General features: G+C 51.5%; 6 protein-coding genes across 7 annotated transcripts; 1 reads left to right on the forward strand and 5 right to left on the reverse strand.

Annotated features, from left to right (window-relative positions):
• Window positions 1-22503: 22503 nt before the first annotated feature.
• On the reverse strand, window positions 22504-32529 carry Fxyd5 (FXYD domain containing ion transport regulator 5). Its single transcript, XM_038339719.2, has 9 exons — window positions 32465-32529; window positions 31753-31813; window positions 30482-30550; window positions 29539-29601; window positions 28518-28625; window positions 26455-26532; window positions 25358-25387; window positions 25182-25256; window positions 22504-22803 (listed from the first exon to the last, which is right to left on the reverse strand). Exons 2-9 carry the CDS (start codon window positions 31811-31813, stop codon window positions 22754-22756), a joined length of 534 nt encoding a protein of 177 aa, XP_038195647.1. The 5' UTR covers window positions 32465-32529; the 3' UTR covers window positions 22504-22753.
• Window positions 32530-32652: 123 nt separating this feature from the next.
• On the reverse strand, window positions 32653-41951 carry Fxyd7 (FXYD domain containing ion transport regulator 7). The gene is made up of 6 exons (XM_038339863.1): window positions 41821-41951; window positions 37901-37930; window positions 35716-35790; window positions 35458-35500; window positions 35316-35356; window positions 32653-33283 (listed from the first exon to the last, which is right to left on the reverse strand). The coding sequence occupies exons 1-6, from the start codon at window positions 41849-41851 to the stop codon at window positions 33261-33263; spliced, it is 243 nt and encodes an 80-aa protein (XP_038195791.1). The 5' UTR covers window positions 41852-41951; the 3' UTR covers window positions 32653-33260.
• A 188-nt stretch (window positions 41952-42139) lies between these two features.
• Fxyd1 (FXYD domain containing ion transport regulator 1) lies at window positions 42140-46291 on the reverse strand. Of its 2 annotated transcripts, none has more exons than XM_038339236.1 (8): window positions 46149-46291; window positions 44869-44933; window positions 44428-44460; window positions 43908-43982; window positions 43517-43553; window positions 42607-42656; window positions 42403-42457; window positions 42140-42277 (listed from the first exon to the last, which is right to left on the reverse strand). In XM_038339236.1, the coding sequence occupies exons 1-7, from the start codon at window positions 46151-46153 to the stop codon at window positions 42435-42437; spliced, it is 288 nt and encodes a 95-aa protein (XP_038195164.1). In that variant the 5' UTR covers window positions 46154-46291; the 3' UTR covers window positions 42140-42277; window positions 42403-42434. The 2 variants fall into 2 exon arrangements, with proteins under 2 accessions (XP_038195164.1, XP_038195163.1); XM_038339235.1 differs by lacking the exon at window positions 46149-46291 and adding an exon at window positions 45255-46100.
• Window positions 46292-50733: 4442 nt separating this feature from the next.
• On the forward strand, window positions 50734-59840 carry Lgi4 (leucine rich repeat LGI family member 4). Its single transcript, XM_038340810.1, has 9 exons — window positions 50734-50903; window positions 51301-51372; window positions 51720-51791; window positions 53975-54046; window positions 54152-54223; window positions 54434-54603; window positions 57840-58004; window positions 58087-58592; window positions 59526-59840. The coding sequence occupies exons 1-9, from the start codon at window positions 50734-50736 to the stop codon at window positions 59838-59840; spliced, it is 1614 nt and encodes a 537-aa protein (XP_038196738.1).
• Window positions 59841-61232: 1392 nt separating this feature from the next.
• On the reverse strand, window positions 61233-74039 carry Fxyd3 (FXYD domain containing ion transport regulator 3). Its single transcript, XM_038340284.1, has 10 exons — window positions 73972-74039; window positions 73701-73851; window positions 67745-67847; window positions 64398-64451; window positions 62914-62946; window positions 62802-62825; window positions 61989-62063; window positions 61867-61903; window positions 61576-61613; window positions 61233-61450 (listed from the first exon to the last, which is right to left on the reverse strand). Exons 4-10 carry the CDS (start codon window positions 64435-64437, stop codon window positions 61431-61433), a joined length of 267 nt encoding a protein of 88 aa, XP_038196212.1. The 5' UTR covers window positions 64438-64451; window positions 67745-67847; window positions 73701-73851; window positions 73972-74039; the 3' UTR covers window positions 61233-61430.
• Window positions 74040-92499: 18460 nt separating this feature from the next.
• Hpn (hepsin) lies at window positions 92500-110074 on the reverse strand. The gene is made up of 13 exons (XM_038338781.1): window positions 109915-110074; window positions 109460-109529; window positions 103874-103975; window positions 103744-103785; window positions 97123-97252; window positions 96920-97042; window positions 96770-96810; window positions 96396-96561; window positions 96115-96305; window positions 93589-93684; window positions 93284-93426; window positions 93002-93166; window positions 92500-92819 (listed from the first exon to the last, which is right to left on the reverse strand). Exons 2-13 carry the CDS (start codon window positions 109473-109475, stop codon window positions 92781-92783), a joined length of 1254 nt encoding a protein of 417 aa, XP_038194709.1. The 5' UTR covers window positions 109476-109529; window positions 109915-110074; the 3' UTR covers window positions 92500-92780.
• Between the last annotated feature and the right edge of the window lie 436 nt (window positions 110075-110510).

Here is a 110510-nt window from a genome sequence, read left to right on the forward strand (position 1 = left end):
ACAGGAAAAACAAGAGAATTAGACTTTATACCACAGGAAAGGACCCTGGGATATAGGTTTACTATCCAAAACAAAAATCAAACAAACAACCAAAACAACAACAACAACAAAAGACCCCAAACAATAATAACAACAACAGCAAAAACCCTGCTCTTTTAGGTCTATAGACTTTGGGTCCTAATAAAATTCTCCTACCCATGCCAAAGCCCTGACCAACTCTCCGCTCCACACTTGGGGCCAGAGTTCCACTTCCTGTCCAGGAAGCTGAGGGATGTTTATTTTTCATTCTTGACAAAGTCCACCATTTAGTTAATCATTCCCAGCCAGAAACCAACCAGGATTGCTGGTCATGCTTAGACACCTGGCTCCTGTACTAGATGGGGATAGAAACTAACCAAACTGTCAGCCCACTGACTGACAAAACTCACTGTGACTGGGGACAGCCCCAATTAATGTCAGAGGACTTACAAAGGGCTAAAGGTGTCTACTATCCAAAACCTTTAACCTCAGCACTTCCCTTTATTCTGACACCTGCTGTTCTGCCCTGTGGGTTAACCATATGGATAACGAGAATGTCACTGGGCCCCTGAGACTACTTGGTGGGCATGTACTAGTGGTCTGACTAAACATGCCTCTTCTCACGGCTTCCAAACTAAGTAGACAGGTTGATGAGCCTAGAGGTATTACAAGATTCTATTTCTTCATCAAAACAACAGTTAGATTCCCTTGCAGATATGGCCCTACAAAATCAGAGAGGCTTCGACTTCTCAGGAGATAAAGGACACCATTCACAGTTTGGGGAGAAACCTGTTGTTTATATGCTAATTGATCAGGAGTAATTAGAAAAACATCTTGCCATAGCTGGGAGAATATTGGTAACAATGTCTGTTCTCTTGGTGCCGCCATGTACCCCCCATCCCGCCTCCCCCGGATAACTACTCTGCTATCAGCATTGGCTGTGCTGTCAATTCTCATTCTGATTGGCTTAACATCAAGGTCTTGCATCTTAAACTAACACAGGATAAGTCCACGGTTTGACTCAGTTATCAGTGGGGAAGGTAACAGGGCCACAGACCTTAGCGATGGCTCTTTGATGGAAATGCCACTCAGGTGGTAAAACTTAGCATGCAGACAGTACCACCAGCCAAAAATGAAAATAAAGACCTAATCCATCCAAGGTCAGCATTCTGGAAAGGTCTCTAAATGTACTAGCCTTGCTTGTTGGCTTCTGTGCTTGTGCTTCTCGCTAACTGTTCTTGTTACTGAAGTCTGTCAACCCAGGGCATGGTCTTTGTGCTTCTGAGCTCATTCTGACAAAGACTCGGTGTTAAACTGGCATCCTGAGTATACAGTATAGTCACTAACCAGGTAATAAAGGGTTTCTGTTGGCTTAAACCCATCTCCAAGCCATCTTCTCTAGTAAATACCCCACAACAGATAATTTTATGTCAACTTGACACAAGCTAGGGTCAGCTAAGAGGAGGGAGCCTCAGTTGAGAAAAAGCCTCCATAAGTTCAGGCTACACAGAAGCCTGTAAGGCACTTTCTTAATTAGTGATTGGTCAGGGAGGACCCAGCTCATTGTAGGTGGTGTCATCCCTGGGTAGGTAGTCCTGGGTTCTGTAAGAAAGTAGGCTAAGCTCCATGAACTCTGCATCAGTTCCTGCGTCCAGGTTCCTGCCCTGTGTGAATTCTTGTTCTGACTTCCTTCAAGGATAAACAGTGAAACATAGACCAAATAAGCCCTTTCTTCCCCAAGTTTCTTTGGTCATGGTGTTTCATTGCAGCAATAGAAACCCCAAGTCAAGCTTAGAAGATAAATTGGTACCAGGAGTGGGGTATGGCTGTGACAGTCCTGACTGTGTTGTTCTGGGAGGATTGTGGAAGAACGTGGGAACGAGAAGAACCCCTGAATTTTTTTCTGTTCTCTCTCTCTCTCTCTCTCTCTCTCTCTCTCTCTCTCTCTCTCTCTCTCTCTCTCTCTCTCATTGCTGCTGCTTTCAAGACAGGGTTTCTCTGTGGAGCCCTGGCTGTCCTAGAACTGACTCTGTGGACCAGGCTGGCCTCTAATTAACAGAGATCCAGCTGCCTCTCCCTCCCGAGTGCTGGGATTAAAGACGTGTGCTACCATTGTCTGGCTAGAAGAGCCATTGAGTGTTGAGAGTTCAGTGGGCTGTTTTGTCAGAGGTTTTAAGACAAGAACGTTCAGAGTAGTGCAGCAATGGAGGCCTGGCTTGTGATGTTTCAGAGGCAAGCGAAGACTCTTCCAGGTCTTTTGTGTAAAGACTCTGTAGTGTCTGGTCAGCTGGAGCTGTAATTAACAAGAGACCAGAACCATTATAGTAAAACCTTCGCTTTGCTGGGACAATGGATTCTGGTCAGTTGGGGCTGAAGAATCAGCTGTGATTAAGAAGAGACCAGCATCATTGAAGTAAGTCTTCTGGGCAGTGATTCCTCAGGGTCACCACATAGGAGTTGTGTTTCGTAAGCAGCCTTGTGCTGACAGCTAAACTTCATAGTGTAAGAGTCACCCATGTGGTACTGGTTTGAAAGGCAGGAAGAAGAGCAGAGGCTTGGCACTGTGTGTCAGGGCTGGAGTCTCTGAAGACAACCCAGGAGAGGCGATTAGTGAAAATGCAGTCCACGATGGGCGGTGGTGGCGCACGCCTTTAATCCCAGCACTCCGTAGGCAGAGGCAGGCGGATCTCTGTGAGTTTGTGGCCAGCCTGACCCTCAATGCAAGTTCCAATACAGTCAGAGTTATGCAGAGAAACCTGTCTCAAAAGATAATAGTTTTTAAAAAGTGCAGTCCAGCTGCAGCAAGAAACCCCGGCATTTTTTCAGAGATCCTGCATACAATGGGATGTCCACCAAGAACAGCAGCGGTAGTGGAGTAGAGCTAGCCAGAGCCTGGAAGACAAGCTGTGTGTGCTGCAGAGGGCAGAGCTGGAGAAGTGACCCAAGACCTTTGGAGGAGCCCAGAAGGTTGTGGGCCCACAGTTGAGAGATTTTGACCTTTTAAAAGAGATTTTGGATTTTTTTAAAAAGGCAGTTGGATATTTTAAAGGGGTTGAACTTTTACTGTGTTTGAATTTGTAAAGATGGGAGGGCTTTATTTTTGCTTTGAATGTGAGATCCTGGAGTGAATGAAAAAGGAAACGTCGTGGTTTGACAGCGATGTGTTTGTGGGTCAAGGTGACCAGGGATCAGTTGTGCTGGACAGTTTTATGTCAACTTGACATAGGCTACAGTCATCTGAGAGGGGGGAACCTCAATTAAGAAAATGCCTCTATAAGATCTGGCTGCAGGAAAGCCTTTAAGGCATTTTTAAAATTAGTGATAAGTGGGGAAGGTCCAGCCCATTGTGGGTGGTGCCATCTCTGGACTGGTGGGTTCTTGGTTCTATAAGAAAGCAGGCTGGGCAAGCCAGAAGGAGCAAGTCAGTAAGCAGTACCCCTCCATGGCCACTGCATCAGCTCCTGCCTCCAGGTTCCTTCCCTGCCTGAGTTTTTGGCCTGACCTCCTTCAGTGATGGACCGCAATGTGGAAGTGTGAGCCAAATCAACCCTTACCTCCCCAACTTGCCTTTGGTTACTCATGGTATTTCATTGCAGCAACGGAAATCCTAAGTAAGATAAGTACTTGCTGCTCTTTCAAAAGATCTGAATTTAGTTCCCAGCACCCACGTTTGGTGATCCATTGTCATCTCTAGCTCCAGGGGATCTGACACCCCTCTTCTGGCCTCGCCAGGCATCTGCATGCTTGTGCTGCACAGACACATACATACATGCATATAATAGTTAATATAAAATGAATAAATAAATCCTTTTTGAAAATGCATAGCATGACAGAGCAAGACACCTGACATCGACCTCTGTCTCCCAGAAGCATATGAGCATACCCAAATGAACACATACTTACAGCACACATACACATAGGCACATAAACACACGACAATAGGATGCAGGAAAATCCAGGTATAGTGGCGTACATCTGTCATCCCAATGCCTAAACACCTGAGGCAGGAGGATCATAAGTCTGAGGCCTTACTGGTGGATTGCTATACTCTTCCCCCCCACCCAAAGAGAGAGAGAGAGAGAGAGAGAGAGAGAGAGAGAGAGAGAGAGAGAGAGAGAGAAGAAATGAAGGAAGAAAAGAAAGAAAGAAAGAAAGAAAGAAAGGAAGGAAGGAAGAAAAGAAATGAAAGAAAGAAGGAAGGAAGGAAGGAAGGAAGGAAGGAAGGAAGGAAGGAAGGAAGGAAGGAAAATGAAGAAACACAAGAAACAGCATTTGGAAGGAATAGTATCTGCAAACTCTTCCACCAAGAGAGAGAAGGTAATCCGGTAAGGTTGCTAGCTGCAGGTGGTACGGTGAAAGAAGAGAGACCAGACTGAAGATGCCAACATGAGGGCCACACCCGGCTTTTATGCTGACCTGGTCACACAAGGTGATTGCCAGGGAAGCCAGAAAGATGTTCCTGCCGGTCTCCTTTGTTAGAGCGCTCTGGAGAGCTGCTAGCAGAGGCTGCAGGAGAGCAGCTGGCCTTCACAATGCAGAGGTGTGCCAGCAAGGTACTTCAGCCACATGTCGGCCATGTTGGTCCCAACTGGGCAAAAACGACCGGCCCTCTGCCGGCAGAAGCTTGCCAAAGGTTGTCGAACCACTTCTCCCGGCTGCTTCTCTGAGTTACTTCCCTAATTTTCTTTTCAATTTTTCAATTTCCTTCCTGATTTTCCTTCTATCAGTTTCCCCACCGCCTGGCCAAGCTTTCCATGACACTCTGGGCGTTCTCGTCTTTCTCTGAAGCATCCCTTGCTGTTCACAAACACAGGGCTTTCTTGCTTTCTCTTTCCCACGCTCCTGGAACAGCCAACCAGATTTTAGCTGCCTTGTTGTGTTTTGTCTAAACTCAGATAAAATTGTCTTCAAGTTTCCATTCGAGTTCATTGAAAAATTCTTCTATTTATGGGATTAAGAACCCACAGGAATAAACCCCGGTTTGCCCAGTAATTATGGTCACCAAGGGAGACTTCTCAAAGTTTATAGTAAGATGTGGCCACCCCGATGGGACAGAAGAGGTGACCGGTACTTCAGGATATGAGGAGCCCCCTGAGATGGACCTCCTGCTGTGAGTGCAGCCACTCTAACAGCTATCACAGTGCCTGGATGCAAGTCCTGGCTTCATCACTCTCCAGCAATGCTTAGGGGAAGAAAGTCCAGGGAGGAATGCAATAAGCCAGTAAACTTAGATTCAAACATTTCAAAATGTCCTTTATTCTGGCTTCTCCTGGTCCTCTGCCTAGGCCTTGTAATGCTGAGCTGTTTTATAAACTCCTGCCTTCTCCCCAGGAGCCCTTGGCCCCTTAGCAAATACCTCATAACATTGCTCTGAGGATTCAAGAGGCCCCGTGATGTGTTTGAAGATCGCCACTATGTAGGACGTGCGCAAGAAAGTCAGCCCCTGTTGCCAACGGTGTCCCCATCTGTGGGACACTTGTGACTTTTTTATTAAAGGGATTATTTATTCATTTTATCTGTATGACAACAGCCAGAAACCCCAATTCAAACACTTAAATGACCAAGATGGAACTTGTTGGTATGCATAATTTTTTTTCTTTTTTTTTTTTAAATATTTATTTATTTATTTATTATGGATACAATATTCTGTCTACATGTATACTTGCAGGCCAGAAGAGAGCACCAGACCCCATTACAGATGGTTGTGAGCCACCATGTGGTTGCTGGGAATTGAACTCAGGACCTTTGGAAGAGCAGGCAGTGCTCTTAACCTCTGAGCCATCTCTCCAGCCCGGTATGCATAATTTTTAAGTCCAGAGTTATTCCTATTTTTTTGGAAAGGTTCTACATTTTATTACTGGACAAATCACCCCCCCAACTTAAACATTGATGGAGGACTCTCATTGGTTAATAAAGAAACTGCCTTGGCTTTTTGATAGGGCAGGATTTAGAAAGGTGGAATAGACAGAACAGAATGCTGGGAAGAAGGGAAGTTAGACAGATGCCATGCCTCTCCTCTCTGAGACAGACGCCATGGAGCCAGGCGCCAGGTCATACATGCTGAATCTTTCCTGGTAAGCCACGATCTTGTGGTGGCATACAGATTATTAAATATGGGTTAGTCAAGATGTGAGAGTTAGCCAGTAAGAGGCTAGAGCTAATGGGCCAAGCAGTGTTTAAAAGAATACAATTTGTGTGTTGTTATTTTGGGGCATAAGCTAGCCGGTGACCGGGAGCCGGGTGGGATGAAAAACAGGCCTGCCCGCAGCTCATCACTACGAAACATGGCCAAGTCTCCAGGTTAAGAATGTTGGACTCCATCTGGTAGGACCGATGGGTGACCATGATCTGGTAGGGCCAATGGGTGACCATGATCTAGTAGGACCGATAGGTGACCATGATCTGGTAGGACCGATGGGTGACCATGATCTGGTAGGGCCGATAGGTGACCATGATCCAGTATGGATTGTCTTGCTGTTGTGTGACTCCTTGTTCTCCTCTAGGGGCTTATCCTGGAGCTGTGCTTGATTTTGTTACCAGTTTTCATCCAAATCCACTGAGGAATAGGACTATTTTGGTTTTATAACTTGGCCAGGAATTACTTGATTCTGAAAGTCTTGAGAGAAGACATGGCGAGAAGCCTAGTCAGGCATATGGCGCACAATGGCAGAGGAAAGGCAAAGAGCTATTTCAATCCTCAAATGATGGCACACTCTTGGTCTAAAAAATGGCCACCGGTCACTCTAGCATTATGTGAGAATAGCACCATAAACTGATGGCCAGAAACAGGGGACCAAAATTCAAAATGTAGAGTATAGTTTATACTGATCATTTTTTTTGTGTCCCTCTCTCTTTTTTTTAACATTTATTTATTTATTCTGTATACAATATATGCCTGCAGGCCAGAAGAGGGCACCAGACCTCATTACAGATGGTTGTGAGCCACCATGTGGTTGCCGGGGATTGAACTCAGGACCTTTGGAAGAGCAGGCAATGCTCTTAACCTCTGAGCCATCTCTCCAGCCCCACTGATCATTTTTTAAATCATCAAAAAAATCAATCACTCAAACAATCAATCAATAAAATTGCAAGTTGACCCCATCAGAGCTAGAAAATACCCCTGGGATGGACCCTAAGGACTGTGTGTGCCCTTTAGTAGCAAACTCTTGCCTTAACCCACCTTCAACATTTTCTTTTTGTGTCTGTTAAAACTCTTTGGAGAGGGATGACAGACGGCTCAGTGGTTAAGGGCACTGGCTACTCTTTTGGAGGACTTGGGTTGCAACATTGGAATCCAGCTGACCGGGTCATGGAAACAGACCGTCTGCTTCCAGTATTTCATGCTGGCAAAAGTCTGCATGATCCCACTAGGAAAGTGGTATTGCTTTCAATTTCACAGTTTACTCTGTGGGTGGATGAAGAGCATAGTAATGGTGTACCTGCCTTTCCTATCCTGACATCTCTCCTTGCATGGGTCACAGAAGCAGTATTGGCAGTCTCCCTATATTTTTTTATTTATTATTTTTCCTCTCTCTCTCTCTCTCTCTCTCTCTCTCTCTCTCTCTCTCTCTGTGTGTGTGTGTGTGTTCATTACCATAGAGTGGATTCAGAGACCCCTTAGGTCCTCTGTAAGACAAGCTTTCCCTAAGCACCCTGCACTACTCCCCAGAGCCCCCACTAGCAGAGCACAGTGGCACTCGCCTCTCTAAGAATCAGGCATTCAGACCCTGATTCCAGCCATCTTTGGAAAGCAGAATCACTTCCCTCTCTCGACTGCACAGCCCGCTCTAAATGCCTGCAGCTCTCTCCAGAGAAGGAGTATGTGAGAGGAGATGAACAGCATGACATTTTGGCAGCATACCAAATTCCTTCCACGCAGGTACCCAGCCCCTCCTTCAGGCACAGATCCAACTGTGGGAAATGTTTGAAGGCTCTGATTCTGATTCGGCTGTTTGGGTCGTATTCCAAGACTCTAGACCTGAACCCGCCCACTCAGATGAAGTGAGATTCAGTAAACTCACGCATGTTTCCTTTCTAGGAATTCCTTATAAGCCCACGAATGCCAAGTGCATCTGTGAGTCAGAGTTCGCTTGTTGCTATTTTGGCTTCTCTACCTGCTGTAGGAACCTTACTCACCTGTCTCTGTGATGCAGCACCACACAGCCTGGTGTAGTGGTGCACGCCTTTAATCTCAGCACTCAGGAAACAAAGGCAAGTAGATAAGTGAGTTCAAGGCCAACCTGGTCTACGTAGTGAGTTCCAGGACAGCCAGGGCTACAGTGAAATCCTGACTCCTATAACTAAGTAAGTAGAGAGCCACCGGCACCTCTGGCTTCTCAGACTCCTATCATGCTTTTTGCATTTAAAAATATTCTCACTTCAAGGGGCGGGAGAAATGGCTTGGTGGGTAAAGGGCTGGGTAAGCCTCATGACATGAATTTGATCTCCAGAGCCCGTGTGAAGGTGAAAAGAGAGCACCAGCTCCACAGAGCTGTTCTGACCCACAAAGGACAGACACAGACAGACAGACAGACAGACAGACAGACAGACAGACACACACACACACACACACAAATGAAAATGGCCCTCACAGGCTCATAGGGAGTGGCACTATTAGGAAGTGTGGCCTTGTTGGAGGAAGTGTGTCACTGAGGGTTGGCTTTCAGGTTTCAGATACTCCAGCCAGGCCCGGTGTCACTTTCTCTTTCTTCTGTCTGCCAGTCCAGATGTGAAACTCTCAGCTACTGCTCCAGCACTATGTCTGCCTGCATGCTGCCTCGCTTCCCACCATGATGATAATGGCCTAAACCTCTGAGCTATAGGCCAGCCCCAGTTAAATGTTTTCCTTTGTAAGAGTTGCTGTAGTCATGGTTTCTCTTCACAGCAATAGAAACCCTAAGACACAGAGTTTCACTATGTAGTCCTGGCTGGCCTGGAATGTTCTTTGCAGACTAGGCTGGCCTCTGATTTACAGAGATCCTCCTGCCTCTGTCTTCCCAGTACTGGGATTAAAGATCTGCACCACCACACCTGGCCATAAAACAAACAAACAAACAAACAAAACAGCATCAACAGCAACAAAAGGCAGAGAGCTCCTGAGGAATGGCATCCAGTGTTGACCTCTGGCCTCCATACTCATGCATACACATGCATCCACATCTGCACACACACCTATAGCTCCTCACCACCACCACGGCCAAACAGAAATTCCAGCTCAATGGTTGTCATTTGTCAGAATGGCCTACAAGAACCACTTCAGAGTTCACCAGTTCGCCTATGACTCATCTTCCCACATTTATGTCTGAGCCCCACAGTGAAAACTGTCCCCTTAGCCATTCTGGTGTGTGTGGATAAGAAATCTAACACAGCCTAACACAGTTACCATCGTGCATTCCAGTCTTCCTCAGCCTTTGAGTTCAGTTGAACCTGGCATCTGGTAGCAGGCTTAAGATGAGGAGGGTCCCTAGGAGTAGCTGCACCTCATAAGGCAAGTACTTCAGGAAGCCACGCTGGCAGCTCCAGGCAATGGGCAACACAATGCATAGAGAGAGGAAAAGGTTTCTACTGCCCAATAAATAAATAAATAAATAAATAAATAAATAAATAAATAAATAAAAAGTAACAGGATCTAGGGGTTTGTGCTCCCTGGGTGTGGTGGTTTGGATGAGAGTGGCTGCCATAGGCTCTGATGTTTGCATGCTTGATCCTTAGTTGGTGGAATTGTTTGGGAAGGATCAGAAGATGTGGCCTTGTGGAGGAGGTATGTCACTGGGGGTGGGCTTTGAGGTTTCAAAAAGCTTCAAAAGTTTCAAAAGATACTAGTGACTGAGTAACTAGCCACTTTGATGCTAGACCCAGTCCTTCCTCCTCCGCCCTGCCCCTCTTTTCCCTCTCTCCTCTCTGCTTTCAATATTTTCAGTTCAGGATGTGAGCTCTTAGCAACTGCTCCAGCATCATGCCTGCCTGTCTTCCTGTCACCCTGATGATAATGGACTGACCCTTGAAACTGTAAGCAAGCCCCAGTTAAATGCTTTTCTTTTCAAAGCTGCCTCTGGCATGGTGTCTCTTTACAGCAATAATACAGTGGCTCAGCAAGGCACCAGGTATGATGGAGTCTGCTCACATCTCTCCATGCCTTCAAGCAGGGTCACATTCCCTCCCAACCCCTGCCCAGACTTTTAACAAACAACATAGCAAGCTTGGACATTCAGGTTTTGCCGTAAGTGAATTATCCTCAAAATCGGACTTGGCATCTTGTTTTCAGAACTATCTTAGTCAGCATTCTGTCGCTGTGAAGAGACACCATAACCACGGCCACTCATAAAAGGAAGCATTTAATTGGGGCTTGATTGCAGTTTCAGAGGGTCAATCATTTACCATCATGGCAGCAAGCACGGTGCTGGATCAGTAGCTGAGAGCTACATCCTGATCCATGAGTGGAGAGAAAGACTGAGCCTGGCAAGGGCTTTAGAAACCTCAAAGCCCACAACAGCAGCACACTTCCTCCAACAAGGCCACACCTCTTGGTGTGTACCAGTTCTATGCCAGCCAAGCCTAATCCTTCTAATTCCATCAAAGAGTTCCACTCCCTTGTGACTAAGCATTCAAATATATGAGCCTATGGGGCCATTCTTACACAAACAACTGTAGAAACCCATAGTCGCGTGACTCTAGGGAACACAATCATGTAGAGAATCTGCGGGGAGCTCCTGAGCTGGGTGTCTGCGCATATGATTCTGACATCATCTGGTCCCTAAAGCTAAGCAGGCTTGGGCCTGAGTAGTATTTGGATGGGAGAACTTGAGCAGGAATGTTGGTGCTCTGAGCCCAGCATTTTCATCCCGCGACTCTTCCATGCAGTGAGACATGATGAAGCAGCCCTCAGACACCATCACTTATTCTCGCTGCAGTGTTCTGTGGGGGCAAAAATTCTGTCACACAAAGCATTGTGGTCTACAAGAACTTGATAGAAGAAGCTGCCAGTGACTGAGGAACAGTTAGCTACACTCATGCCGTGGGTTATCACCATGCCTGTTCTCACTGGAAACGGTAACGAACGAAATCCTTTAGATCTAATTAGGTCAGAGAATAATCCCAGAAAACCCAAAACTCATTTCTGAGTGTCTTCTCTTTCTTCTCCTCTTCCTCTGGTGATGCTGGAGATGGAACCCAGAAATTCACGTTAAGCAAACATTCTAGCACTGAGCTCCACCCTCAGTAAAATTCTGTTCTTCTGAGTCACTCTCAGTACCAACTTCTGTGTCAGCAAAGCTTAATCTCAGCTCACTCACACACACACACACACACACACACTATACAAGACACATGTACACACATTTATGTACACATATACACACATATATAAGTGTATATACATATACACACATATATACATGGGTATATATGTATATATATATTATATGCACAGATGCCCACATATATACATTATACACATTATACACACATACTCATAAATACACAGTACACAAATATACACACTGTACACATGGATATACACATATATACACATGTGTATATACATACTCTACACACACAAACACACAATTCAACCTTGAAGGTGCTGAAGCTAGTGAGGCTCTCTTTAAGGCCATGGTCCCTGGGCCTGATGCTGGAGGTCAAAGGCCTCGGGGCAGATGGGGCGGGTACGTGGAGGTGGGGTCAAGGACAGTGAAAAATGACCTAGAACCCAGAGGGCAGGCTGGAGCCAGCAGGACGAACAGAGCCCATCATTTGGGTGAGTTTGTGCTGCCTTCCACTTCAGGGTGTTGAAACAGGTCTTGGAGGCAGCTGCTGCTAACGCACCAGCTGTGGTTAGGATCAGAGGAGACTTCTGTTTCTCAGACATCCTCTTCTGAGCAACGGGTCTGGTGGGTCCACGTTCTGTGACTGGAGTCTGTATCCCCCAGGCAGTGACGACATTCTTATGTTGAAAAGGCCACGTCTGGCCAACCTCAAGTGGTGATCAGGCTTGCTATGTAACCTCAAGACTCTTGTCAGGCTTCTGAGGACACCTGTGCCGGTGAACACTCTTGTACTGGACCATTCATTACATATTCCCGGCTGGTTTTCAGAGTCAGAAGCCAGACCTGATTCATCTGGACCCACAGTCCGGCCCCTGGCCTATGACACTGATAACAGTGTGGGTGCCTTGCTGAAGCCCAGGTCCCTAATCAGAATGCCCAGCACAAAAGTTACACTCAGAGTTAAAGAGGCTGAAGGAGGAGCAAGGGAAAGAACACCATGTGGGTGGAGGGAACTCTGGGGAATGTAGTTTTAAAAGGTAAAGGGAATTCTGGGGAATGTAGTTAAAATAGGCAAGTTAACACTGTGAAGCTGTCTCAGATTGGTTTCATTTGCTTGCTTGATTGCTTTTGGGGATGTGTATGTATGTGCATGCATACACACACGTAGATATACAAGTGTATGTGTGTGCGAATGAAGGTCAGAGGACAGTTTTCTTTTATTTTTTTAGGTACCATCTACCCATTTTTGTTTTGTTTTACACTGTAGTATCATGATGTGAAAATCTTCCCCTTAACCATATCATGGAGTAGTCATGTATGCATGTACATGTGTATGTGTGTATAGTGTGTGTGTGTGCATGTGTGTGTGTGTGTATGTGTGTGTGTGTGTGTGTGTGTGCCTGTGTTTTTGCTACTTCTCTATTGCTGTGACGAAACAACTCCAGGGCAACCTGGTTTATTTGCGCTTACAGCTCCAGAGTGTGAGAGTCCATCGCCATGATGATTGGGAAGCATGGCCCCAGGCAAGCTTGAGACTCCAGCCTCAAGCTGAGAGTTCATATCTTAAACCCCAAACAGGAAGCAGAGAGCGCAACTTGAAATAATGTGTGGCTTTTGAAATATCAAGTCCCTCCAATCACATACTTCCTCCAACAAGGCCACACCTCCTCAACCTCCCCAAACAGGGCCATCAATACTTGGGGACCAAGTATTCACATGCCCAAGTGTATGGGACATATCAGTCACCCCCCCCCACCTACGCATGTGCCAATGGTGGCCAGAGGTAGGCTTTGGATATCTAACTCTATGGCTCTCACCTTTTTTCTTTTAAAGAGGGTCTCTCGCTGAACCTGGAATTCACCATTTTAGCTGGGCTGGCTGGCCAGCAGCCCCAGGAGTCCCCAGCCTCCACCTGTCTGGTACAGGGTTTGCAAACACACCACCACCACGCCCATATTTTTCTTGTGGGTTCTGGCTTTTGAACTCCTGTCCTCACACTTGTGTGGTAAGCACTTCCCCAACTGAGCTGTCTCCCAGCCTAGGTGTGAGCCACCATACCCAGCTTACACTGCTTCCAATCCTGGTTAACCTATCTCCCATCCCTGAGAGCCAGAGCCATCCACTCACCAGCCTGCAGCACCCTGCACCAAAGTGGGCATGGGAGGTGCACACATCTACACCCCACTGCGACATCAAGGCTCTTGTACCAGAGTCCTGAAAGCCTTCAGAGCCCACAGTGTCAAGAGCTACCTTTCCCTTTAAACAGATTATCTCCAGCTAATGCAATTTGACCTGGATTCTTCCAAAGCAAAAGTCTTGACAGCTCTGTGCAGGAGGTTGGCTGAATGACAAGACCAATTCCATTAACTTTTGGCATCTGTCCCATTCAACACACCTCATCTCAGAGTGGAGGAGGAGGACAGACCACAGGGCGACAGACATAAGAGGTGTCTTATATCCAGAAGCATTCAGGTAGCTGGTGAGCACCCTCTTGGGAGCCCAGGAAAGATTTCTGGAAGTTTTCCAAGTTGGAGATTCCCTGTGGCTGAGTCCTGTAAGTCCCAAGAGCTCAGTGTTGAGTTACCTTTTCCTTTTGCATTTAATAAAAGGGTAGCCCCCATCTTTTACACATACAGATGAGCACACACACACACACACACACACACACACACAGAAAGAGAAGGAAAGGTTGGGAGGGAAAGAGGGAGGGAAGGAGAGAACGAACATGTTTTTGCAGACCTGAACACCATACTTTAGTTTCTATGGCGTGACAGAGAAATAAGGAGCCTCTCTAAGACACTGCTATTTCTGCCTGAAGAGTTCTCCCACAACACGGCTAGCTTGTCTTACGGTAAGCTGTGCTATTGTCTATCAAGGTCCGTTTTTCTCCATACAAGAGAGTTCTATTTTCCTGCTGTTATGGTTTGAACCTGAGATGAGATGTCCCCCACAGGCTCACCATTTGAAATGGTGGTGGGGCTATTCTGGGAGACTCTGGAAATTTTAGAAGGTGGGGCCTGACTGGCAGAAGTAGGTCACTAGAGGCAGGACTTGGAGGATTATAGCCCGTGCAACATTTGCCTCGAGCCCCCCGGTGAGGGGCTAAGCAGTGGAGCTCTTGCCTAGCACCTGCAGGGCCCGAGGTCCATCCCCAGCACAACACACACACACACACACACACACACACACGCACGCACGCACGCACGCACGCACACACACACAGCTCAACAATTCTAGCCCAGCTGCTTCTTCTACAGCTGCTTTCTGCATCACCTCCCTGTGAACACTCACTATACAGACCAAGCCACACTGACTGGCCCACCATGTGGGCAGAGATCCTCTGAAACCATGAACCCCAATAAAGCCTCCTGAAGTCACTTCTGTCAGGACTTTTTATCACAACCAAGAAAACGTAGCTAATATTATAAGTCTTAACAAGAGAACCAGCCATTAGAGCCACACTGAGGCCAAAAGGCATTTTTATTTCAGGTGTGAACTGCCACGGTGCTCCAAGAAAAGGGAGAGCAGTCCTGCCAAAAGGGGTTAATTTGGGGTTTGTTAGATAGCTTAGACTGGGTGGGAGAGTGAGGGAGAACATCAAGAAAAAGGACAGACAAAAGGGATAGTACCCTGCGTGAGAACGAACCACAAGATATACAATGAAACCCACCTTAGGAGTTGTCATCAACAAAGAGGAAAGAAAGAGGGGGTGCACAGGCCTGTCTGAAGGAAATGTGGCAGAAGAGAGCATGGGGTGGGCATGTCTGCTTTTTAGGGGTAGTTCAATGCACGTCTATAGGGGCTTGTATATGTATAGATTATGTGGCCACATTGCACATGTGCAGAGATTACTCAGGGCTTAAGACCCAAGGGTGACTAGGCTGTTTGCCTAAATGTTGATGGTGCATGCGCAGCCATGGGACCCTGGAAATGCTAGCACCTAGGGTGACTAGGCTGTTTGCCTGAATGCTGATGGTGCATGTGCAGCCGTGGGACCCTGGAAATGCTAGCACCTAGGGTGACTAGGCTGTTTGCCTGAATGCTGATGGTTCTGGGACCCCGGATGTGTTGGAAATGACAACTACTGTAAGCATAACTTCCCAGGACCTCTGGCCATTAGGTAGCAGGAGGCTGTGGTCAAGCTGTTCTCCTGAGATAAGAGGTCAGCACACTTCTGAGATGTACAGAACATTCAACTTCCATTCCCCTGAAGGGACTGGGTCCCTCATTGGCCACCATCTTGGTGTCTTATACTGTGGAGTAATCCTTCTGTACACTGTGAATATGTGTCACTCTCATTGGTTAATAAAGAAGCTGACTGGCCAATAATGGAACAGGATAAAGGTAGACCGGAGAGCCAAACTGAGAATGCTGGTAGCAAGAAGGGCAGAGTCTGGAGTCACCAGCAGATGCAGAGAGAGAAGCGAGATGGGCATGCCATAGTGAGAAAAGGTACCAAGCAACATGGCAAAGCACAGATAAGAAATATGGGTTAATTTGTGAGAGCTAGTTAGTAATAAGCCTGAGCTATTGCCCGAGCATTTATAATTAATTTTAAGACTCTGAAGGGGTTATCTGAGAACAGCTGCCAGCACTGGAAATCTCTGCTCACAGTCTTAAGTGACTCCATCTTTGGATCCGCCTAACAAATATTGAACTTGCATGTGACCCTGTGACTTGTGGCCACTGAAAGGGTGAGAGGAAATGAGGCATCTCTCTTCTTGGTGGAGGCTGTCTCCTTGTTCTTGTCTTCCTCCATCACAATCATAAACATCTCTAATAATGATGACCCTCTCAGCTCCGGTTCCATCGCAGCTCCAGGCTGCCCCTGATGGACATGCAAGATGTGTGGGAAACCAGCCTTGAGCATAAGTCATCAATATTGTGAGATGATTTCGTGGTTATCAGAGCAAGAATTCTCTGACCTATTAGTGGAAACTGGAGATTGACAAGGTCTTTGGGGAGGATAGTGGGGGTGGTGCCAAGCTGCAGTGATTCCCAGGACTCGGCCAAACCAACCCACTAAGAAATCTTCTCTCTACCCCATGCTGGAGTACACAGGTCACCTTCAGAACCCCCGTTATGTCTGCAAACCAGGGTCTGGGAATTGTCCCCACCCAGAGAATGCCTTTTTGTTTTCAGTTGCACTGTGGCTTGCATGGGGATACAACATCTACAGAAAAAAAAAACTTTAAGAATTTTAAATGTACACTTGCATCTCTTCTAGCCAACACAAATAGGCCGTAACAAGCCCTGTTTCTTAGTTAGTTCCCCTGTCCTGAAATAGCATCTCTTACAGGAAAGCGCTTGAGTGTTCAGAAACAAAAGCAACTCAGAAGGCTCAGGAAGCTCCTGAAACTTACCAGATTCACAGGGTCCCTCCCCAAGGTTAGAATGCCTATAAGAAGAGCTAGAGAAGGATTTCCTCCAGTGGTCCAGGCTGCCCACAAGTAAAGCGGGCAGCTTCAAGGTTACAGCTTTCAGTAGTTGCCACCAAGGCTGGGGCGGGCTACATGAGACCCTGATTTAAAAAAAAAAAAATAAAAAAAAAGCAAAGTGACCACTGTTTTATTTCTTAGGTCCCAATATATCTTTTGCAGTCACTTCAGCCCTACAGATATAATACAGACTGATAGTGAACATAATTACAATTCTGAAGAGGGTTTTTGTTTTGTTCGTTTGAGACAAGAGTATCACCACATATCCCAGCTGTCCTGAAACTCATTATCTAGACCAGGCTGGCCTCGAACTCACAGAGATACAACTGCCTCTGCCTCCTGAGTGCTGGGGTTAAAGGTGTGCGCCACCATACCCAACACTTGCGGGTTCTGCTTCTGTTATTTCCCTATAACAAAGGTTACTCTAGGCATGTGTGTCATAAGGAATAAGCCCCTCGTGTGGCTCTTGGCAGCTGGACACCATCTCTCAGCACCTGAAAACCCTACCTTAAGAATGTCCATGTCTGCTGGGCATGATGGCACACACTTCTAATCCCAGCCTTCAGGTGGCAGAAGCAGGTGGATCTCTTTGAGTTCAAGGCCAGCCTGGTCTACATAGAAAAACTCTGTCCTGAGAAAAGAATGTCCATGTTTCTGGCCATACTAGAGGGTGTATAACAGTGTGATTTGTGGTGAGTGTCCCACAGTCTCAGTGCCAGCTCCTTGACAGCTGGAAGCTAATGTCACCTATGGTGATGATATCAGACCATCAAATGTAAGGCATCCCCAGTAAAAAACTCAGATACCAGGACAGCAGTGGGTATTCCTGGTTCATTAGTTTGTTCTGTTGCAAAGTTAAGAATGCAGGAATTATCATTTGGGATCATGATTTCAGAATGTTCAGTCTATGGTCACTTGACCCGATGGGCTTGGACATTCTGATGGTGATAGCGTATACGAGAGGCTGCCCACCTCATGGTAGCCAGGAAGCAGAGAGATCAGGGAGGGACGAGCGAGCACATATCCTAGAACCTTTAAAATTATACCTGCCCCTGGAACCAACTTCCTCCAGTGTGGCCCCATGCTTCTAGAGCCCTCCAAAGTTAGGACATCACTGGCTAGACAAGAATGATCCTGTGGGAGACATTTGATATTGGGACCAAGACAGCTGGCAAAATTCCATGTTTCCTGTCACATTTTGTTGCTTGAAGGAGTTAACACTGTCCACAGATAACCACACCAGGAAGGCGGGCCATTTAGAAGCATTGTACACGGACCACTGGAGTCTTCCCCCAGGACTCTGTCTCTCTAGTGGGTTTTAAGAGGTTTCTTCTTTGCTGTAAGAAGCTTTGACCAGGGTTTGGAGTGATGACTCAGAGGTTAAAAGCGCTGGCTGCTCTTCCTGAGGACCAGGCTGAAATCCCACGTGGTGACTCACAATCTCCATACCAGGAGATCTGATGCTCTCTTCTGGCCTCTGGGGACATGGCACATGGCACATGTGATACACAGACATATATGCAGGCAAAATACCCATCCATGTAAAATAATAAAATAAAAACATCTGTGACCACGACACTCACAGCACCCAGTGGGTTTGTTGAGTCCTTCTGGGGGATGATCGGACCAAAGGATGTCAGCATTCTGTTACTGGGACAAACTACCCAATGGTAACAACTCATAGGAGAAAGATTGATTTTGACTCACAATTCCAGAGGGTTCAAGCCAGCATCCCCAGCCCCGCTGCTGTGGATCTGTGGCAAGGCAGAACACCATGGAACACCCAATGCAAAGCAGCTCACAACTCTGCTGTCGGGGTATGGAGAGTAACCGGCAGGATCCAAAGGCAAGCCACATCCCCTGTTATCGGCATTCTCCAATCAGATCCCACCTCCTAACGGCCCCATCCAGCCCTGAGTACACCAACGGGTTAGCCCATCAATGACGTCACCACCCTCATGGTCCAATTACCTCTCAGCAGTATCACTGAGACCAGCCTTCAACCCATGAGCCTTTTGGAGCGGCACTTCAGATCCAAACCACAGGACCAAGACTCACCTCAGGCACCTTCAAACTTGCCAGAAATGTGGGTGTTTTTGAGCCTCCAAAACTCTGTCGTCCCTTTGAGGGTCAGGGTGACAGTCATGCCCCTGATATTTGATGGTCCTCATCCAACAGAGAAGAATGGCACTGGCTCAGAGCCCTTGGTCAGCAACTTGATACTCAGCTCGAAGGCAATACAATCCTTTGTCCCATGTGTTCCCACTGCAGTTATCGTAATGGCTGTCTTCTATTTATATCAAATAGTATCGGCTTCCCACAGGACTGGCTTTTAGAGTAAATTTATTAAGTTAAAAGAAGTTGGTCCTTACATGAAAGTAGTGTATTGTACAGGTGGAGCAAGATGTGGCAAAGGCTAGAGGATGCCATGTTTGGGAAAGAACACCCTAGGAACATCCTAGAGCGTCTGCACTCTGGGGTGACTGCCCAGCCAGGGGCAAAGACACAGCTATTTCTCCGAAAGGGCACTTTCCCTCCCTGAGACAGTCTTTTCGCTTCTTCTCCAGGGCTGTGCAATGTTTTTTTTTTTAAAAAGTGGCCCACAGTTGTTCGTAGTGGTGCACACCTTTCATCCTTGTACTTGGGAAGCAGAAGTATGTGGATGGACGTGTGTGGGTTCAAGGCTGTCCCGGTCTACATAGTGAGTTATAGGATAGGCAGGGCTACATTTTGAGACCCTGTCTCAAAATAAAGTAAGCCATAGTTGCCAATAAACTTCCTATCATTGGCATTGTGTATTAATTTTTTTCATATTATACATATTTAAATCAGAAAGACATGGTTGGTGCACACCTATAATCCCAACGGTTGGGAAGTTGAGGCAGAGGGCATTGAGCGTGAGGCCAGCCTGGGCTAAGTAATGAGTCTGTCTCAGAACTTCAAGAAGAGATAACAATACTAACTACAACGATAAGTAGGGCTGAGTCGGTAAGGTGCTTGCTAAGCACGTGGGAGACCCTGGATTCAATCCCGGGAACCATGTGAAATTGAATGTGGTAAGTGGCTGAAGTACAGGTCTGTTGTCACTCAGGAGGTGGAACTAGGGCTCACAAGAGGCCAGCCTACAGAGAGACCCTCCTTAAAAAAATAGAATAGTAACATTTTCCAGATGATTTGGTTGTGTGTGTGTGAGAGAGAGACAGAGAGACAGAGACAGAGATTTCTTGCTGATTGGTAGATTTTGCTTGTTTTCCCCCTGAGATGTGAAAAAGATCTGTTTACACTGACAGGTCACTCTGAGTCTTCCAAGGGCTGCTTCAACTGTGAGGAAATAGCTCCCAGCAGTTGCTCCTGCTCTGATAAGGTGGTCGGTGTCAGGAATGAGTTTGCAGCTCCCTCTCTTCAGAAAGAGACCATCTCCCTCTGTCTTCAGGAATGCCCCAGAACACCGAAACCCATGGGTGTTCAGGTTCCTTATATGAATGATGTAGTCTCTGTACATAACCCCTCCATACACCCAGAGCCTCTCTAGGTAGGTGTCCATGGAGGCCAGAGGCATCACATCACTCTGGAGCTCATGTTAGAGATGGAGACACCCAACATGGGTTCTTGGAATCGAACTGGCATCTCTGCAAAAGGATTCCATGTTCTTAACTGTTCTTAGCTGATGAATCAGATCTCCAACCCTTTTTACTTCAGGGGTCTGTGTGTGTGTGTGTGTGTGTGTGTGTGTGTGTGTGTGTATGCGCGCGCGTGCAGGGACTACAGAGGCCAGAAGATGGGGCCAAATTCTCTAGCAGCTGTTGTTGCAACCGGTTGTGAGCAATCAGTATGTACTCTCAAAGACTGAGCCACCTTCCCAGCCCCTTCATCTTATTTTTTTGAGACAGGATCCTCTCACTGAACCTGGGTTCCCCTCTCCCCCGTAGACTAGCTTCCACCTCCTCCTTAGTGTTGGGCCTACAGGTGTGAGCTGCCACAACTGGCTTTTTTATTTGTTTGTTTTTCGAAGCAGGGTTTCTCTGTGTATCCCTGGCTGTCCTGAAACTCGCTCTAGACCAGGCTGTTCTCAAACTCACAGAGCTCTGCCTGCCTCTGCCTCTCCAGTGATGGGATTAAAGGCATGCGCCACCACGCCAAGCTCACGCACGGCTTCTTATGTGTGTGGTGGGGATCCAAATACAGGTCCTGCGAGCACTCTCTCCCCTACTGGGCCATCTACCTGGTGTGATTTATTTATTATATGAAACACTCTGACATTTTCTCTTATATTTATTTAGTTTTGTTTATTTGTTTTCTTTTCTGCCTGTCTTTGAGACAGGGTCTCACTGTTATTCTTTTGGTCCCCCCCCCTTTCCACGCCCACTCCCAGCGACCTCTGATCTCTCAGGGTCATCCTGAATTCTCTCTCTTCCTCCCTTCTCTTCCTGGAAACCACGCGTCCCCGCTTCTCTCTCCCTTCCTTCTGTCTCTTTCCCTTCTTTCTTCTCTTCCCCTCTCTCTCTCCCTCTCTCCTTTAATAAAGCTTTATGTCTATTTTCTGTGTGCCTTTAACCCGCCGCTGCCGCCGCCTGTTCACATGTGCCCACCTGCGGGTGGGAACCTGCTGCCGCTTGGCTGCCTGCTCGCCGTGTGGTGGGGCCACCCGCCTGCCCGGGATGGGCCACCGCCCACTACCGCCCGGGGATCTTGCAGGGACCCACACTGTCTCTGCTGGGCTGACAGCTGCGCCGTGAACATTTTTTAAGAACAAAACTCACTATGTAGCTCTAGCTAGCCTAGAACTTGCTATGCAGACCAGGTTGAATTTGAACTCACAGTGATTCTCTTGCCTCTGCCCCCTCCCCCCAGCTCTGGGATTACAGGTGTACACCACTGACACCCAGCCTAGTTATTTATTTTTAAGACAGGGGTTCACGTTGCCCAGGCTAGACTTGGACTTGAGATATGCAGCCAAGGGCATTAAACTTCTAACCCTCCTGCCTCCACCTTCGAAGTGCTGATTCCTGGTATGCTCCACTATAACTGGTTTTATGGGGTACTGGGGTTCAGATTGGAACGTCTGGCCATACTGGGCAGGCACCCAGCTCATTTGCACACCCAGCCTAAGATTTTCCTATGACTTCATTTCTTATTATTGTCACGTGGCTCAGGGCCTGCTGGAATGATTTCGCAAACCCCTGCCTGCAACCTGGTCTCTGGACCGTGGTGTGACCATGACCATAACCCTGGAGAACCCTCTTACCAGCACCCACAACACCGTGAGCCTGAAAGGCCCAGCCTGGCTGGTTTTGACAGAGCGCTCCTCATAAGGTAGAGTTCAAGGATCCCCAGGAAGTGTCTGCCAGAGGCCACCCCTCCTCCACTCTGTTTAGTCCTACCTTCTGCTCAAAGCCTATCCGAGAGCCCCACAGCCTCCCAGGTGGGCATGGCCTAAGCAATGTCCTGAGGCCCCTCATGTGAGTTGGTAAGAGACAAAGCTTGGGGGTGCAGCGTACCTACACATCAGGTATCCTGAGGGGCAGAGGGACAGGGGTCCCCACTTCATCCTTATTTGTGCTCTGATACCCAGGTACGCTGGTTTTAACCCAAGTTCTGAAAGTGGGCTGGACCAGGGTCCTGCCTCACCCCCAAGGACCCTGGCCACATCCTCCTTCCCTGCACACACCAGGCCTTCCCTGTTGAGCATGTGGCACCCTTGCCTGCACCCAAGGACTCCGAGACCAAGCCAAGACTCTTCCTCCCACATCTGTGTTACAAACTCACAGAAGACAGAGACTGTGGAAGAAAAACCACTTGGATTTATCTGAACAGATTAGATAGGGGGCAGGGCAGGGCATGCCTGGGGAGCCACCCTCAGGGTGGGGAGGCCACCAGTCTAAGGCCTGGCTCCCTCCAGTGGCCTCTTCCTTTGAGAATCATTTTGTGTTGGCCACTCTGTAGGCTCTTGGGGCAGAGGGAGGCGCAGGGGGTGGTGAGCTGCTGTGGCATGGAGGTTCCAGCTGGGCTGCCCATCGGGGTGTCAGTCCCCACTCACCTGTGGCGATTCAGGCATACTCGGGACAACTGTCTACACTTCCCACCTGAAAGAAAAGGGACCAGTTCTCCCACGGGCTGGACACTGCATTGATTATTGAATGCTCGCTGGGAAGCACCTGGGGGACAGGTAGGACAGTCTCAGCCCTCAGGAAGCTCCCGGTCCACTTCATAAACATGAGAAAGGGGCCGGTGAGCTGGCTCAGCCAGTAAAGGTGCTTGCTGCTGAGCCACCCAACCTGAGTTCTATACACACACACACACTGAAGTAAATAAATGCAGGCGGGAGTGGAAGGGCCTAGGCAAAGGCCCTGGGATAGAAGGGCAGAGATGAGTTCAAAGAACAGGAGAGAGGCTGGGTCCTGGATCAGAGTCAGCTGGGCATGGGGTAGCGATTTTAAGAAGCCCCAGGCACATGGGAATACGGCAAGCCCACCAGCCTCTCTGGCCTCCTGTCCTGCCCTCCCTGCCTGTGTCACCGTGACCTCGTCTCACTGTTACCTCAGTGCCCAGCTCTGTTCTGCCCCTGGACCTCTGCAGATGCTGCTCCTTCCACCCAGGGAGGCTTTGTCACCTGGTCCTCAGGACAACCTGATTTCACCCCCTCCCCAGGCTCTTGCTTCACTGACAGGGGTTCCTCCAAGCTCCACCAAGCTCTGGAGCCCCCAGAGCAAGCCAGCCTTGCCAAGGCCTTGCGCTAAGTGTCAAGTGGTTTGGTCTGTCCCTCCAAATGCTCGTCTTAGAGCTGGGTCCTCAGTACTCAGTCTGGGAGGCAGGGTATGGGGTACCCAGGAAGTCATAGCTCTGTTCTCTGTCAGTTAATCCTCAGGAGAAGGAGTTGTGGTCTCCTCCCTGTTCTCTCACTTCCTGTCTTGTCATGTGACCTCTTCTGCTACCCACCCTCCCCCACCAGAGGTGGACATGGAGTCCTCCACCACTCTCCACTTTATTTTCTTTGAAGGCAGAGTGCTTTGTTGAACCTGGCACACACTGATTCAGCTAGGCTGCTTGGCTCTCGCTCTTCAGCATGGGGTGAAGGTGTCACGGACACATGCTGCACCCCCCGGGGGGGGGGCTGGGCATCTGAATTCAGGTCCTCACTAGCACTTTACCCACTGATAGCTCCCAGGCCCCTTGGGTCCCTTCTTAAGTTATAAACTAGAATAAGCACTACCGTATGTCGCTCCCCACATTTGGTCACAGCAATGAGAAAAGCACCCAGCAGAGCTCCCAGCATTGAATAAAATCGGAGGGAGCGGGGCGAAGACGGGGCTGGGGGAGGGACGGGGATGCGACTTAGGTGGTACAAAGCTTGCTCAGCACACTCAAGTGATGGGTTTGATAGTGGGGCATTAACCAAGTGTGCCTATAAGCCTATAATCTAAGCACTTGGAAGGTGGAGGCAGGAGGACCAGAAGTTCAACATTAGTCATTTCGTTTTTTGAGGGAGAGGATCCAAGTTTGTTTTCCTGGACCCATACCCATATAGGGAGGCTTACATCTCCTGCAACTCCAGCTCCAGGGGATCCAACACTATCTTTCGACTGCCATAGGAATCGGCACTCACACACGCACGCACACACACAGACACACACCTATACACATTTTTTTGGTTTTTCGAGACAGGGTTTTGCTGTATATATCAAGCTTGTCCTGGAACTAGCTCATATAGACCAGGCTGGCCTCGAACTCACAGGGATTGGCCTGCCTCTGCCTCTCAAGTGTTGGGACTAAAAGCATGTGCCACCACCACCCAGTTTACACATAATTTAAAAACAAAAACAAACCCTTTTAAAAAAAAGATGTTCAAGGCCATTTTTGCTACATAGAAAGGTCAAAGCTAGCCTGGGCTACATGAGATCCTGTCTCAAAAAACAAGCAAACAAACAAAAACTGCTGAGCTGAGTGGCACACACACCTGTCTCAACCCTCAGGAGGCTGAGGAGGAAGGTTTGTGAGTTGGAGGCCAGCCTGGGCTGCACAGTGAGACCCTGTCTCAAAAAGAAAAAAGTGAAGTCTGTTTTCTCATCTCCCAAACGAAGCCGTCCCTTGGCTTGCAGTGAATCAGAATGTGGTGGGCATATTATATTAGCAGTCAGCTGAGTCTGCGTGTCTTCTCTGTGTTCCCTTGCCTCTCTCATCTGGACACCATGAAAAGCCCAGAAAGACTAACATGGTAAGGGGAAGCGATCAGCACCCTGGGAACAGCGCCCCCTGCTGACTCAGTCCAGCTGCAACCAGAAGACCGTCCCCGCGGGGCCTCGCCAGCTCCCACAGGGCAGGCGAGGAGCTAAGTCACAGCTGTGGGGGACCTGAGTTTGCACAGCCTCGCCCAAGGTGGTTTCAAGACCCTGACCCTCAGTCCCCAGGGCGCCCCGCCCCACCCCGAGTCCCGGTGCCCCTTCTGCCCAAGCCCCACTCTCACTGGTGAGAATGATAATGCCGGTGATGAACAGCACTGCTGCCACCAGGAGTCCCCGCTTCCTGAGAGTGAAATCATCTGTGGAGACGGAAGTGGAGGTGTCAGGTCAGGTCAGGGGGTCTTTGTCCCTCCTCCCCTTATCTCCAGTGGTATGCGTGTTGGGGTAGGGGGCTACTTACCGTAGTAGAAGGGGTTGTTCTCATTCGAGGCTAGAGGGAACAGACAAATGTGAGTCAGAGCTGGGCAGAGGTTTGTAGTGTAAACTAGGGGGCAAGGACACCTCAGACTCAGCCTGTAAGGCCTTAGAACGGAAATGGAAATCCTCCGTGTGACGTGCCATGTGGCTCCCATGAACCTCCGCCCCTCACTCTGTCTCACTCTTGACATCCGCTGGCCTTCCTGCTCTTGAGTCCAAGCAGACAGTCCCTCACCTTAGGTCCTTTCTAGGAACAGCCTTCCCCTAGACACCTACAGGGCCTCTCCGACACTTCCCGTACTAGGAAGCCTTCCTTCCTCGGTGCTGTATATGAGACGCTCCCCAACTATTCTCGTATCCCCAATTTCACTCTGTTTTTCTTGATAACAGATGAAAACTTACCCGATATATCAGAACCCCAATTATTATACGCTGTGCTCTCCCACTAACGTGTCAGCTTCAAGGGAGGGGGGCTCTCACTATATAGCCCAGGCTGTCATGGAACTTGCTGTGTAATCCAGGCTGGCCTCAAACTTGCAGGCATCTTTCTTCCCTGCTTTCCAGGTAAAGATTACAGGGCTGCACCACCATGCCCATCAACAGAAGAGATACCTGTCTGTCTTGTTAGTGGCTGCCTGGCACACACATGACTCTGGGATGAATACACAGGTGAATGGGTGACCTGGGCATATGGCTTCTATGTCTTCACGTGGGGGTTTGGTAGGCAGGAAGTGGAGATCAGGAGGGGAAGAATCAAGGCTACCAAATGGAGTCCTTGCTGGTCCACAAGTGATCTTAGGTGTGTAAGCCAGTCTCTAGCTGTTATAAGAGCCACCCAGCTACACCCAGCCTGAATTTCAATTTTCAGAATTCAGAGCTCAGAAAGCAGCCACCCAAACGCGCTGAGGTGGTGACCTGGCTTTTTCAGCCATTTAGGCACATGCTGCCATCTGCCCAGTCAGACATCACCGCATTCCTACCCTCTGTCAGCCTCCTCCAGGGCATGAGCCCTTCAGACTTCCCCACACAGAGCAGAAACTAAAGGACACCTGTTACTGGTCAGGACAAGGAGGTACTAACCGTGTAAATTGGGTAAGTAGAACCACACTTCATCTTTGGTTGGGCTTGGAGACCCCATCTCAGGGGGTGCTGTGGTACCTTCAGGTGATAGGCAGAAAAAAACGGTCAGAAGACAAGGCAGGAGGGGCAGAGACAGGGGTGTGGATGTAATAATGGGGCTACATCTGTGCATCTGGGGGACAGCGCCCAGGCACCTCCCACCGACACTCTGGCAACAAGCATCTGCCTGCACCCCGAGGCAAGACCAGCTGCTCAGCCCCAAGTGTACCCCTCTCCTTGAACGCAAACCCAAGCGGAGAAGTCAGGATTTTATGGACTTGGTCCCCATTGTCCTGGAAACATACTTATTGAAGATATTGTGAGCATTCCCTCTGATTTGGAACTAAAAATGGCAGGGCATTCTCTTTTTAATATTAATTTAATTAAAAAATTTGGAGACGCCGGGCGGTGGTGGCGCACGCCTTTAATCCCAGCACTCGGGAGGCAGAGGCAGACGGATCTCTGTGAGTTCGAGGCCAGCCTGGTCTACAAGAGCTAGTTCCAGGACAGGCTCCAAAGCCACAGAGAAACTCTGTCTCGAAAAACCAAAAAAAAAAAAAAAAAAAAAAAATTGGAGACAGGGTCTGCCATGCTGGCCTCACGTTCTCTCTTCCACTTCTGCCTCCCGAGTTCTGATATCACGTGAGGATTAGGGGGTCATCTCCTGCCTCAGTTTCAGCTCGGGCCCCTCTCCTGGCACCTGCTATCACTGTCAACCTGCCGGTCTAGAGGAAACTACTTCCTGATTCCAGGCTGGGTGGACTTTTCCAGCCTCAAGGTAGGGGAAACAAGGCCCCATTGACCAATCAGAATGGCCTACTTTTCAGGCTTCCTTTGGGTCAAACAAGGACATGTGATCTCAACCAGGCCAATAAGAGTCAATTCCAGGCTCATGGGAAAGAGTTGGGTGTCTCCTAGCTGCCCAAGTATGGGACATCTTTGCCACCAAGAAGGAAAGAGAATGTTGACAGCAGAGACCCGAGGGAGCAATTCAGACACCCACAGTTCCTGGTCCAGCTGGGCCTGATGCTTTGTCTTCAGATTTTACAGAACTGAGCCAATGACATCTTTTTTAAGAGAGATATTTTGCAACTGAAAAGATTCTGCTGTAACAGAAAAAAAGACTCAAAGGAAACCCACAACTCCATTTCTCAGCGCCAACCAGCCCAGAAATAGGGAAATGACAGCCAGTCAGCTCGTCTATTGCACAGAGTTGCTTGCTACAGAGTGGCTTCTCAAGGATCTGAGAAGGTCTTCCACACAGAGGCATTGAACTTTAACTCTGGACAGCTTCACATACACTCACACACTCATACACACACTCACATGATGGAGAACTCTCATTGGTTAATAAAGAAACTGCCTTGGCTTTTTGATAGGGCAGGATTTAGATAGGTGGAGTAGACAGAACAGAATGCTGGGAAGAAGGGAAGTTAGTCAGATGCCATGCCTCTCCTCTCTGAGACAGACCCCATGGAGCCAGCCGCCAGGTCAGACATACTGAGTCTTTCCCAGTAAGCCACCACTTTGTGGTGCTACACACATTACTAAATATGGGTTAAAGCAAGATGTGAGAATTAGCTAATAAGAGGCTGAAACTAATGGGCCAGGCAATGTTTAGATGAATACAGTTTGTGTGTTGTTATTTCGGGGCATAAGCTAGCCAGGTGGCTGGGAGCTGGGTGGCAGGTACACAGCCCGCTGCTCCTCACTACATTCACACACAGAGAAGCACACTCTCACACACATACACTCATGCACAGGCACACTCATACACACACATGCACACACTCACGCACAGACACCCTCACACATACACACATGTGCACTCACCCCCCTCCCTCACACGCACACACCCATCTACGGACACACTCATACACACGCATGAACTCACCCCCCCCCACCAGAGCTTATTAGCCATTCCCCAGGCACGCACTTTAAGAAAGGCACTCGGGGGAATGCTGACCCAGAACGGAGGAAATTAAACAAAACCCAGAGGCTGCTGCTGTCAGCCAAGGCTCTACCTTTCTCTCTGCTCGTGTGTGTCCCTGGCTGTGCAGCCGGGTTCATGGTGTCCATTCCTGTCGGTTGCTGGATCTCGGTTTTGGCCTCTGTCTGGCTTTGTGTGGCTTCTGCTCCAGTGGGAAGACAAGGAGGGGAGGACAGAAGTGGGGATGAGATGGCCACAGGACTGCCAGGCAGGGCTTCCTCCGCATTGTGGTAGACACAGTCTAAAATACCAGGCGTTGCTTTATTTTGTTGGGGTGGGGGCCCTTTGACCACTGCAGGAGAGTGAAATGTGTGTCCATGTCCACTACCAGGACAACTTTTCTTTAAAAACAGAACCATGTAGCCCAGGCTGATTTTAAGTTTTTGTCTTCTTGCTGCAACTTTCTGTGTGCTGGCATAAAACAATTTATACTTAATGTGGGGGGATACTAAGGATTGAACTCAGAGCCTTGCACATGACCAGTATGCTATCACAGAGTCCCCGCCCCTCACTGGGGGATTCAGGGCAGGGGCTCTACCACTGAGCCACACCCCAGCCCGTCACTTGGGGATTCTAGGCAGGGGCTCTACCACTGAGCCATGTCTCCAGCATCATTAATTGTTAACTGAAGAAATGATAAAGAACACTCTAAATTATGTTATACCCCAAGAAAAAGTACAATAATTACTTGAGAAACAACTTTTAGGGAGATACAGAGCTGAATGGAAGCCACGGCAGAGCAGGCACTGGGAGTGTCTGTAAAGAGCGAGTGTTCAACTTTGAAAACGGGTCAACTTAAAAAGATTATTTTGTTTTTAAGTCAATGGAATCAGATGCCAAATAGGCACAGGGAGCTTGTAATGCCAGCACTCCAGAGGCTGAGGCAGGAGGATTACCCTGAGTTCAAGGCCTCCCTGGGCTACAAGGCAGTAGTGTCTGGACAAGATAAACATTGAGTGGAGCTGGCAAGGGTCCAGAGCTGCGGTGGGCTGGTAAGCAAGGAAACTTCAGATGTGAGAGGAGGGGTGCATTGTGGCCCCTCCCACCCCACTCACCATCAGTGTCCCAGATGGAAATGGGAGGGGTAGGCTGGACTTCTGGGATGGTTTCATCTGGAACTGGGGTAAAAACAGGGTCAGAGAGAGAAGTGGGAAGGGAGCAGCAGAGAGTTTCCTCAGGTGGAGACTGGAGTGTTTCCATAGCAACTCCATCTTTTTTCCAATGTGTGTACACGTGCAATGGGGGCGCGGGGGCAGAGGCAATCTCCACCGTCTTTCCGTGAGAGCCACCCACCTTCTTTAAGACAGGGTCTCTCATCGGTTCGGAACTCACCAGGTAAGCTAGGCTGGCGAGCCCTAGGGGTCCATCTGCCCCTACCTCTCCACCTTGGGATTTGCAGCCATTATGCCTGGCCTTTCACGTGCGTGCGTTCTGGGCACTGAACTTGGGTCCTTATGTCTGTGAGGCGAGCCTTTCACTGGACTGCCTTCAGCTCATTTTGAGGTGATGAGAAGAATTCAGGGCCTATGATAAGCACTCAAACATGATGCCCAGGTCTCCCCTGCCTCCAGACCGTGAGTGAGACTCAGAAGCTCTTTCCAGAAAAGAGGGTTTGACTCAGTTTCCCAAACCTCCCCGACCACCAACCAGTATCAGCTGCTCTAATAAGAGGCCTCGGGCTGGGCACTCAGGAGGTGGGCCGTGCTGGAAACATCCTCTTCCCGCCCCCTGCTGGCTTTAGATTCTTCTAGATGAGAACCTGACTGAGGATGGACCCAACACAGAGGACCCAAAAGCAAGAGTTGGTTGTTAGGTCCCCGACCATAGCATTTAAGCTACGTCAGGCCATGCCTGAAGCTCAATCCCTGACTTTTTTTTTTTTAAAAAAAATCTTTTTCAGTTACATGACTGTAAATTTCCCTGTTTGGTCCGAGTGCAGTGGCGTCGTTACCTGCAGTGAGAATTTTACAGACCTGTATCACTTTCCACTTTCCTTACCTGGGACTGGAGTATTCGCGGAATTCTGGTCCATCGCAGAACCTGGTGTGGCCTTTGCTGGCGTCTGCCCTGGGGAACCAAGGCTGAACCGTCAGAAGGGGCCTCATACTACCCTCTGGACCACCGTGCCTGACCTTCTGAAGTCTCCTTGGTAGTTTGAAGGTCCTGACTCCCAGGGGAACCAGCCTTGCTGGGTGACTCCATGATCCTAAGAATGCATTAAGCCTGGCCTTTGCACATCCATGCAGGTTAGCCTCATGGAGAGGCCCAGTGGTAGAGCAAGCCAGGGCCATGGCTTCAGATTCTGCTCCCAGCCACCTCCTCCTCGCTGTGTGTCCCGAACCACTGAAGCCCCCCCTCTTTGCCTCATCTGAAAAGTGTGAGATAGTAACTGACTGCGGCCCCTACCCTGTAGGCAGCTCCTCACTGTTTACGGGGCTAGACCCTGTCACCTCCCACTGGGGTGCCCAGAAGCTTCTCTCTAGCCTCCTGTAGCCGGAAGGAACCTGTGAGGACACCCAAGTCAGGACAGATCCTGAAGGCTCAGAGCCCAGGTCAGCTGCACCTCATTCTAGGGAAAGCCAAAATGTTCACCTGGTCCCCCAGTTCTCCTGCCTCCGGTCCCACCACCTCTTCTCATTGACTTCACCCCAACCCAGCCTGCCACTGTGTCTCAGACTCACACAGGCAGCCGCTGCCCCTTCTCGTATCCCCACACTTGCTCACTGAGCATCAGTTTACCATCCATACAATGAGCGTGGTGCCACATAGAATGGACCTAACGAAGCATAAGTGAGCTAAGGCACCAGACACGCTGGCGAGTGCCACCTGGCCTGTCGCTGTTGAGAAGAGCTTTCCAGGTGAGGCTCAGGGTCTCCTACTCTGTCCACTAGCCCCACCTGGACCCCTTTGCATGAGTGTAGTCTCAGAAAACCCCCACAGTTCTGCTTTCCTGGGAGCCTGGGGTTTCCTGGCTGCCTAGGAGAAAACTGACACCAATCTACCAGCCAAGTCAAACTCAACAAGTCCTTCTCAGAGGTGAAAGGGAGGGCGCTCAGCAAGGCAGGCTCCAGCCAGACTCTCTGGAAACAGGCACCAGAGGTGTGAAGTGTCCGAAGAGGGTTCAACCCTGGAGCCCGCCTCACCACCCCCACTTCCTGGTGCCAGCTCACTGCGCGCCAGGAGCATGAGAAGATGGAACTGAGCATTCAGTCTTCAGTTACTCGTACCTAGCCGCCCACTGAGGCTGGGGGTGGGGGCCCCCGTCTTACCTCTGCTGGGCAGAATCAGGGCGACAAAGGTGAGCAGACGCAAACAACTGGACGGTGACATCTGTGGGTGAGTGGAGGCGAAGGTGAGTGAGGCATGGTCCCTCTGCGGCCTCAACCCCTCCGTGGAGCAGTCCGGCTCCCCCTCACCCCCGGCTTCAAGGACTCTCTGGTACCTGCCTCTGGGAAGGGATGCTTTCTAGAGCCCCAAGCCACCATCTCCTTCTTCCAAAAGCTGATCCCCAAAGAAAACCAGAAGCGTCAGCTGAGCCTGGTCTCCCGACACCCCTGAGGCCGAGAAGCCGCTCCCTGCTCCTGGAGCTGGAGCTCAGCTTCCTCGCCGGTGATTCCCTGGCAAAGGAAGCCTGGGGCCCCGCTGTGGTGTCTGCTCCCTCGGGGACCGGAGCCCAGAGCAGTGGGGCCCGGAGGGGAAGAGGAAGGGTGACTAATGCAAGGCTGCACTCAGAGGAAAAAGTGAGCTGGTGTCCGGCTGCCCTGCAGGCACCACCGCACCCATACTGGGAATATCACTGAGGGACCTGTCTGCCCGGGACCGAGAGACTCAGCTCTGGGGAGACTGAGGCAGGATGTGTGCCCACAGAGGAACCAGGGTGAATGCCAGGCAAAGAGGCATCGAGGCTCCCCCCCTCCCCCAAGCTGCTTCCCACCTGCATGCGTGGCCCTCAGCAAGAGGTAGAGCAAAGAAGCGACTTACGTCGGAGCCCAGGGTCTCTAGCTTGGAGTGCGAGAGTCCCGCGTGGGAGCTGCCTCGGGGCGGAGGGTGTGGCCAGGGGCGCGGGCGCGGGCGCGGGCGGGCGGGGACCAGAGCAGCTCAGTCATTTCCTCTCCCGCTTCCAGGCCCCACAGGCAGGGGTGGGAACAGGAGCGGTGGAGGGTGATGGGGGACTGAGGGCGGTGGCCTCCACTGGAGGGTCTGGGGGACACAGATGGAGACAAGGGTAAAGGGAAGGGAAGGCCCCTTGGGAAGGTCTGGAGGAAAGGATGTAGTGAGAAGAGGAGGCCCTTGAGGAGGAGAAGGAGGAAAAAGAAGAGGAGGAAGGAAGAAACAGCACAACCACCTCAGCCCCCCACCCAGTCCTTGGGTGCCCACAGACGACAACACACAGACAGAACGGGGGAAAAACGAATGCACATTTATTAAGCTTAACACGTGGACCCTGAGGGGACAGCCGGGAAGGTCCTGGAGAAGAAGACCAGGAAATGCAGGAGGAAGGGAAATGAGGATCCCAGGGAACTGGGGACAGACTCCTGGATCCCAGGAGCTGGAGGCCTGAGTCTCTGGGTCTGGGGAGCAAATGGGCTCTTTGGGGGATCGTCGTTGCCAAGGCCTGGGGAAGGACAGCGGGGTGCAGTGGCTCCTGCCTTGGGGTGGGTGTGGCGGCTCATTGGGGGCATACTCCCCGGCGCCAGGCTGGGTCCCCACCGCCTTCACCCGGTCCTCGGGCTCCAGCGCTCCGGCCAGGGACAGCAGTGGAGAACTGCAGAAGGTCCTACACGCCGCCACCTCCAGGTGCTGGGAACAGAAGAGAATCCACGTTAGTGACCCAAGTGAGGGAAAGTACCAGAGTCCAGGGATGGCCTTTCTCTGGCTAGGCTTGGGGAATCCACTTATCTTCCCATTCCCTCATATCTGGTCACAATGGGAACATCTTCATTGCTGCTGTCTGTTCCATTCCGGGCACAGAGTAAGGGAACCTAGCTGTGGTTGACACCTAAGGCTAACCTGGGTATTCCTGGGTGCTTAAAATCTCCTTGGCAGAAAGAGGCCCCACCTCACGCTACAACCCCAGGCTCCTTTTCTACATAGGCTCTGGAGAACCCGAACATCGAGCAGGCATCCTCCAGGCCTCCACTTCCGTTCCAGGACAGGCCACCTTTGTTCTCCTGCCTCAGCTAAGGCTGGGACAAACCCCTGCCCCGGCACCACAGGGACACCGCTGATGTTCCTAACTCTCATTAAGAAGACGTGAAATAGCCGGGCGGTGGTGGCGCACGCCTTTAATCCCAGCACTCGGGAGGCAGAGGCAGGCGGATCTCTGAGTTCAAGGCCAGCCTGGTCTACAAGAGCTAGTTCCAGGACAGGCTCTAGAAACTACAGGGAAACCCTGTCTCGAAAAACAAAAAAAAAAAAAAAAAAAAAAAAAAAGAAGACGTGAAATAAGATCTAATTTCTCCCCCAGCCTCCCCCGTGTAACCTAACTCCTCAGAGCTCCGCCCTTTGTCCGGAGATGATGGGAAGCTAGCCTAGTGGCTCACACCTGCAACCCCAGCACTTGGGAGGCTGAGGCAGGAGGACTGCTGTAAGTTTGAGGTTGGCCTGGGCTACACAGTGAGTTCTTGGATAGCCAGGGCTAAGTAGACACTGTAAGAGGTAGAGAGTCCCGGCTCTGCTATTTTGTTACTCCTCTAAAGTCCTTAGAAAGGAGGTAATTCTGCTAACAAACACCCCAAAGCCTCCCTCTGAACTTCTCACCATCTGCAGCCTCCCTTCCCCTCCCCCTCCACAGCCCCCCCCCACTTTCCAGCCCATCTTTATCATCTTCCTGTCCCCGTGCGCTGACTCTCCATGTCCTCCTCCCCTCTCCTCTACACTGGTTTCCTCTTCCCTCACTTCTTTCCAGCTGGAATCTTTTTGGCTTTTTCTTGTTTTTGAGACACAGTCTCATGTAGCCCAGGCTGCCCTCTAGCCTTCTCTATTGCTAGGAATGGCCCCAAACTCCTGACTCTCCTGGACAGTGCCCAGTGGAGGCGGTGCTTGGCATTAGACCCAGGGCCTCACGCATGGAGGCCAGCATCCCCAGCAGCATGCCCTTCCAAACCTCATCTTTTGTGCTGTTGTCGTTTTTGGTGTTGCTATTGTTTGTTTGCTTTGTTTTTACGAGGCAGGGTCTCACTCCGCAGCCCTGGCTAGCCTGGGGTTCACGGAGACACACCCTCCTTGCTCCCCATCCAAGCACTGGGATTTAAAAGGTATACACCACCATTCTTGTTTTCCCTCCATCTTTAAATCTGTATTCCTTTTTTTTTTTTTTTTTTTTTTTTTTTTTTTTTGAGACACGGTTTCTCCATGTAGCTATGGAGCCTGTCCTGGAACTCACTCCGTAGACCAGGCTGGCCTTGAACTCACAGAGATCTACCTGCCTCTGCTTTCTGAGTGCTGGGATTAAAGGCCTGTGCCACCACTGCCAGGCTAAAATCTGTATCCTATGCTTCTTCTGAGTGCCTTTACTCAGAAGCCCAGCCTCTCTTCCTTCCCTCTCCTGCCCTTCCTCTTCCCATGGGTTCACTGGAAGGTAGAGGTGCCTGTATGGGTTTCCCTAGTTGGATGCTTACATCCTTGCAGACTTCCCCAGCTAACCCCACCCACCAAGCTTTCTGACTCTTGCACTTCCTTAGGACGTCCTTGAGATATTGCTGGAATCCCCCCTCTGCAACTTTGTCCCCCAAAGGACCTAGAATCAGCTGCAGCCTGGTGGGGCCCTGGGCTCTGTCCTCCCAGGTAGCTTTCTAAGGATCCTGCTAGTGTCCTCCAAAGCCATGCTCACCTGAGGAGGGCAGTTCCGACTTACAGGATTTGCATGTTGGGCTGTGGAGAGAGAGAGAGAGGAGCAGGAAGTTTAACAGGGTGGCTAGGGTCCCTGGGCCCTATGTTAGGGGTCTCCATCCCAGTTCCCCAGGCGGCCCCACCTCTCAGACCTGGAGTCGGCCTTCCTGCACTTCACCTTCTTGCCTGTTAGGAAAGAAATAGCGGGGAACAATGTGGGTAGGGTAGGAAGAGACAGGGCAGGGCGAGCAGGGGACCTTCACAGGTAAGGATGGGAAGGGTGGGGCCAGCAGGGAGCCCTCAAAGATGGAAGAGAGGAACCTTTGCAACTGGGGATAGGGTGGGGGTGGGCAGGAGAGCCTCTAAGGTGGGGACACACCCCACAAGTGGGGAGCACTTACTGAGGATGATGATGATCCCCAGTACGAACATGATAGTGGCCAGGGTCATCCCCACAGTCTGCACGGTGGCATAGTCTAAGGGAGACAGGGGTACCTTAGGGCACGGCAGCTCAGCCCAGCCTGAGGCTCAAGTCAGTGGCCCAACAGGACAGGAAAGCTGCCAGATCAGTCCACCAACTCCACCAGGGACCAAGGGAGGACCCAAATTGCCTGAGCCAGCCTAAGACCTAAGACCTTTGTGTCTCTCTACCCTCCACCCTCCTTCCCAATGCTGCTCTTCTGGGATCTCACACTAGACACAGAGCTCCATCAGCTGCCCCTTCTCGGGTCTTCCATGGTCAGGGCCTAGACTATCCCAGCAGACCTCTCGATGGTCTTGCTGCCCTGACTCCACTCTCCCTCCTGCAGCAACAAGAACCTTATTACTCCCAGTCAGACCAGGGGCCTGCATAGGCCTCCCAAGTGCCCCTCCCCCGTATTCCAATCAAAAACCAAGGTAAGTCAAGATTCGAACCTCAGAGTTGTCTTACGACTCTTCCCAAGATGCTTCTCTGATTATTTCAGGGCATGAGCCCATAGTCCTGGTCCTAACCCATGGGGATGCTGAGCACTATTTGTTACTGAGGCAGGCAGCAGCCTCGCCTGACTAACACAGTTCATCTAGCACAGATGTGGATGACCTAGCCCTGATTCTACCCAGGATTCACACTGCCCCCATCTTCTCATCAGTCCTCTGATTAGCTGTATAAACCCCTAATCCTAGAGCATGCCTGCCATTCTGCCTCAGGAACTTTGCACCACCTGCTTCTTCTACCTGAGGCTCCATGCACTTGACTTCCTCACCAACCTGTGGGTTTAGCTGAAATGTCCCATTTAAAAGCCTCATGGTCTCCTGAGGTCCCAGCTCTCTTTAACCCCATTCCCTCTTTGAATTTCTTTCATAAGAATTTATTCCTTGGAGACCGGGTCTCACTGCATAGTGCAGACTGATTTCAAACTCACAATCCCCCTGCCTCAGCCTCCTGAATGCTGGGATGAATTGCTCTTGTCTGTTATACATGTGTGATAAGTAGGTAAGCAGGAGGCTGCCAGGGCAGAAAGGCTGGCCTAGAAACCGCCCCATGGTGTCTCCGGAGCCAGGTACGGGGCCTAGCACCCACCCAGCACACACAGGCTTCTAGGGGAGGGGACGGTGGAGCACCTGCTGTGTACACCCTGCGTCTGCCCTTCAGCAGCTGGCTCCGATGCTGTGATCAAGCATTCACCAACCAACAAAAATTGCTAACAAACAAAGCCACACACAAATCCCCAAGTCACGGCAGGGTGTGGTGTGGCTGCTCCTGCTGGGGACTCGGGGACAGCCTCCTAGGGAACAGTCAATATCTGATCCGAGGCCAACAAGGAGAGGAGCCTTAGCTCACTGTGTGGGGGAGGGGGAAAAGGGTCATGTTCCTGGCAGAAGAAACAGTAAGTCCAAAGGCCCTGAGGTTACTAGTAAGGACCTTGGCCTATGAGGGAGTCTGTATTCATGAGTAAAGATGGAGTGGATCAGGAGACAGAAAATGGGAGGGAGGGAAATTCAGGCTAGATTTCTGATCTGCCAGAGCCAGGGCTTCAGAGTCTTAGGGATAAGAAAAAGGTGTCATTATGGTAACTCTTCCCATGGTCCTCCTAATGGGAACCATTGCTGAACCTTATTTATAGGAGGGTCCAGAGAGGCAAAGTTGCTTGCCCTCGGCCACACAGCTAGAAGTGGATAAATTAAGATTCAAACCTCAGAGCCATTTGACAGCTCTTCACAAGTGGCTCCTCTGCTTATTTCCGCTCACGAGCCCATAATCCAGGGAGGTGCTGAGTATTATTTGCTATGGAGGCAGGCAGCAGCCTCCTTCAACTGATGGAGTTCATCTAGCACTGATACAGGGATTCCTTTGCCCTTCCCAGGTCTCTTCCTAGTCTCCAAACAGGCAGCCTTAGGTGGGTGCCTGCCGATCCCAGTTAATCTCTACCCTGAACCCAAGAGAAAACAGGTTTTACAAGGTTCACAGTCCCCATCCTCCCTTCCTCAACCTGGCTCTGCCCTCCAAAGACCCCTTCAGTGAGCCATAGCCACGTGACCACACAGCTGACTGTCCACGTCCTGGAGTCCCTGCTGAAGCTTCCCAGCACAAGATCCAACACTCACCATAGTAAAATGGATCTGTTTCTTCAGGAACTGTGGGGAAGAAGACAGAGAAGAGGGGGAGACATGTTTCAGTGCTGACTTGCTGGACATCTTTGAGGACTAAGATGGGCAAACTGTTTCTTTATGGGACTTGGCGTAGGAAGCTCCGCGATTGTGGGTGATACCGCCTCTCAGTAGACACATGGGATGCTCTCCAGACCCAATCACTCTGTCAGTGCCACATCCTGCAGAGTGTACCACCTGCCCAGTTGTGCATGACAGTTCTGGTCCTAAGCCCCTCAGTTATTCTGTGAAACACACATGCATGTGCACATTCATGCACACACATGCATACACACATACATATGTACACATGCACACATGAACAGTCATGCACGCACACATGCATGCATACACATGCCCGCACACACATGCATGCACACGTGCACACACTGGACCCACCAGAGCCCAGTCTCACAAGAGGACCACCAGATGGATGCATTCTTTGGCTTTCCGTGAAGACTCCCTTAACCCTCCCAGTCATCCTAGGGTCCCTGAGGTTGTGAGGCTGCCCCCTGCAGGGCTTTCCCATTGGCTTAGGCTGTCACCAAAGCCCATATGGGCAACCTGTGCTGACTTATATCTGTCACCTAAGATATCAGCAGTTTGGAGAGTTGAGATCAATCTTGTGGTAACTTGTGCTCTTCTGTAAATGGATCTTTTCCACCACATGAAACAGAAGGCCCTTAGGTCTCAGAGGTTGGGTTCCTCCAACCTAAGATAGTGCACATACATGTGTGCGTGCGTGTGTGTGTGTGTGTGTGTGTGTGCCTTTTTCAGTCTCTTGCATTTGTCCTAAACCCCTTCCAGCAGACTAGGAGAGGCGGACATGGTGGTCCTAACCCATACCCCAGCACTTGGAAGAATAAGACAGGATAGAGACATCAAAGGCAGCCTGGGCTACAAGGAGACCCTGCCAGGTAGAGAGGGAGCTCAGAACATCCTTCCAGTGTAAGATGTCCACCCTGGCCAGTCCTGGTAGCACACGCCTTTAATCCCAACACTCGGGAGGCAGAGGAAGGTGGATCTCTGAAAGTCTAAGGCCAGCCTGGTCTACATAGTGAGTTCCAGACCAGCTGAGGGCACATCGTAAAACCCTGTCAGCTTCTCCCTGCAACTCTCACCACATTCTGCCCTGTCTCCAGCAAATTCTGCAGCTTGTGGAAGGGGGCAGTGATGACACCGGTGTTTCTCTCCCCCTTTCTGGGTTCTCCTGGAACTGGGTGGGGCTGTGTCTTTAAAGACGACCAATGAATACTCAAGATGACAAGTGCTTTAGTTGACTCTGGGGTGTGGAGACCTCCTGCCTCTTTGTCTACATGTCCACAAGTTAGCAATGCTTCCTAGTGGCCTTCCTCCACTGAGACTTTTGGTACTATGTGTTACCAGTACTACCTGGAGCCTAAAACTGACCGATAGAGCTGGTTTATCTGGTGTGTCCTTCCCAGGTCTCTGTTCCCACTCTAAAGAAGTCCTGGCTTGGTGCCTACGTATCTTTAGCATTTGTCAACTGAATTGTTGTTTGGGAAATGTGGTTTAGTTTTGCCTTTTTGGGGGGGACAGGATCTCACTATGTAGTCCAGGATGGTCCTAAGCTCATATCCCTCCTGCTTCTGCCTTCAGGATGCTGAGATGTCCCGCATGCACCACCACACCTGCCTCCTATCTTTCAGGCAATAGAAAAAACAAATAATACAAATTTTCCATTTGTGGTGGTGACAAAAAATAAAGCCCACTGACGTTTGTTTTTTTAAGAAGTTAATTCTCTGAAGGAAAAAAAATCTTAAATAAACAGCAATAAAAGGAACTTTCTAATAGGGCAAAACTCAGATGCATACAGTGGAGCCACTGGGCTGCATTTTAGCTTCACCACAGATTGAGCAGACTGGTCTCTGCAGTTCAGTCTGGTTTCAAGGAGTTTTCTGGAATGAATGAATGAGTAAATGAGTGATGAGAGGACCTCCGAGCCTGCAGGTGACTGCATCAAAAGCTGAGGATCTTTCCATCTCCTGGTTTCCCATACATCCCTTCTCCAGGTGGTTGTCTAGCCCAACATCTTCCTGGGCTTCTCCAAAGATCCCCTGCGGGTCCCTGACCATGGCAGTCCCAGTCTTCAGGGTGTGGTTGGCTTAAGGGTGGAGCCAAGAGGCAGGAGAAGCGATGTTCACCACCCTTGGCCAGTTGCCAGGGAGAGATCAAGAAGGAGGTGGTTGCTATGGTAACCAGGGCATCTTGCGAGGTGATTGGGGTCCTGGCACTTTAGTCTGGGTGGGGTTCTGTGTGAGGTCTGGTGGCTGGGTCAATCTTAACTCCCCTCTTTACCCCTGCAGACCTGGCTTCTGGCCAAGCTGAGTGTCTTTGCTCCCAAAAATAGGGACCTAGAACCCAGGTGTGCCCACATCGCCGCCGTTCTGCACATCCCTGATTCTCCCTCTTGTTCTCTGGCAAGAACCGCATCTCCCTTCCCTCCCTCAGCAATTCATTAATTTGTTTCCGTAAGCTGCATGTGAAGAATGCACCGGAGCTTTTCCTCCCCTGGGGTTTCCCAAGTCCTGCGGTCCCCTATCAGGCTGTGACAGGGAGAAGGGGATTGGCGAGGCATCTGCCCTCCCACCTCTACTCGTCTGCTACCATCGATCCTGCTAACCACCACCTCTGCGAAAAAGAAACCCTGGGCTCCCGCCAGACCTGCTCGCTCAGTCCTGCCCACTTCTCCCTGGGGTGGCTCCCAGCCTCTGCAGCCCCTCACCCCCGCCCTGCCCGGAATTCTGCAGCTAGGGCTCTGCACAGCAGCCAACCTCCCACCCACCCCCTGCCTGATGGGAAAGAGGTTAGGGAAGGTGCCATGAGAGTGGAATTGGGGTTCCCTCTACCGCTAGGAGCTCCGCAGCACCCCCGATACTCTGCCTTACCCCCAGCCGGGTACAGGCATCCTAACACTAGCTCCTCTGCAGGGAGGGATCAGGAAGCCACGGAGAGGAGGATGTTTAAGCCTGAGCACGCAGATCTGGGTTAATAGGTGCTAAGTGCAAATACAGTGCGACTGAATGTGCGGAGACAAGTATGTCTCCCAGATGAGACCAAAGTACATGTGAGCTGGGGAGGGGATCCCCGACATTCCTTTCCCACCCTGCGCGTGTTCACTGCAGTGCAGCAGCCCCACCCGTTCCCCCTCCCTCCATACTTGTCTATAGTCCTCTGTCTCAGTGTCTCTACGTCTGAAAATTGCCCTCTCTTCCTTTCTGTCTGTCTCTCTATCTCTCTGTCTCCTCCCAACTCTGCATCTCTGAGAGACTGTCACCTGGGTTTTTGTGCCTCTGGCTGTCCTGTTTCTCTTGGTCTCTATCTCTTTCAAGCTTTCTTAGCTCATCTCTTACCACACCACTACCAGCCTCTTCCCCTTTCAACAGTCCCTCTGGTCCTTTAGCATTTGCCTGTCAGGGAGTTCAGGAAATATCCACACTATACTAGGCAGTCATGGGATAATGACCCCTTTAACTGGCCCACCTCAGGGTGCTGAAGTCTTCCAGAACCTCTCTGGCTGCAGGCAGGATCCATCAGCTCCCACCCTTAAATTCCCATCTCTTCCCTTTAGCTTCCACCGCTATGCTGGACCAGGCACCCGGTTGCCATAGCAACCTGTCCGAGCATCCTTTCTCTTGGGACTGTCACTCTCTAATCATAGGTCCTGTACAGGTTGCCCAAGAAACACCAAGGGGTGTCAAGGAATGCGCTGTTGGGCTTCTGCCCATGATCGGGGCAGACATTTCCCCTTCCTCTCCCTTTCATTATGGGATTAACCCCACATCCTGTCCTCTGAGCTCTTAGATCCAGGGTCCCCCCACCTCCATACTAGCACCCATTCCCTAGGCGACGCTCACCTTTTGTGGGGCTCTGTGTTGGGGTGGCCATTCTGAGCCGGAGCAGGGGGATGCTGAATGCTGAGGCAGCGAAGGCGCGGCTGCAGCAGCTGGAAGCAGGACAGACTGATGTGGGGGGGTAAGGTGGGGGAGCCCTGGTAGGGCGGGGGGCCTGTAGCCAATGGGGGCCCGGAGAGCCCGCCCCCGTCCAGGCCATCCCCCGCCCCCGCCCCGCCCACTGCTGACATCCCCGCCCCTTTCCCAAGGGTGGGGGCGCCCCCTGCCGGGGCCAAGGGGCCCCGGGGTTTTCGCACAAGAGGCACTGAGATCAATCAAGAGCTATCAAGAGGAAAAACCGAGTTTTATTTGAGGTCTTAGCAGTGAGGGGTGTCCGACAGGCAGGGCTGAGGCAAGGGACACTGGAGGTGGCCACGGGCAAGCAGCTGGGTTGGGAGAGGAGTCAGGTGTCAAGGGAGTCCTGTGGGGGTGAAGGGAGTGAATGGCAAGCAGAGACCCCGAGCTCTCCTCGCCACTCTCCCACTCTGGAACTGTGCCCCTCTGCTTCCCTCCTTCCCTCCCAGCTCAGTCCATCAGCTGCAGGACCTGGCTGAGTTTCCCGAAGCCAGGTGGAGGTTCTACCGCCTGCGGGTGGACAGACCTGAGGGGGACACAGAGTTCAGGGTGAGGGGGGAACGTCAACCCGGAGTAACTCCCAGCCAAACCCATCGTGCTGAGCGCCCAGGAAGAGGGGTTCTTGGAAACAGCAGCCCCGCAACCCCCCCCCCCCCGCAGTGTCCACGAACTCACGGCGGATGGAGCTGCGGAAAGTTCCCTCCTCTTCATCGGGTTCCCCAGTTCTGGGAAAGGACAAACAGAAGAGTTCGGATGGACCAGGAGAGGCTGTCGCTTCCGCGAAGCCCCCAGTGCAGGCTTTATTTCCCAAATCGCACCGGGGACTTGGATATGGGCACGGTCCATCCAAATCAAGAAGCGCTCTGCTGCTGTTTCGGGATGAGGCAGGAGGTGCTCCCAGCCGGCCATGGTGAAGGCCTCCGGGATGTTGGGGAAGGGACTTAACATTGTTGGGGAGAGGGGCAGTCACAGGGTCTTGGGAGACAGCCCTGATGGTAATTGGGTCCAGTGAATGACCCTAAGTCACCTTACCTCCCGTGCCTCAGTTTCCTCATCTGCAAAACGGGATTGATGATGGTACCCACCTCATCCAGGTGGGGTGAGGGGTACATAACAGGGAAGGAAGCAGCACCTGGCGCGTGGTGTGCACTCAGGCATGCCAGAGGGTGGTATGGAGGCATCTGTGATCGTCTTAGCACGCAGAAGGCATGCCTACGTTGCCTGCGCTTTAAAGGTTTATTTCGAGAGGGATCCTGCGCGAGGATGGGGACTGGAGCTAAACTGGGCCGCCCTGTGAGGTGATCTCATTTCAGCACGGCAGATCCTGCCCAGCTTCGCTTCACTATGCCTGAGTTTCCGTCTGCCGAGCTGGTGGGAGCCCAGCGCCCCCACTGGCTGGGAACTGGGCCAAGTAAAGAGCGGGCTTGACCATCGCTTGGGTCCAGGAGCTTGACTTGGAATTTGGCACACGCTAAAGGCTTAATACGTGGTTCGTGTTTGACTGCAGAATGGGTGCGCTTGCCGCCTCTCCCCAACCGCCTCTCCACTGCGGGAGGAGAGAGGAAGGCCCGGAGGGAGCACTCACCTCTGTTGTTGGTTGAATTTGCACCGACATCTCTTGCCTGTGGAGTGGGAGGGTATAGGCTGAGCTTTCCTCAAGCTCCCGCATCCCCAGGCTCTTCTCCAAACTCGGGAGGCCGCGGGGGTGGGGCGTGGGGCGGGGCTGGAGGAAGGGTAGGGTGTGGGGGCGTGGTCGAGCATGGGGGCGTGGTCTGGAGGGATGGGGCGGGAGATGAGGGGCATGGCTTAAAGTGGGGTGTGGTCTGTGTGGGGCGAGGTTGGAGTTGGGGTGGGATGTAAGAGATGTGGTTGAAGGCTGAGCCTGTGTGGGTAGGGCAAGTTGTGAGCGTCGTTGGGAGCGGGCTTGGGGAGGAAAGTCTGGAGGCAGGGCCGAGAAGGCAGGTGCAGACACTCACTAAGGATGATAAGGATGCCCAGGATGAAGAGGATCCCAGCGATGGTGAGGCCGCCAATCCTCAGTGTGTGGTAATCTGTGGATAGCCCCGAGGAGAATAACCCGTAGGGGAAGAGGGATCCAATGGGGAAGAGTATGCAGGGCAAAGGGGAAAAGAAGGGGGAGGGAAGGACAGATGTGTGAGAGAAGAGAAGGAGCGGATGTGTGAAAGGAGAGGGCAGGGCAGAGGAAAGAGGGAGAGAGGGAGAGAAGAAGAGGGGAGGGTAGCCGGAAAAGGGAAGGTTGGAGAGGAGGGTGCCACCAAAAGTGGAGGCAATAGGGGATGGGGCCCCTGATACTGAGAAACCAGTACAAACGAGACAAGGAGAGCAAAAGACAGGCAAAGGAGTCTAAGACAAGCAGGGCAGGAGAAAGTGAAGAATGAGAGAGAGAGAAAGAGAGAGAGAGAGAGAGAGAGAGAGAGAGAGAGAGGGAGAGAAACACCAGTCCCTCTCTCCAAACCCCACAGTAGCTTTCCTCACCGTAGGTGAACGGATCCGGTTCCTGTGGACCTTCTAGAAATAAAAATAAAAATGAACGTTTGAGTATCTCTTGGGGTTGGTGACAGGGAGAAGCATAGCAGGACCGACCTTCTTGGGCTGGGATTTTGGGTGCTACCGGACCACAGACAGACTGCCAGGCTATTCTGTATCCTAGAAACCTCCTGTGGTGACCCAGTACCCTGATATCTTACAGATTCCATGAACCAGAGACCCAGCTTCTATCCACTCCCCCTTCTGTGTAACTCAGGTATCCTCCTCTCTCCCCCAAACACCAGCCGTGACCAGAGCTTGTGTGGTGATGCTTGATTTCCAGTAACACAATTCCTTTAGTTTGCGGTCTCCCACCTGGTTTTCTCAGGGGTCTTCTCCTCCCTCTGACACCCACAGGGCTGAGGCAGAGGGCATCTCCTTTGGACTCACCTGCATTGGCCATGGTGAGAAGACACACGCAGAGAGCCAGGATGTAGCTGGGAGATGCCATTGCCCTAAGGAATCAGCCAGGGTCAAGAAATGTCCTCTCCCCTGCTTGCCTCCCCTCCTTGGAAGGGCCTGAGCCCACAGGGTTAGGTCAAGGACAGCCGAAGGACTTGAGGGAGGAGTGTCAGCCATTCAACTTAGTTGCCCGAGAAATGAAGGCTCCCCAGCTTCACAGGAACCATGTCACTGAAACAACTCCATAATGGGGATCAGGAGACAGGCCACACAGCACACACAGCATCAAGACAGGGTGGGGAGACACACAGCCCTCGGGCGGCCTCCCGCAGGCCACCCCCACCAACAGTTGGTCCCAGAGTCCCAAAACCTACCCTTGTAAGGGAAGCAAGCTGCCTCTGGACACTGGTGGAAAAGCTGAGACAGACAGCAGGACACGCCCAGGCCCACCTGCCCCTATACACCTCAACCAGTAGTCTCTCTGGATCCTGACAGTCCCGGCTCTCCTGCCCTCGGCTGCCTGCCCGCTCTCTCCCTGACCCTGGGTATAAATATCTCCCACTTCACTCTGGAGGAATTCGCTGCACACAGGCCACCATGGCAACAGACCCCCCCTCCTGAAGACTCGGGGGGTCCTGTATAAAGCTGCTGGGGTGAGGCTCAGCAAGGAGCCACATCCCCCCAGGCCACCCCATCTCCTTTCCTGGAAGCTGTGAGAAAAGGGGGACAGTGCCCCTCCCTTGGCCCTCCCCTGGATGACATCTTTCATAACAAGACAACATTAGGCAAGTGAGTGACAAGAGGCCCATGCCAGTGGGCCTGAGAGAAGATAGATGTCTGGTTGAGAGACACATATGAGTACAGACACACTTATGTGTGGGTGCACACACACGCATACACACACCAAGAACAGGTGTGGCTGGAATGGAGACAGACAAAACACCCTCTCCCCAAACTACTGATTGGAGGAACACAGGGTGTAGGCATAAGCACATATTCCTCCGGGCCCTCTGTGCCCCAAAGAGTGACAGAAAAAGACCTACACAAATGAGTATTCAAGCCTCAATCCCAGCCAGGGGTCTCACACAGCAGCCACTGAAAAAGGGAGGAGTCAACGGCTCTCCCGCCCCTGTGCAACCAGTCCCCATGCTCTCCTCCCTCTTGGGTCAGGCCTGCCTGAGAAGCCACAGGCTGGCCACTCTTGTTCCCAAAATAGGCCTCCCAACTAGGGGAGCAGAGGCCTGGAGGGAGGGCTGGGCGATGCTCACCCCATTCACGCTGTCCCTGCTGACAGGAGACCCCCAAATGTCCAGCTGTGCACCCTGGGAGCTAAGCACTTTAGACCCCCTGGCCCAGAACTGGACGCTCCACCCCCGCAGGGTTTCCTCCTGGCCCCACCCCACTCTTGCCCTCCCCAACAAGCAACTGAAACTGGAGCCCAGGCTGGAGGGGGGCCAGGGGGCGGCCCCCAGCCCAGACCGCCCTGGCCCGCTAGATTAACTCTCTCAGCACAGCCCCGGAGCAGCGTGTGGCTGCATGTGGACTGACATGTGTAAAGTGTGTGTGTGTGTGTGTGTGTGTGTGCAAGCGTGTGTGCACACACACACAACACAACACAAATACAAACCTGTGTCTAGACCAAAGTCAGAGAATGTTTTCTGCTAGGATTCCTGGGAATTGGCCCAGCTGGGGCCTAAGGTCACACAACCTAAGTGCTTACGAGGGCACTGACCTCCGACCCAGTGTTCTGCCAGCTTTTGATAACTAGCTTTTTATTTTAAATGTGTGGTGCTTCAGTTTTGTATGTGTATTGTGTGTTGCTGACTCGGATTCACCAGGAGTAACACACACGCATACACCAAAGTCACAGACACCTAGCTAGCTCACTAGCCCTTTAACACGAGACCCAAAGCGTGGCCAGCATGTTTGTACACACAACAGCTTATCTGTACACACGTACTCTCTCTCTCTCTCTCTCTCTCTCTCTCTCTCTCTCTCTCTCTCTCTCTCTCTCTCTCTCTCTCTTTCTCTCTCTCTCTCTATCTGGGCAGATACAGCCAGGATATAACCAGTAGATGGGTCTGGTAGTACACTCAGGAAGCAGAGGCAGGAAGATCAGGAGTTCAAGGTCAGCCTGGCCTGCAGAGTGAGCTACAGAAAGAGCGACACAGAGAGACACACACTCCTTCTCATAAAAAGGACATTGCTGTGCCTCTGACAATCTTACACGCAGCTGCACACTACCCCATACAGCCCACAGGAACACATTCAAAGACAGACTCACACCCAGTACTTCTGTTCCCACACCACAAGGAGATGAGCGCTGTGGTGAGCAGCCCGTAGGAATGTGGGCACACCAGCGTATTGACAGTGGGGGCTCCTCTTCCACACGGCTGTCTCCAGCCCACACACTGTGCACAGACCAGTGGTATATACAGTCACAGATGACGACCTGTGGGCATGTCACGGTCCATACAGTCACAGACACACAGACACGCAGGGCCACACGCTCCAAAGCCACAGACAGGCACTTGATCTTGAACTTCCCGTTCCCTGAGCTCAAGTAATCCTGATGGTGCTATGGGGAAAACACTTTCAACATCTTCACAGGCCAGACAGCTTCCCAGGCTTTAGAGACAGAGAAACCGGCATGCGTGGGGGAGGGGGGGCAGGCATGGGTTCACAACTCCTTGCTGTGTGACCTTTGACCTTGGGCAGCTCTTGAGACCTCACTGTTGCTTGGCTGTCTTGGGCTACAGAATGGAGAAGCCTCTGACATACTTGCAACTCCTGGCCAGGCTCAGAGGGCCACGAACTTGATTTTTTCTTGTCATCTCCATTTTAGAGACCGGTAAACTAAGGTCTAGATAACTGATTTTCCTTAAGCCTCCCCACTGGTAGAAATGTCCCCAGCCTCAGGCAAACAGCAGCCCAGACACCGTGCTCTACAGACAGGAGCTTAGCCCTGTCACGGACACAAGCCTAGCCTCAGATATTTCTCGGTTCCACAACCTTCTTCTACCCAGGTTGTCCCAGCATCCCTGGTTACAGCACTGTGAGGGTGCTGGGGGGCGGGCAGTCAACCTGCCTGGCTAGCTTCCCTTGCTTACAGAGTGGCTCTGAAGTGCTCTGTGCCCCAAGGTGGAACAGCTCTGTCCTTTTGATCCTTTCTTGCTGTGTGATGCTATGATGGTGGCAGCCTGTCTGGAGCTCAGTTGTCCCTTCTGTAAAATGGAAAGAACAGCAGGATTCCCCACAGAGGGAGGAGGTGTGATTATCTAGAACAATCCACACGAAGCAGTGAAAACTGGTGCATGTTCTGCAAGGCCAGTGCACATGGTGAATGTTTGCTTTTACCAAGTTACCCCTGTCTTCGCTGTAAAAGCCATCTTTCTTGTGATGTACTGGAGGAAGAACCTGCCAGAATGATTCAGGCTTGCCACTGTCCCCTTTGGATTCCTTGCAGAAACTTTTAAATTGCTCTCTTCTGTGTGTTTGTTTGTTTGTTTGTTTGTTTGTTTGAGACAGGCTCTTATTTCACACACCCAGGCTGGCCTGAACTCACTATGTAGCCTAGACTAGTCTCCAACCGGAGATCCTCCTGCCTCCCCCTTCTGAGTGCTGCAGATACAAGTGTCCCCGCCACTCTGAGTGCTGCAGATAGGGTGTGCCCACCACTCTGAGCGGTGCAGATGTGGTGTGACCGCTAGTCTGAGCCTTTCTTAGTGTACTCCCCTGTAGGACTGATAATGTGGCTTGGTTAGCAGAGTGCTTTCTTAGCACTCACGGAGTCCTGGGCTTAGTCCTTAGCACTGGAGGAGTGATCTCACCTGGGAGTGAGCACCACTGTGCTGATTCCCAGAGGAGGAGGCAGGAGGGCTGGGAGTTCAAGGTCATCCATGGCCAGCCTGAGTTATGTGAGGTCCTGTCTAGAATAATTGCCCCCATGCCTGCTTGAACCCCAGAGATGGGAGCTGTTTCGTTAGCCACTGAGCCACCTCCTCAGTCGGGGCATAGATGGCATGAATAATTCCATTGACAAATGAGGATGCTGAGGAGCAGAGAGGTTGAGTAACTTGACTGAGGCAACACAGCCTGGGCTGGACCCAGGACCTGTTTGGCTCCAGTACTCCAATGCATCTTAGTGGCAAGAGGCTTGGTGTTCCTCAGCCTTTTGACCCCAGGCAACTAAGTGGTTGTTTCTACTAAGCTAGACATAACTGGTTTTGTGAAGCTAATCATTTGAAAGTCTTGTGCCTCCGTTTCCCCATTTTGGAGCAGGGATTGTAAAGCAGTAACAGTACTGACCTACCTCCCCACTTCACAGAGCTGCTGTGACGTCAGTGAGCTGACACGTGTAAAACCTGGCACACAGTTGAGCGTGGTGGCGCCCATCTGTCATCCCAGCACTTGGGAGGCGAAGCCAGGAGAAGTATGCATTTGAGGGCATCCCGGACTACAAAACAAATCCCAGGCCGGTCTCAAAACAAGTAAGCAAACGACTGGCATATAGCTGGAGGGGCATGGGAGGGACGTCCCACCAGGATCTTAGGTTGGGTTCTGTGTGATTTACATATTTTTCTCATTTAATGGAGAGAATCTGTCTCAGTTTCTAAAAGCTTAGTACAGGTGACAATACTCGGTTGTACATATGTCCGCACATTTCAGCCTCCAAAGAAAGCACGCAGAATAATACAAGGGCCCTGGAGCTGGCTTCCTGGGTTTGTGTCCTTGCTCTGCCTCCACTGGGGCCAGCCACCCTGAGCCCATGACCTTTCTTCAATTGTAAATTGTTCATGTAAATGGCACTGGCCTGGGGGTCATGGGAAGAGTAGAACGCTGGCAGCGACATTTTAGGACAAAGCTCGATAGATCTGGCGTGGAAGAGAGAGGTGGCACCATCCCCTTAGTTCTTGCATTCAGTCTTGGATCACATAGAGTTAATCCCAGGGACCAGGAGGGAGCTCTGACTTTGGGGTAGGGCAGCAGTCCCGCCAAAGCTGACCACTAGGGGGAGCAGCCAGACCGGTACTGGCCTGGTGGAGCTTTGGTGACAGGGTGGACCACACCCTTTAAGAGAAGGGGCTGGTGGGACAGCTAGAATATCCTCCATCCCCCAGTGACTTCTCCTCCTAGCCCCTCCCATCTGCAGTCTGCAGAGCCATCTGGTCTCCACCCTGGGGACATCCTTCCCACTCTCCCCAACTGGGGTTGAGTAGGGACTCTAATGAGGGGGTTGGTTGGGAGTGCCTAGGGTGGCTCAAGCTCTTGGCAGCCCCGCCCCCTCAAAGGCCATTTAGTCCCTTCCCTGAGCCTTTTCTTCCTATGGCCTCTGACCCCCTCCTTCCTACCCTTCTGCTGGGCACATCCCAGGCCACAGCAAGTGGGACAAGAGTGTGGGAGGACACACAGAAAGTAATGGAAACTTGAAACAGGGCAGAGAGGTGAGAGTTACAGACATCAGGCTGAAGGACCAGGACAGACAGACAGACACACACACACACACACACACAGACACACACAGACACAGACACACACACACACACACACACACACACGCACACACCAGAGTTCTAGAGGCCAAATCAGAGACACAGAGAGACAAAGATAGAAATAGACAAGAGATTGCAGGGGTGGGAAATAGAGTAACAGAAAGAGGGAGAGAAAGCTAGCGACAGAGAATCCCACACTCCAGATACAGGGAGTCCCCAGGGAAGGGACTGAGAGAGAGAACAAGGCGAGGCAGCCACAAGCAGCATGGCCAGCGGCAGGGTGGAGGAGCATCCTACAAAGATGTAGCTGTCCGGGTCTGGCAGACTAGGGTCGGTGGGACACTGGGCAGGGGCTGGGGGTATGGGAGGGGCAGGCATTCTGTTGTTGCTGTTGGCCGGAGCTGGGGCAGGAGTGGCCTGGAGTCCCCCCAAAGGAAAGTGTCCTCCACGCTGTTCCTGTTCCAAGGAAAGTACTCTGTGTGAGGGCTCCACCGAGCTGCCCGAGAGCTTCTCCACCACGCTCCTGTCACTGTGAGTGCCAGGCCCTCTGTGGGCCTAAAGGGAGGGAGGAGGAGGCCTGGAACTACAGGGCTTGGGGTAGGAGGTTGGGGGTCTCTATCAGAATCTTGGACACCAAAGAATTCTGGGATGTCTGAAAGAGGGATGCTGAGATTTGGAAAGGTGCCGATTGGGGGTGTCCCAAAGGGCAGGGGGAACAATGGGAACACTGGAAGTGCGGTATCCTGGGGCTGAGTACTGCCAAGGACCTTATATGCATGTGGAGGGAGTGGCAGAGGGCAGAGATAGAAGGTAGTAGGAGGCACCCCAGGCTCAACATGGGAGACCAGGGCCTCCAGAGCAGCCAAGACCTCTGACTTTAGAGAGGGAAGCTGAAATGGCTTCCTGCTCACTGATCTCATGCCCCCAGATCCCTTGTCAGGATGGGGGTCTCCCAGCTGAAGGCTGGCAGCTTCATGAAGATGCCATCATTGCACCTCCTGTGAGTATGTCCTGACTGGGTCCACGCCTCTCTGATCAGGGAATGGCTGTTCCTGTGTGTGTGGAGATGTGTGGGTGCGTGCATGCGTGCGTGCGTGCGTGCGTGCGTGTGTGTGTGTGTGTGTGTGTGCGAGTGCATCTCATGCATGCTCATGCACGTGGACATTCATGGGGAGTGCACAGACACCTGTGAAGACATGTGTACATTGGGTGTACTTATGGAAGCATCTGTGTCCATTCACATACGCCCACACTTGCATGCGTGTCTTTGGATTGGATGGAGGTTAAGGGTACAGCCGTAGATACTGGTTTGCAACTCTGAAAACATCTGCCTTGCCCTCTTGCCAGGCTTTTCACATCTAATACCTTCTCTGTGATCGAGGACGATGCCTTCATCGGCCTTTCCTACCTTCAGTACCTGTGAGTACATCCAGAGACTGGGGAAGTGGGTCTGGAGGGGCAGGCGAGCCTCTCAGTGACTCCCGGAGTAAGAAGACAAAAGGAGGTGGCCTGGGGGAGGGGGCATCTGGCCAGTGGCAGGTTCCTAGGAGGGAGGATGCAGTGTGGACAGCTCACGGGCTACTGGTCAGAACTGAATCTCACCTCTGTGTTCTTTAAGATTCACAATGGAAGCTGGGACTGGTGGCTCAGGCCTGTAATCCCAGCTATTCAGGAGGCTGAGGCAGGAGGATGGCTAATTCATGGCCTGCTTGGACCACAGAGTGAGTTCAAGGCTAACCTGAGAAACCCAGTGAGACCCTGTCTCATAATAAATAATTAAAATATAATAAAGTAAAAGACTAGGGATACATCTTGGGGGTAGATATTTGCTTAGCATGTGTGAGACCCCAGGTTTCAGTCCCAGTCTTGGAAACCAAGAATTAGCAAAGGGTCTAGGTACCCAGACTCAGTTGTCTGATGCAGGGGGATTCTAGGAAAGTGTATACAAAGAGGTCAGAGCCAGGAAACATTAAAATTACCCAGAAGCCACTTGAAGCTGTGCAGTGACCATGTGACAGTGTGGATGGCAGTGCCAATGTGCAGGAGTCAGGTTGCTGGAGGACACGGCTGTATGACAGGTTTGCAGTGCCTCTGGCAGTGTGGTAATGCTGCTGTGGATGATGGGATGTAGGGGGTGTCCCTTGTAACTGACGAAAGGGACGTGATTGTAGATGGGCTGTTGTTTCCTGCCCACCATTCCCAAATAACCAACACAGAGACTTAATATAAATTATAAATGGTCTGCCAATAGCTCAGGTTTATTGCTAACTAGCTCTTATGACTTAAGTTAACCCATTTCTATTCATCTACATTCTGCCACGTGGCCTTACCTCTCTTTCAGTGACAGTTATATTACTGCCAACAGAGTATGAGGGCTGATGACCAAAATGGCTGCCCAAATAGTGTTGGTGTTATTGGGGCTATGTATAAGGTGTGTGGGACTGGTGTTTGTGATGATTGTCAGTGTAGGGGCCTGTGCTTATGGTGTGTGTTGATGTTGGTCACAGCAATGGGTAGAATGTTGGTAGGGGGTTTTCTAGTTTTGTATTTTCTATTTGTTTGTTTTGAAAACTGGGGTCTCGGGCATGCTAGGAAAGTAGTTCTTAACTCTTCACTGAGGGATTTTAGGCAGGGGCTCTACCACTGAGCCACACACCTCAGCCCCTTACTGGGGGATTCTAGGCAGGGACTCTACCACTGAGCCACACCCTAGCCCCTCACTGGGGGACTCTAGGCAGAAGCTCTACCACTGAGCCAAAATACATGCCCAGCCCTTCCCTGGGGTATTCTAGGTAAGCATCTTATCTCTGAGGCACACCTCAGCCCAGGTGCCATGTTTTTAAAAAAAATGTTGCATTTATTTGGAGGGGTGGGGTGACAGTGCATACTTGATGGCCCATATATGAAGTCAGACAAGAATTTGTGGGAACAGAGCCTCTCCTCCACCACATGGGTCCCAGGGATTGAACTTGGGTTGCCATGGTGGCAACTGCCTTTACCTGTTGAGTCATGCCCCAGCTCTGTTGTCAGTTTTGATGGTGGTGTTGGCTCTGGGTTTACCAATGATGATGAAGCTGCTGCTTTTCATGAAAAAGCCATGCTGGCGGTGGTGGTGGGTGGTGAGGATGTTGGTGGTGACGGTGATGCTGCTGGTACCAGCTGAGGTTTGTAACAACGGTGGTAGTGGTGATGTCATGGCGACAGTTTTGTTTCTGGTTATGAAGGTGTGATGTTGGTGTGGGGTTGGCAATGGGTGTTAGTGGAAGGTGGTGAGGTGTTGCTGGAAGTGGTTGGAGATGACCAGCATGGTTCTGGGGTTAACAGCAGTTGCTGATGCTGAGTTCAGAGATGATAAGAGAGGCACACATGTTGGTGCCACTGGTGCCAGGGTGGTGGTGGAGGTGATGGTGGGCATACATATGATAAGCTTGTCGGTGACCATAGAGCCAAGACCTTGGCTACTGTGAGAGCAGCCTGGTGGAGGATGGTTTCCTTGTGGTCATTCTAGGTGAGGGAGGAGAAAAAACGCCCTTCCGGTGGCTTCCTAGGGCCGGTTTCTCCAGCACTGGGGGCCTCTCCCTCACTCCACCCTCTCCCCACAGCTTCATTGAGGACAACAAGATTGGCTCCATTTCCAAGAATGCCCTGAGAGGACTCCGCTCGCTCACACACCTGTGTGTATCTCCACAGCCCAGTCCTCCACCATAGGCACCCGACCCATCCCTCAAGGTCATAGCATCTCCTGGCCACGGCTGACACTCTTTCTTCTGCTCCATCAGAAGCCTGGCCAACAATCACCTCGAGGCTCTCCCCAGATTCCTGTTCCGAGGCCTGGAGACTCTGACTCACGTGTGAGCTTAGGCTGGGGGAGGGCGGAGGGCAGGGCTTGGGAATGTAGATAGGGAGGGAGAGGTGGGCCTCCTGGGCTTGCTGAGCCAGTATGCTTTCCTTGTACTTTAATGACACCTGAGGGTGCCATCCTAGACCCTCACCAGAGAAGGTTTCTTGGCCTCTAAGCCAGGGACACTGGGTCACAGCCTCTTCCTGGCTTCTCCCCCCAGGGACCTCCGTGGGAACCCATTTCAGTGTGACTGCCGAGTACTTTGGCTGCTGCAGTGGGTGCCTACGGTGAATGCCAGCGTGGGCCTGGGGGCCTGTGCAGGCCCATCTGCCCTTGCCCAAATGCAGCTCAACCACCTTGACCCGAAGAAGTTCAAGTGCAGAGCCACAGGTGAAGGCTTCCTGTCCCCTCCCCAACTTCTCAGTGGTGGGAGGGACAACAGGGCCTCCAAAGAAGAGAGGAAATCAAGGGAGGGAGGGGAAGCCACAGGGCTGAGGCGTTAACCTCCCTGAGCCTTGGTTTCCTCATTTGCAAAGTACGGATGTATCCAGTGATCACAGATCTCTGTAAGGACTGAATGCTGGGCAGTATTTCTCTTTACTTTTTGACAGGCTCTCAGTTCACCAACAAGGCTGGCGCTGAACTTGTGACTCTTCTGCCTCCTCCACCTTCTGTGGGAACAGTTTCTGATGCCAGTCCCGGGACAAGAGACTTTTATATTATTATGGTTGTTGTTGTTGTTATACGTATGTGTGTCTGTCTATGTATGTCATGTGCATTCAAGTTCAGATGTGGGATTCCTGGGACTTGAAGTTAAAGGCGTTGTAAACTGTCCTACATGGGAGCTGGGAACCGGGACTCCAGTTCTCTGCAAGAGCAGCAAACGCTCTTAACCCTGAGCCATCTCTCCTGTCCTTGTTTGTGGCCATTTTTGATTTGTTTCTGAGACAAAGTCTCACTATGGAGCCAGAGCGGGCCTCAAACTTGTAGCAATCCTCTGGACTCAGCCTTCCCAGTACCGAAGCCAGGTGTGCAGCACTATGCCTGGCTTGCAAGCATTTTTGTGCGTCTTTGCTGGTATTGTAAATAGGAGGCCTTTAAATGTCCCTTCTATGCACCTGTTTGGTCCTGGCAGCTGCAGGTATATCCCTCCTCCCTGGAGCTTGTCTTCTTTTAGCTCTTCCACAAATACATGGAATATATCATGACATTTTCTGAGTTCTGGGTCATGCAGAAGGACCAGGAGATGGGTGGCTCTGATCTCACCCTTCCTGAGGTGAAAGAAGTCAGGCAATCCCAAAAAGTCCAGGATGAGTCCTCCAAAATGAGAAGGCACAGACAGGGAGTAGGGACAGAATTGGGAGGCACAGGCAGAGTCTGGGGTAGGAGGGAGGAGGTCAGGACTGGAAAAGACATTAGCATCTGAGGAGGCCCAGAGCTGGGACCAGGGAATCCAAGGAAGGGTGCAAACACCAGTATTAGGGTTTTGTTTGCAGTTTGTTGTTGCTTTTTGAGATGGGGGTTCTTTGTGTAGTCCTGGCTGTCCTGGAACTCACTCTACAGACCAGGCTGTCCTCAAACTCACAGAGACCCGCCTGACTCTGCCTCCCTCAGTGCTGGAATGAAAGGCGTGCACCACCATCGACCGGCTTTGTTTGTTTCAAAATATGTGCGTGAGGGAGTAGTGGCCCTATGTGTACCATGGCACACGTGCGGAGATCAGAGGACAAGCGGGAACTGATTCTCTGATTGTATCATATGGGTTCTGGGACTGAACTCAGCTCCATCATACTTGGTGGCAAGTATCCCGAGCCTTCTCCCCAGCCCAGGAAGGGCTGATTTAAAGAACTCTGATTTTTCAAAGATTCTTCAGGGCATGGTAGCACATGCCTACAATCTCAGCACTGGAATGACTGAGGCTGGAGGATTATAAACTTGAGGCCTGTGTAGGTTACATGGTAAAGGCCTACCTAAAAACAAAGATTCCCTTTGTTGAATGTCCTCGGTTTTAGCTTATTATTCCAACCTTGCTACCTAGGAACAGGGCCTGGTATATAGGGTGGCATACCACCAATGGAGTTACAGCCTGGGTCTCTCACTGACAAGCTGAAGAGTGAATTAAAGAGCTTCCTGGGCTGGTGAAATGGCTCAGTGGGTAAAGGCACTTGCCACCAAGCCTGATGACCTGGGTTCAATCCCCAGAACCCATTTGATGGAAGGAGAGAACTAGCTCTCACTCTTGCCGTCTGACCCCCAGGCATGTATGTGTCATGCAACCCTACCCATAAAAACACAAGTGGGAGCAGATAACCCATCTTCTGCCTGAGTGGGGTAGCCCCTAGCTGCTGCCCTTGTTTTTACGGTTCAGACCAGGTTGTGACACCACTGTGTGATTTGGGGTATAGCAAAAAGGCCACATCCAGGACAAGTCATGTTCACACAGTGAAGTGAAGATTGCATTTCTTGTCTGTTGTAAACTTGATCATGATATCTGGGGAGCGTGTTAACAGGGGTGCTGGAACACTCTGTTGGGGCTGCCTGATGGTCATCTTCATGCTTCATGGAAAAAAGTGGCGCGCGCGCGTGTGTGTGTGTATCTCTGTATGTGTGTCTGTGTTGTGTGTGCGTGTGTGTGTTACTAGGGATTAAACTCAGAATCTTTCACATGTTAGGTAAGCATTCTGCCACTGAGCCACACACCCCAGCCCACTCATGTACTGGGAGATTATAGGCAGGCTTTCCCTCTACCACTTACCCACACCCCAATTCCCCACTGGGGGATTCTAGGCAGGGGTTCTACCACTGAGCCACACCCCAGCCCCTCACTGGGGGATTCTAGGCAGGGGCTCTACCACTGAGCCACACCCCAGCCCCTCACTGGGGGATTCTAGGCAGGGGCTCTACTACTGAGCCACACCCCAGCCCCTCACTGGGGGATTCTAGGCAGGGGCTCTACCACTGAGCCACATCCCAGCCCTCTTTTTACTTTTTTTTTGGTTTTGAGATAGGGTCTGCTATTAAGTTGCCAAGACTATCCTGAATTCTTGTATCCCAGACAGGCCTTGAACTTTCAATCATCCTGGCTCATTCTCCTGAATAACTGGGCTGACAGGCCTGTCTTCTGTGTCCCAGCTCCAGCTGGGGAGAATGAATGTTATTGGCTAGCTGGGCCATGTATCCTCAAGTTCTCATGGTAACAGAGTGTAGCTCACAGGAATGCTGTGGAGTTCATTGAGTAACTAAACGTGCTGTTTGATTTGTTTTGTTTTTGAGACAGGATCACAGTATGTAGCATGTTAATTTTGCTTGTATTATATTGTTAACCCAGGCTGGCCAGCAACCAGAGATCCTCCTGCCTCAGCTTCCTCAAGGCTGCGATCACAAGTGTGTCCCATAACATCTGTCTAAGACAGTTTCCAAGGGATTATTTGATGATGCCACAGCCTTGAAAAGAAAGACGTTCATGTTTCTGAGAGTTAACACATCTGTAGACAGAAAGGTTCCATTCTGTAGGTCCCTATGTGGTGAACACTGTGACGTCTCTTTTCAAAGATGTGCTAACCAAGGCTCAGCAATGAGGTCCCCTGCCCACTCCCAGGCACCCCTGACTCTCTTGCTGCCTCTAGAACTGTCCTGGCTCCAGACTGTTGGGGAGTCGGCACTGAGCGTGGAGTCCTTCTCCTATCAGGGGGAACCTCACATGATCCTGGCACAGCCCTTTGCTGGCCGCTGCCTGATCCTGGTCTGGGACTACAGCGTGCACCGCTTCCGGACAGAGGAAGAGTTGTCTGGTGAGCTTCCCTCCTCTCCTGGCCCCTTCCCTTCTGTCCCCAGATTGCCACTGAGCCTGACTGTGTGACACTCTCCCTACAGCGCCCTCCGTGGTGTCCTGCAAACCTCTGGTGCTAGGCCCACGCCTCTTCATACTGGCTGCCCGTTTGTGGGGAGGCTCATATCTGTGGTCTCGGCCCAGCGCCGACCTGCATCTGGCCCCAATACAGGTCCTAGCCCCTCAACGCCTACTGCGACCCAACGATGCCGAACTCCTGTGGTTGGATGGGCAGCCCTGCTTCGTGGTGGCTGATGCCTCCAAAGCTGGTAGCACCACCCTGCTGTGCCGAGACGGGTCCGGCTTCTACCCACGCCAGAGCCTACACGCCTGGCACCGCGACACCGATGCTGAGGTCCTGGAGCTGGATGGCCGACCGCATCTGCTGCTTGCTTCGGCCTCGCAGAGGCCAGTGCTCTTCCATTGGTTTGGTGGCCGCTTCGAAAGGCGCACAGACATCCCAGAGGCCGAAGATGTCTATGCCACGAAACATTTTCAGGCCGGTGGAGATGTGTTCCTGTGCCTGACGCGATACATTGGGGACTCCATGGTGAGACTGGGGGCAGGCGGTGGTGTCCAGGCCTGATCACAGCAGTTGACGAAGGGGGGGGGGGCTCGACCGTCATTTCAGCACAGCCCCTAACGTGAATTCCAGGCATGGGTTCTACCACTAAGCCTCCCCTTTCTAGTGGATTCCAGGCATAAGCTCCACAATGGAGCTGCACTCCTGACCCTCAACTGATGAACTTCAGCCCGAGGTAGACTCAGATCGGGTCTTAGCAGGCAGTTCAGGCTGGCCTCAATCTCGTGGTTTAGCTCTGTGCTGTGGTAACAGGAATGGGCCAACATGATCTCCTCTGCTAAGCTTGTTCTATTCTGCTAAGCTTGGCTCTGTAACACTAGAACATTCCGGGATGACAGTTAACTCCAACCACACCCTTCCCATTGGGATGCTACCCCCTCAAGGTTGAGCTGGTGTTAGGCCCCGCTCACCGTCTCCAGGATTCTCTTTTCAGAATGAGGTACAGTCGGGGACAGACCCCCCCAGCTCAGTTATTTGAGGGGTCTCCAAGGGAAAACAATGGAGATAAGAATAGGAGTCAGGAGAAGGTGGAAGCTGGGTCAGGATGTATAACACATTGGATAAATGTAACGCATGACAGTAAGATCAATAGACCCTTACTGGGCACTCTGTATAGCATGTGAAGGAGACAGAAAGGTCTAGAACAACTAATTATCTGCTCTGAGAAGGTGAATGTTATCTATACATTAAGGAAGCTGTTGGGCATAGTGCTGGTGTCACAGGCTTGTCTTCTCACTACTAGAAAGGTTTGAGACAGTCACTGTCAGCAAGTCTCAAAAAAAAGCTACAGAGAAACTGAGGACCCACAGGCTCATGTTACAAGCCCTCCACATCCTTGAGGATGACGGGCAGGCCCAGCGCCTCTTGACCCAGGCTCTAACTAGCTTCCACACCTTGCAGGTCATGCGCTGGGATGGCTCCATGTTCCGCCTGGTACAGCAGCTTCCATCTCGAGGTTCCCATGTCTTCCAGCCAATTCTAATCGCCAGAGACCAGTTGGCCATCCTGGGCAGCGACTTCGCCTTCAGCCAGGTCTTCCGACTTGAGCCTGATAAAGGGATCTTGGAGCCGCTACAGGAGCTGGGACCTCCAGCCTTGGTGGCCCCCCGAGCCTTTGCCCAAGTCACCGTGGCGGGAAGACGCTTTCTATTCGCAGCGTGCTTCAAGGGACCCACACAGATCTACCAGCACCATGAGTTGGATCTCAGTGCCTGAGGCTGGGCAGGAAGTGGTTGAGGGACTGGCAAGGGCATCCTGCGACATCGGGGTACCCTCTCGGACCTGGTCACCTGGCCATCACAACCAGTCCTATATGATACAGACCACTCACTATCCAAATGCATCAGCCTGGGTCAGGCTTAGCCAACATTCTGGAGGATCTGCACCTTAGGGGCAAACGGGAAGAGGTCTCTCTGCTCCCAACAATGTTTGGATCCCATGCAGTCTGAAGCCACGTTTTGACTAAGGATAGATGCTCCCATAGACAATGACTTGGGTGCTCAGCCTGGGACACAGCAGGGAGCTGGGATACAGAAATCAAAAGGGCAATCTGCTGAGCTCCCAGAGGTCCAAATATCCCGCCCTCAACGACCCCTTGATCCTGCTCCGTATAAAGTACCGAGAGAAAGCTTTCTTTTCCACTCAAACCCAATCTGGCCATTGGCTTTAGTGGAGGAGTACGTATCTCTGTGACATTCAGTGACATCACAGCTGCTGGGCAGTTTCCGGGCCTGGTACTTTGTTGCATGTAGGCATGTCTGCTGCCAAAGACTGACTGCTGGCGTCTTGTTGCTTTTACGTGTGTGCAGAAACGGTGAGGCAGTAATGATGAGTCTGGGGGTATCAGAGAAAGCCCTGAGCACCTTGTACCCAGAATGTGACAGGGGCAAGAACAGAAAGTGTGTCAGTTCAATAAATGCCCTGTGCTCCCCACGACCTGCCCTGTCTGGGTGCTCATGGCAGGAAGGTCTTGTGAATGCTGTTGAGTGGCTGAGTGGCGGGTGATGGCCTTAGTGGGACCCTGGGCAAGAAGTTTGCTTTGAAAGGTTTTAGGCATTTTCCAGGGTGTCACATGGCATCCTTCTGGAGGCCCTGATATCAGGGTGCTGGGGAGTCTCAAAAGAAGCCTGGGGTCAGTGAAGGGTCTCACTCTATGTGATTACTGTATATACTATTAAGGGTACCCTGGGGAATTAAAGGGACACTTGGTATATGGGAAGGTCTCATGATAAAGTGAGGTCTCAGAATGAGCGGGAAGGCCACTGCAGGGGTGGGGTGGGGCTAAGTTATCTGAGTGACCCCAGCATAGCAGGATGGCCCTATTTATTTATAACCCTAGTTATTCTCAACCTCACTGCTTTGATTAGGGCTCTTTTTCGCTCCCAGAAGTGTCCCTAGTTGACCACTAAAACATCTTAAGTGGACAGGAGGCTTCTGGACAGAGAGGGAAGTCTCGTGTCCACCATCAGGTCATGACACGCAGGTCTAATCGAGATTCAGCCACTTGCTGCACACGAGTGCCCACCTCATCAAGGGCCCCCAGGCCCACTCCAACATCTGCCCACTTCCTCACTGCCCATAGCCACACTCCAGAACACACACAGAGTCTCTAGCTCACATGAGCACGACGTAAAATTATTTTAGATTCAAAACTGAACAACAAGCCTGCTCCCATAAGAGAGGTAAGGATGAGGCCCAGATAAGGCAGTGCCAGGAGAGGATGGGACGGTCGTCTTAGAGTTCAGGCCACCTCCAAAGCCAGGACCTGGGCTCAGAGGCACTCTGTGCTCATCAGCTGGTCCATCTTCAGCAGTTGTGAGCAGAGCCTGGTGGAGGGATGGGGCCAGTTTGCAAGGATCAATCGAGCCCCTTCTCCCCAGTGCAGGCATAAATCCCTCTCCAGCTGCCAGTTGTGACCCTAACCCCATCCCTTACCCCCTGAGTGTCTTACCTGGTGTGATGAGAGGCGGCCCATCCCCTGGGCGGTGACTAGAGAAATAAAAAGTGGTAACATACAAATAAATCCCTTATTTGTTCTCTCCCGCAGGGCTAAGGGATTCTCAGCTTGCCCAGACACTTTCTTGGCTGGTTCTCCCTGTAGGCTTGTACAAAGCTAGGGATCAAAGCCTTCTAAGGGATGATTTGTGTGAAACAAAGCCCAAGAGACCTCGGGGCAGAGCACCCAGGCCTGTTCTCTTTGCACAAGGCTTAGCCTTTTGGGCATGCCCAGAACCCATCTCACCTGGGCTTCTGTCTGAACTTGCACTTGCACTTGCCACCTGTTGGAAAGGGATATGGTCAGACGAAGGACCACGCAGTCCCTTCTCTGCTCATTCCATCCCCTCCCACAGTTCCTGTACTCACTCATAAGGACTATGATGCCCACAGCACAGAGAATCCCTGCACAGATGAGCCCGCCCACTCTGAGTCGATACCAATCTGAGAAACAGAGAAAATCCCAAAGTTAGCTCCCCTGCCCCTTCTACCCCCGACATCTATCTCCCAGCTCACTCCGCTGCAGTAAAAGAGAAAAGGCAAAACCCCAGCCCCGTTGTGCACACATTTGCAGTTCATATCCAAGCAAGCAAAATGCTTCACGTGCATTCAGAGGCAGAGAAGCCGTCTGAAGGGAAAGCGTCAGTGTCGGGGGAAAGATAGAAAGTCAAGATGTGGGTCTTCAGAGAACACTGTCAAGCCAGGGCTCTCTGAGGAGGCCTCATTGGAACAGAGATCTGCAGGAAGACAGAGTGGCCCAGCACGTGTATAGGTCATGAGATTGGCAGGTGCCTTCTGTATCTGAGGACAATAGCTGGCGCAGGGGTGAGGGTCAGTGGAGAAGGAGAGGGCAGGGGGTAAGGGGCAGCTCCTGGTGGAAGCTGGAGGTGGAGAAGAGGGGGGTAAATTACCTACCTTCTTTGGGAAGATTTTCATGACCAACTTTGTGGAGGTCGATCTGAACCTAACGTAGCTTGCAGACTGGACTCAGTCCCGTGTCTGTCTTGCATGACTCCTCACAACTGATTTCTGTAATCTGCCTGGATGCTCAGTGACCCATTTCAAACCCTCTCCTATCCTGGCCCCTGGGTCACTGTGAACTGTCAGGCACCCTTGTGTGGGACCCTTGATGCAAAGTAGTGTGTAGGATCAGGAAGAAGTAAAAAGGGACGCCATTCTTACCATAGTAGAAAGGACTATTTTTATCTGCAAAGAGAAAGAGGGCACAGACATGAGTCTGAGACAGTAGCAGGGGTCTGGGGTAAGTGGGCCGGTGGGGTGGGTTCTGACTCACCCTCAGGGTCATTGGCATCCAGAGCAGGAAGGCCTGTGGGGACAAGTAATGACAAGTGGTGACTATGGTGGCCCTAGAAGATCCGTGGAGGTTTGCTGCCTGAGGAAAATGGTCTACGGGGGAACAGCCCTACCTCTGAAGTGCACAGGATTCAGCTGCTGGCTTGTCCCACCTGGACATGGAGATTTGGTTTCACCCACCCACCCCCAGCTGTGAGTCATGCCAGCATTTTGCCACCGGAAACAGATCCTATTCTGGGTACTTTTTGGCTTCTGTCTGACTGAATGTTTCCAGACATGCGGCCGGGACACGTCTCCTGCTGGAGAAGCTTTGTTCTCCAAGGTAGCAGATGGTTTCTGTTCCCAGGACTGTTTCCTCCACACCAGCAATGCCCACGGTCCTCCAGAGCGATAGCCCGCGGTTATCAGGGTTGCCGACCACCCCCTTTGAAATGACTCTCAGTTGGCAACTTCCATTAATTCTTACATCCCTATTCCAAATAATGCCACTTGTACCCAAAGAATGGTAAAGTAAAAAGTAGTTAAAAAAAAAATAAAAAAGGTGTGGGGGCAGCTGGAGAGGGATGACTCTGACTGCTCTTGCAGAAGACCCAAGTTCAGTTCTCAGCACCCACATGATGGTTCCCAAACATCTGTAACTCCAGTTCCAGGGGATCTGACACCATCTTCTGACTTCCACAGTTGCCAAGCACTCAAATGGCAAAAGCCATACATACAAAATAATTGAAAAGAAAAGAAAAGAAAAGATGGTTGACTTTTTAAGAAATGATGGCCAAAGCTGTCCTCTGGCTGCCATAGGCACAGCCACACCCACATATGCACACACACACACACACACACACACACACAGCTGCACACACACGAGCACACAGTCATGTACACACAAAAGAGGCAGAGGGAGGAAGGAAGGAGAAAACACAACATGAGCCCAGGGTGAGGATTAAATTCTGGCAAAAAGCTTGCTTGGCTTCAGCCTGGGCCTGAGTTCTGCTACAGGAAGAAAAACAATGCTTAATTATATTTAAGGCATGAACGCTTGAGGCTACTCCACCCAGGCCCTGTCTCACGCTGTTCAAACATTAATGCATTGAAGCCTTACAAAGCCCCTATGACCAAGTGCTGTTCTTCTCTTGTGTTTTCAGAGATGGGGAAACTGAGGCACGAGGTACTCCAGTTATCTGCTACATCACTGCTAGGCTCCTAGATGCATCTGGGAAGGTGATGTAGAGAGGCCATGACACACAAGATTACTGGGCCTATCCTTCGGCTTGCTGTCACGGAAAATTTAATGGCATCTCCCCAGTGGAAACACACCACATACACCACACACACACACACACACATATACATACACATACACACCCATACACACACGCATGCCCATACGCGCACATATGCACACAGCTCATCACCACTCAGCTGAGAGGCCCATGGGAAAGGGCAGTTAGGTGGCCAGACACTCACCTGCTAGGAGGACCAGCAGGCTCAGAACGACCTCTTGCATGACACAGCGTTGATCTAGGGGAGACCAGAGAACAGGACCAATCTTAGCAGAGTGACCAGGACGCAAGGCCCTGCGCCTCTGGTTCCCTGTCCCACCTGTTGCTCACTGGGAGCACAGCCCAAGGTACACACAGGAAGGCTAGTAGTGAGCCTGAAGCTGGCTGGGCTGGGAGATAAGGAGCTCCAAAGTCAAGTGGGGGCTGGGCGAGCACTCAAGCTCCAGGAAGGAGCAGCCATTGCATTGCTTGGACAGTGACTTTAGGTTTGACCGTAACGAGTCTTTTTTTTTTCTTTTGAGACAGGGTTTCTCTGTGTAACAGCCCTGTTTGTCCTGGAACTCACTCGGTAGACCAGGCTGGCCTCAAACTCACAGAGATCCTGCTGTCTCTCTCTCCAGAGTGCTGGGATTAAAGGCTTGCGCCACCATGGCCCAGCATGAATCTTTTCTTGGAGAGAAGAGGTAGAGTGGCATTTTGCTATGTCCAGGCTGGCCTTAAATCTGTGATCCTCCTGCCTCAGCTCTCCAAGTGCTAGGATTACAGCTCCACATTCAGCTTGTTATCCCTATCTGTATGGTAGGGAAACTGAGGTCCTGAGAGGTGAAAGTTGATGTCCACAATCACTTGGTCCTGAAAACAAGATTTAAACAATGCATTTTCCCCCACTAGAGGTTTATAATGCAGAACAGTGAGGCCCTCGGGGTGTATTGGGGAGTAGGGTGTCAAGAGCCAGGTGGCATGAGGCCCGAGTTCTGGGAGTGGCTCCCACAGACAGCTTGGAGCCTGCCCGGCTCTGCCCACACACTGCAGGCTTCTAGCTGGGGCCTGAGCTGACTCCCCGAGCTCCTGGGTGGGTGCATGGCAGAAATAATGCCAAGTTGGTGGGACATGTGCAGAGGGGGGTCCTAGCGGCAGTCTTCCCTCCAGCTTCTGCCCCACCCTTGGGTCTGCCCTTCAGACCCCACTGACCATTCTCCCCTGTCCCAACTCAAATCCAATCTTTGTCCCCTACCCGAGCCTTCGCCCCCAACTCAGCCTCTGAGCTTGCTCCTCACCCCAGCCCCTGGCCCTTTGGGGCTTCACTTAGCAGCAAACCCTCCCAGTGAGGCTCGCTCAGCACAGAGCCTCTTTCCATCGAGCTCTGGACACAACAGTCTGCCTTTCTGCCCCCCTGGAGGCCTGCAGTAGACTCCTGGTCTCTGTGCACCTCCCGCACTTGCCCTGTTCAGCTATCACACGCTCACGTGCGCGCGCGCGCGTGCGCGCGCACACACACACACACACACACACACACACACACACGACAGTAAGTGCTAACACTTGTCGCCATTCCCCACATGCTGGACATTGTCCAGTAACCTTGCAGGTTCTTTTCTCAATGCCTGCCAGCTCTGATGTCACCCTTCAGAACTAACCCTTTTTACCCACCAAAGCACACACTTAGAAGGAATGCAGCCAGCCACCGGTGGTGCACGGGTGTCCCATATGCTCACACAGACATCTCCATTTCCCTGGGTCCACCCCCAGAGGCCTGGGAAATCCTTCAGCTTCTCTATCCATCTAAATCAGTCCAGACCTGTGATGTAAGCTACCAGAGAAGCTGAGGCAGGAGAAATGCTAACTCACGGCCAACCTGGAATACAGAGTGCAAGGCCAGACTGAACAACTTAGTGAGATGTCACAAAAGAAAAAGTAAAATGAGGATGTGAGGTGCAGCTTGATGATAGAGCTCTTTCCCTAGGATCCCCCAGTGAGGGGCTGGGGTGTGGCTCAGTGGTGGAGCCCCTGCCTAGAATTCCTCCATGAAGGCCCAGGAGAGTGGCCCTGCCCTTGAGGCTTGCTTAGCCTGCTCTCCAGGCCCTGGATTTAATACTTTCTCTCTCTCTCTCTCTCTCTCTCTCTCTCTCTCTCTCTCTCTCTCTCTCTCTCTCACACACACACACACACACACACACACACACACCACATACGACTCATTATTTTAGATTGAGCATGTATTTTTTTCTGTAGTAGATTTGGGGACTATATCTCAGATGTCTAGGGCCCCAGCAAGCACTTTGGGGAGCTGGAGTTGTGTTTAGGGGTACATCAGATTGCAGATGTCTGTGGTCGAAGGCTGCCTCCTTATACTTTGCTGCCCGTGTGTGTAAGGCACTTAGCTGTGGCAGCCGGCTCCACCTGAGCGCCCGGCCCATGCATTTTTCTGTTTGACTCTGACTCCCTCACATCATCTCCACAGCTGGATGAAGTCCGTGTTGCCGTCATAGCCGTCACTTCTGAACTCATCCAACACCTTACTCTGTTGTCACGCTGCTGGGTCTCACCTCTTACCTCTCTCCCTACAGACCCCTCTGAGGCCCCGAAAGGCCCGCACTTTCCCATTCCCACAAAACACCCAAAATCTGAGCGCCTGGGCAGGGGTGGGGGAGACAGAGATTCCCTCTGCAGCCCTGCCACCGCACAGTCTCGACCCTGGCATTTGCAGGGCTTCAGGGAGCCAGAAACCCGCCATCTACCCTCACTATCCTGTTCTGCTGGTGCTGCATTCTGAAGAGAGCTGCCTGCTTGCCTGAGACACTACTTACCCTCATCTACTTCCTGGCTGTGCAAGCCGGAGGACAGCTGCAACCACTGCCTCCTGCGTTCTCTCCTCCTCCACGACGGTGGAGGATGACCACATCTGCCGGGGTATACTGCATAAACCCTCGTCATCTGAGTCCCCCACATCTCCTGCCCAAGTCCCACTTTACAGCCTCCAGAGAGGAGAGCACCCCTCTTTCCTGGCATTCATCATCATCCGTGTGTCCCAACATCACATGCGTGTCCATCCAGACACAGCCCCATCCGCATAGTCCCTCTGCACGTAAGTTACTTCTTGTCTACTGAGTTACCCCCAGATACCCCTCCCCACCTTACCCCCAAGAAAATCCCCAATCGTGATACCATGTTGTAATCACTTCCTGTCTACTCTGACACCCCCACCGGTTAAACCCAGACTTCCCATCCACTTAGACCCTCCCAGTTTTCCCGGAACCCCACTGTAAATGCCAGGCGGGCTACATTTTACAAAATGTATTTACAAAATTTTACAAAAGCCACAGTTGTCTAATCTAGTCCCGCAGAGTCGAGCCATGAGGAACAGTCAATTGAGGCAGGAGAGGATAGTCTCCTGCCCCCAGAAAAGAAGTCTTGAAGCTGGAAGACTGTTGGGAACTTTAACCCCAGTTCTAGGTAGCAGGGACAGTCAGAGGAGAGCCAGGGAGAGGAGGGGGACAGAGGCAAAGGGCTCGGAGAGAAAGGGCCGCTCACCTGAGTAGCTCAACAGGCTGAGAGGCGGTTCCGGGAGAAAGCAGAAAGCGGACTGCCAAGCCTGGGCAGCCCTTTATCCACAACTGCCACGCCCTGAGCAAACCTGGGCAGGCAGGCACAAGTCAGGTCTCCCTGAGGCCAGGGACGCCCCCACCCCATTCCTCCCTTAAAGGGACAGTCCTACCCATTCTCTAGCTATAGTAGCCTCTGGTGAAGTGGAAGGGGATCAAGGTGGGCTGGGGATTAGCATCTTAAAGGAGGGAAGATGTTTTATCGAGTCTCCTGAACTCCAAAGGAGACACAGAATGGGGAAGGTTCCTGTCTCCTTAGTGTCAAACCATCCTTTTGGAGGGACATGGTTAAAGCGGAACATCTATGTGATCCTTCTCTGATTTAGCTTCAGGAGGACTTTTTCTTTGTTTGTTTGAGACAGGGTCTCACTATGTAGCCCTGGCTGGCCTAGAACTCACATTGCAAACCATGCTGACCTTGGTGTCATCAGGATCCACCTGTCTCTGCGTCCCAAATGTTGGGATTAAAGGTGTGCAGCACCAGCTATAGTTTTGTTTGGGGGTGGGATTGCTGGCATTTTTAGAAGTTAAAACCCTCTGTCCGTCCTGGATTCTTTGTCGGCAGGGCAGAGGGGTTAATAGAAGATACTGACATGGCCACAGTTGTTATCATATGTCATATGGGCAGAGGTGGGGGTTGTGGTTCTTGGGGCTCATAGACCAGGCCCTAGAAGACTGAGAACAGAACTGGCATTTGGGCACCAGACTGTAGACCCCAAGCCGTGTTTCTCTCCCAGGAATGCACAGCTGATAGGAGGATGCTTTGGAGAGGGTGTGGGTGTGGATGTCAGAAAGGCCTTCCTCCACTGCAGATAAGCCCCCACCTTACCCTCCTCCCTCTCCTGCCCCCTCGTCCTTCTGCACTCCTTCCGCCTGAGGTCTGTACAAGCCCCCACATGGTCCCTGTTGGGGGTTCCCCCTCCCCCCAAATTCCGCCTTTTTACACAGAAGGACTTTTGTCTGGGGGCTGGATGGAGAACAAGGCACCATTGAGTGGCTGGCAGAGGATTGGGGTCACTGGGAGGGGCAGGACCAGGAAAGGGGTGGCTTCTATTCGGCTACAAGCTGGACTCCAGACGACCCCCAACACTAGGGTGGGGGTGGTGGGGTGGAGCCCCAGAGGCACCAGGCTAAGGAGAGGCTGCTGTTGTGGGTGTGGACTGGAGAATTAAGGGGGACTTAGGGTCAAGGGTCTGGGGGGTAAGGAAAGAAAAACCCAGACTCCTCCCCCCACTTCCCATCATGGCCTCCCTCCTTGATTTAGCTCATTGGCCTGTATTCCCTGGGGGCAACTTCTGAGCCCCAAACCTAGGGAAAAGTTTTCTGCCTCCCATAAATGAGCTAACCTCTCCCTGAGGATAGGAGGCATACACAGAGATAGAAACAGAGGAAGGAGAGGCCTGGCAGAGGTCTGGCCAGGGATAGAATGCAGAGGATTCCAGATCCGCTTAGGGGTTCTTTGTACCTAGATACATCTTTCCCCAAGCCACTAGCTTGACTGCCCCTTGGGAAACCCACCAAAGCCCTTGGTGGTCCCAAGAATAGGATGGTGTTTCCCTCTGCTGGTCACTGTAGGAACTACAAACATCGGAGAGCAGGGGGTTGGGGTGGAGGGTGGGGGGCCTTGGGTCTCTACCCTTTTTGGGCGCAAGCCCAGATGCTAGAGGAACCAGGTGAGAATCGTGAGTAAATTGTGAGGCGGGAGACCGTGAGACCATCCAGCACGGTAAGACTGACTGTCTTGACTAAGGTGAATGGCGCTCTGTGGTCAGATGTAAGTGGATCTCCAGGTCCTTTATAAAAGGATCAAAGTTAGGTGTGTTTGGGGGAGGGGGGAGGGCAGAGCGGGGCATGATGTCACTATGGCGGAGATGTGTGTGTGTGTGTGTGTGTGTGTGTGGGCGCGCGCGCGTGCACCTGTATAGGGACGAACTATCTCTGGAGAGTCATATCTACGGGTGTGGGAGAAGGTGGTGGAGAGAATGGTACTTTCACTTATACTTTGGAATTTTACATCCTAAAAATATACTATCTTTTTAAAAAAGCTTAATTGAGGGGGCTGTAGAAATGGTTCAGCAGTTAAGAGTGCTAGCAGCTCTTGAAGAGGACTTGAACTCCGTTCCTGGAACCCACGGCTCACAACCCCCAGAGATCCAATGCCTCTGGCCTCCAAAGATACTGCACATGCATACACATACCCACCCACACGAAGACACGTAATTAAAAATAAACTAAGTATTTTTTAAGCTTGATCGAAACTGTTAAGGGTAGGGCAGTCTGGTGTACTTACAGTCCTAACGTTTGGAAGACTGAGGCCAGAAGAATTTGAATTTGAGACCAGCCTGGGCTACACAGCAAGTCCTAGGTTAGCCCAGGACGTGCTGCAAGATCCTGTCTCAGTTCTTAAAAAATATTAAGTAAAATAAAAATAATAAAGTAAAATGAACATGCATTGTTCAGAGTTTACACTTATTGCCAGGATGCCCTTATGCCAACGGCTTCTCTGTTCAAGTTCCTTGTTTACATTGCTATAGTATTGGCCCAGAATCTAGACATGTCTGCTGTAGATTTAAAAATCACCCCCAGAGTGCCTGTAATACTCAGTGTAGTGGAAATGTCAGGTAAGTAGTTGTTACTCTGTATCCTGGCCACTGTGTCCACCCCAGAGGGTGATGAATGCTGCCCAACGCAGTTATAGAGGACATCATGTGGTAAGGTCCAAGGTCAGACATCCTCAAGAAAACACAGTTCTGTTTTGTTTTTTTCTCCTGAGTACTTCTCAGGAGTGGATGAACTCTCCTACACAAAACTGGCAGGTGCAGAGGGATGATTGACATGCAATATATTTTATAACAACATATATTAATATAGTTGATAAGGTTTTATTGGAAGTATCTTTCCTTCTTGTTACTTTATTTCTTTTTTTTTTTTTTTGGTTTTTCGAGACAGGGTTTCCCTGTAGTTTCTAGAGCCTGTCCTGGAGCTAGCTCTTGTAGACCAGGCTGGCCTCGAACTCAGAGATCCGCCTGCCTCTGCCTCCCGAGTGCTGGGATTAAAGGCGTGCGCCACCACCGCCCGGCCACTTTCTTTCATTTTTATTATTCGTGTGTGTGTGTGTGACTGTGTGTGTGTGTCTGTGTGTCTGTACGTATGTGTGTCCATGCACCTGCAGTGTGCCCCCTTGGAAGCCAGAAGAGGGCATTGGATCCCCTGTAGCTGAAGTTTCAGGAGTTTGTGAGCCAACCACCATGGGTGATGGGAACGGAACTGGGGTCCTCTACAAGAGCCGGAAGAGCTCTTAGCCTCTAAGCCAGCTGTCTAGCGCCCTCATGTTGCTTTTTGTGGATCATTTGGCCCAGAGCAACCTGTGGACCCTGGGACAAGCTGTGGTTTCTCAGCACTGTGGGTGTTCTTACTTATTGCGAAAAGGCAGCCCTCTGTGTGGTCTCTGAGCATCGCAACATTTTCAGGAATGCACTGAGAGCAGAGGCAAAGGGTTAGCAAGACGGCCTCTGGGGGCATGGAGGATAGGTCAAAAGGCTCTGTCCCAGCCTTTTAAGACAAAGCTGTGTCCTCCAGGTCAAAAGGATGGAATTTACCTCTGGCCTGGGTGGAGACAAGACATTCTGATCTGCTCCAAAGATTAGAACATTACTCATGTAGTCTCCTACTCTCTAACTCAATTGCTTTTGCTGCCATCACTCTGACCAAAACTGACTTAGGGAAGGCCACAGGTTCTTTCGGCTTGCAGATCAACATGGAGGGAAGTCAAGGCAGGAAGCTGAGGCAGGAACCATGGAGGAACACTGCTGGCTTGTCCTGTTCACACCCTCACACTGAGCTAGTCTTCCTATATAATCAAGGATCACCTGCCCAGGGAATGGTGCCCCCCCACAATGGACTGAACTCCCCTGCCTCATTAAATAGCCAGGACATGTCTACAGGTCAGTCTGAGCTAGGCAATTCCTCCACTGGGATTCCCTTCTCAGGTTCTAGGCTGCAGCTGATTGACAGTTAAAGTTAACTGGGACACTCCCCTTAAGAGTTAATCCAGCTAGGCCTGTCAATCACCTGGCCAGATCATCCCTTGAAAAGGTGATTAGCTAAAGCCAAGCTAAGGAGATGGGAGGGATAGTTATTCTCTTAATGTGATAATGTATTTATCCTTCTCCAAAGTCCCTCCTGGTGCAGATGTTTTAACACTGTAGCCTAACAGTCTCTCCCTCCCCCAAGAGCATGCTTTTGCCTTTCTTTACTATCTTTTTCTTTTGTGTACCTGCCAAAAATTCTAAGCATGCTTTCCCTGGCATTCTGGATTTTTTTTTTACTCTTCTCTGAAGCCCCCCCCCCCACCTTTTACCATGCAGCTGATTACAGACCTCCATTGCCAAAGAGATGACTTTCTCTCTCCCTCTCCTCCAACTCCTTCCTCGGGCAGCTGCTGAGATCAACAGTTTGCCTGGCCTGCTGTTTGTTGCTTAACCTCTAATAAAATTGCCCTTGAACTTCCTATGGTAGTTTAAATAAAATGGTGCCCGTAGGCTCACAGGAAAAGACACTAATAGGAGATGTGGCCTTATTGGAGTGGGTGTGACTTTGCTGGAGGAAGTGTGTCACTAGGGGGTGGGCTTTGAGGTCTCAGATGCTCAAGCCAGTCCACTTTCTGCTGCCTGTGTATACAGATGCAGGATTCCCAGCCTCCTCTCCAGCTCCAGCATCATGCCTGCCTGTGCACCATCATGCTTCTCGCCATGATGAGAACGGACTAAACCTATAAACTATTAGCCAGCCCCAGTTAAATGTTGTCTCTTCACAGCACAAAACAAAACAAAAATACTAATACAACACTTCCTTTTGAGTCTGTTTTAAAATTCCTTTATTTTTGAGCCTAGGAACACCAGGAAAAGAGAGCTCAGGTCCTTGTACTGTGTGAACATGCTGACCATCTGAGCCACCTCTCCAGCCTCTAAAAGTATATTCTTAGCATGTATTTTTGAGTATGGATGTTTTGTCTGCATGTATGTGTATGAGTTATATGCTTGCAGGGCCCACAGGAGTCAGAAGAGGTCTTGAACCCCTGAAACTGGAGTTACAGATGGTTGTGAGCCACCATGTGGGTGCTGGGAATTGAACCTGGGTCCTCTGGAAGAACAGTCAGTGCTCTTAACCTCTGAGCCACTTCTCCAGCTCCTTAAAAGTGTTTTGTTTGCTTGTTTTATGATGACCTCTACAGATTTCTCAAGAAGCTGGTTTTTAGCTTTTTAAAATTTTTATTTGTGTTTGGTTTTTGAGGCGGGGGCTTACAGTTTAACCCAGGCTGGTTTTGAACTCATGACCTGCTTGCCTCCACTGGGACTACAGCCGTGCCACCACCACACCTGCTGATGCTTAACAGGTTATAGACCAAACAAATGCTTCCTGTGGCTGAATGTTGGGGCCTCCAGTGTAAGCTCTCCAGCTGAGGGGACCAGGCAAACTGAGGAGAGACTCAGCCCACACCAGCTGTCAATCATCCCAATGTAATTACTACGAATCCCAGAATGTCTAGGGGAGGTTGGCTCAGCGGTTTCCCAGCAGCCATTCCATCTGCTTGAGATCATTTGCCCTTTAAGTGCCCAGCTCTTTCCTTCACCCTTGACCTTCGCAACCTGGAGGCCCCTGGCCTGAATCCAACCACTGTAAGTTTCCTTTACTTCACATAGTGTTACCAAAAAGTAACAGTTGCTGCTGTGGCTTCAGTGTTGGTCTGTTGGGGAACTGATTCTTAGGAGAAGGATGTTGAGAGGTGGGGCCTTAGATCCTGATGGACGGGTTGATGCGTCACCATGGGCGTGGGTTAGTTCTCGCTAGTGGGCTGTCCTAAAAGCAAGCCACTTGCTTCTTACCTTCACTTGCTCTTCCATCTTCTACCACTGGGTTATGAGACCAGAAAGCCCTCACCAGAAGCTCTCACCACAGTCGTTGAACTTCCTGGTCTCCAGAATCAATGAGCCAAGCACAGAGCAGTTCATTCTGAGTGTCCCTGCTCCAGGTATCCTGTTAGGATGGCAGAAAATGGAGCAAGACAGATGCTAACATTTAAAGACTGGGCTATTTCAACACAGTGAGCTGTGTTTCCTGCTTCTCCCGCCTGGTCTACCCGGACCCAAGCATCACCTGGCAGCAACAGAGTGTGGTTTGTCTCCGCAGGGTGACCAGGCCCCATCTGTCCTCCATTTTCACTGAGGATTGCTCTAGGTCCAGGCTGGCTCCTGACCCCAGACGGGGGCATCTTCGGGGATGTCTGTGCAGCCAAGACCCCCACAGGATGTCACTGGAGCCGTGGAAACCAGGGTGTATCTGTTCACAGTGAAAAGAAAGAAGTAAATAATATGTGTTTCCCCCCCACCCCAAATGTAGTGAGGAGGGGCCGCTTGTTCCTCCAGGCTGCCCAGAACCAAAACAACCACACAGAAGCTATATTATTGAAAACCCTGTTTGGTCCATTAGCTCTAACTTCTTATTGGCTAACTCGTACATCTTAATTTAACCCATTTCTAGTTATCTGTGTATCACCATGTGGCTGTGGCTTACCAGCAAGGTTCCAACCTGTGTCTGTCTCTGGCTGGGGTACATGGCTTCTCTCTCCAGCATTCAATTTAGTTCCTCCTCCCCCCAGCTCTGTTCTACCCTATCAGGCCAAGCCAGTTTTCTTTATTCATTAACCAATGGTATTGACAGCATACAAAGGGGAATCCCACATCACCCAAAGGCTTTGGTTAGTTAACCGACAAGAATGCCTTGGGGGTGGACATGACCTATAGAGGCCTGCTACCCCAGCACTGGGAAGATGGAGACAGGAAGATGAGTTCAAGGCCAGCCTGTGCTACCTGTGGAGACCCTGTCTCAAAAACAAAAAACAAAACACACACACACACACACACACACACACACACACACAAAAAAAAATTAAACAGGTCAGACAAGATGGTTTTGTGAGTAAAGGGGCTTGCGGCCAAGCCTGATGACCTGAGTTCGATTCCTAGGCCCCATATGATGAAAGATGAGAAGAGATTCCTGCAAGTTGGCCTCTGGCCTCTCGTGTGCACTGTGGCACATCCACACGATTATATAAACACACGAACAATCAAATCTTCCTGTAAAGCCAACAAAAGGGGAGAGTGACTTGATCAGAGCAAAGACTTTATTGGGGGCACCCTAAGAGGGGGAGCTTGTGGTGTAAAACCAAAGCCTGCCACCCACTTACGGGCTGGGGAGAGTTAAAGAGTGAAGGGAGAGAAGAGAACCAGATATTTCTCTTTTTAGGCCTTCAGTTGGCTTTTGTTGGATGAGGACAGAGAAAAGAATTAAAGAACTCCATGTAACCAGGCAGTGGTGGCGCACGCCTTTAATTCCAGCACTTGGGAGGCAGAGGCAGGCGGATTTCTAAGTTTGAGACCAGCCTGGCCTTCAGAGTGAGTTCCAGGATGGCCAGAGCTACACAGAGAAACCCTGTGTTGAAACTACCCCTCCCCTCAAAAAAAAAAAAAACAAAAACAAAACAGAAAACAAAAACAAAGAGCTCCATGTGACTGGTAAGCACCTCTCAAGATCAGCCATTACCCAGGACCCACAGCGTAGAAAAAGCAAAGATTTAGAAAAATGAGGGCAGGTATGATGATATACACCTTAAATCCCAACACTCAGGATATGAAAGCTGGTGGATCTTTGTGAGTTTGAGGCTAGCCTGGTCTACACAGCAAGTTCAGGATAGCTAGGGCTACATAGTGAGAGCCTGTCTCAAAAAAGAGAGAAAGAAAGAAAGAAAGAAAGAAAGAAAGAAAGAAAGAAAGAAAGAGAAAAAATTATAAAAACAAGTTGCTTTAAGTTGCTTTAGTTTGGGGGGGATTATGCAACATGGGGGGGGGAGGTTTTCTGAAGTGACCTGGCCCGGCTGACTGTTTTAACTTATTTCTGTTGGGTAGGCGAAAAGGGTATGCAGCTGTTGCCCCAGCTGTTTTCTGCTGAGCAGGGCAGTGTCCTCGTCAGGAGAGTCCTTGTTATTGGTCTTTTTGGAGATGGAGGAGGGGGAGAGAGGGGGAGGAGGAGGATGCCCATCCTTAACACAAAACAATATTAATCACAAGACTACCATACTGTGTGGAAAGAATGAAGACATTTGGGCTGGAGGAACACTGGGCCTAGTGAGATGGCTCCCGAGAGAAAAGCGCTGGCTGCCAAACCTGGAAACCAGAGTGGAACCCCGGCCACCATGGTAGAGAGAAGTGACTACTGAAAGTTGTCCTTTGACCTCCGCAGGGCACGCACACACACACACACACACACACACACACACACACACACACACTGAAGAAATGTAAATGCAATTTTTAAATGAAGAATAGAGTAATCTAAAACTTAAAGAGTTTAGTTGAGGACAAGAAATCATATTTATGTGTGATCTATATATTAATATATTTCTCTATATTAAATACCTTACATATTGATTTCCCCCTGGATAAAAGCCTTTGTTCTCCTGCCTCATAGTCTTTGTTCAGGGATCAGTTTCCAGCCAGTGACCCTTGGCTACCAACACCCTGTCCTGACTTAACCCCTTGCGTATGTGGCCAGGCCCTGAGGCTGTGGGGGCAGTGAGTGTGCAGTGCAGATCTTGGGGTCTGGCTGGCACTTCTGCTGCCTCCTGGCAGCCTGGCTCCCGTCTCAGCATCCTCAGCCACTCTGAGCCTCCCCGCCCTGATCCAGGAGACCAATCCTGAGCTCTGAGCATGGCTGAGCCAGGCACACCCCGTTGTGACTGATTATCTTGGTATTTCCAAGGGACTGTCCCGGTGCCTGTGGCTCTTGAGCTTGCTGTGACTGGCTTAGTGACTTGTGACTTAGGGTCAAGTCACACCATGAAAGGTCAGACCCAGGTCTTGTGTGGGATGACAAAGGACAGCAGAGTCCCGTTGAGCCCACCCCCACCCTGCCAGGACAGACAGAGTCAGAGAAGAACATCTTCCCAGGAGAGTGTTCCAGAAGCAGGCTCCTGCCTCCAGCTCCACTGTCCTCACTCAAACCCAGCTTCTTACCCCTCAGTCCCAGAGTTCCAAGGGCCTCTGCCTGGTCTCCTGCCCCTGTCCGCAGTCCCTGTCTTCTGTCCTCTACTGCAGCCAGAGGAAGCTCGCACCGCTGAGTCAGGACCCACAACCCGGCCCCAGAGCCATCCCCTTCCAGCTAAAAGCTAAGGCGTCAGTGTCTCTTTGTGTGTAAGTCCCCCATCTGAGCCCTCATCACCTCTGAACTCATGGCCTCCACTAACTCACCAACTCGGCTCTGTACATCCGGGAGGTAGCTTTCCTAACTGTGCAACTCATTCCGTCCCTCCCTCGTCTTCATTCTCCTGGATTCCACACGGGTGCCACTTTCTCATTGAGGCCACTAATTTAAAGTCACAGTGAGTGTGTGTGTACGTTTGTGTGTGTGTGTGTGCGTGTGTGTGTGTGTGTGTGTGTGTGTGTAGCTCAGAGGTCAACACTGACTATCTTCCCCAGTCACTTCACTTTGCATTTTGAACTCACCGATTCTGCTAGACTGACTGGCCAGTAAGCTCCAGGGTCCCTCTTGTCTCTTCTCCCCCGGCTCAGATTGCAGTTACACACGGAGGGAGTAGGAGATACACAGACTCCCTGGGAGGCAGGCAGACAGGGAGAGGTGATGAAGATGATGAACTTGCAAGATGGTTAACTTCTCCCTCTTCTCCTGACCTGAGACAAAAACTGGCAGCTCAAACAAAGGTCTGAGGGGTCCTTTTCTCCTGCCCTAGGGTCCCCTAGTGATGGACTGACTCACCAAGGTCAAGGCCAGAGCAGGGCAGTTTGAATAACTATGAGCTGATCAGCCAGCCTGTCTTTATTCAAACCCACTAACCCTACATTAGGGAAGACCCTTCAGACTTAGAAAATTCCAGGCCTCAAGGAGAAGCAGTGTGTGTGTGTGTGTGTGTGTGTGTGTGTGTGTGTGTGTGTGTGTGCGTGTGTGTGTATGTGTGTGTGTTTCTCTGTGTTTGCTGCAGCCATGTTTCCTCCCCCCATGAAAGCCTTTCTTCAACTGCCGAGTCTGTCTGCAGAATTCACAATTTCTCCGCTGCTGACTTTGGCGCTTGAGATTTTTTTGTGCCTCTCAATTCTTTGACTGGTGGAGAAAACAGACCCAACTGAGCTTCCTAGACCGTAACACCATGTCTAGCCTTTTCTCTTTTAAAGATTCATTGTATTTTGTTTTATGGCTGTTTTAACTTTTTTCCTTTGTTTGTGGATGAGTATTTTGCTTGCATACATGTCTGTGCACCTTGGGTGTACAGTGCCCAAGGAGACCAGAATAGGGCAGATCCTCTGGAACTGGAGTCACAGATGGCTGTGGCCACCATGTGGGTGCTGGAAATTGAACCTGGGTCCTTTGGACAGGCTAATATGAACAGGCAGTGTTCTTAGCCACTGAGCCATCAGCTCTTCGGGTTTTGTTTGTTTGTTTGTTTGTTTTGTGTTGCTTGTCTTTTTTGTTTGTTTTTGAAGACAGAGTTTCACTATGTAGACCTTGCTGGCCTAGAGTCACAGAGTCCTGCCTCCAGAGTGCTAGGTTTAAAGGCCTGCACCATCATTCCAGGCTTTACTGATTTAATATGTGCTCCCCACCCCGTGTGTGTGTGTGTGTGTGTGTGTGTGTGTGTGTGTGGTGTGGTGTGTTTGTGCAGGCGCCCATGGAAACCAGAGGTCCCAGATCCTAGGAGCTGGAGTCACAGCTATTGAGTCACCTGACATAGATGCCGGGGCCTCTGCAAGAGCAGTATGTGTTGTCAACCACTGAGAAATCTCTCCAGCCCCCCATGCCTAGATTTAAAAAAATGTAGCTGCTGAGATTGGAAATCAGGTCCCCATAATTGAGCCATGTCCCCAGCCTCTTAAAGTCCACTTTCTCCCTGATATCTCTTCCTGGCACAGTTTAGTATCTGGGTCTTAACTGTGTCTTCCTCTCTTCTGGAAGGGGCTGAGGAGGGGGCTTAGCTCTCACACGAGCTACCACCTTCCCCAAACAAAGCCCTCAGCTCAGAGATGATTTCCTGGGCAACCAGGTGAGAACCAACCGCACCTGTGAATCACAGTGTCCTGGACCCCGCAGCCCACGATTCAAGCCTCCATCTTCCTAAAGGCAGCATTGGAGAGAACATAGCAAATCTATACAGATGGAGAGGGAAGGAACTCATGGCCAGGCACCGGGGATCCATTCCCGGCCACAGGTAGGCACAGCTCCCACTCTGGTCCTCAGTTTCCCCTTGTGGCAACTGGGCTAATAATAGCCAGTCCCCTGCGGGGCTGCCCTTTTGGCTTCAATAGGGCTGTTGTGTGGGATACAGACAGCGTGACTAATTCTGGAAGCTGGTTCCCTTCCTGGAAGGGGGTGGAGTGGGAGGGGTGGGGCTGTGGGGTTTTGAACAGTCAACAAAGGAACCCTTGTGGGCAGGGGCCCTCAGGGGGAGGAAAACATGTCCAGCCCCACGGTCCTGGACAAAAGTCCCAGGTCTCAGAGAGGTTTACCAGGGCGTTCACATTCTTTGAAGACTTCAGCAAGAAATACTGGTTTGGGGAAGAGGAAGACACAGCAGTGTCCTGGGCTTTACTGTGTCCCTCTCCTTGTTAGGAGCAGCAGTGAAGCTGGAAGAGAGGTTCCCATGAAAGGTTTCTGTACCGTGATATTAAGTCTCTCTGCCGATGTAATAAATCAGATCAGACTGAATTAATAAATCCAGGTTTAATCTGAGCAAAGCACTCCGGGTCTCCCAGGGGAACCTCGAGGAGGAGGAGGCTTGTAATGCCCTCTGGGGGTAGAGGTAGAATGCCCACAGCAGCAGGGTGGCTCACACGCTTTGCCAGAAGGTCTCTGGGTATGTGCACTTGTTCACATGGGGCAGCCACGCTGGACTGAGCACAAAACACAAGTCATACCCACGGCCCTCCTGATGGGGTTCCAGGCAGCTGTCAGAGGGCAGTGTGTGCACAGGAGCTGGGACATAGTGACAGCAGCAGTGGCTGTGGGAAGAGCAGGCTGGTCCTATAGGAAAACAGCATGGGCCACATGACCCTGTGACCTTTGCTTGGCTGGAGGCATTTCCTGCCAGAAGAGCTCCACAGGAGCAGAGAGGGGCTGAAAGGGCTGGCATAAAGATGTGGTGGCCATGGTGATGGTGATAATGACAGTGGAGGTACTAGAGGTGATGATGGTGGAGGTGATGTTGGTGGTAATGATGGTGGTGGTGGTGATGGTGATGGAGGTGATGATGGTGGAGGTGATGTTGGTGGTAATGGTGAGGATGGTGGAGGTGAGGATGGTGGAGGTGATGATGGTGGAGGTGATGTTGGTGGTAATGGTGAGGATGGTGGAGGTGAGGATGGTGGAGGTGAGGATGGTGGAGGTGATGTTGGTGGTAATGGTGAGGATGGTGGAGGTGAGGATGGTGGAGGTGAGGATGGTGGAGGTGAGGATGGTGGAGGTGAGGATGGTGGAGGTGAGGATGGTGGAGGTGAGGATGGTGGTAATGGTGAGGATGGTGGAGGTGAGGATGGTGGTAATGGTGAGGATGGTGGAGGTGAGGATGGTGGAGGTGATGTTGGTGGTAATGGTGAGGATGGTGGAGGTGAGGATGGTGGAGGTGAGGATGGTGGAGGTGAGGATGGTGTTGATGATGGTGGTGGAGATGATGATAGGGATGTCGGTGATGGTGGTGGTGATGGTGGTGATAGAGGTGGAGGTTGTGGTGATGGCTGTAGCCGTGTGATGGTAGTGTTGGGGATGGTGGTGATGATAGCCACAGGGTTCATGTGCCAGGGGCACTGCAGAGGGCTGAAGCTATTTGTCAGCTCTTCGGGGCTGGGGCGTATATCCGCAGTAGCTTCCTTTGCCTAGTGTGCAGGAGGCCTGGTTTCTTTCCCCAGTGCTGAAAAATTAAATGAGCAAAGCTGTACCCACCGTCACAACACAAACGGAAAAGAACAGAAACAAACAGGAACTCAGTGGCAGCTTCGCGTGGGGCCAATCCCTGGAAGACATGTCTGGTGTGCTGCCAGCAGCTGGGAGATCACAGGGTCTCAGCAGGGCCACTTCCAGCCCTGCATTCCTGCCTCTGCCCTGGCCAGCCCTCACCGCCAGCCACTGCCTCTCTGTGCCATGGTGGAAACAGTTAAGAACCTCAGGCAAAAGTCCCAGTGTGAGTAGCCATTCGTTAGACCATAGGTTCTGCAGTTTGCCTGTTTGACTTCAAATTTCAGTCCAGCTACCTGGGCAGGTCTCCCAGTGTGTGACACCCAGCATAGTGCCCCCCCCCTCCGGCCCCAGTAGCCAGGCAGCCCTGTGGCTTCAGGGGCTGAGAAACCACACATTGCCTGAAGCTATTTCACACTCAGTTTTGTTTGTTTCCTTGAGATAAGGTTTTGCTACATATCCCAGCGTGGGCTGAACAGTCCTCCTGCCTCAGCCTTCTGAGTGCCAGGCTAACAGGCCTTCACCGCCACCCCAGGCATCCACTCTTTAAAGAGTTGCTATGGCTACCACCGCGTGGATAGTGGTGGGGTCAAACTGTGGGCCATGGTGTGCTTTCTGTTCCCCTTCTAGTGGTGACAGGGGGGAGCATTTGAGATGCTTTCACCTGCGTCTCGGTGTCTGCTCTTCATCTGAGAGCGCCATTCACACTGACGGTGAGCCCTTCAACATCTGTGCTGCCCAAAGCCTTCATTGTTTGGATCTTACAGCTGCACAGGTAGGTGTGACAGCCTCACTCTTAGCGTTTCTATTTTAAAGGGAAACGGGCACAGAGGTGTTAAGCAACCTTCTCGAGGGTGCACAGAAAGTGATGGAGCTGGGTTTTCCTCAGTGCTGCACAGGCAAGTGGAGGTACTCCTTGCCTTGAAGGAGAATAGAGCGAACAGCAATCCCAGGGTGTGGGATAGGCTGAGGCGGGAGGATGTAAGATCAAGGCAAGCCTGGGCCACATAGTTCGGGACCCTGCCCCCATAAAAGACAATGGCAGAGCTGATCCTGGCAATGCCTACATGCAGCCTTAGCTACACTGGAAGTTGAGGAAAGAGCATGGAAAGTTCACGCCCAGCAGGGACAACTTAGCAAGTCTGGTCTCAAAATAGAAAACACAAAAAGGGTTAGGAATGTAGCTTAGTGGAAAGTGCCTGCCTAGAATCAGTCCTTAGTGAGGGGCTGGGGATGGGGCTCAGTGGTAGAGCCCCTGCCTAGAATGCCCCAGTGAGGGGCTGGGGTGTGGCTCAGTGGTAGAGGTCTTGTCTTACAAACACAAAGTCCTAACTTTAATCCTTGGAACTAAACGTCCTCACAGTGACTGCTGAAACTGCTTAATACTCTTGACAAAGATGGCCTGGCAGCAAAACAAGGACACCGGAAGTGGACATTTGTCCTTTGGGCACTGGCCAGTACCTATTGCCACCACTAACCTCATCCCAACCTCTGCCAGGCCATCTCCCCAGGGGCTAAGCCTGAGTCAGGCAGACACCAATTGGAGAATCCTGTTCCCAGGCCACAGGACGGATACATAAAGGAGCCAATCAAAGCTGCCGGGGCATTGTGAACTGATGTTTGGGTTTCCACGGGACTCTTCCTCTCGCCGGGCAGACACTGAGGAACTGCCAAGTATGTTCTGGGAGATTTTGTCTGTAGAAGGAGCCAATAGGGTGGGAAGCAGTACGGAGCCACCAAGGCGGGACTGGTAATGGTGCTGTTGGAGTATCTGAAGGAGCCAGGACTGAAATCCCACCAGCATTCATGAGGAACAGTCTGACAGGTGGAAGGAGGCAGTGGGCATGGTAAAACCCAGGGCAAGTAACCCTTGCCACAGGCTGCCAGGTGTCACCTGGGTGTGTGCAGAGGCCTTGTGTCTGAGCCTATTGGTGTAGCTCCTCTCTACCATGACTAGCATCTCTACCAGCACGCCACCCCCCCCCCACAGAGGGAGGAATGCAGAGGTCACAGATACAGGTCTCCATGAGGACGAGGGCACCAGCCAGTTCAGTTTCAAGCCTGGGCAGCCATATCCCGTGGAAGGCAGCCAATGACACACACCCTCCCATTGTGATGCTCAGGGGACTAGGCTGTGAGAGCAACTGGCTTGGGATGTGGGGGTATTGCAGCTGTATGTGATGGAGACAGCAGGTGTGGGAGCAGAGGGAGTCTCCTGGGTCTCTAGGTCTCAAGGAGCATGATGGCTATGTAGTGACACTAGTCCCAGGAGACTAAGAAGCCAGCATCACCCTGCTCCAGGCACTGAGATGCACATGCGAAAGCCACCAATCGAATATAGAGGTTGAGTCTGTGTCCTTACCAGACTCTGGAACTGGGCCTGAGACTCTCCGTTTTTATTTCTTTTCTATGCTGTAATAACGCACTATGACCAAGGCAATTTGCAGGCTCAGGGCTCTACAGGGTTAGGGTTCATAATGATGGGGAGGGCGTGACAACAGGGGACAGAATAGTGGCTTAAGCAGCAGCTGAGATCTCACATCTCAAACTGCAGAGTGGAAGCAAAGGCAGCAAACCGGAAACGGGATAGTTTTGAATCTTCAAAACCTGCCCCCAGTGACATACTTCCTCTAGCAATGCCACACCTCCTAAACCTACCCAAACCTTATCAACTGGGGACCAGGTGTTCAGATACTCAAGTATGGGGACAATTCATGCAAATTGCCACACTCCCCTGGAACCTTTGGGGTGTGACCCTGCCTCCTTAGAAGGATGCCGTGCCCTGGACTGGCCTCACTTGTATCTGTCTGGCAGGATGTGGACGAGGAGCATGGAGATGGTGGGGGGCCCTTGTCAAGAAAGTTTTTGGTTGGCAGCATAGTTCAGTGGAAAAGCACTTGCTTGCCTAGTTATACACAAGGTCTTGGATCCCATCCTAGCACCAGCACCCTAAAATTGTAGTGGCACATGCCAGGCCTGCGCTACACAGTGACGCTCAAAAGAAAAGCAAGGGTCTGAAAAGGTGGCTAAGTGCTTAAAAGTATGCATTGCTTTTGCAAAGAATGGGAGTTTTGTTCCTGACACCCATACTGGGGGGCTCATGACTGTCTGCAACTCCAAGGGATCCAAGGCCCTCTTCTGGCTTCTGCAGTCACTGCACTCATATGCACAAACACACACACAGACAGACAGACACACACACACACACACACACACACACACACACACACACCCAAACCTTGGAAAAGAAAAGAAAAACACCATGCCATTCCCCAGTTAGCTCTCTCTGCCTCCTACTTTTGGATCAGGATATAAGCACTCAGCTTCTGCCCCCTGCACCATGTCTGGCTGTTGTCATGCTCCCTACCGTGATGGCTAAGAACTCTGGAACTGTAGGCCACCAATAAAATGTGATTTATAAGTCGCCATGTTCGTGGTAATCTTATCACAAGATAGAAAAGTAACTAGGACACAGATTCAGGTCTGTGGCCTTCAGGCTGTCCGACACTCAGAAGGGCCGTCGGGGCAGGCCCCACTGCTGTGCACTTCCACAAGTTCCCCATGATGTGGACGGTCAGGGATAGCCTCTTGAGGACCAATGATGTAGAAAAGGAAGCCCTGTTGCTGGGATTCAGGGGCAGTGACAGGGTGGCCTTCCCTTCCAGCAGCCTGGAAGGATGGGGTGGGGGTGGGGAAAGTCGTTACTCAGGTCCCTGTGGGAGTGAGTTGGGGAAGAGGGTTGGCCAGTCAGGTTCAAGGTCACAGGTGTGATGGGCCTGGTGCATTCTACTGCTGGTGTCTCAGATTTCCCTGGGGAGACCTGAAAGAAATGTTTATTTATTCACCCCAAATTGGGCAGGAAGATGACAAAGGAAAGTTTCCCTCAAGCTCAACTCAGCTAGTAAAGGCATTTATTGAGGTTACTAACAGGAGCATAGGTAACTCAGAGCAGCTACACTCCCAAAAAGTGCACCCCCAGTTCAGTTTCCCACCCCTTCTCCAGTGTCAGCAGCAGTAGGGCAGGAGGAGTAGTAACTGGAATGTTGGGGGTCTCATGAGGGTTATATGACCCTCCCCATCCATTGCCACATACCTGGCATATATACTTAATCTTTTTAAATTTTGTTAATTTTATTTGTGTGTGTGTGTGTGTGTGTGTGTGTGTACGTGCTTAAGTCATGGTTCACATGCGGAGGTCAGAGGACATCTTGCAGAAGGGAATTGGTTCTCTCCTTCCATCAGGTGAGTTCTGCGGATCAAACCCATGTCGCCAGGCATGGCAGCAAGTCCCTCTACCTGCTGAGTCCCTGTCTCATGGGTCCAGGTCCTTGTTTTGTTTTCCTACTGGGAATTGAACCCAGAGCCTTGAACTTGACAATGATAGTTCATTTTCACTGTCAACTTGAATGGGTTGATAATTGCTGTGCAAACACCCCTGTGGATCTATCTGCCTATGAGGGTGCTTGAGCCTGAGAGTAAGTCCAGGACTGGATTCCTATGACCTCAGCATTGTAAACAGTCACTAGGGGCATTAAAGTTGAAATCCCAGGACCCCTGGATGCCCATGTTGTCAGTCCCTCAGCTGACTGCTGAAAGTTTTGCTTTGAAGTGACTCAGATCAAAGTCCTCTAGGATACCCACCCCCCAAATGCCCCAATAGCAGCCTTCTGGCTCCCCCACAAATCTGGGGTACTTTGGTGCCCCCAGAAGCACCCATAATACCCCAAACATTAGCTGAAATATCTTCATGGGGTCGGTACTGGGTGACCACTCCACTTTACAACTTGGGTGGTGGTCCCTGGGGGTGGGGTGAGGATGAGACTGAGGTGGTACACATGGGGGCCTGGGAACTGCCCATGAATTGTTACTCCCACTTAGACTGCTTCTGTGCTGGATGTGGGCAGGAGAGGTAGAGGGAAGAGGAAGGAAAGAGACAGTGTCTCTGGGGTTTCCTCAATTGGTAGCACTAACACCAGCACCCAGGCCCCCAAAAGAGGTCTAACCCCTATGCACAAGACAGGACAAGAGTCCAGCTATTGTTAAAGAGAGAACCAGAGGCCGTGTTTGGCAGAGAGGGGATACACAGCTGCAGGCTGCCTAGGGCCAGGTGCTGGGTATCTGCAGAGTGAGGTGGGGTTGTTTTGGCAAAGACTTGGCTCCCAGCATTTGGAACTGTTGGGGAGACCAAGAGGCAGAGGAGATTCACCTGGAGGGGCCGGTGAGATGTCTCAGCAGGTAAAGGCAGCTGCCGACAAACTCGACAGCCCCAGTTCAATCCCAAGGACCCATATGGTGGAAGGAGAGAGCTGACTGCTGACCTCCTTATGTCCCTTCCAATACATGCATACATACATACATACATACATAGAACAAGAGAGCCCCTGGAGACTTGAGTGGGAACAGGAAGGGCTCACAACTATGTGTCTGCAGAGATTCAGGGTGACACTTGGCTCAGAGCCAGGAGTGGGTACCCCCTCTTCAAAGTGGTACATGTCTGTCACCCCAGCACTCAGAAGGGAAGTGGAGAGTTTGAGGCCAACCTGGGCTACATAATGAGATTCTTTCTCCAAGAAAACAAAATAGTGTGTGCGGTGTGGTGGAGACGGGGGTTGGAGAGAATGCTGGAGAGCACACCTCTATTCCAGAGGGCCTGAGCTCAATTCCCAGCACCCATGTCAGATGGCTTATCACTACCTGTAACTCCAGCTTCGGGGTATCCAATTCCACTGGCTTCTGTGGACACCCACACTCGTGGACACACACACACACACACACACACAAACAAACATAAAAAATAAATCTAAAATATTTCCAAAAGCCAAATATTCTCAATCTAGACCAACCTCCAAAAACGTACAAGCTGGAAAATGTATTTTAAAATTAGTACAGGGTTCACAAAATGGCTCCGTGGGCAAAGGCACTCGCCACCAAACCAGACAATTAGAGTTCAATCCCCAGGTCTGACGTGGGGAAGGAGAGAACTGGCGATGGAAAATTACTGTTCTCTGACTTTCTCGCATGCACCCTGGCATAGGCTCCTCCTTCCCCACACAAGTTTACAATGAAATAATCCCAGAACTCGGGGGCAGGGGCAGGTGGATCTCTGTAAATTCAAGGCCAGCCTGGTCTGCAGAGTGAGTTCCAGGACAGCCAGGACTACACAGAGAAATCCTGTCTCAAAATAATCAACCAACCAAACAACAACAGAAAAAAATCAAAGCAAAAAACAAAGCTAGAATGTCAAAGGCAGAAGCTTCTGAAACACTCGCTCTGAGCCCTAGGCTACCCTGTAAGAAGTGCAAAAGTCCTTACTGAGGCAGCCATGACGGGAGAGAGAGCTCAAGCCACTCAGACAGAAGATGAGCTAGTGGTCCCAGTGGTGGCCAGCTGCCAGCCTTCCAGTCTTCCAGCCTTCCAGCCTTCAGCCTTCAGCCTTCCAGCCTTCAGCCTTCAGCCTTCAGCCTTCCAGCCTTCCAGCCTTCAGCCTTCCAGCCTCCCAGCCTTCAGCCTCCCAGCCTCCCAGCCTTCCAACCTTCAGCCTTCAGCCTTCCAGCCTTCAGCCTTCAGCCTTCCAGCCTTCAGCCTTCAGCCTTCCAGCCTCCCAGCCTTCAGCCTCCCAGCCTCCCAGCCTTCCAGCCTCCCAGCCTTCCAGCCTTCAGCCTTCCAGCCTTCCAGCCTTCAGCCTCCCAGCCTTCCAGCCTTCAGCCTTCCAGCCTTCCAGCCTTCAGCCTTCAGCCTTCCAGCCTTCAGCCTTCCAGCCTTCAGCCTTCAGCCTTCCAGCCTCCCAGCCTCCCAGCCTTCAGCCTTCCAGCCTCCCAGCCTTCAGCCTCCCAGCCTTCCAGCCTTCAGCCTTCAGCCTTCCAGCCTTCCAGCCTTCAGCCTTCCAGCCTCCCAGCCTTCAGCCTCCCAGCCTTCCAGCCTTCCAGCCTCCCAGCCTTCAGCCTCCCAGCCTTCCAGCCTTCCAGCATAGGCACAGATTATGGGTCAAGAAGCCCACATTGGCCCTTACAAACCAAGTCTTTTTTCATTGCTAACCAAGTGCATCATGGAGCAGACACGGCTTTCCCTGTCCAACCTTTCATGCCACAGAACCAGTGAGTCTAATAGAAGGATTATTATCCCCTGCTAGGTCTGGGCGGTTTGTTTTGCAGCCGAAGGGCAGAACAGCAGCTCCTTGAGTAACTTGCATTATTGTAATAGCATTGCTTTTTATGCAGAAACCAAAAATTCATCTCCCTACGCACACCACTGTTTGAACCTTCCCAACAATTACTTCTGAATGTAAAATTAATGGCCTTCAGAACCCTCGTTAATCACGGCGGTGTGTACACTTGAATAAGAGCTGGCAAGAGGAAGAAACTGCACATTAGTCTCTGCTTGACTGGGAGGGTGCTAGTGTTCTCACACACAGACCCCGCTGTTCCAGACGTGTGTAGAGGTTCTACTGGAGGCGGGAGAGAATAGAGCCAGGCACGGAGGTGTAGGCCTGTAATCCCCGGAGCCCTAGGCAAGAGGATGGTTAAGTTTTAAGCCAGCCTGGGCTACAGTCATGGTTTGAATCTCAACGCCCCCCCCCCCAGTCTCCTGCATCTGGATACATGGTTCCCAGCTAGTGGTGCTAGTCCCAAAGGCTATGGGACACTGGAGTAGGCAGCCTTGCTGGAGGACAGAGTTTACTTGGAGGGTGACGGTATTGTTGGGCTTTGCTTCTGGCTTGGTTCTCTCTGTGAAGAGTTTTGGGATCAGGATCCCACCGCTGTGACAGACTCCCAGCTCCCATGCCTTCCCCACCATGATGGACCATATCCCTCCAAAACCATAAGCCGGAATAAACCTTCCCTTCAATTGTGGCAGGAATTTTGACACGGCAATGAGAAAAGCCACTGTGACAAATACAGAGAGATGCTGTTTCTACAGAAGGGTGGGACTGAGTTTATCTCTGTCATCCCAGCACCCAAGAGGCTGAGACAGGAGGATCGGGGCTTAAGGTCACCCTTGGCCACAGAGTGAGTTTGAGCTAGCCTGGGCTAGCCAGGACCCTGATCTGTCTTTTGGGTTTCTTTTTGTTTGTTTTTTACTAAGATTTGTTTATTTATTATGGATGCAGTGTCTGCCTGCATGTGTGCCTGCAGGCCAGAAGAGGGCACCAGATCTCATTACAGATGACTGTGAGCCACCATGTGGGTGCTGGGAATTGAACTCAGGACCTCTGGAAGAGCAGCCAGTGCTCTTAGCCTCTGAGCCATCTCCGCAGTCCCCGTCTGTATTTTAAACAATGTGAACACAGGAGTGAAGAGAAAGTTTGCTGGAGGCTGAAAAGCTAAGAACATTAGGGTCTCCTGGCAACGGAGAGTGCAGATGCTGGGGGAACCCAGTGTGGAGGGCCCTGGCTTACACTCTCCCGCCACACAGCGCTGGCCCTGTGGCTCCTCTGTGGTTTGCATCTGGTGTGTCCCTTTGTGGCCACTGGGGACTAAGAGGCAGGGTTTTGGAATGCTGGTATCTTAGTTCAGGTTCCTATCGCTTGATTGATAGAACAGCATGGCCAAAAGTGACTTGGGGAGGAAAGGGTTCATTTCAGCTGACAGCTCCAGGCTCACACTCCGTCGCTGAGGAAACCAGGGCAGGACTAGAGGCAGGAGCTGAAACAGAGGCCACGGAGCAGTGCTGCTTACTGGCTTGCTAGGCGTGGCTTGTCTGACCTAAGTTCTTACAGCAGCTCAGACGGTCTGTCCAGGAGTGACCCCGCCCACAGTGGGCTGGGCCCTCTCACATCAACCCTCAATGAAGAAAATGCAGCACGGTCTTGCCCGCGGGTAGGTCTGATAGAGGTCTTTTCTCAATTAAAATTCCCACAACCCAAATGCCCTAACTTGTGTGGAGCTGACATAGAACTAGCCAGGGACAAGTGAGATCAGTGAGCACTGGCAGGGCTCCAGAGAGTGCTTATTCCAGCAAGGCAAGGGTAGCCCCTGCCCATTCTCCGCTTGCCATCTCATTCAGTAATCTGTTCCCTGTGGGCCCTTCCACAGCGTTACTTGATGGCATGGGCGCTCTTTGACTTCCAGCTTCTCAAACTGTCTGCTGCACGAAAACACTCCCACCCCTATTTTGAGACAGTTTCTCTCTGTGTAGCCCAGACTGGCCCCAAATTCGTGATCCTCCTACTTCATCTTCCTGAGAGCTGGGATTACAAGTGTGTACCACACTACCCATCTTATACCTTTTTGTTTTGTTTTGTTTTGTTTTGTTGAGAGTGTTTCTCTGTATAACTGCCCTAGCTGTCCTGGAACTTGCTCTGTAGACCAGATTGGCCTGAAACTCACAGAGATTTGCCTGCCTCTGCCTCCCAAGTGCTGAGATTAAAAGTATGTGCTACCACTGCCAGGCCCCAAAATTATTTTTCTTAAGTGTGTATGCGCACATGAGTGCAGGTGCACTTGCAAGCCAGAAGAGGGCGACAGATCCCCTGGAGCTGGAGTTACAGTGGTTGTGAGCAGTTCAATGTGAGTGCTGGGAACTGAACTCGGGTCCTTTGGAAAAACACCAGGCACTCTTACCACTGAGTCATCTCTCCAAGCCCTTAACCCTCATTTATTAATAACCACCCTTGGGTATCTTGTTATAGCTATGAAAGAGAAATAAAGACATGTCCAAATCTCCACCAGATCTCCTAGAATATGGCCTTATCCTCCCCCATCTCTCAGGGCAGGGCCATGCTCTCTCAACTGTGCCCTCCGCACAAACATCCTCCCTCCTCCAAAATATATCTGTTCAGACCCTCTGCAGAGCATCGTGCTCCTGGAGAGGCTTCAAGCTCCTAAGACACAGGAACAGCACCTGTTTCTGCTGACAGTTACAAAGGGAACATTTATGATCACCCCTCCGACTCTCTGTAAACTTTTATGTGTGTGCATTTCTGGGATTCAAACCCAGGGCCGTGAGTATGCTAGGCGAGTCTTGTTCATTTCTAGCAAACCAACATTTAACCGATCCCCCAAATGCCACAGACACGACAGTTTTGGGAAAACCCTGAGGGGCAGTGGTGAATCAATGTTCTGCAAGAGACATGGGAGCTGGGAGGCTCTGGGCTGGCAACACAGTGGTGAAGATCGACCCCACTGAGGCTTTTGGGTAATCAGGTACTGATCCCCAAAAGGCTAGAACATTTCCCAGACGAATGGATCGTGAGTCCCTCCATGTTGCAAGTCCCTCCATGTTGCTTTTGAAGGAATTTCTCAGGAACTTGAGGCTGACCGCCAGTGTGTTCTAACGTTTATCAGTTACGACCTTAAACTCGCAGTGGTGAAGCACGCTGCTGAATCCCCACACTGGGAAAGCTGAGGCAGGAGGATTGTTATACATTCAAGACCAGCCTGGGCTACATAGAGTACCAGACCAGGCTCCACAGGGAGCTCCCGCGTCTGTACCCACACATCCCAAAAAGGCTGAATGCAGTGGCTAGGCCCTTAACCCCAGCACTTGGGAGGCAGAGGCAGGTGCATCTCTGCGAGTTCAAAGCTAGCTTGATCTTCATAGAGAATTTCAGGACAGCCAGACTACTTAGTGAGACTCTGTTGCAAAAAGAAAAAAGCTCCAAAGCAAGCAAACAAGCAAAAAAATAAATAAATAAATAAACTTAGAATGTTAAAGAAGTCTTGAGAAACAGCATCTGTTGATAACTTTCTCCTGATGCTGAGCGGAGCGCCCCCTTTCTGCCTAAGCCTCAAGAGCCTTAAGCTCTCAAGCGCCAGAGCAGCAGCTCCCCCTGGTGGCCACCTGCGCTGCCACAGAGATCTGCAGATGCAGGGGAAGTGGGGATCCTGCACCAAGACCCAGCCAGCCCCAAAGCGGGAGGGGGTGCTGAGGGGCGGGTGCTTCCAGCTGTCCTGACAAGTCATGTCGTCCACTCCCTCACTGTCCCACAGGTTTTATTTCCTATTGCCCCAAAGCAGATGCATTTATTGTTCCTTGGACATCGAGGTCCACTTTTTCCGGAAACAGCTTCTCGTTTTCTTTTGAAGACTCTCCCACAAGCAGCCAGCTCATGTGGTTCCTGAAGACCCAGCCCCCATCCCCAGGCAGCACTTCAGGTGCAAAGTAATCCAATCACGTGACCCGACTGTTTCCTGAAAGCTGGGCCTCCTTGGGCCGTTCCCCCCTTTCTGATGTTCTCATGAAAGGAGCACCCCCGACCCCCTCGCGCTGGGCATCCTAGCCTGGTCCACAGCATATACCCTCCCTTACACAGAAATAAGGTGCATTTCTCCTGGTTGTGGGAAAGCCTGCTTAGAAATGAAGCTGACAGAGAATGAGATCTGAGGGTTGCTGGATTGAGCGATGCTTCAAGTCAGAGTCTCCTGGATATTTAAAACCCTCTCCCAACCTCTCTCTTCTTTCTATTTATTTATTTAAAATTTTTTTTGAGATAGGATATCACTCTGTAGCCAAGGCTGGCCTGAAACTCACTATGTAGCCCAGGCTAGCCTTTAACTTGTGATGATCCTCCCAAGTGTTGGAATTAGAGGAGTGAGCCACCATGACCGGTTTAAATGTTTTCTCACATGGGTAGGAATTGGGGGTCCTAATGGCATCCAGATTTGCCTCCAGCCCTTTCTGCTACTATCAAACGTCCACATTACTGCTCAAGTTTGTAAACTCAGAGACCCATTAATCAAAACCACATTTATTATTTAAAGAGTATTCCCACAGGGGCACCTGGAAAGCAGACCCCAGAGGACAGAGTAATATATACATGGGGTGGGAGGTTGAGGCCTAGTGGCCCCAAGACCGAGTGGGCCTGCCACTGTGGAAAGAGTCCTCGGACCCGTGGACTGGGACCGTGAGGAAAACTGCTCCGCGTGAGGCCCAGTGTGGAGCCTACCATGCTGGTCTGGAGCGTCAGACCAACTCCGACTCTGGAGGCACGGACTCAGTGAGGTGAGGCTGGGTCAGGGGTGAGTCACCATGCTGCTGGCTTCGGAGTGAGTCTAGGGAAAGAGCCATGCGCTTCCAAGGTCTCAGACACTTTTCCCAACACTCTGTAACTACTGCCCCTTCCCCAGAGCCTATGGGGACCCACCTGTGTGCTAGAGTGCCCTCTGGTAGGTCTCCCCCAAACTTCTACCTTCCTTAATAGAGTCCCAGACAGTCCCGCCCTATACCAACTCACCTTTATGGCCTGGAAGATCCACTCTCGGAAGTCAATGACTTTGGTGTACACTCCTGGCTTCTGGGCCAAAGCACAGCCCGTACCCCAGCTTACAATACCACAGAGCCGCCATCTTGATGTCCCAGAGATGCTGTCCTCACACACGAATGGGCCGCCGCTGTCACCCTGGTGGGCGGGGTAGGACACCTGGCTGGAGGCCCCCATGGCTCCAGTGGGGGAGCACTACCCTGGCCCCTTCTCTGTAATGTTGGCCCTGGGGGGCTGCCTCCCTGTGCCTCTCACCTGGCAAGCATCAATGCCACCCTCGGGATAACCAGCGCAGAACATCTTGGGTTTGATCTGATTCCCGTAGAAGTCGGGGCTGTTGCAGACCTCGTTGCTTATGATGGGGACCCGGGCCTCTTGGAGAACCACAGCCTGCTGGCCTGAGGGGATGTGGGTAAGTTGGCCAGAAAACTGACAAACAAGTCCTCCCATCCTGGTGCCCATCCTATGGCCTCGGGATCCCTTAGAGGTTCACCTAGCCTCCCCCATCCCAGCAGCTTCAAGCTCCTTTAATGGTGTGACTGGCAGGACCTGGAACTCACCGTAGAACTGTGTGTTGCCCCAGCCGGTCACAGTACAGACTTTGCCATCCACCAGGGCCTGTCCCGCAGCAGGGAGACACACCGGCTGAATGTATTCTGTGAGAGAGAATAGAGCAGGCCAGTCCCCACTAGTCATTCCATCCCTTGTGGGATGCAGCTATTCAGCCACTTCACCCTCCACACAACCCCAGTACACCTTATCACTGCCACCATGGAGCCTTCTTCGTCTAGTGTGTGTGCCGCTTTCCCATATCTTTTCCTTTCATCCCCAATCATCCCAGGGAGCCTGGATTGACCTTTGCCTTGGGAAGGACAGGAAGCCAAGGTCCAAAGTTTCACAGAAGCCAATATAATCAGAGCTAGAGCCTAAGTTAGCTCAGTTTCCCAAGTTTGGGCTCTTAACCATGGTCACGGGACTATAACCAGCTCGGAGGCAGGAAACAGGAAAACATGCCCTGCCCTGCCCTTGAGACCCTTGGCTTCTACCTGTCAGAAAACTCATAATAAACACACAGGCCTCCGATGGCATTGGCTTCCCTAAGATAAAGTATCCCTGTGCCGTGCACAGCACACGCAAGCAGTCCTGGCAGCCCTCGCTGTTGCCATGATGCTAACTCAGCCTCCCTCTGCTTCAGCACCTCGATGCAAAATGCAAACAAGGATTCTGCCCCAATCAGGGTTATAGCTCAGTGGTAGAGTGCTTGCCTACAGTGCACAAGGTCCCAGGGTCGATCCCCAGCACTGAAAGAAAACACAGCATACACACAAAATAAGTTCCCTGTAGAAATCCTGTGATAGGAAATGGATGTGGTGTTTAAAATACTAAGTTTTTTTTTTATAAGAAGTATAAACAGCAACAGAGAGGCCACCCTGGAGGACTGTGGGAGAACAAAGTGCGCCAGACTCGGGACACACCAAGGCCGACGAAAGCACACAGTCACTTGGCCACGAGCAGACACTCTGAGAAATGTGTCCTCAGATGATTTTGTCATTGTGTGCAAACCCTAAGAGGCTCCTTCATGTAAATTAAGATGACTCTGATGTCACGAGGCCATCTTATCTCCATAGGACCACAGTCATGCAGATGCTCTGTGACCAAAATGATCTCATGCAGCACACAGCTGTACGTGAGCTCAGCACGCCTCTGCCCTTACTTATTTACTGCTGTCTATTTAGCTAGTTATTTGGGGCGCTTTGAGAAAGAGTCTCTCAAAAAAGCCCAGGCTGGCCTCAGACTCAAAGTCCTTCTTCCTCAGACTCCCTCAGTGCTTAGATGGCAGACATGAGCTACATAAGCTGATTCTCTGTATTTATTTTTAAGATTTATTTTTAGGGGTTGGAGAGATGGCTCAGCGGTTAAGAGCACTGACTGCTCTTCCAGAGGTTCCGAGTTCAATTTCCAGCAACCACGCGGTGGCTCACAACCATCTGTAATGAGATCTGGTGTCCTCTTCTGGCCTACAGGCAGGATACTGTATAAATAAATAAACCTTTAAGAAAAATTTTATTTTTATTCGTGTTTGTGGTGTATGTGTGTGCGTGCGTGTGTGTGTGTGTGTGCGTGTGCGTGTGTGTGTGTGTGTGTGTGCGCGCGCGTATGTGTGTGTGTGTGTGTGTGTGTGTGTGTGTGTGTGTGTGTGTATGAGCCTGTGGAGTTCAGAAAAGTGTGCTGGATCTCCTGGAGCTGGAATTAGAGACAGTTGTGAGAGGCTAGACGTGGGTTCTAGAAACTGAATGAGGGCCCTCCATAAGGATAGCAAGAGCGCTTAACCACTGAGACATCGCTCCATCCCCTCTCCATATGTTTTAATTATGTATGGTGTCTGGAGGGGCACAGCCTTGCTAACGATGACTGCAGCTTCACACAGCCATAATTCATAGTCTTCTAATTCTCCGTGTTAGAGTGGATGTGAGTTGATGGCTTTGGCATCTTCCCAGATTGGCACACCACCACCGTGTTCCACTTCAGAACACTTTGTCTCCCCCAAAGAAGCCTCAGATTCCTCACCTGTTTGCAACACCTCCACCCTAACTGCTCTCCTACCTGGGGGACCTGTTCATTTAGTTAGTGTCCTGTGTAGCCTAGGCTAGCCTCAAATTTACTGTGTGGCCAAGGCTAGCCTTGAACTCAATGCTCCTGCCTCCTCCTCCTCCTAGTGTTGGAATTCCAGGAATACGCCTTCACGCCCAGGTTACTATGACCAAATGGTCCTATTGAGAGCATCTGCGCACTGGCTTCCTGTGTGACCATCTGTAGCCCTTCTCTTCCATGTAGAAAAGGAATCACCAGGTCATGGTGACCGACTCCTTTACGGAAGGAGGCTCAGATAGTTGTGTATGGCAGCCATGCTATTTGGCATTTATGCTATCTAGCATTCATGGCTAATGCCCACTTTGCGCTCCCTCAAGATGGGTCTATTATCACCATGGAAACCTGAGGATGGCTCTACTTTACTTTATGGGCCCCTTTATTCTGATCCCTGAGTCTCTGGAGTCCCCAACCTGAAGCTGGGTCTCCAGGCTTACCAGTGAGAGGCAGGGGACTGGAGAGGTGGACCAGGGCAATGTCGTTGCTGTTCTCCTCAATGGTAGGGTCTCGAAAGGGAAGGTAGCCCCCATGATAGATCACAGCCTTAACCCCCAGCTGCACGCCATGGGGCGAAGTCCGGGCCACAGCACCAGCAAACACTCGCCATCGAGACAGGACCCTGTTGCGCCTGCCAGGACAGAAGGCACAAGTCCCTGGGCCCGGCCTCTGCAGCCCTCTCTCCTGCCCCACCCTCGGTAGGACTGTGGGGAACACTCACTCTGGAAAGCAATGTGCAGCTGTCAGCACCCAGTCCCCGGACAGCAGGGATCCCCCACAGAGGTGGGTCCCATCATAACGCAGGCTGACCTGCCATGGCCATCTTCCCAGGCTGCTGTCCTGGCCCCCCACAATGCGATCCACCGGCAGTTTTCTGCGGCCACAGTCTGTGGAAAAGTGACCAGAAAGGCTCAGAATTGGGGGATTGGCTTCCTGGGCATAGTCTATCTCTGGGGGTTGGAGGAGACACAACCCTGCCCCAGCAGTTCGTGGGAAGAGGGCTCTCCCCAGCCTTGGACATGTGGAGATCCTGGGCAGACTATGGGGACACTCCACCCCGGGATACCAGGACCCCAGTTCTGGCCTGAGTCTCACCTTGACAGACGACAGTCACGAATCGGCCTCTTGGGCAGTCGCTGGGAGAAGACACAGGACAGGAGTGGGACAGAGAGACAAGCCAAGCCACCAGTTAGGACGTTATTTGGAGGCCAGGGGTCCAGTGCTACCCGCAGTCGCCCTGCTCACCACACAGAGATGACATCCAGCAACCTCTGCGCCATCGGCAGGCCGCCCTCGTCCACACAGAAAAAGCCCGATGTACCGTTGGCACCCGCGGTTCGCACATCCAACTCCGAGTGCGCCAGGGCCCTGCACGGGGCTCCAGTCAAAGCCACCTCCTGCCCCATTCCATGCCATGCCCTCCCCTCCCCCGAGGGCCACCCGGGTACCTGAGGAAGCCCATCTCCTCACAGCCGAGCCCTGCCACCCTGGCGTTGGAGCGTGAGGAACACAGCAGCCTCCACGTCCCCTCCGTCTTGTCAAACACGGCAAGTCGCGAGTCCCCGGGGCTGACCTGCACTGCAGGGCGACAGAGCCAGGCCTGGGTCCTACAGTGGCCCGACAACAACTTCCCTGGCTGCCTGAGGTCCTGAGTGCTCTGGTCCTGCACCCCCTCGTTGCCCATGGATGGTATCTGCACCCACTACTAGGTGGGATTTCACTAGTGGGTGTCCCTCCCCACTGGGATACCCAAGCTGCTGGCACTTGTCTTGGACACCAGGAACCAGGGAAATGATTTTATTTGACTTGGGGAAAAAGCAGATGAGACAGAAAGCCTTCTCAGGGCATTCACTGTGGATGAACACACCCAGATGCAGCCAGGTTTGGGGAACCGCCAGAAGGGGTCGGAAACCTTTGGCTAGTTGACCAGGTTACTAAAACATTTAAAGAAGTATGACATAGAGAAAAGGAAGATTAGAAGGGGCTGGCGGGAGGAGGAACCACGACAGATGCCTGCAATTCTAGCACCCAGAAGGTGAAGACTACAGGATCATGGGTTCAAGGCCAGTCTAAACTACCTACCAAAAGGGAGAAGGGGGCAGTTATGGTGGAACATGGGATTAGAATTTGCCAAAGGAGGCATTAGCAGGAGGCTCATGAGTTCAAGGATAGCATAGGCTATACATTTTAACCGGGTGTGGTGGCATGTCTTTAATTCCAACACTCAGGAGGCAGAGGCTGGCAGATTTCTGTGAGTTGGAGGCCGGCTTGGCCTATAGAGAGCTGCAGGGTAGCCAGGGATTGGTAGAAGGAAGAGGAAGAAGGGAGAATCCAGACTCTTCTATCAGCCAAGCAAAACCTGGGGGATGGGACTCAGTGATTCCAGAGTCTCCTTAGCTCAGTGGATGACTTCCACTAACCACCCTAGCACTCAGGAGGCCGAGGCAGGAGAATTGCCACAAGTTTGAGACCAGTGTGGGCTACATATTTAATTCCAGGCCAGCTGGGGCTACAGAATTAATAGACGCTGTTTCAAAAAATTCAAAACAAAAGTCACCCAGCCAATTTATCATAAATAACTGGCAAGAGTCAGGCACGAAAACACCTGCTAAGTCAGCACTTGGGAGGCTGAAGCAGGAGGCTTGTGGGTTTGAGGTCAGTTAGGGCTACAGTATGTCTCAGGAAGAATGAAAGATGGAAGGGAGGGGGAGGAGGGAGGAAAGGAAGGAGGGATAGGAATGGGATAATGCAGGAGGGGGCTACATCAGAAAGCTAGCTTACAACACTGGTTCTGTCTGAGGGTGGTTGGGGCAGTCTATGTGGCTGGCCAGTGCTCGCTGGCCTTCCCTCTGTCCTCTTCACACCTGAGTCAGGTCAAACCCCTTAGGGGCATTTCTTTGTATTTACCAAATACGTTGAATGTGCTGGGTACTATTTTAAGCTGTAGATATATCGCACAAAATTTCTTCCTGCATGGAGTGCAAAGCCCAGGAGGGCAGACAGATAATGAGAAGGACAAACAGCGGAAACATGTCCTGTGTCCACAGCAGAAGGGGCCGTGGAGACAGGCGAGGCCAACAGAAGGAGTGGGGATCTGGGGTGCGGGGGCGGAGTTGCACTTTGCTGGAAGTGGGCAGGCAAGAACAGCTTTGCTGGGAAGGTACCACATGAGCAATGAGGAGAAATAGACGAAGGAGGTGAGAAAGATGCTGTGATGTGAGAGGGGACCGAGAAGTAGGCCAGAGGAACCAAAGAGCAGAAAGCGGAGATCTGAAGGCTGAGGCGGGGAGTTGGGTGAGGAACAGCCAGGAGGCAGAGGGAGGATGGTGGAGTGGGCTTGCAGCTGGACAGCATGTAGCCGGGCCAGGACTCAGAGCTGGGGGTAGGGGTCACACACTGACCTGACTCAGGGATGCATGAGTTCCTTCTGGCTGCTGGTGGGGGCAGACTGTAGGGGAACTGGAGCCCAGACTATGACCTCGATGTGACAGGGACAGACGCTAAGCCAGCAGAGGGCAGCATAGGGAATACAGCTGGATTCTGGGCAGAGACCTAGGCCCAGTGGGTACAGGACTGTCATCTCACGTAATTGGGAACCTGACGCTAGCGGATCAAAGTTCAAATCCTGCCTGGACTATTGAGTGAGTTCAAGGTCAGCCTAAGTAATTTAGGGAGAAGGGCCTCAAAATAAAATGTAAAAAGAGGGCCGGTGGCATCCTTGCTCAGTGGTAGTGCACTTGCCTAGAATCCCCCAGTGAGGAGCTGGGGTGTGGCTCAGTGGTAGAGACCCTGCCTAGAATCCCCCCTGAGGGCCTTGGGGCATGGTTCAGTGGTAGAGCCCCCGCCTGTATTATCAAGGCCTTTGGTCCAATCCCTAGCACCAATAAAAAAAAAAAAAAAAATAGTGAAGTATACGCACATCTCACAGATGGTGCACTAAGCATCAAAGGGTATACTTGTTCAGAGCAGACAGCTAACCAGCCAGTCAGGATCTGAACTCAGACTGCCCGCTGGCTTCTACATTCTCTTTTGGAGACCCCTTGCTTGGGTCTCCAAAGAATTCTTGTCTTTCTCTGCTCAGCACACACTCTTCCATAGCAAGACTAAAAGCTGCTGAGGCAGCTTGCTATAAATATGGCCTCCATCTCTGGCCTTCATCAAACACTGGCTGACAGCTCCCACTGAGTGGTGCCTACCATCCCCCAACTCCCAGGATCAGACACAAACAGCAACTTGGAGTCAGTAGGCATCATTCCTAACTGCTCAAGATATTTCCAACCAGATGGGCATTTTAGGGGGGAAAAAGGTCAATTTTTTATGAATATGCATTGGGAAGGCGCTGGGAGTAAGGGAGGGGAAAGATCAAACACATTTTATTTTGTTTTGTTTTTTGTCTGTTTCTGGTTTTAGGAAGACAAGGTCTTACTTGGTAGCCCAGACTGGCCTGGAATTTGCGACCCTCCGGCTTCAGCCACAGGTCGCTTGTTTTAAAGTCACATCCTGGGCTATTGGTTGTCACCTTACCAAACTTTGGAGTATACTTAAAGGTGTGAAGATCCCAGAGCAAAATCCAGTGGGGAGAGAGTCAAGGTTGTGCTCTCTTCCCTGTGGCTCCATATCTCAGCATTCTAGGAAGTACTATTAATGGGGTCCAGGCACAGGCTGGATTCCCATCTCAGTCAAAGCTGTGTGTGTAACAGCCCTGGCTCTCCTGGAACTCACTCTCCAGTATAGACCAGGTTGACCATGAACTGTGCTGGGACTAAAGGCATGCACCACCACCAAAGAGCCAAGGTTGGTGCTTTTATACATTGGCTAGATGGTTTCTTCAATTTGTCTTTGTGCTTTTTTTTTTTTTTATTTTCTAAGGCAGGGTCTTGCTATGTAGCCCAGGCTAGCCTCAAACTTCCCATCGTTTTTGCCTCAGCCTCTCGAGGGCTGGGATTACAAGTATGCATGCTTAGCTCCAACTCTTCTTTATGCTTATTCTTAAAGGGGAGATTTCCCGAGCACCTACTATGTGCTGCACACAGCCTGACCCATAAACAAAAATCTCTGCCTTCCTGGAATGGTAATAGACTGCCCTGTGAGGGCTCCATTATGGCAGCTGGTTGGCTCTGGGCATGAGAGCGTAGGCAGTGCGAGCTCTAGGAAGGCCTTGCTCAAGGAGTGTGTGGGGGGAACCCTTTGTTTACAGTTTGGCTAAAAGCTGAGCTCTGCGTGGATAAGCGGGACAGCTATCTCCTCTTTTCCCACCTGGGTCTTCTCACCCCCATCCCAGATGAGGACACAGAAGCTCTCAGAGGGCCACAGATCAGAAATGATGAAAGGGAACCCCAGCTCCAGGTGGGGGTTGGTGAGTTCTGCCTGGGAGAGAGGATGGTGGAGCACCTGGTATTTCAGTATGTAATTCCAGTTACTCGGGGAGCTAAGACGGGAGACGTCCAGGTTTAAGGATAGTTCGAGATCAGCCTGGTCAATTTAGTAAATATTCTGTTTAAAAAAGAGAAGTAGAAAAGGGCAGGGGGTGTGGCTCAGTGGTAGAGCCCCTGCCTAGAATCCCCAGTGAGGGGCTGGGGTGTGGCTCAGTGGTAGAGTGCTTGACTAGAATCCCCCAGTGAGGGGCTGGGGCATGGCTCAGTGGTAGAGTGCTTGACTAGAATCCCCCAGTGAGGGGCAAAGGCGTGGCTCAGTGGTGGAGCCCCTGCCTAGAATCCCCCAGTGAGGGGCTGGGGTGTAGCTCAGTGGTAGAGTGCTTGACTAGAATCCCCCAGTGAGGGGCAAAGGCGTGGCTCAGTGGTGGAGCCCCTGCCTAGAATCCCCCAGTGAGGGGCTGGGGTGTAGCTCAGTGGTAGAGTGCTTGACTAGAATCCCCCAGTGAGGGGCTGGGGCGTGGCTCAGTGGTAGAGCCCCTGCCTAGAATCCCCAGTGAGGGGCTGGTGTGTGGCTCAGTGGTAGAGCCCCTGCCTAGAATCCCCCAGTGAGGGGCTGGGCATGGTTCTACCCTTGCTAAGCAGTTAAGCCTGAGTAAGACCCTGAGTTCATCATTGCTACTGCAAAGGAGGAGAAGAAGATGAAGGTGAAGGTGATGGTGACACTGGGTATTTAGGGAGCAAGGAGAAGCCCTGAGACTAGAGTCCAGAGAGACAGCTCTGCAAGCCATGGCGAACTGTGGGTCACACAGGCCATATTTTAAGAGTCTTTAGGGTTAGGATTCCATCCTGGTACCACGTGGAGCAGTGGGGCCTGCTGATCTGTTGTTCTGTCACCCATTGACCTGTGGTCTCAGCCCCAGTTTTCCCCATATGCAAATCACTGGGGTGACGACAGCCTTAGACCACAGCCAGACCTGGGGTATGAGCTTTCACTACGGCAATGAGCTCAGCAGCTTCTTGACAATAACTGAGCAGGAGTCACACACACCTACCACCTGACTGCCTGGGTCGCTATGACCTGGATAAGAGCCAGAGCCTTACTGTGTAGTCCAGGCTAGCCTCAAACTCACAATCCTCCTGCCTCAGTCTCCTGAGCATGGGGAGATGTACGCTACCAGGCCGAGCCTTGGCCTATCTATGCCTTGACTCTACATGAAAACATGCTCATGTAGACTGCATGAGCCAATCCCATCAAGCCTTGAGGCTGGTCCCTGGTCTAGAGGTCAGTGTTTCTCAGTTCAGTCAGGGTGACTGAGTCCAATGCCAACTGTTGAAATTCTGGAATCTCGTTTCTTAGAAAAAGCATGCTCTGCTCTGCCATTATTACCCCTTTCTGCTTCTCTGGGTCACAGAGAAGCAAGTTGGAGGTGGCCTTGGGGAAGCCTCATCCCTTCGTTCCACTTGTGGGTTCTGCCTCATGTGCCTGTGGCTCTTCCTTCCATATGCTCAGTCACGCCCACAAGTCTGAAAGCTGTTCCCGACACCATTGTTACCGGCCACCATCCGTATAAAGGACAGATAAAGCCGCTACTACCTCAGAGCTTGGAGTCTACTGAATGAATTCATCCTGTCCCTCTGGAATGAGTTTTGACCACACCCGCATGGTATACATATGTCCACCACAATTGAAATCATGGTGGGAGGCCTGTGGTCCAGGGCATACCATCATATGGCCAAACCTGTTTGCTCTTGTATAAAGGGGGAGAATAACAGCCCCACATTCGAAAGGCTTTTTAAAGTTGTATGTGAATGAATACATAAGCAAAAACTTAATTCCTTCTCTCCTTGGGAGCAATGCACTTTGATAATTTCTAATCTTTTTCAGACTCTCTATGTGTGTACGCGTGCTCGTATGTGCAGCAGGTACACATGTATATTTGTGCACGTGGAGAGCAGAAGACAACATTGGCTTTGAGATAGGCTCTCCCACTGCCAGGAGCCCCAGGGATCCTCCTGCCTCTGCCTCCCCAGCGCTGGGATTACAAGCCCACTCCATTATACTCCGCTTGCTCACTGGGTTCTGGGACTTGAACTTGGCCCTCATGCTTGCAAGGCAAGCACTTTGCTGACAGAGCTATCTCCTCAGCTTCATGGAGCTTTCAGCAAGGTGTAAAGATGCACACCTGGTAATCCCAGGGCCTGGAAGGTGGAGGTAGGAGGACCAGGAGGTCCAGGGTCCTCCGTAGTAAGTTTAAGACCAGCTGGGCAGCGTGAGACCTTTTTCTCAACAATGAAACTGAGAAAGAAAATGTCTTCAACTGCATAGAATACTCACGGGTGACTTGGATAGCAATGACACCCTTGGCAGGTAGACCTCAGAAGCTAAGCAGGGTGGGATCTGCAGTGCTTGGATGGGAGTTCCCCGGGTCACTTACACTAAAGCCTTTGACTTGGACACAGTGGCTCATGCCCGTAATCCCATCACTGTGAAGCTGAGGCAGGAGGATTGCCACAAATCTGAGGCCATCCTGGGTGAGTTCTAAGCCGGCCTGGACTACAGACAAAATTCTTTCTCCAACAGTATGACAGGCATTGATACATGTATTGATGTACATCACGTAAAAGACAGTTGTTATTAATCCTGAGAATACTCTGCGCATCCCATCATGCTCCTCCAGGGCCTGCCTTACTCACCTGGGTACAGCGGCTCCTGGTCACTCCGGAGGAGGATGGTCACTGTGGAGAAGGGAGTAGTGAGAGCAGGCAGGTTGCAGCCCTTGGGGGAGGTGAGACCTCAGGAGCTGGGTTAGGGAGGTGCTCTCACCAATGGCCCAGGATGCAGCCCCGATGCCTGTCAGGAGCAGCAGTGTCCCCACAATGACAGCCGCCACCTTGGGTCTGGAGCAGCATGGAGCCGTCCGGACACCTGCAACAGACACCAAGCTGGGGTCACTGCCAGGCCTAGGCTCAGCACAGCAAGGGTTGGGCTCTGGGCCAGTACCCTGACAGGGAATGTAGAGTACCTTATCGGGCCTGGCCTGCGGTGCCTCGAGCCCCATTTCCTAGGGCCAGGCAGCTGGCAAGGCTGTCGAGCTCCTGTCGCGTAGATAGCCAGGTGTCTGGCTCCCCAAGTGTTCCAGCTGAGAAGGGGGTATGGCTGGGCCGGCTGCCACCTCCCTGCCTCCCTCCCTGGTGCTGGCAGTTATTCCTCCCCAGTGACAAGGCACTTCTGGACTTCCTTTGTTTCTTCCTGCTAGCCTGTCCCCAGATCCTCTCTCCCGCTAACTTGTCCAGAAATTCTTACAACTCTGAGGTGCCTGCAACCTCTGACCTTTATACCCTCTTGGTAACCCTCAAGCCAGACCTCTCTCTCACAAGACCCAGCTCTAAGATCAGATTTATCCCTGGGAGGTTGAGAACACAAGTTTTAAAACTTAGCTGAACTTTTGTTTTGTTTTGTTTGTATTTTGAGACAAGGTCTTACTACATAGCAACACCAGCATCAAAATCCCCGTGTAGTCCAGGCTGGCCTCAAACCAGTAAGAATTTTCCTGGTCCGCCCCCACTAGTGCCGGGATAACAAGTATGCACACCGTCCATCATTCCTGCCCATGCTCTTCTGATTTTTGTTGTTCTTTCTTCCTTCCTTTCTTTCTTTCTTTCTTTCTTTCTTTCTTTCTTTCTTTCTTTCTTTCCTTCTTTCTTTCTTCCTTTCTTTCATTTTTCTTTTCTTTTTTTGTGTCTGTTTGTTTGTTTTTGTTTTGTTTTGGTTTTTGGTTTTTCAAGGAGGGCTTCTCAGTGTAAACAGCCCTGACTGTCCTGGAACTCACTCTGTAGATCAAGCTGGCCTCGAACTCACCTGCCTCTACCTCCTGAGTGCTGGGATTAAAGGTGTGCACCACCAACACTCAGATATGTTTATTGTTGTTGCTTTTTTTTTAAAGGCAAGGTCTCTCCACGAAGCTCAGACTGGTCTCAAACTTGTGATCCCTGCCTTCGCCTGTGAGTGCTAGTACGATGGGCATGTACCACACCAGGCCTGGCAACTTCACTTTGGAATTGTGGCATTGGAGAGATGGCTCAGTGAGTGAGAGCACTTTCTGGGCGAGCGTGGGGACCTGAGTTAGGCTCCTGGCGCCATGTATAATGCCAGGTGTGGTGGTGCACATCTGTAAGACCAGCACTGTGGGGCGGGCAAAGACAGGAGGGTGTCTGAGGCTTGCTGGCCATTAGCCTGGCTGCAGAGGCTCAGTGAGAGACTCTATATCCAGGGAATAGGACAGAGTGATATATCAGGATACTCCGTGTCTTCCCCAGCATGTGCGCAGGCATCCACATCCACACAGACATGTACACCATACTCATACACATATGTGCACATGCACATGCACAGAGAAAATAGAAATACATAAAAGAAAAGAAAAAAATAAGATTAGTGACCTTACCCTTTCCTGGCTGGGGTTTTGGACACGTGAAACCACTTCTGTGAGCCCCAGGTTCCCCATCTGTTAAATGAGCATGCACCTAGCACCCACTTTTAAATGACCCTAAAGTTCTTTAAATACATACTCATAGCCAAGCCATGGCTGCCACCCACCATGTGCCCAGGGTTCAGTCTATAACTTCAACCCACAACATGGTGCCCCTTTCCCCCATGGCTCTGAGAGGGTCAGTCACACATCTCCAGTGACTCAGCCTGCAGCCACTTCCTGAACCCTGGGCACACTGGGATCCAGATCCAAAGTATGTCCCCGAGAAGCTGGACCACCTCTCAGTATGCCATTGGGCCTGGCGAACAGCAGGTCCTCAACAAATGTTTATAAGCCATTATTGCTGTGTGATCAGGGGCAGCTGTCACTGTCTCTCTGAGCCTCAGGGTATCAGTAGGACAGAACTCTACTCCATCTGTCTGTTAAGCATTGCAGGCTTGGGCATCAAATGGGGCTTCTGAAAGGAAATGGGGAAAACTCCTCGGGAAGAGATTATCTAAAACCTGCAAAGACAGATACCGCAGTGCAGAACTGTGCGTTGAAGGACGCGCGCAAGCTAAGACTGGCAGGCAAGACTGCGCATGCTCTGTTAAGAGGGCTGCAAGACCCAAGAAGCAGCCAGTTGGCAAGAGCTGGAGGAAGGCCGTGGGAGGCCAGCAGCCAGAGAGAACAGGGCTTTCTGTCTCAGTGTAACGGAGATGCTATGGACTGAACTCAACTGCCAAGAAAGCCTTCTGTGGACCCCAACTTGAGTGAGGCCTCTGCAAGAGCCCCAGCCCTCTCATGGCTAGTGGTCACAGTACGAACTCAGTACTAGGAAGAGAGCAGGGAGTGGTTCAGGATCTTGCCAGGGCAGTTCCTGTTAGTGGTTTAAGACAAGGTGTCATTTACAGAGGAAAACACCTCAATAGTACGTGAGAACTGGTCATGCCTGTCACCCCAGCACTGACTGCCATGCTGGGGGCTCCTTCAGCCTCTGCACACCTTCCTCTTTATGTTCACCACAACTGTGCTGGCCACAGTGTCTTTCAATACCTGTCAATCCTCCCCCTTCCCCGCAGCAGCCCTGTCTCCTCACCCCCATCCTAGGCCCTCCTCCCCTCCTCACAGAAACCCTGTCTCCTCTCCCTCATCACAGGCCCTCCTCCCCTCCTCACAGCAGCCCTGTCTCCTCTCCCTCATCCCAGGCCCTCCTCCCCTCCTCACAGCAGCCCTGTCTCCTCTCCCTCATCCCAGGCCCTCCTCCCCTCCCCACAGCAGCCCTGTCTCCTCTCCCTCATCCCAGGCCCTCCTCCCCTCCCCACAGCAGCCCTGTCTTATCCCCCTCATCCCAGGTCCTTCTTCTCTCCCCACAGAAGCCCTGTCTCATTGCTCTCATCCCAGGTCCTCCTCCTCACAGCAACCCTGTCTCCTCACCCTCATCCCAGGCCCTCCTTTCAGCTGCTGAATACTTCCTTCCTGTTCCATCTTGCCAGTTCCAAGCCCCGCATGCATAGTATACGCATACCACCTGATTGGCTCATCTCTGTGGTGGCCCCTCTATACAGAGACCTGAGAAATGTAATATGAACCCAAACTGTTCTTTGTCTATCCAGAACATCCCCCTGGCCTCCCTGGTGTCCTGGACCCAGTATTTCCAGCCCCCATCAAATAAGCATGACTTTTAGAGCCCAGAGCCCTATGTCCCTTGAAAGCCTCAGACAGACATTGGTCATTATCAAAGATCTAAGAGAGAACTTGCACAGGGTGTCCTAACCATAGAACTCACAGACTGTTGATTAGAACCTGTCATCCCATTTTTCAGAAGGCTGAAGCAGAAGGGTTGTTAAATTTGAGGCCAGCCTGGCCTACATTGAGTATCAAAGTATCAAAACAAAAAGAAGAGGAAAAAATACTGAGGACATGGCTCAGTGGTAGAGCCCCTGCCTAGAATCCCCCAGTGAGGGGCTGGGGTGTGGCTCAGTGGTGGAGCCCCTGCCTAGAATCCCCCAGTGAGGGGCTGGGGGGTGTGGCTCAGTGGTAGAGCACCTGCCTAGAATCCCCCAGTGAGGGGCTGAGGTGTGGCTCAGTGGTAGAGCACCTGCCTAGAATCCCCCAGTGAGGGGCTGAGGTGTGGCTCAGTGGTAGAGCCCCTGCCTAGAATCCCCCAGTGAGGAGCTGGGGACATAGTTCAGTGGTAGAGCCCCTGCCTAGAGTCCTCCAACCAGGAGCTGGGGACATAGTTCAGTGGTAGAGGTCTTGCCTATAATATATGAGAGCCTGCCTTTGATCCTCACTATTTCAGGGGTATAAAGAAAAACAGAAAGGGCTCGGGCCACCTCCAGCACTACCTTATGGAGCGACCCCACTCTGCCAAGGACTATCCTGAGGTTGGTCAGCCACAGACACCAGCTCCAGCACACACCTGTACTGAGCACTCTGCCCCATCTTCCCCTGCCAGGCATGTTCTCCTCCCTGATCATCCTTTGAGTCACATTTCACACATCATCTCTTCTCATTCCAGGGCTCCAGCCGCAGTGCCGAAAGCCTGGAGCACACATCCCCAGCCATCAGTGGTCTCATAAACACCAGCAGCTGCCACGGCGGAGGCTCTTGGGATCACACATCACTCACTTCACTGTCCTTCGAATCCCTTCAATCCACGCCATCAACAACCCTTCACCTTTCCCGCTGCCGCCCTTCCAGAGCACAGCAGGCTGCTTGGGGATGCAGAGAGCATGCTCCACATCTTCCCTTTGCAGACAGCCCCAGCATCCAGCCAGCTATTCTCTCCTTCTTCTTCCCCATAGCCCTAGCCCTGATACATCTCTTCAATCATCTCTAGGAAAAAAAAGAGCCCCAAAGGGGCCAGGCTCTGTCACTCACCTGGTTACGTTATACAAAGCAAAGGGGAGCCTGGGTTCACAGTGGACCATTGCTCGCCTGACATCCGTGCTTATCCCCAGGCCCACACGCTTACTGCTCCCTACATAGTGTCAGTTAAGTGTTCAATACCACACAGTGACCATTTCCACCTTCAGAGGTTTGAAACAGACACCCAGAGAGGACATGACATGTTCAGCGCCACACCGTTAGAAAGTGCCTGGGACTAAACTCAGCTAGCCTGGCTCCCCAAAAGACAGCCAGTGGTGAGGGCTGGGGGAGGGGGAAGGCCACCCGGATTGGAGTCTCCGTCTAGTCCCCAAGTACAGACAAAGTAACAAGAGAAGCTGGCCTCCAGTGTGAGTGTCTCAGTCACCCCTCAGGTGGCTTCTCTGCCTCTCTCCTCTCTACCCATCCAGGTCAAGTCCAAAGTCCCCCTTCTGCTCTTTTGCCCACAAAGCCAGGAGGGAGAAGGAATGCCTGAAATGGTGTATGTGGGGGTCTTGAATCCTTGGGTTCCTGGGTCCCCACAGCGACTGACCCCCTTAAGAATATCTCGGGATTATGACACATATCTCATGTCCCGAGTCCCAAGCTGTTGCCTGTGTGTACCATGATCCCAACAACCTCCTGGAGGGAGTTATTATTACCATACTTGACTGCAGGGAAGGGTGGCCCAGAGACTACCTGCTACCTGCCCAAGATCACACAGCAAAAGCCAAGAGAACCACCCTGACTATACCCTTAACCGAGATGGCAACAGCAGCAGCCCCCACCTCAGCCCGCAAAAGACGACACATGTTGTTGGTTAGCTGAGAAATCCCTGAGACATGAGGGGAAATTAAGGCACCAGGAAGGTCATATGGGGTGGTGGGGAGACAGACACACAAAAGGCTGGCTAATAGTTAATCAGATAGACAAGGACTGGGGCCGGGGTTGATCTTGTGTCTGACAGAAAGACCCCAAGACAGGGGGCTGGGTACAGGTTGGGAGACAAACTAGGAGATGGGTGCTAGGTTGGGCCGCCGAAGCTGGGTTTCGGGGACAGGGGGACTCACCCTCCTTCTTCGCCATGTCAGGGACTCTTGTTAATGATTCCCAGGTTGACCTGTTGGGCTGGGGCGGAACCTGGGGACAGGAACAAGGAGGCACGGCCTGGGGGAGCCTGGTTTGGCTCTGTCCTGGCGCCCCCAGTCCCAGGCTCTCATCCAGGGAGCAGCTGGCCCTGAGCTGTGCACAGAGCATGCAAGGGCAGAGGTTGGGCCGGGGTCAGTGGTGGCAATGTATGACCAGCCACCAGGGGGACACCTGGAGTGGCAAGGCAGAGCCTGGAGGACCGAGGCTGAACTTTCAGGGGACTTGAAGTTTGAAAAACTATGGGGAGTCATCCGATGTCTGTCTGAACTGGCAGGGAAAGAAGAGTGGAGGCAATCTGGGGTTCCTGGCATCCCATATGTGGGCTGGTTGGCATCAGATTGGTGGGGGACAAGCGAATGCGTATTCTGTGCCTTACCCTGGGGTCCGCCGGAGATGGTGCAGGTTTGGGGTTAGTCTCCCGGCCTGGGGAGGCGCATGGCGTCCCCACAGCCGCGGGCAGCGCGGGAGGCAGCGGTGGCAGCGGCAACCAGCAGCTTGGGGCCTGCTGAGCCTGCCGCCTCACCTGAGGAAAAGGGGGCTGGGTGGGAGGCGGAGACGGGGCGGGGAAGGGCGGACCCCAGGACTGGCTGCCACAGAGGCCACCTGGCTAATGGGGCGGGGCCTGCAGGGGGTGAACCGGGTAGGCTCAACCACCAGCCTGGCCTCCCACTTGCAGGGGTATTCAGGTGTGCTCCGAGGCCCAGAGGATGGGATTCCTAACTGGAGGGATGGGCTGCAAAGTTCTGGCTTCGCCAGGTCCACCATGCTTGTGACCATGTAGTCCTCCATTCGCGTTTGCTTCCATGCCGATACCCAGCCCTCCTCTGATCCAGTCCATACCGCCATGGGCCTCTAGTCCTTCCTGTCCCAAGCGGGGCCCAGCCCCTCCCCCAGCCACTTTCCTACAAGTCACGGGGGCTGGTTTGTTTTGGCAGCCGCTGTGCTGCCTGCCCAGTGACCTCTGGAGCCCGG

Source organism: Arvicola amphibius, chromosome 8, assembly GCF_903992535.2.
Source record: "Arvicola amphibius chromosome 8, mArvAmp1.2, whole genome shotgun sequence".
Classification (NCBI taxonomy): Eukaryota; Metazoa; Chordata; class Mammalia; order Rodentia; family Cricetidae; genus Arvicola; species Arvicola amphibius.

Coding starts and splice junctions, on each gene's coding strand:
- Fxyd5 (XM_038339719.2), bottom strand. CDS start 31,813: ATGTCACCGTCCAGTTGTTTGCGTCTGCTCACCTTTGTCGCCCTGATT. Junction 26,533..28,517: donor ACACACGAGCAGAGAGAAAG/GTAGAGCCTTGG, acceptor TATCACCTGAAG/GTACCACAGCACCCCCTGAG. Junction 22,804..25,181: donor CGGCATTATCATTCTCACCA/GTGAGAGTGGGG, acceptor CTTTTCTTTCAG/GTGGGAAGTGTAGACAGTTG.
- Fxyd3 (XM_038340284.1), bottom strand. CDS start 64,437: ATGCAAGAGGTCGTTCTGAGCCTGCTGGTCCTCCTAGCAG. Junction 62,947..64,397: donor CCTGCTGGTCCTCCTAGCAG/GTGAGTGTCTGG, acceptor TTGTCCCCACAG/GCCTTCCTGCTCTGGATGCC. Junction 61,451..61,575: donor GCCGCCTCTCATCACACCAG/GTAAGACACTCA, acceptor TCCCTCCACCAG/GCTCTGCTCACAACTGCTGA.
- Hpn (XM_038338781.1), bottom strand. Junction 96,811..96,919: donor CTGGATGTCATCTCTGTGTG/GTGAGCAGGGCG, acceptor GTCTTCTCCCAG/CGACTGCCCAAGAGGCCGAT. Junction 93,167..93,283: donor GTGGCATTGATGCTTGCCAG/GTGAGAGGCACA, acceptor CCCGCCCACCAG/GGTGACAGCGGCGGCCCATT.
- Lgi4 (XM_038340810.1), top strand. CDS start 50,734: ATGGGAGGGGCAGGCATTCTGTTGTTGCTGTTGGCCGGAGCTGGGGCA. Junction 50,904..51,300: donor TCCACCACGCTCCTGTCACT/GTGAGTGCCAGG, acceptor TCATGCCCCCAG/ATCCCTTGTCAGGATGGGGG. Junction 58,005..58,086: donor GACAGAGGAAGAGTTGTCTG/GTGAGCTTCCCT, acceptor CTCTCCCTACAG/CGCCCTCCGTGGTGTCCTGC.
- Fxyd1 (XM_038339235.1), bottom strand. CDS start 45,649: ATGAAAGATGTCATCCAGGGGAGGGCCAAGGGAGGGGCACTGTCCCCC. Junction 44,934..45,254: donor AGCTTGCTTCCCTTACAAGG/GTAGGTTTTGGG, acceptor CTGATTCCTTAG/GGCAATGGCATCTCCCAGCT. Junction 43,983..44,427: donor ACCGGATCCGTTCACCTACG/GTGAGGAAAGCT, acceptor GGCTATCCACAG/ATTACCACACACTGAGGATT.
- Fxyd7 (XM_038339863.1), bottom strand. CDS start 41,851: ATGGCCACCCCAACACAGAGCCCCACAAAAG. Junction 37,931..41,820: donor AACACAGAGCCCCACAAAAG/GTGAGCGTCGCC, acceptor TCTTCCCCACAG/TTCCTGAAGAAACAGATCCA. Junction 35,357..35,457: donor GCCGACTCCAGGTCTGAGAG/GTGGGGCCGCCT, acceptor CTCTCTCCACAG/CCCAACATGCAAATCCTGTA.